The 144179-nt window shown below is 46.6% G+C and overlaps 3 protein-coding genes across 3 annotated transcripts; 1 reads left to right on the forward strand and 2 right to left on the reverse strand.

The window, feature by feature from the left end:
- The first annotated feature begins 14061 nt into the window (after positions 1-14061).
- LOC115122870 (isthmin-2-like) lies at positions 14062-43224 on the forward strand. The gene is made up of 5 exons (XM_065026201.1): positions 14062-14682; positions 20342-20581; positions 23046-23331; positions 35916-36125; positions 37092-43224. The coding sequence occupies exons 1-5, from the start codon at positions 14551-14553 to the stop codon at positions 37607-37609; spliced, it is 1386 nt and encodes a 461-aa protein (XP_064882273.1). The 5' UTR covers positions 14062-14550; the 3' UTR covers positions 37610-43224.
- A 5377-nt stretch (positions 43225-48601) lies between these two features.
- On the reverse strand, positions 48602-97648 carry LOC115122692 (serine palmitoyltransferase 2-like). The gene is made up of 12 exons (XM_065026102.1): positions 97407-97648; positions 88552-88746; positions 86424-86578; positions 85303-85451; positions 82062-82186; positions 70922-71015; positions 70223-70383; positions 69256-70101; positions 59535-59661; positions 53932-54067; positions 53538-53667; positions 48602-52006 (listed from the first exon to the last, which is right to left on the reverse strand). Exons 1-12 carry the CDS (start codon positions 97563-97565, stop codon positions 51854-51856), a joined length of 2430 nt encoding a protein of 809 aa, XP_064882174.1. The 5' UTR covers positions 97566-97648; the 3' UTR covers positions 48602-51853.
- Positions 97649-119100: 21452 nt separating this feature from the next.
- Positions 119101-143517, reverse strand: snw1 (SNW domain containing 1). Its single transcript, XM_029651930.2, has 13 exons — positions 143411-143517; positions 142791-142944; positions 142181-142342; positions 141569-141771; positions 140213-140317; positions 139683-139752; positions 126867-126932; positions 126621-126737; positions 126269-126413; positions 124632-124734; positions 124055-124172; positions 122560-122723; positions 119101-120034 (listed from the first exon to the last, which is right to left on the reverse strand). The coding sequence occupies exons 1-13, from the start codon at positions 143422-143424 to the stop codon at positions 119842-119844; spliced, it is 1614 nt and encodes a 537-aa protein (XP_029507790.1). The 5' UTR covers positions 143425-143517; the 3' UTR covers positions 119101-119841.
- Between the last annotated feature and the right edge of the window lie 662 nt (positions 143518-144179).

Below are 144179 nucleotides of genomic sequence, written 5' to 3' on the forward strand. Positions count from 1 at the left end.
CTCATTCCCCACCAGCAGGTAAACTCCCTCTGTAGTCTGGTCTCCTTCACCACCAGCAGTAACCATACATGGTCTGCTAGGTGGTTGCTACTTAAAGTCCCCAGGACATTCACAGTATTAGGCAAGACTGCCTTCTCTTCTTGTGCACCAGACACATGGAAAAATCTACAATCCATGCTTCATCTAGATATGTTAGTACTACTGAATTTATTTTTTGAAATTATGGAAGACTGTTAAAGTGGAGTGTAAATGCTTTTTTTAGTCTGGATCATGTTGTATAGTATTGCTGTATGTTTTAATGATGTAATGTATTGATTGTTGCTGTCTTCTTGACCAGGTCTCCCTTGAGAAAGAGACTCTGGGTCTCAATGGGTTTTTCCTGGTTAAATAAAGGTTAACTAAAAATAAATCAAATTATGCTTCCATTGTTTAAACCAAGTGTGAAATGTCTTCTCTGTTCAGCTTCGATGTTACTGCACTGCATCTTAGTGTTAGAGGTGTCACTACAGACCCTGGTTCGATCCCGGGGGGGCAAGTCCCATAGGGCGGCTCACAATTGGCACAGCGTCGCCCGGGTTAGGGGAGGGTTTGGCCGGGGTAGGCCATTATTGTAAAATAAGAATTTGTTCATAACTGACTTGCCTAGTTAAATAATGGTTAAAAAATGTTCAGAAACAATGTATTCCTTGTTTGAATTGGGTCAAACATGCAAGTGCACAGATGTGTATAGCTTTCTTCATTTTAATATGTATTTAGTCAACATTTCAGTCAACTAAAAGCTTTATCATGGGTCTACAATAACAAATGAATAGGCCTAATCATGTTTATAATATGTATATAACACAATAACAGGTCTGAGAGATGGAAGTGATAGATGCGATCATGCTGGAGTTTTGAGTCTCTTGTAGCCTGAGTTGCAAGGAGCTTTTTTAAAAGCTTTGTTCCAACTTCCAACTTAAACGAGACAAGAGAGTATGACTCGTGAATATACTGGATGCCATATAGCCTAGGCCTAACTGATGTGCCACATATACGGTAGTAGAGGGTTGAATTATAATGTCCCATGTCTCTGAACTTCTAATCGAGTTACATCTCCATATCCTCTCATCCACAGTTAGGCCTATGTGTGTGTGTGTGTGTGTGTGTCTTCTCTTTGCCTATAGATTGAGTTGAGATCTCGTCTGCTCCAATGAAGAGGCAGGAAATTCCTTCTCTGGCTCAAAATAGGATCATTGTTATGCCAGTCAGGCGTAGAATGGTAGAGCAAACTAAACCCTCTCTTCACTGCCTAAAAAACCCTATCTATCCCTCTCGATTGGAGAGCAGAGTGGGCATTCCTCAGAAATGCAATTATACTCCTTATATCCAGTGGCTTATGGGTAATTCAAGGGTAATTGTGGGAATCAATGGATATCAAGTGAGTTCAGAATAGCAATTCACCGTAGAGGAGGAGGAAGCAGCGACACAGACCAACATCGTAAATCAATGAACGATTTTGCTGTTTGTGATTCTTCAAGGGAATAAAGTGCATCAGATAAAATCTGTCATTGTTCCAGAAGAAAGGATATCTGCTTCAAAATCAAACCTGTAGCCTACCTACGTCATGTCCTACTGGACATGTAAATACAACTGTAATCCCTGCTGAGGATAACATCTATTTTAATTTAGTTAATAGATCTGTCAGCAGACAGAACAGCCAGTCCAGGTGAAATAGGAGTACAGTGTTTTCAGATCAGTATGAATAAAGGACAGGAGAGGAGGACGCCTCTCTAGACTATTGAGATGCGGCCTGCGGCTCAGAGATGTATTGATGTATGTCCAACAGAGGACGCCTCTCTAGACTATTGAGATGCGGCCTGCGGCTCAGAGATGTATTGATGTATGTCCAACAGAGGACGCCTCTCTAGACTATTGAGATGCGGCCTGCGGCTCAGAGATGTATTGATGTATGTCCAACAGAGGACGCCTCTCTAGACTATTGAGATGCGGCCTGCGGCTCAGAGATGTATTGATGTATGTCCAACAGAGGACGCCTCTCTAGACTATTGAGATGCGGCCTGCGGCTCAGAGATGTATTGATGTATGTCCAACAGAGGACGCCTCTCTAGACTATTGAGATGCAAGTATGTCCAACAGCAGGGGGCAGTCTCTGTTCCGTTTGGAAATTCCTTCCTTCCGAATGTCAAGCTGAGGGCCTTTGCACTGCCTCACTTCCACAGGCTAGGTTAGTGCAGTGATTCTCAACTAGGGGTACTAGTACCTAGGACAGGGGTGGGTAGACCTTTTGGCTCAAAAGGCACATTGAGTTTTTGAAACCAATTGAAGGGCCACATACTATATGCGTGACAAAACATGTGAAGCCTTTATTCATTTTCACATTGACACGCAACTACTTGTGTACTGTAGGTGTACATATGAACAGAACAATTCTACCCTTGTACCATCTCTTCCCTTGTTTTTTGTGGACAGATTATTTTTAATATCATTTATAACATCAGACACAGTCAAAAACACACACAGATCCTGCATCTCTACCCTTGTAAAGTTCAATCAAACTTAGTCAAAATATGCAAACTTCCAAATATATACACTACCGTTCAAAAGTTTGGGGTCACTTAGAAATGTCCTTGTTTTTTAAAGAAAAGCACATTTTCTGTCCATTCAAATAACATCTAATCGATCAGAAATACAGTGTAGACATTGTTAATGTTGTAAATGACTATTGTAGCTGGAAACGGCTGATTTGTTTAATGGAATATCTACATACACGTATAGAGGCCCATTATCAGCAACCATCACTCCTGTGTTCCAATGGCACGTTATATTAGCTAATCCAAGTTTATAATTTAAAAGGCTAATTGATCATTAGAAAACCCTTTTGCAACTATGTTAGCACAGCTGAAAACTGTCGTTCTGATTAAAGAAGCATTAACACTGGCCTTTTTTAGACTAGTTGAGTATCTGGAGCATCAACATTTGTGGGTTCGATTACAGGCTCAAAATAGCCAGAAACAAATAACTTTCTTCTGAAACTGTAACGATCGTGTCCTCCTCGTATGAGCAATAGGAAGGATCAGACCAAAACGCAGCGTGGTAAGTGTCCATGTTAATTTTAATAAATAAACTGAACACTGCAATAACCAAAAAACAACAAAGAGAGAGAGTGAACGAAACAAAACAGTTCTGTAAGGTGAAGACACACAAAACAGAAAACAACTACCCACAAACACAGGTGGGAACAGGCTGCCGAAGTATGGTTCTCAATCAGAGACAATGATAGACAGCTGCCTCTGATTGGGAACCATACCAGGCCAAACACAGAAATACAAAACATAGAACAAAAACATAGAATGCCCACCCCAACTCACGCCCTGACCAAACCAAAAATAGAGACATGAAAAAGGAACTAAGGTCAGGACGTGACAGAAACTCGTCAATCTATTCCTGTTCTGAGAAATTAAGGTTATTCCATGTGAGAAATTGCCAAGAAACTGAAGATCTCATACAACGCTGTATATTACTCCCTTCACAGAACAGCGCAAACTGGATCTAACCAGAATTGAAAGAGGAATGGGAGGCCCTGGTGCACATCTGAGCAAGAAGACAAGTACATTAGAGTGTCTAGTTTGAGAAACAGACGCCACACAAGTCCTCAACTGGCAGCTTCATTAAATAGTACCCGCAAAACACCAGTCTCGACGTCAGCAGTGAAGAGGCGACTTCGGGATGCTGGCCTTCTTAACTTCTCCTTCAAAGCACTGTCACATTGGATGTTGATGAGCTCCAATTGTGTCTGGTGGTGCTTTTTCACTGTCGAAAGACAGAGGGCCATGATACAAGCTCCAGCTCAGTCTCAATCTGGTGAAGTCTGAGAAGTGGCGGGAAAACTCTGAATGCAGGTCGATCAAACTGTTTGTCTCAGTGCGGCACTGCGATTTGGGCGCGTTCAGTGTGGCGAGTGTCGGAAAATGAGCGAGAGACTGGCTGCTCATTTGTAAGTTTGGCCTTGAATGCTTTCACGTTGGAATACAGTTCAATGCACAAAAACATCATTTCCCTGCAGTTTCACATTCAGACGCCCCAGTATGTCCACACCGGAAGCAAAGTCGCCCAGCAATTGTGAGTCTTTCAATTCGGAGAAGTCATCAGCTTTACCAACCGTATCAGGGAACATAACTATCTTCCCTCTCAGTTCCCACACAGGACGAAACACTTTCCCCAGGCTTAGCCGTTCACATTTGAATGGTTCAACAAGTCCTGGTGTTCTGCCTCTGTGTCATTGAGCAGCTGAATGAACTGACGATGGATAAGTCTCCTTGCCTGTATAAAGTTGAACTGACGATGGATAAGCCTGTATGAAGTTGAACTGACGATGGATAAGCCTCCTTGTCTGTATAAAGTTGAACTGACGATGGATAAGCCTCCTTGCCTGTATAAAGTTGAACTGATGATGGATAAGTCTCCTTGCCTGTATAAAGTTGAACTGATGATGGATAAGCCTCCTTGTCTGTATAAAGTTGAACTGATGATGGATAAGCCTCCTTGCCTGTATAAAGTTGAACTGATGATGGATAAGCCTCCTTGCTGTATAAAGTTGAACTGACGATGGATAAGCCTCCTTGCCGTATAAAGTTGAACTGATGATGGATAAGCCTCCTTGCCTGTATAAAGTTGAACTGACGATGGATAAGCCTCCTTGCCTGTATAAAGTTGAACTGACGATGGATAAGCCTCCTTGCCGTATAAAGTTGAACTGATGATGGATAAGCCTCCTTGCCTGTATAAATTTGAACTGATGATGGATAAGCCTCCTTGCCTGTATAAAGTTGAACTGATGATGGATAAGCCTCCTTGCCTGTATAAAGTTGAACTGACGATGGATAAGCCTCCTTGCCTGTATAAAGTTGAACTGATGATGGATAAGCCTCCTTGCCTGTATAAAGTTGAACTGACGATGGATAAGCCTCCTTGTCTGTATAAAGTTGAACTGATGATGGATAAGCCTCCTTGCTGTATAAAGTTGAACTGATGATGGATAAGCCTCCTTGCCTGTATAAAGTTGAACTGATGATGGATAAGCCTCCTTGTCTGTATAAAGTTGAACTGATGATGGATAAGCCTCCTTGCTGTATAAAGTTGAACTGACGATGGATAAGCCTCCTTGCCGTATAAAGTTGAACTGATGATGGATAAGCCTCCTTGCCTGTATAAAGTTGAACTGATGATGGATAAGCCTCCTTGCCTGTATAAAGTTGAACTGACGATGGATAAGCCTCCTTGCCGTATAAAGTTGAACTGATGATGGATAAGCCTCCTTGCCTGTATAAAGTTGAACTGATGATGGATAAGCCTCCTTGCCTGTATAAAGTTGAACTGACGATGGATAAGCCTCCTTGCCTGTATAAAGTTGAACTGATGATGGATAAGCCTCCTTGCCTGTATAAAGTTGAACTGACTATGGATAAGCCTCCTTGCCGTATAAAGTTGACAAGTTTTACAACCACTTTGACAACATTTTCCAGCTTTTCCAGACTTGTACACAGGGCTTCCTGATGTGAAGAAATATTAAAGCCTCCGAGTTAGGGCTTTCTTCTTCTACTTTGTCTTGTATTCTTTTTAGTAGGCCAATGTTTTTACCGATTAGATTTGGTGATCCATCTGTTTGTCAGTTTGCGCCAAGGTAGATTCATTTTTACCCCAAGCAGGCAGACACCCTGTCATATAAATCAGAGGCCCTGGTTGTTTCCATCATTGATTCCATCGCAAGAAGTTCCTCTGTTATTTCAAAGTTCTCATTTTTTCCACTTACAAATAAGTTGAGCGGTGTCTCTGATGCCAGTTATTCTCATCCAGTGCTATAGAAAAACAGATCAAAGACATCTGCTTTTTTTCTTCAACTCTGAGATTAGCTAGTGATAGCTTGACCTATCACTGACCTATCACTTCCACGCGCCTGGTGATGGTTCTGCGTGATGAGCAAATGTTCTACAATTGTAGTTTTTTGAACTCTTAGGACAAAATATACCAGCAGTCTCCACCAAACACTCTTTCACAAACTCCCCTTCAGTAGACGGCTTGCTATGCTTTGTGATTTGATGTGCCACAGCCGTAGCTTGACTTAGTTACAGAGTCTGGAGTAGAACACTGTCTAATAAACATATTTTGTTGGGCTTTTAAGTTTGTGGCAAGTCGTAACTCAAATGCAATAATATTTAATACACAAATGTCTTGCGGGCCGGATTGAAGTGCCCGGCGGGCCGTTCTTTGCCCCCCTCCCCCCCTTGAGTTCTAAGGGACACTTTGGAAGCTTCATGAGAACATAGGCTTATAGGTAAACTGTACATTAGGGGGTACTAGAGGTGAGAACATAGGCTTATAGGTAAACTGTACATTAGGGGGTACTAGAGGTGAGAACATAGGCTTACTGGTAAACTGTTAGGGGGTACTAGAGGTGAGAACATAGGCTTATAGGTAAACTGTTAGGGGGTACTAGAGGTGAGAACATAGGCTTATAGGTAAACTGTACATTAGGGGGTACTAGATGTGATAACATAGGCTTATAGGTAAAATGTACATTAGGGGGTACTAGAGGTGAGAACATAGGCTTATAGGTAAACTGTACATTAGGAGGTACTAGAGGTGAGAACATAGGCTTATAGGTAAACTGTACATTAGGGGGTACTAGAGGTGAGAACATAGGCTTATAGGTAAACTGTACATTAGGGGGTATTTCAGGTGAGAACATAGGCCTACTGGTAAACTGTACATTAGGGGGTACTTCAGGTGAGAACATAGGCTTATAGGTAAACTGTACATTAGGGGGTATTTCAGGTGAGAACATAGGCTTATAGGTAAACTGTACATTAGGGGGTACTAGAGGTGAGAACATAGGCTTATAGGTAAACTGTACATTAGGGGGTACTAGAGGTGAGAACATAGGCTTATAGGTCAACTGTACATTAGGGGGTACTTCAGGTGAGAACATAGGCTTATAGGTAAACTGTACATTAGGGGGTACTTCAGGTGAGAACATAGGCTTATAGGTAAACTGTACATTAGGAGGTACTAGAGGTGAGAACATAGGCTTACTGGTAAACTGTACATTAGGGGGTACTTCAGGTGAGAACATAGGCTTATAGGTAAACTGTACATTAGGGGGTACTTCAGGTGAGAACATAGGCATATAGGTCAACTGTACATTAGGGGGTACTTCAGGTGAGAACATAGGCTTATAGGTAAACTGTACATTAGGGGGTACTTCAGGTGAGAACATAGGCTTATAGGTAAACTGTACATTAGGGGGTACTAGAGGTGAGAACATAGGCTTACTGGTAAACTGTACATTAGGGGGTACTTCAGGTGAGAACATAGGCTTATAGGTAAACTGTACATTAGGAGGTACTAGAGGTGAGAACATAGGCTTATAGGTAAACTGTACATTAGGAGGTACTAGAGGTGAGAACATAGGCTTACTGGTAAACTGTACATTAGGGGGTACTTCAGGTGAGAACATAGGCTTATAGGTAAACTGTACATTAGGGGGTATTTCAGGTGAGAACATAGGCTTATAGGTAAACTGTACATTAGGGGGTACTAGAGGTGAGAACATAGGCTTATAGGTAAACTGTACATTAGGAGGTACTAGAGGTGAGAACATAGGCTTACTGGTAAACTGTACATTAGGGGGTACTTCAGGTGAGAACATAGGCTTATAGGTAAACTGTACATTAGGGGGTACTTCAGGTGAGAACATAGGCTTATAGGTAAACTGTACATTAGGGGGTACTTCAGGGGGACTCCGGACAGAGCAACATGTACTTGGTGATACAGTAACCAAAGCTAGGGAATAAAATGCAATTGCTCTTAAAGATCTAAGGTCAGTTTTATAATCACACAACTTCAAGCAATGAGTAACCTCATCCTCAGGCTTGATTGAGAGAGAACTGTCTGGTAGATGAGATTAACCAATGAGTTATAACCATTTATCAATGTGTTAGAAAGCCTTTATGACCTCCCATAAAGGGGACATTTATGTCAAATGTAGCAAATTAGAGACAGCAGATTTCACCTTTCTGAGAAACGTTTTGTGAAACATCAATGTTTGCCCATATGGGCTACTGGGTAGATAAAATTACATCCAAAAGGACATCACCTTCAACTACTACATCTCATCCTCCTCTATGACAACTTCATACCTGTACATACTGTTCACAATAACTTCAGTAGTACTCTGCTTTCGTTATTTACAGAGGAAAAAAGGACTGGTTCTGATCCTTGGCTCAGGGTAAGGCTGTAAGCGCCAGAGGCTAGGAGGCTGTTTGATGTTTTTATTATTATGGCTGGCTCACTGACGTCCCAGTAGCATCACTAGGCTAGCTTCTCTGCTTCAGGCAAGGCTGGGACTGAGACTCATGTTGAAGGGTATTCTGTTGTCTTGTCTTGTGAGTTACATTATCCTGCCAACAGACAGAGAGAGAGGGGGGGTGGATAGGCAGGGGAGAGAGAAGGAGAGAGAATGATGAGGAAGAGCGAGACAGAGAGACACGGACAGAGAGAGAGACAGAGATAGACACACAGAGAAAGAAAGACAGAGACAGACTGACAGAGAGACTAAAACTAAGTCTCCCCCTGGAAAACAGCAGTTAACAGTCTGAATCCTGTGAAGAATTTGTTTTTCTTTTTTGGGGTGGAGGAGGGACTATATTTCAGTCCCGTATTGGGATCACAGTAGCTAAAATAATGTTTTGGAATCACTCCATTGTAGTGAGTTAAACTATATAGGTATCATTTGATTACCACAACAAGCTACACAACTGATGTAGAATTTACACAATTAAGACAAAAGTGCATGTCAAATGAACCTGTGTCACAAAATAAAACGGTAATGGATGTAAACACAATAAAAGTTCCTGTCTTCTTCCTGTCCATCTGTTAACCTGTGTGTGACACTATGTTTGTTTGTTAATTGCATGTAAATCACGGGGACCACCTCAGAGGCACACAGATGTTTACAGGTCTCCTGGGGTTACGGATCACTCTGAAACCAGGCCTTCTGAGTCACAGATGTTTACAGGTCTCCTGGGGTTACGGATCACTCTGAAACAAGGCCTTCTGAGTCACAGATGTTTACAGGTCTCCTGGGGTTACGGATCACTCTGAAACCAGGCCTTCTGAGTCACAGATGTTTACAGGTCTCCTGGGGTTACGGATCACTCTGAAACAAGGCCTTCTGAGTCACAGATGTTTACAGGTCTCCTGGGGTTACGGATCACTCTGAAACAAGGCCTTCTGAGTCACAGATGTTTACAGGTCTCCTGGGGTTACGGATCACTCTGAAACAAGGCCTTCTGAGTCAGATGTTTACAGGTCTCCTGGGGTTACGGATCACTCTGAAACGAGGCCTTCTGAGTCACAGATGTTTACAGGTCTCCTGGGGTTACGGATCACTCTGAAACGAGGCCTTCTGAGTCACAGATGTTTACAGGTCTCCTGGGGTTACGGATCACTCTGAAACGAGGCCTTCTGAGTCACAGATGTTTACAGGTCTCCTGGGGTTACGGATCACTCTGAAACCAGGCCTTCTGAGTCACAGATGTTTACAGGTCTCCTGGGGTTACGGATCACTCTGAAACCAGGCCTTCTGAGTCACAGATGTTTACAGGTCTCCTGGGGTTACGGATCACTCTGAAACCAGGCCTTCTGAGTCACAGATGTTTACAGGTCTCCTGGGGTTACGGATCACTCTGAAACCAGGACTTCTGAGTCACAGATGTTTACAGGTCTCCTGGGGTTACGGATCACTCTGAAACAAGGCCTTCTGAGTCACAGATGTTTACAGGTCTCCTGGGGTTACGGATCACTCTGAAACAAGGCCTTCTGAGTCAGATGTTTACAGGTCTCCTGGGGTTACGGATCACTCTGAAACGAGGCCTTCTGAGTCACAGATGTTTACAGGTCTCCTGGGGTTACGGATCACTCTGAAACGAGGCCTTCTGAGTCACAGATGTTTACAGGTCTCCTGGGGTTACGGATCACTCTGAAACGAGGCCTTCTGAGTCACAGATGTTTACAGGTCTCCTGGGGTTACGGATCACTCTGAAACCAGGCCTTCTGAGTCACAGATGTTTACAGGTCTCCTGGGGTTACGGATCACTCTGAAACCAGGCCTTCTGAGTCACAGATGTTTACAGGTCTCCTGGGGTTACGGATCACTCTGAAACAAGGCCTTCTGAGTCAGATGTTTACAGGTCTCCTGGGGTTACGGATCACTCTGAAACGAGGCCTTCTGAGTCACAGATGTTTACAGGTCTCCTGGGGTTACGGATCACTCTGAAACAAGGCCTTCTGAGTCAGATGTTTACAGGTCTCCTGGGGTTACGGATCACTCTGAAACCAGGCCTTCTGAGTCACAGATGTTTACAGGTCTCCTGGGGTTACGGATCACTCTGAAACCAGGCCTTCTGAGTCACAGATGTTTACAGGTCTCCTGGGGTTACGGATCACTCTGAAACCAGGCCTTCTGAGTCACAGATGTTTACAGGTCTCCTGGGGTTACGGATCACTCTGAAACAAGGCCTTCTGAGTCACAGATGTTTACAGGTCTCCTGGGGTTACGGATCACTCTGAAACAAGGCCTTCTGAGTCACAGATGTTTACAGGTCTCCTGGGGTTACGGATCACTCTGAAACAAGGCCTTCTGAGTCAGATGTTTACAGGTCTCCTGGGGTTACGGATCACTCTGAAACGAGGCCTTCTGAGTCACAGATGTTTACAGGTCTCCTGGGGTTACGGATCACTCTGAAACGAGGCCTTCTGAGTCACAGATGTTTACAGGTCTCCTGGGGTTACGGATCACTCTGAAACGAGGCCTTCTGAGTCACAGATGTTTACAGGTCTCCTGGGGTTACGGATCACTCTGAAACCAGGCCTTCTGAGTCACAGATGTTTACAGGTCTCCTGGGGTTACGGATCACTCTGAAACCAGGCCTTCTGAGTCACAGATGTTTACAGGTCTCCTGGGGTTACGGATCACTCTGAAACAAGGCCTTCTGAGTCAGATGTTTACAGGTCTCCTGGGGTTACGGATCACTCTGAAACGAGGCCTTCTGAGTCACAGATGTTTACAGGTCTCCTGGGGTTACGGATCACTCTGAAACAAGGCCTTCTGAGTCAGATGTTTACAGGTCTCCTGGGGTTACGGATCACTCTGAAACCAGGCCTTCTGAGTCACAGATGTTTACAGGTCTCCTGGGGTTACGGATCACTCTGAAACCAGGCCTTCTGAGTCACAGATGTTTACAGGTCTCCTGGGGTTACGGATCACTCTGAAACGAGGCCTTCTGAGTCACAGATGTTTACAGGTCTCCTGGGGTTACGGATCACTCTGAAACTAGGCCTTCTGAGTCACAGATGTTTACAGGTCTCCTGGGGTTACGGATCACTCTGAAACCAGGCCTTCTGAGTCACCGTCTCTTGTGTCATATTCAAGATAATCTATGAGATTCTAATGGCATCAATGTGATTCATTGATCTTGTGCGTGTATGCATGCCTCTGTGCATGTCTGTGTGTGGCCGGTGTATCGCTCTCATATATGGACCACAGTGTGGGTTGGGGACTCTGTGGGCGATATAGCAATATCTGGATTGTAGTGGTGGAGGGCTATGAGAGTGTGTGTACGTGTTTGTGTGCGTGCCTGCATACGTGCGCATGTTTGTGTGTGTGTGCTTCCATGCATGTGCGTATTTGTATGTGTGTGTGTGTGTGTGTGTGTGTGTGTGTGTGTGTGTGTGTGTGTGTGTGTGTGTGTGTGTGTGTCCATACCACAGTGCTGTTTGCTGGTCCTGGTCCACTGTGGTGCACTACATCCTGAGGAAGTCTCCTGTTCCTGTCAGCTGAGCAAACTGGACTGTAACCACCTAGAGCTGTCCGTGGGCCGGGATGTGGGCCGGGCCGTGGGCTATGAATAAGGCATAGTGTAGCGTACCACTCAGAGCCCCCTCAGACAGTCTTAGGTTGTGACTAAAACCTGGGCTCTGGGTAAAAGTACTGCCTTTCATATGGAAACACTCTCAAAAGTCATCCTCTGAAATACACTGAATGGACAAAACATTATGAACACCTGCTCTTTCCATGACTTAGACTGACCAGGTGAATCCAGGTGAAAGCTATGATCCCTTCTTGATGTCACTTGTTAAATCGACTTCAAATCAGTGTAGATGAAGGGGAGGAGAAGGATAAAGAAGGATTTTTAAGCCTTGAGTCAATTTGGGGCGGCAGGAGGCCTAGTGGTTAGAGCGTAGGGCCAGTAACCGAAAGGTTTCAAGATCAAATCCCAGAGCTGACAAGGTAAAGATCTGTTGTTCTGCCCCTGAACAGGCAGTTAACCCACTGTTCCTAGGTCGTCATTGTAATTAAGAATGTGTTCTTAACTGACTTGCCTAGTTAAAGGTTCAATAAAACAAGCAAATAAATGAAGACATGGATTGTGTAATTGTGCCGTTCAGAGGGTGAACGGACAAGACAAAATACTTAAGTGCCTTTGAACGGGGTATGGTAGTAGGTGCCAGGCGCATCGGTTTGAGTGTGTCAAGAACTGCAACACTGTTGGGTTTTTCACACTCAACAGTTTCCCATGTGTATCAAGATTTGTCTACCATCCAAAAGACATCCAACTGTGTGTGTGTGTGGGTGTGTAACTCAATACTAGGAAGGGTTTCTTAATGTTTGGTATACTCAGTGTATATTCAAATAGCAAACATGTATTTAAAAAAATAGGCCTTTGTGTGGAGTACACTATAGCCTACCCTACACTGTCATGAAGTTTGCATTCACACACCATCTCTTTACATGGTGTAAAAGTAGGCATCAGCTGTTCTGTCAGCACCTTGACACATCTCTTACTGACATGAGACACCTTTCAGGCTAATGTGTTGGCTGGCATCTCTTATTGACATGAGGCACATTTCAGGCTAATGTGTTGGCTGGCATCTCTTATTGACATGAGACACCTTTCAGGCTAATGTGTTGGCTGGCATCTCTTATTGACATGAGGCAGCTTTCAGGCTTAATGTGTTGGCTGGCATCTCTTATTGACATGAGGCACCTTTCAGGCTAATGTGTTGGCTGGCATCTCTTATTGACATGAGACACCTTTCAGGCTAATGTGTTGGCTGGCATCTCTTATTGACATGAGGCAGCTTTCAGGCTAATGTGTTGGCTGGTATCTCTTATTGACATGAGGTAGCTTTCAGGATAATGTGTTGGCTGGCATCTCTTATTGACATGAGGTAGCTTTCAGGATAATGTGTTGGCTGGCATCTCTTATTGACATGAGGTAGCTTTCAGGATAATGTGTTAGCTGGCATCTCTTACTGACATGAGGCACCTTTCAGGCTAATGTGTTGGCTGGTATCTCTTATTGACATAAGGCACCTTTCAGGATAATGTGTTGGCTGGTATCTCTTATTGACATGAGGTAGCTTTCAGGATAATGTGTTGGCTGGCATCTCTTATTGACATGAGGTAGCTTTCAGGATAATGTGTTGGCTGGCATCTCTTACTGACATGAGGCACCTTTCAGGATAATGTGTTGGCTGGCATCTCTTATTGACATGAGGTAGCTTTCAGGATAATGTGTTGGCTGGCATCTCTTATTGACATGAGGTAGTTTTCAGGATAATGTGTTGGCTGGCTTTTTATCCATGTAATAGTCTACCAGTCTCCTCTCCCTTTATGTCCATGCCAATTACCAGTCATTTCTGTGTGGAGATCACAACTTCTCTAAAATGGCTCTTCAATCCCCTCCATTTGGAAAAGTGGATCCCTGAAAGAGACACCCCCATTGATTCGTGAGCATTACTTTTCTACCAAACAACAGTGTAGAAGCTGTGAACATATGAATTCAGAGAGTGGTAACAGGTTTCCTTCTGGATCAGAGCTGCAGCATACTCATTCCGGGACAACACGTGGCTAAGGGACCTTCATTGGACAATGGATCCGAGATCAAACGCATACAGGCTATGCTCAACTCCAGATGTGATTGTATTAGTAGAAAACATCCACCAACCATAGCGAAATGTAGCCAACTCTTTTAACCTAGTTCAATAAACCGTTCACCGGTGCGGACAGAGAGAGTGCGTGGTCTGCACCTGGCACTCAAAGCATCCTTGGCACTATAGTCCAAGTTGGTCTGGTTTTAACGCGAAGATTGAAGAGCGCACATTGACCTAGACGCGCAATACAGGGAGGCAGACAGCGAAAGGAGAAATCAGTTGCGTCCTAGTGCGGCAGCGGGATATGGATTTTTCCACCGGACATTAGAGCGCATCTTTATCAAGAAGACTACTCTGAAGCTATTGGTTGAATGCGTGACTTTCTTCTGGCTGGTTCAATTACGTGACTTGCTCGGGAACGAATCACGGAAAAGAACAACCGCCGATGATGAGATCAACTTTTTATTTTATCACGCAAAATAAATAACTGTAGTGAAAGAATACGTGTGATAGATTGAGTACCGCAAATACTGCCACCTGGTCTTAGTTGTCACTTCAATGGAGAAAATGTTTCTAGTCGGAGGGAGATGTCCAACGATAATTATCATCGTTTTAGTACTTTTCGTTGTGTTGGTGATGAGCTTTCCCAACAAACACCACCACAAACGCCACAACGGTGTGTTTTTGTTGGTAAGCAACTTTTTTCTTAATTATTTTCTTCTAGATTTTAGGTAAATAATACGTTCCAAATGTCACAGGATTTGGATACGAATTGAGCTGATGTAAATTATCCTCTATGAAATGAATTACATATTTTACGCTATAGCCTAATATAATAGCTTATTTGTGGTCAGTTATCTCTTCAAATTGAAATGAACTTACATTTATCCACAGAGAGGATCTGTTCTCGTGCCAGCGAAACTTACTGTAGTGTATGACATATTCTGAATTGTAATTCACTTCAGTTACAAAAGTTAACCTTCTAACAAACCAAATCAAAGAATCACAGACGGACAATGTTGTGCCTAACATTATGCTACACTGAAATCTCTAGGGCCTTGGGGTAAAGGGTTGTTCGCCGTTTCTCCATGTATAGTAAGATATCTAGGCATCGAGAGAAGGTCGTTCTGAGTTGCACGGAGCAGCGTAGTATTACACAGACAGCCTCCTCGTCTACAGCAGCTATAACATATGGGCTTTCTGAATTCCATTTGAAGCACATATCTATCTGTAAGAGTAACTCATGTGGGTGTTTGTGCGGCTCATGGACATATATGGGTGTGTGTGTGTGTGTGTGTGTGTGTGTGTGTGTGTGTGTGTGGGGCCTTGAAGGTCACCATGAACAGAATCAGATGTAAGAATGGAGGAAAGGTTTAAACAGACAGATTCCAGAGCTCTATGAAATCGTTCCTCTGTACATTCTCTCCCCTGGGTCTCCTTCAATGGATGCCCTATTTATGTCCTGATGCCCATAGTCTATAACTGATTGATGATGTATGTCAGTTGGATGTCAAACAAAAGAAAAACAGAGAGGGAGAGTGAGAGACAGAGAGGGAGACAGAGAGACAGAGAGGGAGAGTGAGAGACAGAGAGGGAGAGTGAGAGACAGAGAGGGAGAGTGAGAGACAGAGAGGGAGAGAGGGAGAGTGAGAGACAGAGAGGGAGAGAGGGAGACAGAGAGGGAGAGAGTTAGAGAGAGCGACAGAGAGGGAGAGTTAGAGAGAGGGAGAGTGTGAGAGGGAGAGAGAGTGAGACAGAGACGGAGAGTGAGAGAGTTAGAGAGAAAGCGAAATAGAGAAAGAGGGGACAGAAAGAGAGAGATAGCATGTTGTGATTCTGGTGGTGGTAATGAGTGTGCGTTTTGGGCACCAGTGACCCTACCTGGTAGATGCCAGTTTAACCAGGTAGAGGAGGGGCTGGTTTGAACAATAGAGGAGCAAGAGGCACAATAGCAAGGGCTTACATAACCCTAACCCAAACTTTACCCTCAGCAGGGTTAAAGGAACCCTCAGCAGATCTCTCTCACACTGGAATAAGGTCAGAGGTCAGGCTGGTTGATTGTTTACTTTGGCCATCTGTGTTATTGGTTTTCCCCGTATCATGGGGGGGCTGAGGAGGGGTGTAGAATGTGGTGTGTGCATGGCCTGGTTCACAAATATTGAAACCTGTTCACTCTACCTATCTGTTTCTTCTCCCTCCCTCTCCTTGCCTCCTCACTCTTTCAAGGCTTGCGATCAAAGGACCCCATAGTTTATTGTTATTCTGTAATGGTTTGGAAAGGGCCAAGTGTAGAGGCCTTTGATATCTGTGGACACATAAATCAGGCCTGCCTGCCTGTCACACCACTCGCCTGCCTGCCCTCTCTGCCCTTCCCTCTGCCCTGTCCTGCCCTCTCTGCCCTGCCCTGCCTGTGTTCCTCTCCTCTTACGCACGTTGGATGTGACAGAGCTTGCAAACCATTACAGACTACAAAGGGAAGCACATCCTAGAGCTGCCCAGTGACACAAGCCTACCAGACGAGCTAAACTACTTCTATACTCGCATCGAGGCAAATAACACGGAAACATGCATGAGATCACCAGCTGTTCCGGAAGACGGTGTGATCACGCTCTCCGCAGCCGATGTGAGTAAGACCTTTAAACAGGTCAACATTGACAAGGCCGCAGGGCCAGACGGATTACCAGGACGTGTACTGTGAGCATGCGCTGACCAACTGGCAAGTGTCTTCACTGACATTTTCAACCTCTCCTTGTCTGAGTCTGTAATACCAACATGTTTCAAGCAGACCACCATAGTCCCTGTGCCCAAGTACACTAAGTTAACCTGCCTAAATGACTACCGACCCGTAGCACTCACGTCTGTAGCTATGAAGTGCTTTGAAAGGCTGATCATGGCTCATATCGACACCATTATCCCAGAAACCCTAGACCCACCTAAATTTGCACACTGCCTTAACAGATTCACAGATGATGCAATCTCTATTGCACTCCACACTGGCCTTTCCCACCTGGACAAAAGGAACATGTATGTGAGAATGCTATTCACTGAGCAACTACAGCTCAGCGTTCAACAGCATAGTTCCCTCAAAGCTCATCACTAAGCTAAGGACCCTGGGACTAAACACCTCCCTGCAACTGGATCCTGAACTCCCTATAGGCAGTCTCGCTATTGTCGGTGATCACTGTTGTATCATCGGCAATCTTAATGATGGTGTTGGAGTCGTGCCTGGCCATGCAGTCATGAGTGAACAGGGAGTACAGGAGGGGACTGAGCCACCCCCAGGTGGTAAGGGTAGGTAACAACACATCCACCACGCTGATCCTCAACACTGGGGCCCCTCAGGGGTGCGTGCTCAGTCCCCTCCTGTACTCCCTGTGGTAGGCCTGATCACCGACAATGACGAGACAGCCTATAGGGAGGAGGTCAGAGACCTGGCAATGTGGTGCCAGGACAACAAGATCTCCCTCAACGTGATCAAGACAAAGGAGATGATTGTGGACTACAGGAAAAGGAGGACTGAGCACGCCCCAATTCTCATTGACGGGGCTGTAGTGGAGCTGGTTGAGAGCTTCAAGTTTCTTGGTGTCCACATCACCAACAAACTAGCATGGTCCAAGCACACCAAGACAGTCGTGAAGAGGGCACGACAAAACCTATTCCCCGTCAGGAGACTGAAAATATTTGGCATGGGTCCTCAGATCCTCAAAAGGTTATACAGCTGCACAATCGAAAACATGACTGCCTGGTTGCATCACTGCCTGGTATGGCAACTGCTCGGCCTCCGACTGCAAGGCACTACAGAGGGTAATGCGTACAGCCCAGTACATCACTGGGGCCAAGCTTCCTGCCATCCAGGACCTCAATACCAGGCGGTGTCAGAGGAAGGCCCTAAAAATTGTCTGTAGACTGTTCTCTCTGTTACCGCAGGGTAAGCGGAACAGGGGCGCCAAGTCTAGGTCCAAGAGGGTTCTGAACAGCTTCTACCCCCAAGCCATAAGACTCCTGAACATCTAATTAAATGGTCACCCAGGCTATTTGCATTGCCCCTCCCCCACACACCCTCTTTTATTATATACGTTATTATCTATGTATAGTCACTTGTGTAGTGATTAAGAACAGCCCTTGGCCGTGGTATATTGGCCATATACCACACCTCCACCGGCCTTATTGCTTAAATATAGAACACCAGATCCAATTAAATCAAAATACAGAACACCAGGTCCAATTAAATCAAATTGTAGATCACCAGGTCCAATTAAATCAAATTGTAGATCACCAGGTCCAATTAAATCAAAATACAGATCACCAGGTCCAATTAAATCAAAATACAGAACACCAGGTCCAATTAAATCAAAATACAGAACACCAGGTCCAATTAAATCAAAATGATAGATCACCAGGTCCAATTAAATCAAAATGATAGATCACCAGGTCCAATTAAATCAAAATGATAGATCACCAGATCCAATTAAATCAAAATGATAGATCACCAGGTCCAATTAAATCAAAATGATAGATCACCAGATCCAATTAAATCAAAATGATAGATCACCAGATCCAATTAAATCAAAATGATAGATCACCAGGTCCAATTAAATCAAAATGATAGATCACCAGGTCCAATTAAATCAAAATGATAGATCACCAGATCCAATTAAATCAAAATGATAGATCACCAGATCCAATTAAATCAAAATGATAGATCACCAGGTCCAATTAAATCAAAATGATAGATCACCAGGTCCAATTAAATCAAAATGATAGATCACCAGGTCCAATTAAATCAAAATGATAGATCACCAGGTCCAATTAAATCAAAATGATAGATCACCAGGTCCAATTAAATCAAAATGATAGATCACCAGGTCCAATTAAATCAAAATGATAGATCACCAGATCCAATTAAATCAAAATGATAGATCACCAGATCCAATTAAATCAAAATGATAGATCACCAGATCCAATTAAATTAAAATGATAGATCACCAGATCCAATTAAATCAAAATGATAGATCACCAGATCCAATCAAAACACAGAACAAAGAAGGAAGACAAGTCCTAATGTGTTTGGAAGCGTGTAATGACCATCCCCTAATTCTCAGAGGGACCTGACAAGACCCAGAGGAAGTCTTCAGGATCCTCCTCTCATCAGTAAAGAGTCAATCATGTTTGACAGGGGTTACCTCTAAATGGATCAGATCTGACCGACCAACAGGCTGACTTTTTTATGGGAGAATTGCAGCCACTGAAAAAGTACAGTCTGTTCTCGGGCCCATAACCAACTGTTTTGTCACCACTCCAGATTTTGGTTTAAACTGCACTACATTTCACTGCTTCAGTGACTGAAGTCCTGTCAGATGTTTGGGCTATTTATTACCACTGTAGATACTGGCTGTATTAAAAGTGTTGAGTAATAGAAGACCCTTACCTGACCTTACCTGACCTTAGATACATTTTTACTGGCAACTTGATCTAAAGGATGGTTGACATTTACATTTGAGTCATTTAGCAGACGCTCTTATTCAGAGCGACTGACAATCTAGTGCATTCATCTTAAGATAGTTGAGATAACCACATACAGTATCACAGTCATAGTGAGTACATTTTTCCGCAATAAAGTAGCTATCAGCAATGTCAGAGCTAGACGATGTTCACTTTGTCACAGACAGGCAGACAGAGGGAGGAGAAGAGGGAGAGACAGAGGGAGGAGGACCTTAGGGAGACCTATGGCTTCTGTCTGTTGAGTGTAGCTGCACATTCTTTACATTTGAGTTATTAGCAGACATTCTCATCCAGAGTGAGTTCCTGTAGCAATTAGGATCAAGTGCCTTTCACAAGGCTTGGGGATTTGACCCAGCGACCTTTCGGTTACTGGCCCAACGCTCTTAACCGCTAGGCTACCTGCTGCCCTAGGGCATGGCAGGACACGGCAGATTGAAACACAGGGCCAGCCTGCCCACCATCCCAGGGGTCCCACGACTTCGAAGTGCTCTCATTAAAACTAGAGAATCTGGCACAGGCTCCTCTTTGTCAAAGGCCTGGATGCTAGGGCTCTGGCTGCTGTGGGAAATAAATGAGAAGCAGACGGATGGACAGGGTTTGGCTGGTTGGTCTGCTGGTTTGTTGCCCCAATGGTTTCTAGGAGCTCTGTCACTAAGTCATAGCATGGTGCAAATGTTTTTCCTGGGCAAATAGCTAAAGCAAGTAACCTTTGTATCTTAAACTAGCCAGTAATCAGTGTATTGTTTATGATTAATGTCATCAAGGTCTTCAGAGCGGTCCAGTCCACTGTGTTTCATCATGATGATTAATTGAGGTGTCCTATCTTTTTCCTCGGGCTCGTGCTCAGCCGCCCATCAGTGGGGTCCATCATGGACCGGAGGCCCTGGAGCAGCAGAACCAGGTCCAGAGCCTCCTCCCCCCTGTCACTGAGCACCGCCACAAGAGGAGGTGGTTCCACTCCCAGCACCGCTCCGTAGGGGTTCTGCCCCAGCCTGAGCCTGAGGAGATCAAGCCCTTCGTTCTGGACCTGAAGAACTTCCCTGAGCTGGCCAACGCAGACATCAGCTCGCAGAACCCCAACATCCAGGTGTGGTGACGAATATTGATAGTATTTTTATAATGGTGTTCTAGCCCCTCGAGCGATTTACATTTGTACGGGGGAAGCTCGCCTACTATAAATAATACATAATATATGACATTTAGCAGACACTTTTATCCAAAGGGACTTACAGTCCTGCATCATACATTTTACATATGGTTGGTCCTGGGAATCAAACCCAGAATCCTGGTGTTGGAAGTGCTAGAGGTGTCATTACAGACACCCTGGTTCGAATCCAGGCTGTATCACAACCGGCTGTGATTGGGAATTCCATAGGGCGGCACACAATTGGCTCAGTGTCGTCCGGGTTTGGCCGGTGTAGGCCGTCATTGTAAACAAGAATTTGTTCTTAACTGACTTGCCTAGTTACATTTTTAAAAAGGTTAAAAATATATATATATATATGCTCTACCAACAATGCATTGCACCCTGGTAAAGCAGGGAAGAGCAGTGATTATAGAGATCCTTTATCTTGATTCCATTCTGTGGTGAGGAGGTTCTACTTGGCATGAATGCCAAGTTCAGCAGAACAAGACGGTAACTATTTTCACATTGAATAAATAGTTCCAATCCTCACCTTCACTTCTTCCATTTCCTGTGATTCCTCTAGCGATTAGCCTCAATGTCTTCAGCATGTCCTTTCCTGTGATTCCTCCAGCGATTAGCCTCAATGTCTTCAGCATGTCCTTTCCTGTGATTCCTCCAGCGATTAGCATCAATGTCTTCAGCATGTCCTTTCCTGTGATTCCTCCAGCGATTAGCCTCAATGTCTTCAGCATGTCCTTTCCTGTGATTCCTCCAGCGATTAGCCTCAATGTCTTCAGCATGTCCTTTCCTGTGATTCCTCTAGCGATTAGCCTCAATGTCTTCAGCATGTCCTTTCCTGTGATTCCTCCAGCGATTAGCATCAATGTCTTCAGCATGTCCTTTCCTGTGATTCCTCCAGCGATTAGCCTCAATGTCTTCAGCATGTCATTTCCTGTGATTCCTCTAGCGATTAGCCTCAATGTCTTCAGCATGTCCTTTCCTGTGATTCCTCCAGCGATTAGCCTCAATGTCTTCAGCATGTCCTTTCCTGTGATTCCTCTAGTGATTAGCCTCAATGTCTTCAGCATGTCCTTTCCTGTGATTCCTCCAGCGATTAGCATCAATGTCTTCAGCATGTCCTTTCCTGTGATTCCTCCAGCGATTAGCCTCAATGTCTTCAGCATGTCATTTCCTGTGATTCCTCTAGCGATTAGCCTCAATGTCTTCAGCATGTCCTTTCCTGTGATTCCTCCAGCGATTAGCCTCAATGTCTTCAGCATGTCCTTTCCTGTGATTCCTCTAGCGATTAGCCTCAATGTCTTCAGCATGTCCTTTCCTGTGATTCCTCCAGCGATTAGCCTCAATGTCTTCAGCATGTCCTTTCCTGTGATTCCTCCAGCGATTAGCCTCAATGTCTTCAGCATGTCATTTCCTGTGATTCCTCCAGCGATTAGCATCAATGTCTTCAGCATGTCCTTTCCTGTGATTCCTCCAGCGATTAGCCTCAATGTCTTCAGCATGTCCTTTCCTGTGATTCCTCCAGCGATTAGCCTCAATGTCTTCAGCATGTCCTTTCGTTGAACTCATCTCAATCCCACAGTGGTTAGTTCCATCTACTGGTCGACTCAGGGCAGTTCAGGATGTGGTTAGCTGGAGCTGGATGTAATGACCCCGTGCAGGCTCTACCCTCTTATGGTCTCTCCGTGTTGCCTGGTGCTGACAACTACTATGGGAGTGAGCTAACGTACAGGTTGAGTCATACAGTAGTGGTCTACCAGTGTAATGAGATGTAGTGGGATCTTCTGACTGAGTGCTCACGGATCATCTCATGTCTGACTGGTTACGCATGGGATCTTCTGACTGACTGCTCACGGATCATCTCATATCTGACTGGTTATGCGTGGGATCTTCTGACTGACTGCTCACGGATCATCTCATGTCTGACTGGTTACGCATGGGATCTTCTGACTGACTGCTCACGGATCATCTCATGTCTGACTGGTTATGCGTGGGATCTTCTGACTGACTGCTCACGGATCATCTCATGTCTGACTGGTTATGCGTGGGATCTTCTGACTGACTGCTCACGGATCATCTCATGTCTGACTGGTTAAGTCAGAGCTAGAAATTAGGCATGTAAATCCCTTGATACTTCTGAAAGGTATGTTTTATGTGTCGTCAGTCAATTTGGTAAACATCTCTTGCTTACATTGTGGCTTTCCAGTAACATTTAGATGTTAAGTTTTGTGTGCATCCTCATATTAAAAGTATGTATTTTTGTGAAGTAAGTGTTCAACATTTTAGTTTTGGCAGACTTTTTGACCATATAAGGACTAGTTGTAGCTATCTTAGCATGTCCACAGAATCAATATCATGCTTCCACAATGGTTCTCTAAATGATTCGCTCTGCTTTCCTCCCTCCCAGGTGACCATTGAGGTGGTGGACGACCCTAACATGGACTTAGAGATGGATCTGATAAAGGACTGGATCCCCTCGTCCTCTGTAGGCTGGCTGGGGGGTAAGAAGCTGTTCTGGCCTCTGTTCTGGGGATACACAGACGCTGACTCCAGCGAGGATGGGACGGGCCGCTCAGTGCCGGAGGAGACTGGAGAGGAAGTCGAGGAAGATTACCTGTTGGAGTATGGTAGCGAAAAGCCCCTCCCTAGCGGTCGCTGGAACGAGGGTTGGGACGCCACACAGAGCTACTATGGTGAGGCTTTCTTTTGTTCGCTAAGTAGCACAGTGTCTGTATAGCAGGACAAAGTCGTTAAAGAAAATGGAAAAAAACAGTGATCTCTGATCCACTTTTGCATGCCTCAGAGTAGTGGATCGTTTTAAAATGGCCTACAAAAGTTGAGAATGTTATTGTTTTGAAATAGTGAGAAACAAACAATCACAGGATTAAGAAAAATGTCAATAAGTGATTCGTAGAGAGAGAGAGAGAGAGAAGGGGCTGAGGACTGCGGCAGGGCTGTACTGACCGAGGACTGCGGCAGGGCTGTACTGACCGAGGACTGTGGCAGGGCTGTACTGACCGAGGACTGCGGCAGGGCTGTACTGACCGAGGACTGCGGCAGGGCTGTACTGACCGAGGACTGCGGCAGGGCTGTACTGACTGAGGACTATGGCAGGGTGGCAGGGCTGTAATGACTGAGGACTGTGGCAGGGCTGTACCGACTGAGGACTGTGGCAGGGCTGTACCGACTGAGGACTGTGGCAGGGCTGTACCGACTGAGGACTGTGGCAGGGCTGTACTGACTGAGGACTGCGGCAGGGTGGCAGGACTGTACTGACTGAGGACTGTGGCAGGGCTGTACTGACTGAGGACCTCGGCAGGGCGGCAGGGCTGTACTGACTGAGGACTGTGGCAGGGCTGTACTGTACTGACTGAGGACTGCGGCAGAGCTGTACTGACTGAGGACTGCGGCAGGGCTGTACTGACTGAGGACTGCGGCAGGGCTGTACTGACTGAGGACTGCGGCAGGGCTGTACTGACTGAGGACTGCGGCAGGGCTGTACTGACTGAGGACTGTGGCAGGGCTGTACTGACTGAGGACTGTGGCAGGGCTGTACTGACTGAGGACTGTGGCAGGGCTGTACTGACTGAGGACTGTGGCAGGGCTGTACTGACTGGGGACTGCGGCAGGGTGGCAGGGCTGTACTGACTGAGGACTGCGGCAGGGCTGTACTGACTGAGGACTGCGGCAGGGTGGCAGGGCTGTACTGACTGAGGACTGTGGCAGGGCTGTACTGACCTAGGACTGCGGCAGGGTGGCAGGGCTGTACTGACTGAGGACTGTGGCAGGGCTGTACTGACTGAGGACTGCGGCAGGGTGGCAGGGCTGTACTGACTGAGGACTGTGGCAGGGTGGCAGGGCTGTACTGACTGAGGACTGTGGCAGGGCTGGACTGACTGGGGACTGCGGCAGGGTTGCAGGGCTGTACTGACTGAGGACTGTGGCAGGGTGGCAGGGCTGTAATGACTGAGGACTGTGGCAGGGCTGTACCGACTGAGGACTGTGGCAGGGCTGTACCGACTGAGGACTGTGGCAGGGCTGTACTGACTGAGGACTATGGCAGGGTGGCAGGGCTGTAATGACTGAGGACTGTGGCAGGGCTGTACCGACTGAGGACTGTGGCAGGGCTGTACCGACTGAGGACTGTGGCAGGGCTGTACTGACTGCGGCAGGGCTGTACTGACTGAGGACTGCGGCAGGGTGGCAGGACTGTACTGACTGAGGACTGTGGCAGGGCTGTACTGACTGAGGACCTCGGCAGGGCGGCAGGGCTGTACTGACTGAGGACTGTGGCAGGGCTGTACTGTACTGACTGAGGACTGCGGCAGAGCTGTACTGACTGAGGACTGCGGCAGAGCTGTACTGACTGAGGACTGCGGCAGGGCTGTACTGACTGAGGACTGCGGCAGGGCTGTACTGACTGAGGACTGCGGCAGGGCTGTACTGACTGAGGACTGCGGCAGGGCTGTACTGACTGAGGACTGTGGCAGGGCTGTACTGACTGAGGACTGTGGCAGGGCTGTACTGACTGAGGACTGTGGCAGGGCTGTACTGACTGAGGACTGTGGCAGGGCTGTACTGACTGAGGACTGTGGCAGGGCTGTACTGACTGGGGACTGCGGCAGGGTGGCAGGGCTGTACTGACTGAGGACTGCGGCAGGGCTGTACTGACTGAGGACTGCGGCAGGGTGGCAGGGCTGTACTGACTGAGGACTGTGGCAGGGCTGTACTGACCTAGGACTGCGGCAGGGTGGCAGGGCTGTACTGACTGAGGACTGTGGCAGGGCTGTACTGACTGAGGACTGCGGCAGGGTGGCAGGGCTGTACTGACTGAGGACTGTGGCAGGGTGGCAGGGCTGTACTGACTGAGGACTGTGGCAGGGCTGGACTGACTGGGGACTGCGGCAGGGTTGCAGGGCTGTACTGACTGAGGACTGTGGAAGGGTGGCAGGGCTGTACTGACTGAGGACTGTGGCAGGGTGGCAGGGCTGTACTGACTGAGGACTGTGGCAGGGCTGTACTGACTGGGGACTGCGGCAAGGTGGCAGGGCTGTACTGACTGAGAACTGTGGCAGGGCTGTACTGACTGAGGACTGCGGCAGGGTGGCAGGGCTGTACTGACTGAGGACTGCGGCAGGGTGGCAGGGCTGTACTGACCGAGGACTGCGGCAGGGCTGTACTGACCGAGGACTGCGGCAGGGCTGTACTGACCGAGGACTGCGGCAGGGCTGTACTGACCGAGGACTGCGGCAGGGCTGTACTGACCGAGGACTGCGGCAGGGCTGTACTGACCGAGGACTGCGGCAGGGCTGTACTGACCGAGGACTGCGGCAGGGCTGTACTGACCGAGGACTGCGGCAGGGCTGTACTGACCGAGGACTGCGGCAGGGCTGTACTGACCGAGGACTGCGGCAGGGCTGTACTGACCGAGGACTGCGGCAGGGCTGTACTGACCGAGGACTGCGGCAGGGCTGTACTGACCGAGGACTGCGGCAGGGCTGTACTGACCGAGGACTGCGGCAGGGCTGTACTGACCGAGGACTGCGGCAGGGCTGTACTGACCGAGGACTATGGCAGGGTGGCAGGGCTGTACCGACTGAGGACTGTGGCAGGGCTGTACTGACTGAGGACTGCGGCAGGGCGGCAGGGCTGTACTGACTGAGGACTGCGGCAGGGCTGTACTGTACTGACTGAGGACTGTGGCAGGGCTGTACTGTACTGAGGACTGTGGCAGGGCTGTACTGACTGAGGACTGTGGCAGGGCTGTACTGACTGAGGACTGTGGCAGGGCTGTACTGACTGAGGACTGTGGCAGGGCTGTACTGACTGGGGACTGCGGCAGGGTGGCAGGGCTGTACTGACTGAGGACTGTGGCAGGGCTGTACTGACTGAGGACTGTGGCAGGGTGGCAGGGCTGTACTGACTGAGGACTGTGGCAGGGCTGTACTGACTGAGGACTGTGGCAGGGCTGTACTGACTGCGGCAGGGCTGTACTGACTGGGGACTGCGGCAGGGTGGCAGGGCTGTACTGACTGAGGACTGCGGCAGGGTGGCAGGGCTGTACTGACTGAGGACTGTGGCAGGGCAGTACTGACTGGGGACTGCGGCAGGGTGGCAGGGCTGTACTGACTGAGGACTATGGCAGGGCTGTACTGACTGGGGACTGTGGCAGGGTGGCAGGGCTGTACTGACTGAGGACTGCGGCAGGGCTGTACTGACTGAGGACTATGGCAGGGTGGCAGGGCTGTACCGACTGAGGACTGTGGCAGGGCTGTACTGACTGAGGACTGCGGCAGGGCGGCAGGGCTGTACTGACTGAGGACTGCGGCAGGGCTGTACTGTACTGACTGAGGACTGTGGCAGGGCTGTACTGTACTGAGGACTGTGGCAGGGCTGTACTGACTGAGGACTGTGGCAGGGCTGTACTGACTGAGGACTGTGGCAGGGTGGCAGGGCTGTACTGACTGAGGACTGTGGCAGGGCTGTACTGACTGAGGACTGTGGCAGGGCTGTACTGACTGCGGCAGGGCTGTACTGACTGGGGACTGCGGCAGGGCTGTACTGACTGAGGACTGTGGCAGGGTGGCAGGGCTGTACTGACTGAGGACTGTGGCAGGGCTGTACTGACTGAGGACTGTGGCAGGGCTGTACTGACTGCGGCAGGGCTGTACTGACTGGGGACTGCGGCAGGGTGGCAGGGCTGTACTGACTGAGGACTGTGGCAGGGTGGCAGGGCTGTACTGACTGAGGACTGTGGCAGGGCTGTACTGACTGAGGACTGTGGCAGGGCTGTACTGACTGCGGCAGGGCTGTACTGACTGGGGACTGCGGCAGGGTGGCAGGGCTGTACTGACTGAGGACTGCGGCAGGGTGGCAGGGCTGTACTGACTGAGGACTGTGGCAGGGCAGTACTGACTGGGGACTGCGGCAGGGTGGCAGGGCTGTACTGACTGAGGACTATGGCAGGGCTGTACTGACTGGGGACTGTGGCAGGGTGGCAGGGCTGTACTGACTGAGGACTGCGGCAGGGCTGTACTGACTGAGGACTGCGGCAGGGCGGCAGAGCTGTACTGACTGAGGACTGTGGCAGGGCTGTACTGTACTGACTGAGGACTGTGGCAGGGCTGTACTGTACTGACTGAGGACTGTGGCAGGGCTGTACTGACTGAGGACTGTGGCAGGGCTGTACTGACTGAGGACTGTGGCAGGGCTGTACTGACTGAGGACTGTGGCAGGGCTGTACTGACTGGGGACTGCGGCAGGGTGGCAGGGCTGTACTGACTGAGGACTGTGGCAGGGCTGTACTGACTGAGGACTGTGGCAGGGTGGCAGGGCTGTACTGACTGAGGACTGTGGCAGGGCTGTACTGACTGAGGACTGTGGCAGGGCTGTACTGACTGCGGCAGGGCTGTACTGACTGGGGACTGCGGCAGGGTGGCAGGGCTGTACTGACTGAGGACTGCGGCAGGGTGGCAGGGCTGTACTGACTGAGGACTGCGGCAGGGTGGCAGGGCTGTACTGACTGAGGACTGCGGCAGGGTGGCAGGGCTGTACTGACCGAGGACTGCGGCAGGGCTGTACTGACCGAGGACTGCGGCAGGGCTGTACTGACCGAGGACTGCGGCAGGGCTGTACTGACCGAGGACTGCGGCAGGGCTGTACTGACCGAGGACTGCGGCAGGGCTGTACTGACCGAGGACTGCGGCAGGGCTGTACTGACCGAGGACTGCGGCAGGGCTGTACTGACTGAGGACTATGGCAGGGTGGCAGGGCTGTACCGACTGAGGACTGTGGCAGGGCTGTACTGACTGAGGACTGCGGCAGGGCGGCAGGGCTGTACTGACTGAGGACTGCGGCAGGGCTGTACTGTACTGACTGAGGACTGTGGCAGGGCTGTACTGTACTGAGGACTGTGGCAGGGCTGTACTGACTGAGGACTGTGGCAGGGCTGTACTGACTGAGGACTGTGGCAGGGCTGTACTGACTGAGGACTGTGGCAGGGCTGTACTGACTGGGGACTGCGGCAGGGTGGCAGGGCTGTACTGACTGAGGACTGTGGCAGGGCTGTACTGACTGAGGACTGTGGCAGGGTGGCAGGGCTGTACTGACTGAGGACTGTGGCAGGGCTGTACTGACTGAGGACTGTGGCAGGGCTGTACTGACTGAGGACTGCGGCAGGGCTGTACTGACTGAGGACTGCGGCAGGGTGGCAGGGCTGGGTGGCAGGGCTGTACTGACTGAGGACTGTGGCAGGGTGGCAGGGCTGTACTGACTGAGGACTGTGGCAGGGCAGTACTGACTGGGGACTGCGGCAGGGTGGCAGGGCTGTACTGACTGAGGACTGTGGCAGGGCTGTACTGACTGGGGACTGTGGCAGGGCTGGCAGGGCTGTAGGGTGGCAGGGCTGACTGAGGACTGTGGCAGGGCTGTACTGACTGGGGACTGCGGCAGGGTGGCAGGGCTGTACTGACTGAGGACTGTGGCAGGGCTGTACTGACTGGGGACTGACAGGGTGGCAGGGCTGTACTGACTGAGGACTGCGGCAGGGCTGTACTGACTGAGGACTGCGGCAGGGCGGCAGGGCTGTACTGACTGAGGACTGTGGCAGGGCTGTACTGTACTGACTGAGGACTGTGGCAGGGCTGTACTGTACTGACTGAGGACTGTGGCAGGGCTGTACTGACTGAGGACTGTGGCAGGGCTGTACTGACTGAGGACTGTGGCAGGGCTGTACTGACTGGGGACTGCGGCAGGGTGGCAGGGCTGTACTGACTGAGGACTGTGGCAGGGCTGTACTGACTGAGGACTGTGGCAGGGTGGCAGGGCTGTACTGACTGAGGACTGTGGCAGGGCTGTACTGACTGAGGACTGTGGCAGGGCTGTACTGACTGCGGCAGGGCTGTACTGACTGGGGACTGCGGCAGGGTGGCAGGGCTGTACTGACTGAGGACTGCGGCAGGGTGGCAGGGCTGTACTGACTGAGGACTGCGGCAGGGCTGTACTGACTGAGGACTGCGGCAGGGTGGCAGGGCTGTACTGACTGAGGACTGTGGCAGGGTGGCAGGGCTGTACTGACTGAGGACTATGGCAGGGCTGTACTGACTGGGGACTGTGGCAGGGTGGCAGGGCTGTACTGACTGAGGACTGTGGCAGGGTGGCAGGGCTGTACTGACTGAGGACTGTGGCAGGGCTGTACTGACTGGGGACTGCGGCAGGGTGGCAGGGCTGTACTGACTGAGGACTATGGCAGGGCTGTACTGACTGGGGACTGTGGCAGGGTGGCAGGGCTGTACTGACTGTGGCAGGGCTGTACTGACTGAGGACTGTGGCAGGGTGGCAGGGCTGTACTGACTGAGGACTGTGGCAGGGCTGTACTGACTGGGGACTGCGGCAGGGTGGCAGGGCTGTACTGACTGAGGACTGTGGCAGGGCTGTACTGACTGAGGACTGCGGCAGGGCTGTACTGACTGAGGACTGTGGCAGGGCTGTACTGACTGAGGACTGTGGCAGGGCTGTACTGACTGAGGACTGTGGCAGGGTGGCAGGGCTGTACTGACTGAGGACTGTGGCAGGGTGGCAGGGCTGTACTGACTGAGGACTGTGGCAGGGTGGCAGGGCTGTACTGACTGAGGACTGTGGCAGGGTGGCAGGGCTGTACTGACTGAGGACTGCGGCAGGGCTGTACTGACTGGGGACTGTGGCAGGGTGGCAGGGCTGTACTGACTGTGGCAGGGCTCTACTGACTGAGGACTGTGGCAGGGTGGCAGGGCTGTACTGACTGAGGACTGTGGCAGGGCTGTACTGACTGAGGACTGCGGCAGGGCTGTACTGACTGAGGACTGTGGCAGGGTGGCAGGGCTGTACTGACTGAGGACTGTGGCAGGGCTGTACTGACTGAGGACTGTGGCAGGGCTGTGGAGGACTGTGGCAGGGCTGTACTGACTGAGGACTGTGGCAGGGCTGTACTGACTGGGGACTGCGGCAGGGTGGCAGGGCTGTACTGACTGAGGACTGTGGCAGGGCTGTACTGACTGGGACTGTGGCAGGGCTGTACTGACTGGCAGGGCTGTACTGACTGTGGCAGGGCTGTACTGACTGAGGACTGTGGCAGGGCTGTACTGACTGAGGACTGTGGCAGGGCTGTACTGACTGAGGACTGTGGCAGGGTGGCAGGGCTGTACTGACTGAGGACTGCGGCAGGGCTGTACTGACTGAGGACTGTGGCAGGGTGGCAGGGCTGTACTGACTGAGGACTGTGGCAGGGCTGTACTGACTGGGGACTGCGGCAGGGTGGCAGGGCTGTACTGACTGAGGACTATGGCAGGGCTGTACTGACTGGGGACTGTGGCAGGGCTGTAGGGCTGTACTGAGGACTGTGGCAGGGCTCTACTGACTGAGGACTGTGGCAGGGTGTGTACTGACTGAGGACTGTGGCAGGGCTGTACTGACTGGGGACTGCGGCAGGGTGGCAGGGCTGTACTGACTGAGGACTGTGGCAGGGCTGTACTGACTGAGGACTGCGGCAGGGTGGCAGGGCTGTACTGACTGAGGACTGTGGCAGGGTGGCAGGGCTGTACTGACTGAGGACTGTGGCAGGGCTGTACTGACTGAGGACTGTGGCAGGGCTGTACTGACTGAGGACTGTGGCAGGGCTGTACTGACTGAGGACTGTGGCAGGGCTGTACTGACTGGGGACTGCGGCAGGGTGGCAGGGCTGTACTGACTGAGGACTGTGGCAGGGTGGCAGGGCTGTACTGACTGAGGACTGTGGCAGGGCTGTACTGACTGAGGACTGTGGCAGGGCTGTACTGACTGGCAGGGCTGTACTGACTGGGGACTGCGGCAGGGTGGCAGGGCTGTACTGACTGAGGACTGCGGCAGGGTGGCAGGGCTGTACTGACTGAGGACTGCGGCAGGGTGGCAGGGCTGTACTGACTGAGGACTGTGGCAGGGCTGTACTGACTGAGGACTGCGGCAGGGTGGCAGGGCTGTACTGACTGAGGACTGTGGCAGGGCTGTACTGACTGGGGACTGCGGCAGGGTGGCAGGGCTGTACTGACTGAGGACTGGCAGGGTGGCAGGGCTGTACTGACTGAGGACTGTGGCAGGGCTGTACTGACTGGGGACTGCGGCAGGGTGGCAGGGCTGTACTGACTGAGGACTGTGGCAGGGCTGTACTGACTGAGGACTGCGGCAGGGTGGCAGGGCTGTACTGACTGAGGACTGTGGCAGGGTGGCAGGGTTGTACTGACTGAGGACTGTGGCAGGGCTGTACTGACTGAGGACTGTGGCAGGGTGGCAGGGCTGTACTGACTGAGGACTGTGGCAGGGCTGTACTGACTGGGGACTGCGGCAAGGTGGCAGGGCTGTACTGACTGAGGACTGTGGCAGGGCTGTACTGACTGAGGACTGCGGCAGGGTGGCAGGGCTGTACTGACTGAGGACTGCGGCAGGGCTGTACTGACTGAGGACTGCGACAGGGCTGTACTGACTGAGGACTGTGGCAGGGCTGTACTGACTGAGGACTGCGGCAGGGCTGTACTGACTGAGGACTGTGGCAGGGTGGCAGGGCTGTACTGACTGAGGACTGTGGCAGGGCTGTACTGACTGGGGACTGCGGCAGGGTGGCAGGGCTGTACTGACTGAGGACTATGGCAGGGCTGTACTGACTGGGGACTGTGGCAGGGTGGCAGGGCTGTACTGACTGTGGCAGGGCTGTACTGACTGAGGACTGTGGCAGGGCTGTACTGACTGAGGACTGTGGCAGGGCTGTACTGACTGGGGACTGCGGCAGGGTGGCAGGGCTGTACTGACTGAGGACTGTGGCAGGGCTGTACTGACTGAGGACTGTGGCAGGGCTGTACTGACTGAGGACTGTGGCAGGGTGGCAGGGCTGTACTGACTGAGGACGGTGGCAGGGCTGTACTGACTGGGGACTGCGGCAGGGTGGCAGGGCTGTACTGACTGAGGACTGTGGCAGGGCTGTACTGACTGAGGACTGCGGCAGGGTGGCAGGGCTGTACTGACTGAGGACTGTGGCAGGGTGGCAGGGCTGTACTGACTGAGGACTGTGGCAGGGCTGTACTGACTGAGGACTGCGGCAGGGCTGTACTGACTGAGGACTGCGGCAGGGCTGTACTGACTGAGGACTGCGGCAGGGCTGTACTGACTGAGGACTGCGGCAGGGCTGTACTGACTGAGGACTGCGGCAGGGCTGTACTGACTGAGGACTGCGGCAGGGCTGTACTGACTGAGGACTGCGGCAGGGCTGTACTGACTGAGCGAGCGAGAGAGCTATGCACTCGACCGTCAGGCCATTGTGGAGCTCCAGCCTTTGAAGTGGACACTGGGTCCCAACTTGCAGCTCGCTGTGGAGGCCTGCTCTCTTTTGAAGATGGGCCTGATGCGCTCGCTAATGGCAGCATGAGCCTGTTCCCCGGATGGACAAAACAGCCCACTGCTTGTGTATAATTAGAGGGCAGATTGGGAACAGGGGATGACAGGGGCCATTCGGCTGGGTCTTTCATCCCCCCTCCGCGCCCCCCAGACCCTGACTCGGCCCTCTGCCCTGGGCCCTAGGCGGCAAGGCCTTTTGAGCCTGTTCAAGAATTCGGGGGCTTTCGGGACGTGGATAACATTTACGCCTCTATTGTTTTTTGTTTCTCTTAGTTCTCAGTCAGTTTTCTCCCTGTGCATGATGGGAAAAGAGCATAGTGCCTTCTGGCTGCACAGGCAGGCAGCTTTATTCATCCCTGTAGACCACAGCAGAGCCAGACAGCTCTATTCATCCCTGTAGACCACAGCAGAGCCAGGCAGCTCTATTCATCCCTGTAGACCACAGCAGAGCCAGGCAGCTCTATTCATCCCTGTAGACCACAGCAGAGCCAGGCAGCTCTATTCATCCCTGTAGACCACAGCAGAGCCAGGCAGCTCTATTCATCCCTGTAGACCACAGCAGAGCCAGGCAGCTCTATTCATCCCTGTAGACCACAGCAGAGCCAGGCAGCTCTATTCATCCCTGTAGACCACAGCAGAGCCAGGCAGCTCTATTCATCCCTGTAGACCACAGCAGAGCCAGGCAGCTCTATTCATCCCTGGACCACAGCAGAGCCAGGCAGCTCTATTCATCCCTGTAGACCACAGCAGAGCCAGGCAGCTCTATTCATCCCTGTAGACCACAGCAGAGCCAGGCAGCTCTATTCATCCCTGTAGACCACAGCAGAGCCAGGCAGCTTTACTCATCCCTGTAGACAACTGTGAGCATGTAGCTGTGTGCAGACAGTATGTACACATTCATCAACATTGAACGTCTCTAAATGAGGTGCATGTGATCTAGGAACAGGGCAACAATGTTTATGAAGTGATCCGATCTGAAGGTTTTTAGTGAACATAAAGTATGTCAGTCAGACTAGCGTAACGTTGGGGCTTCCCTTCTGTAATTTAAATGTTGCTGAGAAGAGTCTATTCCTGTGTTCTGACCGTATGGTGAGCTGGCTGTGCCACAAAGGACACAGCTGCGCCTCCGCCAAAGCTGCAATTTCTGCACCCACCTCATCTCGTCGGTAATCGAGGGCGGACATGTTCAGTATCATTAAACACCAGACTCAAACTTTTTCAGAAGGCAGATAGGCTGAAGGTTAGACCAGAGGAGAAAGGTTAGACCAGAGGAGAAAGGTTAGACCAGAGGAGAAAGGTTAGACCAGAGGAGAAAGGTTAGACCAGAGGAGAAAGGTTAGACCAGAGGAGCATTCAACTGTACATAGAAAAGCCTCGTTATGGATTTGGATTTTTCTGTCATGGAAACAATTATAAAATAGAATTTCCTGTATATTCACTTTACACTTTTAGTAATGTGGATGTTAAGGGATTAGATGGAGTTTGAAGAGGTTATTTACTTATCCTTGTAATGTCTACAGTCTAGCTTCTGGCTCTTACGTCAGTGCAGTAAATGCATCTAAACCAAATCTAGCTTTGTTTCTCAGCAGCACTGTTTACTACAGTGGTGGAAAAAGTACCCAATTGTCATATTTGAGTAAAAGTAAAGATACCTTAACAGAAAATGACCCAGCCACCCAGTAAAATACTACTTAAAAGTCTAAAAGTATTTGATTTTAAATATACTTAAGTATCAAAAGTAAAAGTATAAAACATTTAAAACTCCTTATATTAGTCAAACTAGACGGCACAATTTTCTTGTTTTTTTACATTTACGGATAGCCAGGGGCACACTTACATAATTCACAAATGAAGTATTTGTGTTTAGTGAGTCCTCCAGACCAGAGGCAGAAGGGATGAGCATGGATGTTCTCTGTTTAGTGAGTCCTCCAGACCAGAGGCAGAAGGGATGAGCAGGGATGTTCTCTGTTTAGTGAGTCCTCCAGACCAGAGGCAGAAGGGATGAGCATGGATGTTCTCTGTTTAGTGAGTCCTCCAGACCAGAGGCAGAAGGGATGAGCATGGATGTTCTCTGTTTAGTGAGTCCTCCAGACCAGAGGCAGAAGGGATGAGCAGGGATGTTCTCTGTTTAGTGAGTCCTCCAGACCAGAGGCAGAAGGGATGAGCAGGGATGTTCTCTGTTTAGTGAGTCCTCCAGACCAGAGGAAGAAGGGATGAGCATGGATGTTCTCTGTTTAGTGAGTCCTCCAGACCAGAGGCAGAAGGGATGAGCATGGATGTTCTCTGTTTAGTGAGTCCTCCAGACCAGAGGCAGAAGGGATGAGCAGGGATGTTCTCTGTTTAGTGAGTCCTCCAGACCAGAGGCAGAAGGGATGAGCAGGGATGTCCTCTTGATAAGTCTGTGAATTTGACCATTTTCCTGTCCTGCTAAGTATTCATAATGTAACGAGAACTTGTGGCTGTCAGGGAAAATGTATGGAGTAAAAAGTACATTATTTTCTTTCAGAATGTAGTGTAAAAGTACAAGTAATCAAAAATATAAATAGTAAAGTACAGATTCCCCCAAAAAACAACATAAGTAGTACTACTAAGGAACCCTTTCAAGTTGTTTTCCTTTTCCTTGATAACTTGTTAAGCACAGGTGGTGAACCAGCCAAATGCTTCTAATTGGAGTTCTACACAGTTAGGAGGTAGCCTAGTTAGGAAATCCCACAGCTGGATGAGAAATTCATCTCTTACTGATTAGAGAGTAATCATGTGATGGGGGAGAAGTGTGTGTGTGTTACCTCCATAAAATGTAAAACAGCTTAAATAGGAGAAACATTATACATCTAAATGCATTATCATTTAATATCATGAGTTTTGTTTTGTCCCCCCACAGAGAAGGAGGAGACGGAGGAGTGGAGTGCCTGGTCTCCGTGCTCTGTCACCTGTGGTCATGGAGAGAGGAAAAGGATACGGTCCTGTGGTTACTCCTGCACCCTGACAGAGGCCTCCAAATGTGACATGGAGCCTTGTCCAGACGATGTCAACACTGTGGCTAAAGCTTTCCCCTTCGAGATGGAGAATGGCACTGAACCTTTTGGCACAGGTACGTTGAATACACTTTATCGATTTACACCTGGGAAAAAAATATATATAACAGAACAGAGCAGGGCAGAACAGAGCAGGGCAGAACAGAGCAGGGCAGAACAGAGCAGGACAGAGCAGGGCAGAACAGAGCAGGACAGAGCAGGACAGAACAGAACAGGACAGAGCAGGGCAGAACAGAACAGAACAGGGCAGAACAGAGCAGGGCAGAACAGGACAGAACAGAGCAGGGCAGTACAGAACAGAGCAGAACAGAACAGAACAGAACAGAGCAGGACAGAACAGAACAGAACAGGACAGAGCAGAGCAGGGCAGGGCAGGGCAGAACAGAACAGAGCAGAACAGAACAGAGCAGGACAGAACAGAGCAGGACAGAACAGAGCAGGACAGAACAGAGCAGGACAGAGCAGGACAGAACAGGACAGAGCAGGACAGAACAGAGCAGGACAGAGCAGGGCAGAACAGAGCAGGACAGAACAGAGCAGGGCAGAACAGAGCAGGACAGAGCAGAGCAGGACAGAACAGAACAGGACAGAGCAGGGCAGAACAGAACAGGACAGAGCAGGGCAGAACAGAGCAGAACAGGACAGAACAGAGCAGGACAGAACAGAGCAGGGCAGAGCAGAACAGGACAGAGCAGAACAGGACAGAGCAGAACAGGACAGAGCAGAACAGGACAGAGCAGAACAGGACAGAGCAGAACAGGACAGAGCAGAGCAGAAGAACAGGACAGAGCAGAGCAGGGCAGAGCAGAACCGAGCAGGGCAGGGCAGAACAGAGCAGGACAGGACAGGACAGAACAGAGCAGGGCAGGGCAGAACAGAGCAGGACAGGACAGAACAGAGCAGGACAGAACAGAGCAGGACAGAACAGAGCAGGACAGAACAGAGCAGGACAGAACAGAGCAGAAATAACTATGTAGTTAGATGGTAATTGACACAATGGCCTCCCTCTGCTCTCCCTTTAGACGTGGACACCTGTGAGAAGTGGCTGAACTGTAAGAGCAACTTCCTCCAGAGATACCTCAACCAGGTCCTGTCAGAACTACCCAGCTGCCCCTGCACTTACCCCTCGGCCACCGCCGACACCGTGGTCAGCATCTTCGACAAGGGACACGACCGGACGTTCCGTTGGCGCGACGCCAGCGGCCCTAAAGAACGCCTGGACATCTACAAACCCTCGGCGAGGACTTGCATCCGCTCGGCCCTTTCCGGCGACGTCGCCACGCTCGCCGCCCAGCACTGTTGCTATGACAACCGCGACCATCTGATCACGCGGGGGAAGGGTGCGGGAACGCCCAACCTGATCAGCACAGAGTTCTCACCGGAGCTCCACTTCAAGGTGGACGTGCTGCCCTGGATCCTGTGTAAAGGGGACTGGAGCCACTTCCACGCGCTGCGACCGCCCAACAACGGCCTGGTCTGCCCGGAGAACCCCCACCAGGACGTGTTCATGAACGAGCTGGAGGAGGCCCGGGAGTACTGAGAACGCGAGCAGTTGCCAAAACTACATTACCCAGAATGTGCCAGAACAGTGGGGTTCAATCCTAACTTGAGAAAAGAAAGCAGGGATGTGTTGCATTGCATTAAAGTCAATAGGAAGTTTGGGGATTGTGAAGTTGAAGGTACAAGTTAATCTCAAGTTAGGAGTTGGCACATTAAACATCATGCGACCAGGCCCAACAGAAAATAATTGAACTTAATTGAACTGAACAAAAAAAAAGAGATGCAGTCCTGCCGATGTGTTTCGCATCCAGTAAGATTCCCAGCTCTCTCGATGTCTGTCCATACTCCTGTGTGCATGTAAGCATGACGTTGTCATCTAGCCTGTTGGTGTTGTAGGAGCTCTGTCTGTGTGACTGACCATCAGTGTTGGGGGTAACGCGTTACAAAAGTAACATGTTATATAATCAGATTACGTTTATCAATAATGGAGTAAAGTAACGCGGTACTTTTTCAAATTGGGTAATACATTACAAGACCAAAAGTATGTGGACACCTGCTCATCGAACATCTCACTTCAAAATCATGGCCAATAATATGGAATTGGTCCCCCCTTTGCTGCTATAACAGCCTCTACTCTTCTGGGAAGTCTTTCCACTAGATGTTGGAACATTGCTGCGTGGACTTGCTTCCATTCAGTCACAAGAGCGTTAGTGAGGTCGGAAGCTGATGTTGGGCGATTTGGCCTGGCTCGCAGTTGGTGTTCCAATTCATCCCAAAGGTGTTCAATGGGGTTGACGTCAGGGCTCTGTGCAGGCCAGTCAAGTTCTTCCAAACCGATCTCAACAAACTATTTCTGTATGAACCTCATTTTGTGCATGGGGGCATTGTCATGCTGAAACGGGAAAGGGCCTTCCCCAGAATTGGGCCTTAGACAGAATCGTCTAGAATGTCATTGTATGCTGTAGCGTTAAGATTTCAAATCAAATCAAATGTATTTATAAAGCCCTTCTTACATCAGCTGATAAACCCCAAACAGCAAGCAATGCAGGTGTAGAAGCATGGTGGCTAGGAAAAATTCCCTAGAAAGGCCAGAACCTAGGAAGAAACCTAGAGACGAACCAGGCTATGAGGGGTGGCCAGTCCTCTTCTGGCTGTGCCGGGTGGAGATTGTAACAGAACATGGCCAAGATGTTCAAAAGTTCATAGATGACCAGCAGGGTCAAATAATAATAATCACAGTGGTTGTCAAGGGTGCAACAGGTCAGCACCTCAGGAATAAATGTCAGTTGGCTTTTCATAGCCGATCATTCAGAGTATCTCTACCACTCCTGCTGTCTCTAGAGAGTTGAAAACAGCAGGTCTGGGACAGGTGGCACGTCCGGTGAACAGGTCAAGGTTCCATAGCCACAGGCAGAACAGTTGAATCTGGAGCAGCAGCACGGCCAGGTGGACTGGGGACAGCAAGGAGTCATCAGGCCAGGTAGTCCTGAGGCATGGTTCTAGGGCTCAGGTCCTCTGAGAAAGAAAGAATTAGAGAGAGCATACTTAAATTCACACAGGACACCGAATAAGACAGGAGAAATACTCCAGATGTAACAGACTGACCCTAGCCCCCCGACACATAACTCCTGCAGCATAAATACTGGAGGCTGAGACAGGAGGGGTCAGGAGACACTGTGGCCCCATCCGAGGACACCCCCGGACAGGGCCAAACAGGAAGGATATAACCCCACCCACTTTGCCAAAGCACATCCACCACACCACTAGAGGGATATCTTCAACCACCAACTTACCATCCTGAGACAAGGCCGAGTATAGCCTACAAAGATCTCCGCCACGGCACAACCCAAGGGGGAGGGGGGTGGGCGCCAACCTTGGACAGGAACATCACATCAGTGACTCAACCCACTCAAGTGACGCACCCCTCCTAGGGACGGCATGGAAGAGCACCAGTAAGCCCTGTAATGGGGTTAGAGGCAGAGAATCTCAGTGGAGAGAGGGGAACCGGCCAGGCAGAGACAGCAAGGGCGTTTCGTTGCTCCAGTGCCTTTCCGTTCACCTTCACACTCCTGGGCCAGACTACACTCAATAATAGGACCTACTGAAGAGATGAGTCTTCAATAAAGACTTAAAGGTTGAGACTGAGTCTGCGTCTCTCACATGGGTAGGCAGACCATTCCATAAAAATGGAGCTCTATAGGAGAAAGCCCTGCCTCCAGCTGTTTGCTTAGAAATTCTAGGGACAATTAGGAGGCCTGCGTCTTGTGATCATAGCGTACGTATGTACGGCAGGACCAAATCAGAAAGATAGGTAGGAGCCCATGTAATGCTTTGTAGGTTAGCAGTTAAACCTTGAAATCAGCGCTTGCCTTGACAGGAAGCCAGTGTAGGGAGGCTAGCACTGGAGTAATATGATCAAATTGTTTGGTTCTAGTCAGGATTCTAGCAGCCGTGTTTAGCACTAACAGAAGTTTATTTAGTGCTTTATCCGGGTAGCCGGAAAGTAGAGCATTGCAGTAGTCTAATCTAGAATGCACCAATTTGTAAGTTGCTCTGGATAAGAGCGTCTGCTAAATGACTTAAATGTAAATGTAAATGTAGAAGTGACAAAATTATACATTTTTCTGCATCATTGTTGGACAGAAAGTTTCTGATTTTTGCAATGTTACGTAGATGGAAAAAAGCTGTCCTTGAAATGGTCTTGATATGTTCATCAAAAGAGAGATCAGGGTCCAGAGTAACGCCTATTTCCCTTCACTGGAACTAAGGGGCCTAGCCTGAACCATGAAAAACAGCCACAGACCATTATTCCTCCTTCACCAAACTTTACAGTCGGCACTATACATTGGGGCAGTCTGTCAGACTGCCAGATGGTGAACCGTGATTCAATACTCCAGAGAACGTGTTTCCAATGCTCCAGAGTTCAATGGCAGCGAGCTTTACACCCCTCCAACCCACGCTTGGCCTTGTGCATTGTGATTTTAGGCTTGTGTGCGTGCGGCTGCTCGGCCATGGAAACCCATTTCATTTGCTCCTAGACGTTTCCACTTCACAATAACAGCACTTACAGTTGACCGGGGCAGCTCTAGCAGGACATGGGGGCAGCTCTAGCAGGACATGGGGGCAGCTCTAGCAGGGAAGAAATTTGATGAACTGACTTGTTGGAAAGGTGGCATCCTTTGATGGTCCCACGTTGAAAGTCACTGAGCTCTTCAGTAACGCCATTCTACTGCCAATGTTTGTCTATGGAGATTTTAGACACCTGTCAGTAAGTGCTGCAATAGCCAAATCCATTCATTTGAAGGGGTGTCCACATACTTCTGTAACTATAGTGTATTATTACATTTACTTTGTCAAACATGCGTTACTTTCAGAATCACATCTCTACCGGCCACGTGTTTCCATGATCTGATCTCGAGTCGTTTCCTCGTTTAGTTGTCGAGCAGCGGAGAAGCCTGTTTTGTCAAAATGTCATGACAGCTGCTGTCCATAGAAACGCCCTTAGAGGGCTGTTTTCCCGTCTACTGGCAGGTGTGTCCTCTATACATCATTATGGGTCCGCCTACTTGCGCTCTATAACCATAACTGGCGGCTCGAGAGAAAGATGTTCAATGAAATGATAGAGAAGTTTGTAGAGACATTTGGCTGACAGTCTACATGGCTAATTAAGTAGCCCATATGATAGCACTGCACCTTTAGACTAGCTTTAGACTAAAGCAGCTCCAACCTGAGTTAGTAAGTAGCTTATCTTTGGTAGCGTGAGCAGCTCGCCTTTCTCCCTCCGAAAGATTTTTTAAATGAAGTAATATTGAAACGAACGTGTTACTTTTGTTAAAAATGTAACTAGTAATAAAACCTTTTCGAGTAACAAATCCCAACACTGCTGAACAGAGCAACATAACTATGGTTAACATACTTCCTTATATGATTTTGCTATGTGAGATGTTTGATACTGTGGTAAGTCTTATTTTGAAGAGGGGAATGGTGAGACGGAACATGTCTGGGCCAATTGAAAAGTCTTAACGATGCTGCTAAGAGAATATACTTCAGATGTGATAGGGACTGGAGAGGAATCTACATATGGTTGCACTAACGTGCATGAATTTCAGCGATTCTTCTTTCAAATATATATTTATGGCTGAGAGAATTGGGTCTAAAGATCTTGACAAACAAGAACAACAACCTCCAGCAATTCATGGTAATTCATGATAACATGCTAAACAGATGTTCTTCCAAGGTGGCGTGATCTGGTCTGGACTGAATTTATGATCCACAGTCTCAACAATGACAGCTTGATAACCTTCAATCATGGATGTTTCTAGTTTTCTCAGGGGAACTCAAGTTGTTCGAGAATATAGTCCATTTTGACATGTACCTCAACAGTGGAGAAGTATCGGGACCCAGTGGTTCAGAATGCTCATTCACATACATGGTACATGTTAGGGAAATGGAAACTGCAGAGGAAAATGGATAGTGGATAAAAACACTTAAAATTACGAAATGATCCTTTTTGTGCGTTATTTGGCATGTAGTCTTTAATGTAGTCTTTCAATGAATGTAATTACATTTAAATAGCTTTTTGCGTTGCTGTGTTGTATTGGCAAAGGCTTCATTATAGAGGGAACACCTATAGTCTTAATGTTTACGCTCCAAACCTTTATCGGGAAATCTAGTTTTGGAATGACATGTACGAAGACCTTTTATTTAATGTATAAAAAACACAAACGATGGTGTGTAAGCATATATACCCATGTTTATATATTATAATTGTGAAGGGATGACTTGGCAGAAATGCTGCATTATTCATTTGTATCATGTGAGTTTCTGTTTAAAAGCATGTTCGATCTTTTGTGATTTCCTAAACTAGTGTTACTACCGCATTGTACAGTATTTATTGTCCGTTTTTTTAAAGTCTGCTCCAACTTTGACTCTTCTAAAACCCACATGGGGCACTATTACGGACTAAGGTTGCAAAAAAAATCGTACAACTTTCCCAGGTTTCTCTGAAATGCTGACAATTTCTGGAATCAGAAATGCTGCGAGAGGAATCATCCAACCGGGATTTCTGTAGAAAAAAAAAGACGTTGGTTAAGTTTCAGGAATGTTGCAACTCTACTACGGACAGACACTGGCGCCACGGTGACGTCGCATGACAGGACCACTCCCAACAGTGACTATATCAAGTGTCTGTATATACTTTGATATTTTTATTGTATTTCAGTGAAACTGTGTCGTGACAAATACAACGATGAATATAAAGACATTTTCTGGCTCGTTTGAAAGGGTCCTTATGTAACGGATGTGAAACGGCTAGCTAGTTAGCGGTGTTGCGCGCTAAATAGCGTTTCAATCGGTGACATACTTGCTCTGAGACCTTGAAGTAGTGGTTCCCCTTGCTCTGCAAGGGCTTTTGTGGAGCGATGGGTAACAATGCTTCGTGGGTGACTGTTGTTGTGTGCAGAGGGTCCCTGGTTTGCGCCCGGGTATGGGCGAGGGGACGGTCTAAAGCAGGGGTCCCCAAACTTTTTCCTGTGAGGGCCACACAACTTTTCCCTTCTCTGATGGGGGGCCGGTGTCAGTTTGTAACAGAAAAAGTGTGACGATCGTAGGGGAGCTTAAAAAATGTATTGTTTTCCAGAAAGCCACACATAACCAAATAACCCTTTCCAGGTTCTTTACAGAAAAAAAGTCAGGAAACAAATAATAACACTATTAATGAAATAAATAATAACTAAATAACCCTCTCTGAGTTCTTCACAGAAAAAACAGGAAATAAATAATAACTAAATAACTCTCTCTGGGTTCTTCATAGAAAAAAAAGCCATGGAACATTAACTTTCTGTCGTGCCATGCACAATCTTAACAGATAAAAGTTCAGCTCAGTTGTCAGAGCAGAATCTCTCTGACACATATGAGCAGTCTCTTAAAGTTCTTGTGTTCCTTCCTTATAATCCTTTTGTAGGTTCCAGTAGGCTTGTAGACACCGCTGTTTGCAGCTCTCTCTCATCAACTTCCCTGTGAAAACCACAAAAGAAGCAGGTTGAGAAACTGAACTAAGTGATACAGCACCTACACAGCACAATACATTTCACTACCAGTATGGTTGTAAAGATGGATTTTATCCCAGTAGATTTTATTATGATTATATTTGTTTATGCTCAGAATGATTCATTCAAGTCAGAAAAGTGAGCTTACCTATGTATGTTCATCAGTGTGAACTGTGGGCCTGCATCTGGCTGGTGAGAAGTTGAATATCAGGTTCCATTCTAGTTACAGCCAGTCTCAAGCACTGATGCAAATGTTCATCTGTCAATCTTGATCTCATCGGGGTTTTCAGCAGTTTCATGCGAGAAAAGGTTTTCTCGCAGATATACGTGCTGCCAAAAACTGTGGACATTTTCATTGCGTGTTTTTTTATGTTTGGATATGTGTCGTTTGGGAGGGCGGCATAGAAGTCAATGAGACTGTTGGGCTTGAATGCGTCTTTCAGAACATCACAGTTCTGTAACTCAGCCAACTCAAACTGATATGAAGGCTGGGAATAAAAATGAGCAGTTGCGCTGTGTCTTGCACGTCCGTGCTCTCATCCAGTGCTAATGAAAAAAAGTCAAATTCTTTCGTCTTCTGCTGCAGCTGGGCATATACATTACTCCCGATTTCTTCAACGCGTCTGGTGATTGTACTCGCCGACAGACTTACGGCATTAAATGCATCTTTCTTCTCGGGACACACCTCCTCCGCGACAGCATCCATACATTTCTTAACAAACTCTCCGTCAGTGAAAGGCTTACCGCTTCTTGCTATCAGTTTAGCAACCCGAAAGCTGGCCCGAACGGATGCCTGGTTCAGCTGAGCTTGGCGTACAAATGTATTCTGCTGAGATAGTAGTCCACTTTTTAGCTTTGAGAGTTTGTCTGCTCGTATTTGGCCTTGCAAGCTATCGTACTTGTCTTTGTGACGGGATTCATAGTGTCGGCGAAGATTGTATTCTTTGAATACCGCCACCGTCTCTTGACAGATGAGACAAACAGCCTTTTCTTTGCATTGAACAAAAAAAAAAAGTTTGTCCACTGCAGGTTAAACACCCTGCATTCTGAATCAATTTTTCTCTTACCTAACCTTTTCGCCATTATTCCGTTCTCTCTTTGACAGGGCCGGGCCTAGGATTTTTTTTCTGGAGGCCAAATAGGAAAAAAAATCGATAGCGTCTCTGGTATTGTTCAGAGGGCCGGGCCAAATGTGCTGACGAGCCGTATCCGGCCCGCGGGCCGTAGTTTGGTGACCACTTATACTGTTACACTTATTCAGTCCAGTTTACACACATTGATGTCAAATCAACAGAACAGAATACAGCGGGTGTAAAGGTACTGTGACATTCTGACTTGTAGCTCTTCTTGAAAGTTCAGAACAAAATGTAAAAGTAGCAAAATGATTAATGCCCAATGTTCTGTTTCTCTGTGTGGCTGACTTCCCTCAACTCCCACTAGGCCTCTACTAATGCCCAATGTTCTGTTTCTCTGTGTGTCTGACTTCCCTCAACTCCCACTAGGCCTCTATTAATGCCCAATGTTCTGTTTCTCTGTGTGGCTGACTTCCCTCAACTCCCACTAGGCCTCTATTAATGCCCAATGTTCTGTTTCTCTGTGTGGCTGACTTCCCTCAACTCCCACTAGGCCTCTATTAATGCCCAATGTTCTGTTTCTCTGTGTGGCTGACTTCCCTCAACTCCCACTAGGCCTCTATTAATGCCCAATGTTCTGTTTCTCTGTGTGGCTGACTTCCTCAACTCCCACTAGGCCTCTATTAATGCCCAATGTTCTGTTTCTCTGTGTGGCTGACTTCCCTCAACTCCCACTAGGCCTCTATTAATGCCCAATGTTCTGTTTCTCTGTGTGGCTGACTTCCCTCAACTCCCACTAGGCCTCTATTAATGCCCAATGTTCTGTTTCTCTGTGTGGCTGACTTCCCTCAACTCCCACTAGGCCTCTATTAATGCCCAATGTTCTGTTTCTCTGTGTGGCTGACTTCCCTCAACTCCCACTAGGCCTCTATTAATGCCCAATGTTCTGTTTCTCTGTGTGGCTGACTTCCCTCAACTCCCACTAGGCCTCTACTCATCCACTACATTACAAAAACACATTAGCGAACTTTGACAGGCCTGCGTTTTTACTCAGAGTAGCATCATTACCAAATGTAATGTTTTCACAAGAGCCTGATCAGTGAAGGGCGCCCTCAGTATCTCTCTCAGGGTTCCAGCTAGACAGCCAAGGAGAGAAGCAGACTTTGTTTTTCCATTTGATGTACCTTAACCAGGACCATCCAGGCCCGCTGACTGATCTTACAAAGCTGAACCCATAGAGATTGAATGATCCCCAGCCTTAGCACATGTAGAGCTGCAATCTGCTTTCAATTGGAGACAAAACAGACAAACTTCCTCCATATTAGAACCGGCAGAATGTTTTTATGACGTGTTTATTACCCAGAGCTCCTCTATCTCCAGTGTTGGATACAAACAAAGGGATTGGATCAAAGAGGAACTGGTCTGTCGGTGTTGATTTTGTTAGGAAGAGGGGAGGATTGGAAAATGATGGAGTAGAACATTGAGATGAGATCTACACTGGAGACAAGGTTTCTTTGAAAATAAAAGTTCATTCTGGGACACATTAGAAGCTTCAGATGTGTATTAGTCAAGCTTATGAACTTCATTGACCAGTTCAATTTGACAGTGTGTTTCTCAAGTATAGAACCACTGATGTGTGTCCCTCAAAAGGTAGTCGTAATTTGTGACGTCATCACTATGTGGATTAATAGGAATCAGGATTTAACTTTCCACCCTGATTCAATCACACATGGATATGTCTAATTTTACTATAATTTTACTCGTGTGTTCAAACTGCTTACATTATTAGATTATCTTAAACACCATGGATCAACAGGATTCGGATGTTGACTCCATTTTCTTCATCAACGGTGTTCTACAGATGACATCAATTTGTTTTTACAGTTCAACACAGATTTGGAGAACCCGGCAGAACTAACACTTCTTAGACCGATACATTCTTACTATAGAATCACAGGGACTCAGCTCTCTGTCTTAATTAAGGGCATTATCAACTGGCAGGGATGCACACGGTGAACCTATAACCATGATAGGGTTGTGGAAGCAAGATGCTACAGGTTGGGAAGGAAACATCACATCTCCATTGATTCACAGACAGCATCAAGGCCATCAATCTGTTTTCAGGGTTGTTCTACTGCATAATCATGTCTGTCCATATACCCTCACAGGCAGTGGTGTAAAGTACTTAAGCAAAAATACTTTAAAGTACTATTTAGTAGTATCTGTACTTTATCATTTATATTTTTAACTGTTTATGACCTGTACTTCACTACATTCCTAAAGGAAATAATGTACTTTTTAGATAGAAACTGTCTCTGAGCCTGTCGGTATCAGACCTCATGCTCCGATACCATCTGCCCGATGGTTAAGGTAGAGAACAGCTCGTGGCCAGGGTGTATGGGGTCCTTGATGATACTGCGTGCCTTCCTAAGGCACCGTTTCCAGTGATGTCCTGGATTTGGGGGGGGGGGCACGGTACCAGTGATGTCCTGGATGGGGTGGTGCAGCGGTAGTATTTGGAGAGGACCAGAGGTGGCATGCCGAGTAGAGATGCTGTTGTACCCTCTCGACAAGACGTGATGATGTTGTCGGTGCAGAACTAGGGTCAGAACTTAACTTGTGACGCTCTATTGATGTGGATCGGGGCACGTCTCCCCCTGCTTTCTTCGTTTGACATTGAGGGAGAGGTTGTTGTCATGACACCACTATGACAGTTCACTTACCTTCTCCCTATAGGCTGACTCATCATTGTTGGTTATCAGGCCTACAACCGTGGTGTCGTCACCAACCCTGTATTAAAGAGTCCATGTTGTTGTTGCCAATCCTCACAGCCTGTGGTCTGCCCTTCAGGAAGTCCAGGATCCCGTTACAGAGGGTGGTATCCAGACCCAGGGCTCTGAGCTTGGTGACGAGCTTGGAGGGAACAATAGTGTTGAATGCTGAACTGTAGTCAATGAACAGCAATCTCAAATAGGTGTTCCTCTTGTCCAGATGTGTTACGACCGTGTGATGGAAATGGCATCTTCCATGGTTCTGTTGGAGCGGTAGGCTAATTGGATTGGGTCTGAGAAGATAGCGGAGAATACGCCTGCAAGCTGGTCAGCACACACTCTGGGTGCCAGCGGCTTTGTGAGTATTCACTCTGAGCATTTTCCTCACATAAGCCTCGGATAGCGAAAGCACCTAGACGTCAAGAGCAGCGGGAGTCTTCCTGAATGGCTCAGTATTGTCTGCCTCGAAGCGAGCACAGAATGTGTTAAGTTTGGCTGGGAGGAAGGCTTCAGTGGGCACCACACAGCTGCATTTGTATTTTTTGGGTGTGATAGTCTGTAGTCCTTGCCACATGCGATGCATGTCTGAGCTGTCGAACAAGATAAAAACTAGATGAAAAGAGCCACCTACATTTCCCCACACGACAGCTTCTTGCATTGTTGCCATTCAGACTCGTAATAAAAGCTTGGCTTCTGGCCCCATCGAAGCAGGCGCATCTACAGTGAGTTGTACAGTTCTAAATTGACTACAAATGAGTTGTGTGTGGAATGCATCTAGACAGATCGTGACCACATTTGTTCTCAGAATAATAGGTAAATATCCACAGATGTTAAGACAGAACAGAGGGGGGGGGTGTATTTAAAAAATTAACAGCTCAAGGAAAGAACATAAAAGTGACTGGAGACATTTTTGGGACGGACTAACAATGTTAAATAGGATATGTTGAGTCATACAGGTAGGTGTTTTTTTTCCAATGAGAGATGCCTATATTTGCTTAACTCAACAATGAGAAGGATAGAACAAATCATTTGTTCTATCATTTTCATTAGACATACAGATGTTGGTGTTAGTCATAGTGATAGATACATTTCTCTATAGGTTAGTGTGTGTAACAAATAAAACGGAATAAATCAAGAGATGTCTTCTTTAAGATACAAACAGGTTGTAAGTCATTTAATGGTATTCATTCTGTAAAGACTTTCCGATAGATGACATTACACATCGTGCGTATGTATATAGACCTTTGCCAAAAGACAAAGCTAACCTAGAGCTTGATACAAACAAAGACAGATTTAATCTCAGCACCGTTTCCAACAGCACGGTTTAACACACACCATTGCTTCAAAAACCTCAAATGGTTTATCTTTCAACCCTGACTATCTCCAAACATTGAACTTGGCAAGGTAAAAGCCTACTGATAACATACAGGATTTATACAGCCGCGTACATAGTAGGTCAGTTCACAAATCTCTCCCATTGCTGGTTAAACAATGTCATTTTACATCAAAGAACTTTTTAATCTTTTCATTTTAAAAACACATTTACTTTAAAAAAAATGGGCCAGTGATTAATGACATATGAAGCTAAATGTTATTTGCTTTGTAGAAATGTAAAAAGCCTTCCTGAGATCATGTTGCTGGATATCAGCAATCACATCCTGTCTCAATAGAGATGGGAACAGGATACGGAGCAGGCATCCCAAATTGTGCCCCATTGCCTATATAGTGCACTACTTTTGACTAAGGCTGTGGTTAAAAGTAGTACACTATAGGAAAAAGGGTCCCGAATGGCACTAAGAGAGACTAACTACATGGACTCACCCAGCTTGAACTAAATACAATGCAGAATCAACAAGGTTTCAGTTTTACTGTTAAACAAGTTCTAGACACTTTAAAATGTCAAGAGATAGTTTAAAAGGAGCTTGTAGTGGTGGAATGATCACAGTGCTAGCCTCAGTTCTGTTCGATACATTTCTACACTCACACACCTCAACTACAAACCGGATATTTGACTTACCACAATATTACACTTGAAATGACCCATAGGTTGTCCCATTGAAAATCAAATATATAATTTACACAAAATAAAATAACAAATATACAAGCCAGCCAAAACAAAACCAGCTAATTCTGGAATGTCATATCAGATAAGAAGAATCACTGTGAGACAGTCGGCGGTAAAGACGCTTCCTTCAAACCAAGCAGTCGTTAGCCAGCCGTAAAGCCCGCCGTTAGCCAGCCGTAAAGCCCGCCGTTAGCCAGCCGTAAAGCCCGTCGTTAGCCAGCCGTTAGCCAGCCGTAAAGCCCGTCGTTAGCCAGCCGTAAAGCCCGTCGTTAGCCTGTCGTTAGCCAGCCGTAAAGCCCGCCGTTAGCCAGCCGTAAAGCCCGCCGTTAGCCAGCCGTAAAGCCCGCCGTTAGCCAGCCGTAAAGCCCGCCGTTAGCCTGTCGTTAGCCAGCCGTAAAGCCCGCCGTTAGCCAGCCGTAAAGCCCGCCGTTAGCCAGCCGTAAAGCCCGCCGTTAGCCAGCCGTAAAGCCCGTCATTTCAGTGAGGCTACATCATCTTTGCATTTCCAATGCCCATCAGTAGTACTAGCACTGAAGACATGTCAGAGATATTATATTAGAAACATCTTCCCCAAAACAAGGCAGAATGAAATACTATAGGGAATTTGCAATAAATAGAAAAACGTCATGTATTAAACCTATTTTGTGCATTATAATGCAATATACATAGCTCATAAGGCAGTATAATGCAATATACATAGCTCATAAGGCATTATGGATGCACTTATAATACCTTATAAAGAGGGTATCCATAGGAAGGGGTTTCCAAATAAGGACATATCTGTACATCAGAGAAGCACGGTTAGGATGCAGCATGGTCATACGTACAGATAGACAGTGTGGTTACATTACACCCAGCGTGTCATTGTTCAGGAAGAAGACATCAGCGCTGGGTTGTTTAATAATAGAATAAGCACTTAGGTTCAGATATACAGTTAGATATTCACATGACATGTGTCTTCAGTAACGGGCAGTTTCCCGCACACAGATGAAGGCAAGAATCTCCATTGAAATATATGCATTTTCTATTCCAGGAAGCCGATCCTAAGAAACACACAACACGACCTGGCTCTTATTTATCCTATAGCAGTATTAGAGAATCTTCATTCATGGATACGTTAAAGAGACTCTGTTCAAAATGTTTAAGACATATGAGTTCAAGTTATTCCAGCACAGGTGTAAAGAACACTAAATGTTAAAAGGCTGAAAAATATGATAGAAAATAAAACATTCACAACATGGTCGGCTCTTCAAAGGGACCCCCCCCCCCTACTATTCTAAATATTTCAACGGATCTTTTTGGAACAAAGTCGTGTTCATTAGGCACAAAATGGAACAAAACTAACTGAAACTGGGAGGGACTACCAGGGCTTGTCCAATAAGAAATGCTTGTTTTGGCAGAGACGTGCCCTAATGAACATGAGCCAGGTGTGATACGTAGATTACAGAGAGAGCTAGGACTACTCATGGAAAGCAGCTCTGTGATTGGTGACTAGCTACGATGTTAAGTCAAAGAAGATGTTCACATGTTAATTTACAGTATAAACAGTAGATAATGTACAATACATATATGTGGTTAGAGAAAGGACCCAATGACAATATTCAAGTATAAAACACTGATTAGAGTGGAAAGGTTTAAGTTAAATAAAATGTAAAAAATAAAAGGTTGACACTTGATGTACCCCATGTGATATGAAGGCCTATATTTAGTGCCCTACTAACGTAAGGAATGATATATATTATTTATTAACTTTGTCTGTTATATAACTCCTGCCAGTAACCAACCATTGGTGTAACCAAACAAGTGGTACTGTATATTTTAATATTAAAACCCATCTTAAAAGCTGAAAATACATTTAAGAAACGCAGCAGGAAGCCTATTGGTTTAAAGTGTTGGGTCTGTAAGCTAAAAGGTAGCTGGTTCGAATCCCTGAGCCGAATCAGTGAAAAAGCTGTCAATGTGCCGTTGAGCAAGGTGCTCCAGTAAGTGGCTCTGGATAAGAGTCTTCTAAATTACTACAATGTCAATGTAATCTTGTTATTATTGCATTGGAAGACCCCATAATGCACAAAGACATATTTAAGACTCAACATTAAGGTACAAACTCAAAAAAATGAAGTCACAATAAGTTAAGATGCATTAAGAAAACCCTCTGGGCACATGGTGACTGTTCAGACCTGGTGAAGTTTCACTTAGGTACAGATCTAGGATCAGCTTTCCATCCCCCAATCCTAACATTAACTATTAGTGGGGAAAAATTCTAAACTGACAAAAGATCAGCATCTAGAGGCAACTTGACCCTACACCAGTGTAGGCAATTTCAGTTAGTTACATGACAGAAGGCTTGACGTGGCTGGGCTCCTGGAGCAGACTCTCCTCAGAGGACCATGAACCCAGGGAGGAGGGGAGATGAGGACGTCTCTGGTGTCTAGAATACTTCAGCTGTAATATATCTCCTACCTCACTGATGGCCTCCAACGCCTGGGGAAGACAGGAGAGAAGATTAAACAACAAATGGAGAAATGAGAAGCTACTCAACATCAACAACAGTATGAGAGAGAGAGAGAGAGCTGGATGGATTCCATTTGGTCTCAGAAGCAGAATCCTCTACTGTGGAGAAATGAGAAGCTATACAACATCAAGATCAACAGCAGAATGTTGAGCATAAGAAGCAGGAGTATTTCCTGCTGACCCAGGAGATTGAGATGGGGGGGGTGGGGGTTTCTTACAGCATTGTGAGGGTTGCTGAACCCTGAAATTCACCTGATGAAACTGTTAGTGAAGATAAATGCGTAAGGGTGAACAAAGAATACACAACTAGAGCTAAAACTACACCACATACCTCAGGAGACGTTATCGGCCCTGCAATACCATCGGTCCGCAACCCCCTTGGAAACAATCTATCTTTCTCCACTTTCTTTGTTTCATACCTTCTCTGAACTTTGTAAAGAGAGGAAAAAAGTGTCTTCATACATTTCAACAAGTGAAGCGGACTATTAAAAACAGTGTTGACCCACTCATCAAAAAGATGGACTGTCCTTGGTCAGACAACACTCCTTAAATAAAAGTGTCTGAGCTCGCTGATCCACCATAGTAATGGCCTGTGCTGTCATCCTTCCAGGTCTCCCACCCACACCTGGGTTCAAACAATAGGTGTTCTCCCAAAACATGTTGTAGACGTGATTGAGCCTGCCTGGGTGTACCAGACGGGTGGGGTTGCTAATTATGGGACGATTGTTGGTTCCATTGCGCCAGGCAAACTCTATTGAGCCCAGTTTAAGTATTTGAAAGGAAAATATTTTCTGAACCCTCTCACCCTCTCTAATAAAGCACATATTGAAATGCCTTTCCGGTCTTCCACACCAGCAGCACATCAGCCATGAAAGTCAGAAGCCAGGCTTGACTGACTCAACACTGGGGAAGTGGCAGTCAGTCCCACTGCTTTGAAGAGATGTGGAGGGATTCTTTCAGCTATTAAAAGGGATGACGCTGTCTTCACCATACAATCTAACCACTGATATACAACGTATAGACAACATTCCCATCAATTGAACTGGACCCAATTCTAGGACCACAGAGACTTGAGGTGCATCTCAATACTCAAATGCAGTTTCTTCTCCTTCCATCCCATACTAACATCTCAGAGAGTTGAATAGAATATAACTAGTGATGAACACAAACCCTATTGAGTGAGAGAGACAAAATATCCTATTGAGTGAGAGAGACAAAATATCCTATTGAGAGAGAGAGAGACAAAATATCCTATTGAGTGAGAGAGACAAAATATCCTATTGAGTGAGAGAGAGACAAAATATCCTATTGAGTGAGAGAGAGACAAAATATCCTATTGAGTGAGAGAGACAAAATATCCTATTGAGTGAGAGAGACAAAATATCCTATTGAGTGAGAGAGACAAAATATCCCATTGAGTGAGAGAGACAAAATATCCTATTGAGTATGGGGGGGTGGGGGGGGGAGTCCTTTGACTCTAGTCCATGATTGGTTGTCTCACCGTGTCCAAAATATCTCTGGTGTGGGCAGCAGACACACAGAACCTGGCCCTGGACTCTATGATGGGCGTGGCCGGAAAGCCAACCACCACCGTCCCAATGTTCCTCTTCAACATCTCCCTACCGAACGCCCTGAGAGAAAACCAATCACAGAGCGGGGTTAGAGAACATGTGACCAATGTGTGAACAATCTGCTTATTCTGTGACTGACTGAGGAATGCCATGTTGATCGTGTCAGAGGAAAGTGAACAGAAACAATCTGATCACCGTGGTTATTTAGTCTAAAACTGTGTGAGTTGACCAAGATGTTACGCGACGGACTGATAAAACCTAGTCTGTCTTGGTGTTTTGTTTGTGTTCTGGTAAACATCTCTAACTAGCCATTACCAGACCTACCCGATCTTGGCGGGCATGTAGAGCATCATGGGTACAACAGGAGAGTCATCGTTGCCATAGATGATGAAGCCCATCTCTCTGAGTTTCCTCCTGAAATACGTAGTGTTCTCTGACAGCTGCCTCAGACGAACCACACCTGGAAACAAAATGAAAGCATTCCCTATTTAATCCATTAACCTGTAAACCCATTAGTAAAAACCTGTTAAACCATTAGTGATTACAACCATTAACCAGTAAAACAATTAAACAGGTAAACCACACCCTTTAAAGGACTATTGGTCACGCCCTCTATTCCAGACCCTCCCTTGTCACCTGATGGGTTTTAGTTTATTACTACTCCATTGTCAATCCCATGAGGAGCTGGCAAGAGAGCAGAACCAGGCTGGCACGCGGGCGACCTCTCTTAGGCCTTAGAGCCTAGTACCTGCCTGTTCACTAGGCCTGGGTAATGGGTGACTTCAGCTGCCATTTCATTTAGAGAGCAGAACCAGGCTGGCACGCGGGCGACCTCTCTTAGGCCTTAGAGCCTAGTACCTGCCTGTTCACTAGGCCTGGGTAATGGGTGACTTCAGCTGCCATTTCATTTAGAGAGCAGAACCAGGCTGGCACGCGGGCGACCTCTCTTAGGCCTTAGAGCCTAGTACCTGCCTGTTCACTAGGCCTGGGTAATGGGTGACTTCAGCTGCCATTTCATTTAGAGAGCAGAACCAGGCTGGCACGCGGGCGACCTCTCTTAGGCCTTAGAGCCTAGTACCTGCCTGTTCACTAGGCCTGGGTAATGGGTGACTTCAGCTGCCATTTCATTTAGAGAGCAGAACCAGGCTGGCACGCGGGCGACCTCTCTTAGGCCTTAGAGCCTAGTACCTGCCTGTTCACTAGGCCTGGGTAATGGGTGACTTCAGCTGCCATTTCATTTAGAGACAGAAACATACAGCTTCAAAAGGAACAACAATTCACACAGACGTATTTTATTCTTGATCCCAGGAATTCACAACCATTCTGCGAGAACTGAAGAGTGATATACACTGAAAAAAAGAGGGGGGTTTTCTCAGGAGGGATTGTTTTCCACTTGTTTCACATTCCTTTTAAATTGATGTCCTGACTGTTCCCCGTCCCATCCAGAGATTAAATATGTAATACTGTTCCCATCCAGAGATTAAATATGTAATACTGTTCCCCTTCCCATCCAGAGATTAAATATGTAATACTGTTCCCCTTCCCATCCAGAGATTAAATATGTAATACTGTTCCCCTTCCCATCCAGAGATTAAATATGTAATACTGTTCCCCGTCCCATCCAGAGATTAAATATGTAACTGTTCCCCGTCCCATCCAGAGATCAAATATGTAATACTGTTCCCCTTCCCATCCAGAGATTAAATATGTAATACTGTTCCCCGTCCCATCCAGAGATTAAATATGTAACTGTTCCCGTCCCATCCAGAGATTAAATATGTAATACTGTTCCCCGTCCCACCCAGAGATTAAATGTGTAACTGTTCCCCGTCCCATCCAGAGATTAAATATGTAATAAACTGTTCCCCTTCCCATCCAGAGATTAAATATGTAATAAACTGTTCCCCGTCCCATCCAGAGATTAAATATGTAATACTGTTCCCCGTCCCATCCAGAGATTAAATGTGTAACTGTTCCCCTTCCCATCCAGAGATTAAATATGTAATACTGTTCCACGTCCCATCCAGAGATTAAATATGTAATACTGTTCCCCGTCCCATCCAGAGATTAAATATGTATTTTAGTTTTCTTTCCTATGCAGACAATTGACTACAAACCAGAGAAAGTCATTCTGGTTGTGTAATGAGAGTATGATGGGTAACCTTGGCTGAGATGTGAAACCCAGTCACTCAACACTATGACCAAAACATTCAGCCTCACCACCTCGCCTAGCGGCCTAGCCTCACCACCTCGCCTAGCGACCTAGCCTCACCACCTCGCCTAGCGACCTAGCCTCACCACCTCGCCTAGCGACCTAGCCTCACCACCTCGCCTAGCGACCTAGCCTCACCACCTCGCCTAGCGACCTAGCCTCACCACCTCGCCTAGCGACCTAGCCTCACCACCTCGCCTAGCGACCTAGCCTCACCACCTCGCCTAGCGACCTAGCCTCACCACCTCGCCTAGCGACCTAGCCTCACCACCTCGCCTAGCGGCCTAGCCTCACCACCTCGCCTAGCGACCTAGCCTCACCACCTCGCCTAGCGACCTTGCCTCACTACCTCTCCTAGCCATGGCAGTAACTTCAAAGGCTAGAATTTCCAACACATATGAGGCTTTGAACAATAAAACTCCCAACATTTCTCTTTCTTGAGAAAACTATCAAGTGATTAGGTCAAGACTGTGAGATCAGCCATATCCATGTCTTTGTGTCTGTCAGAGACTGGTCTGGACCATTGAGATAGTGGTGCAGAGACATCAGTTCTGTACTTTGTCCCAATCCACTGGAACAGGATCAGATATGTTTTCATCCTCCAGTGGTTACTGTTAAGGTTGACTATAGGGTAATCTGATCCGAGATCTGTGTTTTTTTGCAACTATCTAGGTAGGAACAGGAGGAACCTCCCTGTCAGAATAACATAATCCTGGAGTGACCCGGACCCTCGCTGGGTTTAGGCTGTGTGTGTGTGTGTGAGCATAGTGAACTCCTGAGAGAACTCTAATCCACAGTGGCACGTCGCTTTGTACACAGATGGAAGCCACACACACACACACCTGAAAGCCATGAAGCCATGTGGGGAAAGTCCATACTACCAGTTCACTCAGAGCCCTGAGGGAAGCAGAGGACTGACTGGAGGTTTTAACCCAGCCTGGTGTTAACGAGAGGGGGATAGATACACTCTGGATGGGCTGAGCTGGTTCCTGATGTTTGCTGTACAGTGTGTGTAGGAGTGACCGTCAACTCCACTGCACCTGATGACAGCACTCAGGTTGAAGATATGAGATTGTGTTCTACAGATGGACCAGACAGGAGACCCAACTTTCACTAGTTTTTAAGTACAGTTCAATCAGAGGACTCAACAGCTATGGAATTTTATATTCGTATTAAGTTTTAGTTTGGAAGAATCCACACACAGCTAATTGTATTTTAAGTGCATATTTTTTTTATCAATGTAAACTGTGTTTTTCCTTCATTGATTCTTGCTCACAGAAAAACTGAATTTAGTCAGAAGTCAGTAATGCTTTCCAGGTCTGTACTGCCACCTTGTGGTTACTGGTGGTAATGACACTGTGCTGTACCAGGCACGGCCTAACGCAAGTGAAAACCTTGTGTATAGCCATCATCATCAACCCTTTGGAGCAAATTCAACTCCTGATGATTAAGTATTGATGATGGAATCAGGTTTTACAGGGTCAGTGCCAATACCGTAGTTAATGTTCAGCAGTAGTTGAGGTAGATACAATGCATTCGGAAAGTATTCAGACCCCTTGACTTATTCCACATTTTGTTATGTTACAGCTAATCTACACACAATACCCCATAATGACAAAGCAAAAGCAGACGGACATTTTTGCTAATTTATTATAAATAAAAAAAATGTAAATATCACATTTACATTAGTATTCAGACTATTTACTCAGTACTTTGTTGAAGCACCTTTGGCAGCGATTACAGCCTCGAGTCTTCTGGGGCACACCTGTATTTGGGGAGTTTCTCCTATTATTCTCTGAAGATCCTCTCAAGCTCTGTCAGGTTGGTTGGGGAGCGTCGCTGCACAGCTATTTTCAGGTCTCTCCAGAGTTCTTCGATCGGGTTCAAATCTGGACTCTGGCTGGGCCACTCAAGGATATTCAGATACTTGTCCCGAAGCCACTCCTGCATTGCCTTGCTGTGCGCTTAGGGTTGTTGTCCTGTTGGAAGGTGAACCTTTGCCCCAGTCTGAGGTCCTGAGCACTGAAGCAGGTTTTCATCAAGGATCTCTGCACTTTTCTCTGTTCATCTTTCCCTCGATCCTGACTAGTCTCCCAGTCCCTGCCACTGAAAAATATCTCCACAGCATGATGCTGCCAACATCATGCTTCACCGTAGGGATGTTGCCAGGTTTCCTCCAGACGTGACGCTTGGCATTCAGGCCAAAGATTTCAATCTTGGTTTCATCAGACCAGAGAATCTTGTTTCTCTTGGTCTGAGAGTCTTTATGTCACAATTGGCAAACTCCAAGTGGGCTGTCATGTGCCTTTTAGTGAGGAGTGGCTTCCCTCTGGCCATTCAACCATAAAGGCCTGATTGTTGCAGTGCTGCAGAGATGGTTGTCCTTCTGGAAGGTTCTCTCATCTCCACAGAGGAACTCTAGAGCTTTGTTAGAGTGACCACTGGGTTCTTGGTCACCTCCCGGACCAAGGCCCTTCTCCCCTGATTGCTCAGTTTGGCCGGGCGGCCAGCTCTAGGAAGAGTCTTGGTGGTTACACACTTCTTCCATTTAAGAATGGAGGCCACTGTTCTTGGGGACCTTCAATGCTGCAGAAATGTTTTGGTACCCTTCCCCAGAACTATGCCTCAACACAATCATGGCTTGGTTTTTACTCTGACATGCGCTGTCAACTGTGGGACCTTATATAGACAGGTGTGTGCGCCTTTTCAAATCATGGCCAATCAATTGAATTTACCACAGGTTGACTCCAATCAAGTTGTATAAACGTCTCAAGGATGATCAATGGAAACAGGATTCACCTGAGCTCAATTAAGTCTCGTAGCAAAGGGTCTGAATACTTGTTTAAATAAGGTGTTTCTGTTGATTTTTAATAAACTGTTTTCGCTTTGTCATTTCGGGGGATTGTGTGTTGATTGATGAGGATAAAAAAAAAAAACATTTTAGAATAAGGCTGGAATGTAACAAAATGAGGAGAAAGTCAAGGGGTCTGAATACTTTCTGAATGCACTGCATGTGCAGTATACTGAACCAATATATAATGCAACAATTTAAAATATTTTGCTGAATTAGAGATCATTTAAGGAAATCAGTGAATTGAAATACATTAATTTGGCCCTAATCTATGGATTTCACATGACTGGGCAGGGGGGCACAGCCACGGGTGAGCCTGGGAGGACTTAGACCCACCCACTGTGGAGCCAGGCCCAGCCAATCAGAATGAGTTTTTCCCCACAAAACAGGTTTTATTTTAGACAGAAATACTCCTCAACACCCCTCCCTGACGATCCCTCAGGTGAAGAAGCCGGATGTTGAGGTCCTGGGCTGGCGTGATTACACGTGGTCTGTGGCTGTGAGGTCGGTTGTACGTACTGACAAATTCTCAGAAAATGAAGTTGGAGGAGGCTTATGGTGGAGTAATGGACATTAAATGATCTGGAAAATGCTCTGGTGGACATTCCTGCAGTCAGCATGCCAGTTGCAAACTCCCTCAAAACCGGAGACATCTGTGACATTGTGTTTTGTGACAAAACAGCACATTTTAGAGTGGCCTTTTATTGTCCCCCAGCACAAGGTGCACCTGTGTAATGATCGTGCTGTTTAAATCAGCTTCTTGATATGTGTTAATGATTGCAGGATTTGGGATAATAACTAGTTCTATTTCAGCTACACAGTGTGTTTCCTCCCAGCTGAGGGAGGCTGGCTGTGTAAACTCACCCAGAGTGGTACCGTCCTCCCCCATGATAATCTTCATAGACGTGATGATCTGTTGGGACACAGGAGGGGACATGGAGGTGGCGTAGATAGCACTGTGGGAGTGGGACCGCAGGTAGTCGATCAACTCCTACGGGGGAAGAGAAGAGACCATTGTCATTCTAACGCAGACCGTATGGGATCTATTCAGAAATGAAACATGCTCCAACTGAGCCATGGAAATCTGGTTTCACTAAGTACTGTGGGAAATGTCTCGTATCATTGGGCAATGATGAAACCGGGTTGTCCTGTTGATGACCAAACCGCCACACCGAAACTTTTTCAGTAAACTGTATCAGTAACCATCCCTGAAAACAAAAGGCTTCGACTCGTAATATACATGTCATGACTCATGCCAGTGACGATTATGTGTGTTTGAACACCCGGGGCAGTTTCAGTGTTAGAAGGGAGGGACCCCTCCCTTCCCCTCTGTTGGAACTGAATGTTTCAGTGTTAGAAGGGAGGGACCCCTCCCTCCCCCTCTGTTGGAACTGAATGTTTTAGTGTTTCCAGCACTGATGGCTGCTTCAGAGGTCTTGGCACCCCTGTTGGAAGAATGTTTCCTAATCGGATCTTTTGGCGGGACCCCTCCTCCCCTAGTATTCATTCACTTATCGGAATGGGAACACAAGGAAAAAGCTGGAACTCAGTTTCAGTGTTGGAGACAGGAGGACCCCTCCTTCCTCCTCTGTTGGAACTGAATGTTTCAGTCTTAAGTGAGGGACCCCTCCCTGTCAACATCTGTTGGAACTGAATGTTTCAGTGTTAGAAAGGAGGACCCCCCTCCACCACGAGGTCCTCCCTCCTCCTCTTGGGCCTGAATGTTTCAGTGTTAGAAGGAGGGACCCCCCTCCCCTCTGTTGGAACTGAATGTTCAGGGCTATCCCCCTCTGTTGGAACTCAGTGTTAGAAGGAGGGACCCCTCCTCCTCTGTTGGAACTGAATGTTTCAGTGTTAGGAAGGAGGGACCCCTCACCACTCTGTTGGAACTGAATGACATGTTGCACAGGGACACACTGCAAATATTCTGTGGAAACTGTTGTGTCTGTAAATGACGGCCGTTAAGACGTGAACATCTCCCTGTGTGTTGTGTCTGGTAGGACGTGAACCCCTCCCTCCCCTCTGTTGTGTCTGGTAAATGACTGAATGTTTCAGTGTTGTCTGGGAGGGCCCCTCGTGAACATCTCCCTCCGAAAGGTTTCGTTTCTCCTGTGTGTTGGTGACGGCCGTAACGCACGATGAACATCTCCCTCTGTTGTGAATGTTGTGTTGGAAGGGAGGGACCCCTCCCTCCCCCTGTGTTGTGTCTGGAACTGAATGTTTCCCTGTGTGTAGAAGGTCTGGGACCCCTCCCATCCCCTCTGTTGGAACTGAATGTTTCAGTGTTAGAAGGGACGGACCCTCCCTGTGTGTTGTGTTGGTAAATGAGGGCCGTATGACGTTTCCCTGTGTGTTGTCTGGTAAATGAGGGACCCCTCCATCTCCCCTGTGTTGTCTCTGAAATGTTTCAGCCGTTGCTAAGACGTGAACCCCTCCTCCCCTCTGTCTGGAACTGAATGTTCTCCCTGTGTGTTGTCTGGTAAATGACGGCCCCTTCATCTCCCTGTGTGTTGTGTCTGGTAACGGCCGTTCTAAGACGTACACAAGACGTGAACCCCCCTCTCCCTGTGTGTTGTCTGGTAAATGGGCCGTACTAAGACGGAACATCTCCTGTGTGTTGTCTGGTAAATGACGGCCGTCTGACGTGAACATCTCCCTGTGTTGTGTCTGGTAAATGAGGGCCGTACTAAGACGTGAACATCTCCCTGTGTGTCTGTCTGGAACGGCCGTACTGAATGTGAACATCTCCTGTGTGTTGTGTCTGGTAACGGAGGGACGTGAACATCTCCCCTGTGTTGTTGGAACTGAATGTTTTCCCTGTGTTTGTCTGGTAACGGCTGCTTCAAGGTCGTGAACATCTCCCTGTGTGTGTGTCTGGTAACGGCCGAGCATTTCTCCTACGTGAACATCTCCCTGTGTGCGTGTCTGCTAAATGACGGCCATACTTCCTACTAACATCTCCCTGTGTTGTCTGGTAAATGACAAGGAAAGACGTGAACATCTCCCTGTGTGTTGTCTGGTAAATGACGGCCGTTAAGACGTGAACATCTCCCTGTGTTGTATCTGGTAAATGAGGGCCGTACTAAGACGTGAACATCTCCCTGTGTGTTGTGTCTGGTGACGGCCGTACTAAGACGTGAACATCTCCCTGTGTGTTGTGTCTGGTAACACCGTAAAAGACGTGAACATCTCCCTGTGTGTTGTGTCTGGTAACGGCCGTCCAAGACGTGAACATCTCCCTGTGTGTTGTGTCTGGTAACGGCCACCACTAAGACGTGAACATCTCCCTGTGTGTTGTGTCTGGTAACGGCCGTACTAAGACGTGAACATCTCCTGTGTGTTGTGTCTGGTAAATGAGGGCCGTACTAAGACGTGAACATCTCCCTGTGTGCTTGTGTCTGGTAAATGACAGGCCGACTAAGACGTGAACATCTCCTGTGTGTTGTCTGAAATGAGGGCCGTAGGGAGACGTGAACATCTCCTGTGTGTTGTCTGCAAATGAGGGCCGTCTAAGACGTGAACATCTCCTGTGTGTGTCTGGTAAATGACGGCCGTACTAAGACGTGAACATCTCCCTGTGTGTTGTGTCTGGTAACGGCCGTTCTAAGACGACTCAAGACGTGAACATCTCCCTGTGTGTTGTCTGGTAAATGAGGGCCGTACTAAGACGTGAACATCTCCCTGTGTGTTGTCTGGTAAATGAGGGCCGTACTAAGACGTGAACATCTCCCTGTGTGTGTCTGGTAAATGAGGGCCGTACTAAGACGTGAACATCTCCCTGTGTGTTGTGTCTGGTAACGGCCGTACTAAGACGTGAACATCTCCCTGTGTGTTGTGTCTGGTAACGACGACGTGAACATCTCCCTGTGTGTTGTCTGGTAAATGGCCGTACTAAGACGTGAACATCTCCCTGTGTGTTGTGTCTGGTGAACGGCCGTAAAGACGTGAACATCTCCCTGTGTGTGTGTCTGGTGAGGGCCGTACTAAGACGTGAACATCTCCCTGTGTGTTGTGTCTGGTAAATGAGCCGTACTAAGACGTGAACATCTCCCTGTGTGTTGTGTCTGGTAACGGCCGTACTCGTCATCTCCTGTGTGTGTGTCTGTCTGGTAAAGACGTGAACATCTCCCTGTGTGTTGTGTCTGGTAACGGCCGTACTAAGACGTGAACATCTCCCTGTGTGTTGTGTCTGGTAAATGAGGGCCGTACTAAGACGTGAACATCTCCCTGTGTGTTGTCTGGTAAATGACGGCCGTACTAAGACGTGAACATCTCCCTGTGTGTTGTCTGGTAAATGAGGGCCGTACTAAGACGTGAACATCTCCCTGTGTGTTGTGTCTGGTAACGGCCGCATGACGTGAACATCTCCTGTGTGTTGTGTCTGGTAACGGCCGTACTAAGACGTGAACATCTCCCTGTGTGTTGTGTCTGGTAAATGAGGGCCGTACTAAGACGTGAACATCTCCCTGTGTGTTGTCTGGTAAATGACGGCCGTACTAAGACGTGAACATCTCCTGTGTGTTGTCTGGTAAATGAGGGCCGTACTAAGACGTGAACATCTCCCTGTGTGTTGTCTGGTAAATGACGGCCGTACTAAGACGTGAACATCTCCCTGTGTGTTGTGTCTGGTAAATGACGGCCGTACTAAGACGTGAACATCTCCCTGTGTGTTGTCTGGTAAATGAGGGCCGTACTAAGACGTGAACATCTCCCTGTGTGTTGTCTGGTAAATGATGGCCGTACTAAGACGTGAACATCTCCCTGTGTGTTGTGTCTGGTAAATGAGGGAACCTCCCTGTGTGTTGTCTGGTAAATGAGGGCCGTACTAAGACGTGAACATCTCCCTGTGTGTTGTCTGGTAAATGACGGCCGTACTAAGACGTGAACATCTCCCTGTGTTGTGTCTGGTAAATGAGGGCCGTACTAAGACGTGAACATCTCCCTGTGTGTTGTGTCTGGTGACGGCCGTACTAAGACGTGAACATCTCCCTGTGTGTTGTGTCTGGTAACGGCCGTACTAAGACGTGAACATCTCCCTGTGTGTTGTGTCTGGTAACGGCCGTACTAAGACGTGAACATCTCCCTGTGTGTTGTGTCTGGTAACGGCCGTACTAAGACGTGAACATCTCCCTGTGTGTTGTGTCTGGTAAATGAGGGCCGTACTAAGACGTGAACATCTCCCTGTGTGTTGTCTGGTAAATGACGGCCGTACTAAGACGTGAACATCTCCCTGTGTGTTGTCTGGTAAATGAGGGCCGTACTAAGACGTGAACATCTCCCTGTGTGTTGTGTCTGGTAAATGATGGCCGTACTAAGACGTGAACATCTCCCTGTGTGTTGTGTCTGGTAAATGACGGCCGTACTAAGACGTGAACATCTCCCTGTGTGTTGTCTGGTAAATGACGGCCGTACTAAGACGTGAACATCTCCCTGTGTGTTGTCTGGTAAATGACGGCCGTACTAAGACGTGAACATCTCCTGTGTGTTGTCTGGTAAATGACGGCCGTACTAAGACGTGAACATCTCCCTGTGTGTTGTGTCTGGTAAATGAGGGCCGTACTAAGACGTGAACATCTCCCTGTGTGTTGTCTGGTAAATGACGGCCGTACTAAGACGTGAACATCTCCCTGTGTGTTGTCTGGTAAATGAGGGCCGTACTAAGACGTGAACATCTCCCTGTGTGTTGTCTGGTAAATGATGGCCGTACTTTTAAGACGTGAACATCTCCCTGTGTGTTGTGTCTGGTAAATGACGGCCGTACTAAGACGTGAACATCTCCCTGTGTGTTGTCTGGTAAATGACGGCCGTACTAAGACGTGAACATCTCCCTGTGTGTTGTCTGGTAAATGACGGCCGTACTAAGACGTGAACATCTCCCTGTGTGTTGTCTGTCTGACGGCCGTACTAAGACGTGAACATCTCCCTGTGTGTTGTGTCTGGTAACGGCCGTACTAAGACGTGAACATCTCCTGTGTGTTGTGTCTGGTAAATGGGGCCGTACTAAGACGTGAACATCTCCCTGTGTGTTGTGTCTGGTAAATGACGGCCGTACTAAGACGTGAACATCTCCCTGTGTGTTGTGTCTGGTAAATGACGGCCGTATAAGACGTGAACATCTCCCTGTGTGTTGTCTGGTAAATGACGGCCGTACTAAGACGTGAACATCTCCCTGTGTGTTGTGTCTGGACGGCCGAATGAACATCTCCCTGTGGTTGTCTGGTAAATGACGGCCGCACTAAGACGTGAACATCTCCTGTGTGTTGTGTCTGGTAAACATCTCCCTGTGTGTTGTCTGGTAAATGAGGGTACTAAGACGTGAACATCTCCCTGTGTGTTGTGTCTGGTAAATGACGGCCGTACTAAGACGTGAACATCTCCTGTGTGTTGTGTCTGGTAAATGACGGCCGTACTAAGACGTGAACATCTCCCTGTGTGTTGTCTGGTAAATGACGGCCGTACTAAGACGTGAACATCTCCCTGTGTGTTGTGTCTGGTAAATGATGGCCGTACTAAGACGTGAACATCTCCCTGTGTGTTGTGTCTGGTAAATGACGGCCTCCCTGTGTTAAGACGTGAACATCTCCCTGTGTGTTGTCTGGTAAATGACGGCCGTACTAAGACGTGAACATCTCCCTGTGTGTTGTGTCTGGTAAATGACCGTACTAAGACGTGAACATCTCCTGTGTGTTGTGTCTGGTAAATGACGGCCGTACTAAGACGTGAACATCTCCCTGTGTGTTGTGTCTGGTAAATGACGGCCGTACTAAGACGTGAACATCTCCCTGTGTGTTGTCTGGTAAATGACGGCCGTACTAAGACGTGAACATCTCCCTGTGTGTTGTGTCTGGTAAACTGACGTGCCGTACTATCTCCCTGTGTGTTGTGTCTGGTAAATGACGACGACGTGAACATCTCCCTGTGTGTTGTGTCTGGTAAATGACGGCCGTACTAAGACGTGAACATCTCCCTGTGTGTTGTCTGGTAAATGACGGCCGTACTAAGACGTGAACATCTCCCTGTGTGTTGTGTCTGGTAAATGACGGCCGACGCGGAACATCTCCCTGTGTGTTGTGTCTGGTAAATGGCCGTACTAAGACGTGAACATCTCCTGTGTGTTGTGTCTGGTAACGGCCGTACTAAGACGTGAACATCTCCCTGTGTGTTGTGTCTGGTAACGGCCGTACTAAGACGTGAACATCTCCCTGTGTGTTGTGTCTGGTAAATGACGGCCGTATTAAGACGTGAACATCTCCTGTGTGTTGTCTGGTAAATGACGGCCGTGTGTGTTGTTGTCTGGTAAATGACGGCCGTACTAAGACGTGAACATCTCCCTGTGTGTTGTGTCTGGTAAATGACGGCCGTACTAAGACGTGAACATCTCCCTGTGTGTTGTGTCTGGTAAATGACGGCCGTGACTAAGACGTGAACATCTCCTGTGTGTTGTGTCTGGTAAATGGCCGTACTAAGACGTGAACATCTCCCTGTGTGTTGTCTGGTAAATGACGGCCGTACTAAGACGTGAACATCTCCCTGTGTGTTGTGTCTGGTAACGAGCCGTACTAAGACGTGAACATCTCCCTGTGTGTTGTGTCTGGTAACGGCCGTACTAAGACGTGAACATCTCCCTGTGTGTTGTCTGGTAAATGACGGCCGTACTAAGACGTGAACATCTCCCTGTGTGTTGTCTGGTAAATGACGGCCGTACTAAGACGTGAACATCTCCCTGTGTGTTGTCTGGTAAATGACGGCCGTACTAAGACGTGAACATCTCCCTGTGTGTTGTGTCTGGTAAATGACGGCCGTACTAAGACGTGAACATCTCCTGTGTGTTGTGTCTGGTAAATGACGGCCGTACTAAGACGTGAACATCTCCCTGTGTGTTGTGTCTGGTAAATGATGGCCGTACTAAGACGTGAACATCTCCCTGTGTGTTGTGTCTGACGGCCGTACTAAAGACGTGAACATCTCCCTGTGTGTTGTGTCTGGTAAATGACGGCCGTACTAAGACGTGAACATCTCCCTGTGTGTTGTGTCTGGTAACGGCCGTACTAAGACGTGAACATCTCCCTGTGTGTTGTGTCTGGTAAATGACGGCCGTAAGACGTGAACATCTCCCTGTGTGTTGTCTGGTAAATGACGGCCGTACTAAGACGTGAACATCTCCCTGTGTGTTGTGTCTGGTAACGGCCGTACTAAGACGGAACATCTCCCTGTGTGTTGTGTCTGGTAAATGACCGTATTAAGACGTGAACATCTCCCTGTGTGTTGTGTCTGGTAAATGACGGCCGTACTAAGACGTGAACATCTCCCTGTGTGTTGTGTCTGGTAAATGACGGCCGTGACGTGAACATCTCCCTGTGTGTGTCTGGTAAATGACGGCCGTACTAAGACGTGAACATCTCCCTGTGTGTTGTGTCTGGTAAATGACGGCCGTACTAAGACGTGAACATCTCCCTGTGTGTTGTGTCTGGTAAATGACGGCCGTACTAAGACGTGAACATCTCCCTGTGTGTTGTCTGGTAAATGACGGCCGTACTAAGACGTGAACATCTCCCTGTGTGTTGTGTCTGGTAACGGCCGTACTAAGACGTGAACATCTCCCTGTGTGTTGTGTCTGTAACGGCCGTACTGACGTGAACATCTCCCTGTGTGTTGTGTCTGGTAAATGAGGGCCGTACTAAGACGTGAACATCTCCCTGTGTGTTGTCTGGTAAATGACGGCCGTACTAAGACGTGAACATCTCCCTGTGTGTTGTCTGGTAAATGACGGCCGTACTAAGACGTGAACATCTCCCTGTGTGTTGTGTCTGGTAAATGATGGCCGTACTAAGACGTGAACATCTCCCTGTGTGTTGTCTGGTAAATGACGGCCGTACTAAGACGTGAACATCTCCCTGTGTGTTGTCTGGTAAATGTCTGGTAACATCTCCCTGATGGTGTCCGTACTAAGACGTGAACATCTCCCTGTGTGTTGTCTGGTAAATGACGGCCGTACTAAGACGTGAACATCTCCCTGTGTGTTGTCTGGTAAATGACGGCCGTACTAAGACGTGAACATCTCCCTGTGTGTTGTGTCTGGTAACGGCCGTACTAAGACGTGAACATCTCCCTGTGTGTTGTGTCTGGTAACGGCCGTACGAACATCTCCCTGTGTGTTGTGTCTGGTAACGGCCGTGACGTGAACATCTCCCTGTGTGTTGTGTCTGGTAACGGCCGTACTAAGACGTGAACATCTCCCTGTGTGTTGTGTCTGGTAACGGCCGTACTAAGACGTGAACATCTCCCTGTGTGTTGTCTGGTAAATGACGGCCGTACTAAGACGTGAACATCTCCCTGTGTGTTGTGTCTGGTAAATGACGGCCGTACTAAGACGTGAACATCTCCCTGTGTGTTGTGTCTGGTAAATGACGGCCGTATTAAGACGTGAACATCTCCCCTGTGTGTTGTGTCTGGTAAATGACGGCCGTACTAAGACGTGAACATCTCCCTGTGTGTTGTCTGGTAAATGACGGCCGTGACGTGAACATCTCCCTGGTGTTGTGTCTGGTAAATGACGGCCGTACTAAGACGTGAACATCTCCCTGTGTGTTGTCTGGTAAAGACGGCATCTCCCTGTGTGTTGTCTGGTAACGGCCGTACTAAGACGTGAACATCTCCCTGTGTGTTGTCTGGTAACGGCCGTACTAAGACGTGAACATCTCCCTGTGTGTTGTGTCTGGTAACGGCCGTACTAAGACGTGAACATCTCCCTGTGTGTTGTCTGGTAAATGGCCGCAAAGACGTGAACATCTCCCTGTGTGTTGTCTGGTAACGGGCCGTACTAAGACGTGAACATCTCCCTGTGTGTTGTCTGGTAAGACGTGAAGACGTGAACATCTCCCTGTGTGTTGTCTGTCCTAAAACAACGTAAACAGTGTGTGTTTCTTTTGATCTTCATCTCCTGTGTGTTGAGTCTGGTAACGGCCGTCTAAGACGTAACATCTCCCTGTGTGTTGTGTCTGGTAAATGACGTAAAGACGTGAACATCTCCTGTGTGTTGTGTCTGGTAAATGACGGCCGTTTTAAGACGTGAACATCTCCCTGTGTGTTGTGTCTGGTAAATGACTACAAGGTGGTGTGTTGTCAAATGACGGCCGTTAAGACGTGAACATCTCCCTGTGTGTTGTCTGGTAAATCAGGGACAAGACGTGAACATCTCCCCTGGTAAGATCCGTACTAAGACAGAACATCTCCCTGTTGTTGTCTGGTAACGGCCGTACTAAGTGAACATCTCCCTCAACCTAAAACAACGTGAAGTGTATGTTTCTTTTTGATCCCACTTGCTGTGAGAAGTCAGTGACTGTGTGTTTCTCTAGATCACTCAGGGGGGTCAGACTTTTTAACTTTGGTGAACTGATCAGGGACAGGCGCTTCACCAAGATCCATACTGAACAGAACGGATTGGTTGACCTTTACACTAAGTACATGACAAAGAACTGAAGGCTGCGGGGATGCCCACTTCTCTGTACGACTAGGCCGTGCCGAGTCTGCGGGGAGCCTTTCTGTACGACTAGGCCGTGCCGAGGCTGCGGGAGACTTTCTGTACGACTAGGCCGTGCCGAGTCTGCAGGGAGACTTTCTGTACGACTAGGCCGTGCCGAGTCTGCAGGGAGACTTTCTGTACGACTAGGCCGCGCCGAGTCTGCAGGGAGCCTTTCTGTACGACTAGGCCGCGCCGAGTCTGCAGGGAGCCTTTCTGTACGACTAGGCCGCGCCGAGTCTGCAGGGAGCCTTTCTGTACGACTAGGCCGCGCCGAGTCTGCAGGGAGCCTTTCTGTACGACTAGGCCGCGCCGAGTCTGCAGGGAGCCTTTCTGTACGACTAGGCCGCGCCGAGTCTGCAGGGAGCCTTTCTGTACGACTAGGCCGTGCCGAGTCTGCAGGGAGCCTTTCTGTACGACTAGGCCGTGCCGAGGCTGCGGGGAGCCTTTCTGTACGACTAGGCCGTGCCGAGGCTGCGGGGAGCCTTTCTGTACGACTAGGCCGTGCCGAGTCTGCAGGGAGCCTTTCTGTACGACTAGGCCGTGCCGAGTCTGCGGGAGCCTTTCTGTACGACTAGGCCGTGCCGAGTCTGCTGGGAGCCTTTCTGTACGACTAGGCCGTGCCGAGTCTGCAGGGAGCCTTTCTGTACGACTAGGCCGTGCCGAGGCTGCGGGGAGCCTTTCTGTACGACTAGGCCGTGCCGAGTCTGCAGGGAGCCTTTCTGTACGACTAGGCCGTGCCGAGTCTGCAGGGAGCCTTTCTGTACGACTAGGCCGTGCCGAGTCTGCAGGGAGCCTTTCTGTACGACTAGGCCGTGCCGAGTCTGCAGGGAGCCTTTCTGTACGACTAGGCCGTGCCTGCAGGGAGCCTTTCTGTACGACTAGGCCGTGCCGAGTCTGCAGGGAGCCTTTCTAAAATGTATTGTGAGCGTCTGATTCAGCTGGGGTTATTTCCATTATTTATTGGAATTCATTAATGAACGTTTAATAAGAAAACTAAATAAATAATTAAATTAATAAGAAAAATAAATGCAGATGATAGCTGTAAATGTGATATCATACGATACCACTTAAAAAAGGTACCGTACCTGTATATTCCTTCGACCAGTATGAGGATCTTCTTCCAGGGCCTGCGTGTTCTGGGCTGGCCGTGGACGATGGCGTCTGTCAATAGCTTCTCTAGACTCACCATATCTACAGACACACACAGAGCATAGAAAAGGGTCTGAATAATGCAGCCTAAGTACCTGAATGTTTAGACATTGCATCCCAAAGCAAGACAACAACAAGATGGCTGGCTAACACCGAGTGGCAGCGAGTCTTCGAGTGAAGAAATGTGTTTATCCATCACATCTCCCCCGTCTTGTCTAAAATAGAATGCCAGAAGGAGCAATGAGAGAAAACCAAACAAACACTGGCAGGAAATATCCAGATTTGCATTACTACCTGACACCTAACTACAGAGTCTAACTGGATCGGGATGAACAGTAGATGGTGTAGAGGAGGCCGGGGATGGACGGTGGCATGGCTTACATGTGCTCAGACTCTAATATAAGATAAACAAACAGCTAGACAGCTTCTAATGAGAGACAGTTGGTCTTTAGTGTTGTGTTGATTGCACGGAGCAGGTTACATCCCATTGTGATCTGGAAGTTTACTGTAGACAGCTGGCTGAGGTAATAGATAGATGGTGATCAAACAGGGTCGTCTTGGACAACACTAAATGACTCACTGTTGTGCTTGAAGACTCTGATGATGGATCCAGACAGCCGAGCGCCCAGCACCAGAGAGGCATGGTTTAACTCATCACTCAGGATCAAACAGCCCTGGAATTACAATTAAATAATAGCATTTATTTACATCGCAATACAAAAACACTAACACACTAAAGTGGTATACAGGACAGTCTCCCTGAAGGGGGGGGTCACAGGCGCAGTCTCACAGTCAATGACACCACAGCCATTGTATAGTTACCACAAGACAAGTTACACAATTCCATCATCTAGTGATTTAACAGAATGAGTGCATTACGCAATGATGTCATTTCCAAGAAGAGGCGAGGAGGAGGAAGTCTGTCAGGATCATGTGAATGGTCCTTCGCCTCTCCTCCACAGGAAGTGTCTTGACTACTTTCACGAGGACGACCACGCGCCTGCCAGTCAGAGACTTCTACTTTACTTTTTGTCAAAACAAAACTTAGAGGAGGAGAAGTAAAGGATTATATGAGTCAGAGAGAGATGGGGGTGGAGAGAGAGAGGGGCAGAGAGAGAGATGGGTGTGGGCAGAGAGAGAGGCAGAGAGAGGGGGGAGAGAGGGGCAGAGAGAGAGGCAGAGAGAGAGAGAGGGGGGGGTGGAGAGAGAGGGGCAGAGAGATGGGGGCGGAGAGAGAGAGGCAGAGAGATGGGGGGCGGAGAGAGAGAGGCAGAGAGAGAGATGGGGGTGGAGAGAGAGAGGGGAGAGAGAGAGAGAGAGAGGGGGAGAGGGGGGTGGGCAGAGAGAGAGGCAGAGAGATGGGGGGTGGAGAGAGAGGCAGAGAGAGAGATGGGGGTGGGCAGAGAGAGGGCAGAGAGATGGGGGTGGAGAGAGAGAGGCAGAGAGATGGGGGTGGGCAGAGAGAGGCAGAGAGAGAGATGGGGGTGGGCAGCAGAGAGAGAGGCAGAGAGATGGGGGTGGAGAGAGAGAGGCAGAGAGAGAGAGAGAGGGGCGGGCAGAGAGAGAGATGGGGGCGGAGAGAGAGAGAGGGGCAGAGAGAGAGGGGCAGAGAGAGAGGGGCAGAGAGAGAGGGGCAGAGAGATGGGGTGGAGAGAGAGGGGCAGAGAGATGGGGCAGAGAGATGGGGTGGAGAGATGGGGTGGAGAGATGGGGTGGAGAGAGGGGCGGAGAGATGGGGTGGAGAGAGAGAGAGAGGCAGAGAGATGGGGTGGAGAGAGAGAGAGATGGGGTGGAGAGAGAGAGAGAGAGATGGGGTGGAGAGAGAGGGGCAGAGAGAGAGGGGCGGAGAGATGGGGTGGAGAGAGAGAGAGAGAGAGGGGTGGAGAGAGAGAGAGAGGGGGGGCAGAGAGATGGGGTGAGAGAGGGGCAGAGAGAGAGGGGCAGAGAGAGGGGGGAGAGGGGAGAGGGGGTGGAGAGAGAGGGGCAGAGAGATGGGGGAGGAGAGAGAGGAGGGGCGGAGAGAGAGGGGCAGAGAGATGGGTGGAGAGAGAGAGAGGCAGAGAGAGAGGGGCAGAGAGAGAGAGGGCAGAGAGAGAGGGGCAGAGAGAGAGGGGCAGAGAGAGGGGGCAGAGAGAGAGGGGCAGAGAGAGAGGGGCAGAGAGAGAGGGGCAGAGAGAGAGGGGAGAGAGGGGGCAGAGAGAGAGGGGCAGAGAGAGGGGAGAGAGAGAGGCGGAGAGAGATGGGCGAGAGAGAGGGAGAGAGGGGGAGAGAGAGGGGGCAGAGAGAGGGGCAGAGAGAGAGAGGGGCAGAGAGAGAGGGCAGAGAGAGAGGGGCAGAGAGAGAGAGAGAGAGAGAGAGAGGGCAGAGAGAGAGGGGATGGGGTGGAGAGAGAGAGGAGAGATGGGGTGCAGAGAGAGAGGGGCAGAGAGAGGGGGGCAGAGAGAGAGAGGCAGAGAGAGAGAGAGGGCAGAGAGAGAGGGGCAGAGAGAGAGGGGCAGAGAGATGGGGGGCAGAGAGAGAGAGGGGGCAGAGAGAGAGGGGCAGAGAGAGAGGGGTGGAGAGAGAGAGAGGGGCAGAGAGAGAGAGGAGAGGGGCAGAGAGAGAGGGGCAGAGAGAGAGAGGGCAGAGAGAGGGGGGAGAGAGGGCAGAGAGATGGGGTGGAGAGAGAGAGAGAGGGGCAGAGAGAGAGGGGCAGAGAGAGAGAGGAGGCAGAGAGAGAGAGAGGGGGCAGAGAGAGAGGGAGAGAGAGAGGGGCAGAGAGAGGGCAGAGAGAGAGGGGCAGAGAGAGAGAGGGCAGAGAGAGAGGGGCAGAGAGAGGGGGCAGAGAGAGAGAGAGGGCAGAGAGAGAGAGGGGCAGAGAGAGAGAGGGCAGAGAGAGAGAGGGGGCAGAGAGAGAGGGGCAGAGAGAGAGAGGGGCAGAGAGAGAGGGGCAGAGAGATGGGCAGAGAGAGAGGGGCAGAGAGAGAGGGGCAGAGAGATGGGGGCGGAGAGAGAGAGAGAGGGGCAGAGAGAGGGGGCAGAGAGAGAGAGAGGGGGCAGAGAGATGGGGCGAGAGAGATGGAGGGGCAGAGAGATGGGGGGTGGAGAGAGAGGGGCAGAGAGAGAGGGGCAGAGAGATGAGAGAGAGAGAGAGGCAGAGAGATGGGGTGGAGAGAGAGAGAGAGAGAGAGAGCAGAGAGATGGGGTGGAGAGAGAGAGAGAGAGAGAGGGGGCAGAGAGATGGGGTGGAGAGAGGGAGAGAGAGATGGGGGCGGAGGGAGGCAGAGAGATGGGGGTGGAGAGAGGCAGAGAGAGAGAGAGAGAGGGGCAGAGAGATGGGGTGGAGAGAGAGAGAGAGAGAGAGAGGGCAGAGAGAGAGGGGGCAGAGAGAGGGGGCAGAGAGAGAGGGGCAGAGAGAGAGAGAGAGAGAGAGAGAGAGGGGCGGAGGGGGGCGGAGAGAGAGGGGCAGAGAGAGAGAGAGAGGGGCAGAGAGAGAGAGAGAGGGAGAGAGAGGGCAGAGAGATGGGGTGGAGAGAGAGAGAGAGAGAGAGGGCAGAGAGATGGGGTGGAGAGAGAGAGAGAGAGAGGGGCAGAGAGGAGGGCAGAGAGATGGGGTGGAGAGAGAGAGGCAGAGAGAGAGGGGCAGAGAGATGGGGTGGAGAGAGAGAGAGGAGAGAGAGAGAGAGAGGGAGAGAGAGGGGCAGAGAGAGGGGGCAGAGAGATGGGGAGGAGAGAGAGGGGGCAGAGAGAGAGGGGCAGAGAGATGGAGGCGGAGAGAGGGAGAGAGAGGAGAGATGGGGTGGAGAGAGAGAGAGAGAGGGGCAGGAGATGGGGGGAGAGAGAGGGGGCGGGCAGAGAGAGGGGGGGTGGAGAGCGGAGAGAGAGGGGGTGGAGAGAGAGGGCGGAGAGAGGGGCAGAGAGAGAGGGGCAGAGAGAGGGGCGGAGAGAGAGGGGCGGAGAGATGGGGCGGAGAGAGAGGGGCGGAGAGAGGGGGAGAGAGGGGGCGGAGAGATGGGGGCGGAGAGAGGGGGATGGGGGCGGAGAGAGGGGGCGGAGAGAGGGGGCGGAGAGAGGGGGATGGGGGCGGAGAGATGGGGGGAGAGATGGGGGCGGAGAGATGGGGAGAGGGGAGAGATGGGGGCGGAGAGAGATGGGGGCAGAGATGGGGGCGGAGAGAGGGGGCAGAGAGAGAGAGAGGGGCAGAAGAGAGAGGGGGCAGAAAGAGAGAGGGGCAGAAAGAGAGAGGGGCAGAAAGAGAGAGGGGCAGAAAGAGAGAGGGGCAGAAAGAGAGAGGGGCAGAAAGAGAGAGGGGCAGAAAGAGAGAGGGGCAGAAAGAGAGAGGGGCAGAAAGAGAGAGGGTCAGAGAGAGAGAGGGGTCGGAGAGAGAGGGGTGGAGAGAGAGAGGGGTCGGAGAGAGAGAGGGGGGTGTGAGAGAGAGAGGGGGTCGGAGAGAGAGAGAGGGTCGGAGAGAGAGAGAGGGGCGGAGAGAGAGAGGGGTCGGAGAGAGAGAGAGGGGTCGGAGAGAGAGAGAGGGGCCGGAGAGAGAGAGAGGGGTCGGAGAGAGAGAGAGGGGTCGGAGAGAGAGGGGGTCGGAGAGAGAGAGGGGTCGGAGAGAGAGAGAGGGGTCGGAGAGAGAGAGAGGGGTCGGAGAGAGAGAGAGGGGTCGGAGAGAGAGAGAGGGGTCGGAGAGAGAGAGGGGGTCGGAGAGAGAGAGGGGCGGAGAGAGAGAGGGGTCGGAGAGGGGTGGGCAGAGAGAGAGAGGGGCAGAGAGATGGGGTGGCCAGAGAGAGAGGGGGCAGAGAGATGGGGTGGCCAGAGAGAGGGGGCAGAGAGAGAGAGGGGCAGAGAGAGAGAGAGGGGCAGAGAGAGAGAGAGGGGCAGAGAGAGAGAGAGGGGCAGAAAGACAGAGCTTCCTATCCTAATAACTCAAGGCCTTTCAGGCATCATGATGATTCACGACCCGTTTCTCAATGTTTTGAAAACACACTGAGGAAACTAGAGGGTTTTGGAACGGCGTGAAACCCCATGTGGGGGACTTTGAGCAGTTCTGGACTGATTCTGAATGACATGTTCGTGTCGAAAGCGCTCTGTGAACGCTGTAGTGTCCCTTGCCTTATAATGTCAAAAAGCCCCGGCTGTCTGCTCTCCGTTTCCAAGTGTCAGGTTTCAGACCCTACATTTGCATAAGAAGTGACGTGTCACATTTTCTGGCCTATCCAGACAAAGAATCGATTATCTCTTCCTCTGAGCGAGTGAGCTGAGCTTGGGAGAAGGAAAATGAAGTGACAGTCAAACGAATCCAGCCATTGTGGTCTCATCTCGGTGTGATATGCTCAGCCGGATTTACCTCTTAACTAAATCATTTCGTAGAATTGAAACAAGACCACTTTGTCTGGGTCAGAGAGAGACAAAAATCACTTAGTGCTTAAAGCTGAAGTTGTAACGCAGACTCTTCTTGGAGTCTGCAAACATTGCATGGACCCACTCCAAGTCACATACCGCCCAAACAGATCCACAGATGAGACAATCTATTTTGCACTCCACACTGCCCTTTCCCACCTGGACAAAAGGAACACCTAAGTGAGAATGCTGTTCATTGACTACAGCTCAGCGTTCAACACCATAGAGCCCTCGAAGCTCATCACTAAGCTAAGGACCCTGGGACTAAACACTTCCTTCTGCAACTGGATTCCAGACTTCCTGACCGGCTGCGGTACCTCAACACGGGGCCCCTTAGTGGTGCGTGCTCAGTTCCCTCCTGTACTCCCTGTTCACCCACGGCAGATTCAGCATGGGTCCTCAGATCCTCACAAAGTTCTACAGCTGTACCACTGAGAGCGTCTTGACCGGCTGCATCACTGGCTAGTATGGCAACTGCCTGTCCTCCAATCACAAGCCACTACAGAGGATAGTGCATAGTACAGGTTGACACAGGAGTTAAAATCCATTCCTGTCCAGTCTTTCCTGATAACCAGTCTTTTCCTGAGTCTTTCCTGAACACAACAGGTCTATAACCCCAGAACATTCCTGTCCAGTCTTTCCTGATCACACAACAGGTCTATAACCCCAGAACATTCCTGTCCAGTCTTTCCTGATCACACAACAGGTCTATAACCCCAGAACATTCCTGTCCAGTCTTTCCTGATCACACAACAGGTCTATAACCCCAGAACATTCCTGTCCAGTCTTTCCTGATCACACAACAGGTCTATAACCCCAGAACATTCCTGTCCCTTTCCTGATCACACAACAGGTCTATAACCCCAGAACATTCCTGTCCTTCCATAAAAATAATCACTACATTGCTTTTTTGCACGCATAAATATGTAGAGCATTGTGTTTGATTAGGAAGTATTGAAAATAATTTCAGAAATGCAAAATGCGACAGTGATATGTGGTCGTCTGACCTAGATCTTAGTTAAATGCACTGACTGTAGGCCTACGTCTCTGTGGATAAGAGCGTATTCTAAATTACTTAAATGTAGATTGGTTAAGACTGAAAGATGAGGACAGACACCCCCAACAGGACTGTCTGCTCAGCACTGCAGAAATCTGTAGCCAACAGCAGAGCACACATTAACAGATCATAGAACCTGAGTGGCAGGACTGCATTATTTCCCTCCTCACCTCAGACAGCAGGGCTTTAGTTAAATAAACAAACTACTGGGCCTGATGGTAAAGTTGTTAGGAGCAGAACAGCGATGCTGTTTCAGGCTGCTTGTCCCTCTCTCTGGTTGGCAGCCTATTTGATTAAACCACAGCCTTTTTAACAAGCCGTGTTCTGGTTCCTTCCCTGTTACAGACGACTCCATCAAATGTAGATAAAACGTCGCTCATTCTTGGGCTCTAATGTTAATGATGGGTCCTTGGCTACAACGTTTCAACTCCTCTACTGAAGGCTTCCTCATTTAGCCTACTGATGCAGGTTGGTATCTGAGGTAGCCAACTGGAGAGAGGCGCGAGAGTGAGCTGATGGAAGGGGTCAGGAATCCCGTGGGACCCCCTGTACATACTTCCTGTAAAACAGCCATGTTATATTATATACTCCCTGTAAAACAGCCATGTTATATTATTTACTTCCTGTAAAACAGCCATGTTATATTATTTACTCCCTGTAAAAACAGCCATGTTATATTATATACTCCCTGTAAAAGAGCCATGTAGCTAGCATACGTTCACCGGCTACCGTAGCACTGTAGTAACTATCACACTCAACTGAACGACTTGATTAGTGTAGTGTTAGCTAGCTACATAGCTAGCTACATAGTTATATAAGATAATTGTGTAGCTTAGAGTGTTCTCTTCGTAAAGATAATTGAGTAGCTTAGTGTGGAGCTTAGCATTATCGTATTTCACCCCTCCTATCTGCCTAGCAGCTAGCCAGCTAGCATACTTCACACTACCGTAGCACTGTAGTAACTATCACACTCAACCGAACGACTTGATTAGTGTAGTATTAGATAGCTACATAGTTGTCTTTGCTGTCTTCGTATCCAAGATAATTGTGTAGTTTAGAGTGTGTAGTCTTAGAGTGATTATCTTAATTCACCGAGGTTAGCTAGCCAGCTATTTTGTCGTCCTTAACGTAGGAGACACTCCTAGCTAGCCAATAGCCAGCCAACGTCTACTGAATAGAACTTTCGCATTCCGGTCGCATTCCGCGTCGCTCCACAGGTAGTATCACTTTTTCATTTCATTTCATTACAGTCCCAACGGTGTGATTTGTTTGATCGTAGCTAGCTACATAGCTAGCTACATAGCCGTCTTTGTTTCAAAGATAATTGTGTAGTCTAGAGCGATTTTCTAGGTTAGCTAGCCAGCTATTGTCGTTCTCCTAACGCAACGTAACGTAACCAACACTGCTAGCTAGCCAGCTAGCTCCCGAAAAGCAGCATTGTAGAAACTTCACACTCAACGGTACGACTTGATTAGGGTAGTGTCAACAACGCAGCTAGCCTACCCCAGCAGTACTCTATCATTTTAATCATTTTAGTCAATTAGATTCTTGCTACGTAAGCTTAACTTTCTGAACATTCGAGACGTGTAGTCCACTTGTCATTCCAATCTCCTCTGCATTAGCGTAGCCTCTTCTCTAGCCTGTCAACTATGTGTCTGTCTATCCCTGTTCTCTCCTCTCTGCACAGACCATACAAACGCTCCACACCGCATGGCCGCAGCCACCCTAATCTGGTGGTCCCAGCGCGCACGACCCACGTGGAGTTCCAGGTCTCCGGTAGCCTCTGGAACTGCCGATCTGCGGCCAACAAGGCAGAGTTCATCTCAGCCTATGCCTCCCTCCAGTCCCTCGACTTCTTGGCTCTGACGGAAACATGGATCACCACAGACAACACCGCTACTCCTACTGCTCTCTCTTCGTCCGCCCACGTGCTCTCGCACACCCTGAGAGCTTCTGGTCAGCGGGGTGGTGGCACCGGGATCCTCATCTCTCCCAAGTGGTCATTCTCTCTTTCTCCCCTTACCCATCTGTCTATCGCCTCCTTTGAATTCCATGCTGTCACAGTTACCAGCCCTTTCGAGCTTAACATCCTTATCATTTATCGCCCTCCAGGTTCCCTCGGAGAGTTCATCAATGAGCTTGATGCCTTGATAAGCTCCTTTCCTGAGGACGGCTCACCTCTCACAGTTCTGGGCGACTTTAACCTCCCCACGTCTACCTTTGACTCATTCCTCTCTGCCTCCTTCTTTCCACTCCTCTCCTCTTTGACCTCACCCTCTCACCTTCCCCCTACTCACAAGGCAGGCAATACGCTCGACCTCATCTTTACTAGATGCTGTTCCTCCACTAACCTCATTGCAACTCCCCTCCAAGTCTCCGACCACTACCTTGTATCCTTTTCCCTCTCGCTCTCATCCAACACTTCCCACACTGCCCCTACTCGGATGGTATCGCGCCGTCCCAACCTTCGCTCTCTCTCCCCCCGCTACTCTCTCCTCTTCCATCCTATCATCTCTTCCCTCTGCTCAAACCTTCTCCAACCTATCTCCTGATTCTGCCTCCTCAACCCTCCTCTCCTCCCTTTCTGCATCCTTTGACTCTCTATGTCCCCTATCCTCCAGGCCGGCTCGGTCCTCCCCTCCCGCTCCGTGGCTCGACGACTCATTGCGAGCTCACAGAACAGGGCTCCGGGCAGCCGAGCGGAAATGGAGGAAAACTCGCCTCCCTGCGGACCTGGCATCCTTTCACTCCCTCCTCTCTACATTTTCCTCCTCTGTCTCTGCTGCTAAAGCCACTTTCTACCACTCTAAATTCCAAGCATCTGCCTCTAACCCTAGGAAGCTCTTTGCCACCTTCTCCTCCCTCTTGAATCCTCCTCCCCCTCCCCCTCCTCCCTCTCTGCAGATGACTTCGTCAACCATTTTGAAAAAGAAGGTCGACGACATCCGATCCTCGTTTGCTAAGTCAAACGACACCGCTGGTTCTGCTCACACTGCCCTACCCTGTGCTCTGACCTCTTTCTCCCCTCTCTCTCCAGATGACATCTTGCGTCTTGTGACGGCCGGCCGCCCAACAACCTGCCCGCTTGACCCTATCCCCTCCTCTCTTCTCCAGACCATCTCCGGTGACCTTCTCCCTTACCTCACCTCGCTCATCAACTCATCCCTGACCGCTGGCTACGTCCCTCCCGTCTTCAAGAGAGCGAGAGTTGCACCCCTTCTGAAAAAACCTACACTCGATCCCTCCGATGTCAACAACTACAGACCAGTATCCCTTCTTTCTTTTCTCTCCAAAACTCTTGAACGTGCCGTCCTTGGCCAGCTCTCCCGCTATCTCTCTCAGAATGACCTTCTTGATCCAAATCAGTCAGGTTTCAAGACTAGTCATTCAACTGAGACTGCTCTTCTCTGTATCACGGAGGCGCTCCGCACTGCTAAAGCTAACTCTCTCTCCTCTGCTCTCATCCTTCTAGACCTATCGGCTGCCTTCGATACTGTGAACCATCAGATCCTCCTCTCCACCCTCTCCGAGTTGGGCATCTCCGGCGCGGCCCACGCTTGATTGCGTCCTACCTGACAGGTCGCTCCTACCAGGTGGCGTGGCGAGAATCCGTCTCCTCACCACGTGCTCTCACCACTGGTGTCCCCCAGGGCTCTGTTCTAGGCCCTTTCCTATTCTCGCTATACACCAAGTCACTTGGCTCTGTCATAACCTCACATGGTCTCTCCTATCATTGCTATGCAGACGACACACAATTAATCTTCTCCTTTCCCCCTTCTGACGACCAGGTGGCGAATCGCATCTCTGCATGTCTGGCAGACATATCAGTGTAGATGACGGATCATCACCTCAAGCTGAACCTCGGCAAGACAGAGCTGCTCTTCCTCCCGGGGAAGGACTGCCCGTTCCATGATCTCGCCATCACGGTTGACAACTCCATTGTGTCCTCGTCCCAGAGCGCTAAGAACCTTGGCGTGATCCTGGACAACACCCTGTCGTTCTCAAATAACATCAAGGCGGTGGCCCGTTCCTGTAGGTTCATGCTCTACAACATCCGCAGAGTACGACCCTGCCTCACACAGGAAGCGGCGCAGGTCCTAATCCAGGCACTTGTCATCTCCCGTCTGGATTACTGCAACTCGCTGTTGGCTGGGCTCCCTGCCTGTGCCATTAAACCCCTACAACTCATCCAGAACGCCGCAGCCCGTCTGGTGTTCAACCTTCCCAAGTTCTCTCACGTCACCCCGCTCCTCCGCTCTCTCCACTGGCTTCCAGTTGAAGCTCGCATCCGCTACAAGACCATGGTGCCTGCCTACGGAGCTGTGAGGGGAACGGCACCTCAGTACCTCCAGGCTCTGATCAGGCCCTACACCCAAACAAGGGCACTGCGTTCATCCACCTCTGGCCTGCTCGCCTCCCTACCACTGAGGAAGTACAGTTCCCGCTCAGCCCAGTCAAAACTGTTCGCTGCTCTGGCCCCCCAATGGTGGAACAAACTCCCTCACGACGCCAGGACAGCGGAGTCAATCACCACCTTCCGGAGACACCTGAAACCCCACCTCTTTAAGGAATACCTAGGATAGGATAAAGTAATCCTTCTCCCCCCCTTAAAAGACCTAGATGCACTATTGTAAAGTGGCTGTTCCACTGGATGTCATAAGGTGAAAGCACCAATTTGTAAGTCGCTCTGGATAAGAGCGTCTGCTAAATGACTTAAATGTAAATGTAAATATTATATACTCCCTGTAAAACAGCCATGTTATATTATATACTCCCTGTAAAAACAGCCATGTTATATTATATACTCCCTGTAAAACAGCCATGTTATATTATTTACTCCCTGTAAAACAGCCATGTTATATTATATACTCCCTGTAAAAACAGCCATGTTATATTATATACTCCCTGTAAAACAGCCATGTTATATTATTTACTCCCTGTAAAACAGCCATGTTATATTATATACTCCCTGTATATAGCCATGTTATATTATATACTCCCTGTAAAACAGCCATGTTATATTATATACTCCCTGTAAAACAGCCATGTTATATTATATACTCCCTGTAAAACAGCCATGTTATATTATATACTCCCTGTATACAGCCATGTTATATGAACTTAATATTTGTATTCGTTATTTACTGTGTATTTATTGCTTGTGTCACTATTTCTCTGTTTTAATGCATCTTTAAATATACATTGTTAGATAAGGACGCGTAAGTAACCATTTACCTGTTGTTTACGAAGCACGTGAGAAATAAATATATATTTTTATCCCTACCTTTCCAGCCAGAGCCGGAATGTTCATGGAGTTGGTAGCGAAGCCCATCCCAAAGGCCATAGATGACTCCACCCCCAGGAACCTAGCAACCAGCTGTTCCAACTCCTCATGGATGTCCAGGTTACCTGGACACAGCAGGAACAGAAAGATGGAAACAAAAGGGATGTCTTACTTCAACAAGTGTGCATGTCAACATAAAGTGTGCATGACATCAATACAGATGTACTAAATCTCACTGGGATCCAGCTGACATCAATACAGATGTACTAAATCTCACTGGGATCCAGCTGACATCAATACAGATGTACTAAAACTCACTGGGATCCAGCTGACATCAATACAGATGTACTAAAACTCACTGGGATCCAGCTGACATCAATACAGATGTACTAAAACTCACTGGGATCCAGCTGACATCAATACAGATGTACTAAATCTCACTGGGATCCAGCTGACATCAATACAGATGTACTAAATCTCACTGGGATCCAGCTGACATCAATACAGATGTATTAAAACTCACTGGGATCCAGCTGACATCAATACAGATGTACTAAATCTCACTGGGATCCAGCTGACATCAATACAGATGTACTAAAACTCACTGGGATCCAGCTGACATCAATACAGATGTACTAAAACTCACTGGGATCCAGCTGACATCAATACAGATGTACTAAAACTCACTGGGATCCAGCTGACATCAATACAGATGTACTAAATCTCACTGGGATCCAGCTGACATCAATACAGATGTACTAAAACTCACTGGGATCCAGCTGACATCAATACAGATGTATTAAAACTCACTGGGATCCAGCTGACATCAATACAGATGTATTAAAACTCACTGGGATCCAGCTGACATCAATACAGATGTATTAAAACTCACTGGGATCCAGCTGACATCAATACAGATGTACTAAATCTCACTGGGATCCAGCTGACATCAATACAGATGTACTAAAACTCACTGGGATCCAGCTGACATCAATACAGATGTATTAAAACTCACTGGGATCCAGCTGACATCAATACAGATGTACTAAAACTCACTGGGATCCAGCTTACATCAATACAGATGTACTAAAACTCACTGGGATCCAGCTGACATCCAGCTGACATCAATACAGATGTATTAAAACTCACTGGGATCCAGCTGACATCAATACAGATGTACTAAATCTCACTGGGATCCAGCTGACATCAATACAGATGCTATTAAAACTCACTGGGATCCAGCTGACATCAATACAGATGTACTAAAACTCACTGGGATCCAGCTGACATCAATACAGATGTATTAAAACTCACTGGGATCCAGCTGACATCAATACAGATGTATTAAAACTCACTGGGATCCAGCTGACATCAATACAGATGTACTAAAACTCACTAGGATCCAGCTGACATCAATACAGATGTATTAAAACTCACTGGGATCCAGCTGACATCAATACAGATGTACTAAAACTCACTGGGATCCAGCTGACATCAATACAGATGTACTAAAACTCACTAGGATCCAGCTGACATCAATACAGATGTACTAAAACTCACTAGGATCCAGCTGACATCAATACAGATGTACTAAAACTCACTGGGATCCAGCTGACATCAATACAGATGTACTAAAACTCACTGGGATCCAGCTGACATCAATACAGATGTATTAAAACTCACTGGGATCCAGCTGACATCAATACAGATGTATTAAAACTCACTGGGATCCAGCTGACATCAATACAGATGTATTAAAACTCACTGGGATCCAGCTGACATCAATACAGATGTACTAAATCTCACTGGGATCCAGCTGACATCAATACAGATGTACTAAAACTCACTGGGATCCAGCTGACATCAATACAGATGTATTAAAACTCACTGGGATCCAGCTGACATCAATACAGATGTACTAAAACTCACTGGGATCCAGCTTACATCAATACAGATGTACTAAAACTCACTGGGATCCAGCTGACATCAATACAGATGTATTAAAACTCACTGGGATCCAGCTGACATCAATACAGATGTATTAAAACTCACTGGGATCCAGCTGACATCAATACAGATGTACTAAATCTCACTGGGATCCAGCTGACATCAATACAGATGTATTAAAACTCACTGGGATCCAGCTGACATCAATACAGATGTACTAAAACTCACTGGGATCCAGCTGACATCAATACAGATGTATTAAAACTCACTGGGATCCAGCTGACATCAATACAGATGTATTAAAACTCACTGGGATCCAGCTGACATCAATACAGATGTACTAAAACTCACTAGGATCCAGCTGACATCAATACAGATGTATTAAAACTCACTGGGATCCAGCTGACATCAATACAGATGTACTAAAACTCACTGGGATCCAGCTGACATCAATACAGATGTACTAAAACTCACTAGGATCCAGCTGACATCAATACAGATGTACTAAAACTCACTAGGATCCAGCTGACATCAATACAGATGTACTAAATCTCACTAGGATCCAGCTGACATCAATACAGATGTACTAAAACTCACTAGGATCCAGCTGACATCAATACAGATGTACTAAAACTCACTGGGATCCAGCTGACATCAATACAGATGTACTAAAACTCACTAGGATCCAGCTGACATCAATACAGATGTACTAAAACTCACTGGGATCCAGCTCAGTTACAGTGATGCTCTAAAATCAACATCACAATCCATTTTTAACTCAATACAACAACACAAAGATGCACTACCTCAGAACAACAGCTTCCTGCACATAAAGGCCTGACATAAACGACGCATGGAGGACGACTTGACTAGAATGTTAATGTCCAACATGTCGTTCTACTCTGTGCTCTGTCATTGTGGGGTACATGACAACAGAGGACTTTTGATTCCTTGTTTCCTTTAAAAATGGCAAAACTACTGAAGTAGACGGCACAACCAAGCCCAACAACAGAATGAGTGGGCCAGTTTGTCCCCAGAAGGTTGTCTGCAGCGGATATTTTACCAACGTTGTGTATCAGCGCTTCCTTTTAAATAACATTAGCCATTTAGAAGATAAGTCGCATGGATAAACGTAACAGTCACGCGTGCATACATTTTAGGAACTGGTGGTACCGGGAATCGAACCCACTATCCTGGCGTTGTAAGCAACATGCTCTACCTGCGGTCCACAGAGTGGTTTAAAAACAAAACGTCCCTCGCCCCCAACAAGAAGGTGATTATATCCATGTCTTACCCATCTCATAGCGGGTGCTACCCACTCCAACGCCATAGTGGTGGGTGGACTCTGTGGCAGCGTCGGCACACCTCCCAGTGTTCTCAGCAAAGCCCAGGTAGTTATATGAACCCATGTTGATCACGTCTTTCACCAGCTTGCCTGTGTGTCTGGGTAGAAAGACAACTCTGACGAGACAGAACTACTGTTGTGTTGGAGGAGGTCTGATCTTACCTTGTCCTGTATTTAAAAACATTCTGATAACGCTAAACACACCAAACCAAGGCTTCTGTTTTTTGGGGGGTTTTATACTGTACTTGTGAGTTTTGACAAGCAGCAAGAGTAGCTATCGTGTTGACAATAACAGCAGGTTTTGTTTTTAACTTGTTCTTGACAGGTTCCCTAACACTTGCATGCAGTTGTGACAACAGCATATCATGCCTAGCAGAGTGAATGAGGTTAACCATTACCACACAACGACACGTGACAGATATTGTCTGTTGGTTTCTACACATCACGTTTGTCCCCAGATAGTAGGGCAATGACCTTTAGGTGATAGAGGGGGCATGAAAGACATTTGGGACGGCAGCGTAGCCTAGTGGTTAGAGCGTTGGACTAGAAACCGAAAGGTTGCAAGTTCGAATCCCCGAGCTGACAAGGTACAAATCTGTCATTCTGCCAATGAACAATGCATTTAACCCACTGTTCCTAGGCCATCATTGAAAATAAGAGTTTGTTCTTAACTGACTTGCCTAGTTAAATAAAAATAAAACATGGCTAGTTCTCACACAGACCCATCTACTCCCTGTAAAAGCCATGGCTAGTTCTCACACAGACCCATCTACTCCCTGTAAAAGCCATGGCTAGTTCTCACACAGACCCATCTACTCCCTGTAAAAGCCATGGCTAGTTCTCACACAGACCCATCTACTCCCTGTAAAAGCCATGGCTAGTTCTCACACAGACCCATCTACTCCCTGTAAAAGCCATGGCTAGTTCTCACACAGACCCATCTACTCCCTGTAAAAGCCATGGCTAGTTCTCACACAGACCCATCTACTCCCTGTAAAAGCCAGGTCCAGAGTGTACAGTAGCAAATACAAACTCTAACAGAGTTATTATGGTTGGGATGGGCCACTCACTGAAAGGTCCAGTTGTAGTCTTTGGAGGCCCTCTCCAACAGGTCCATCTTGGCTCCTGGAACACTGCAGATCGGCCTGTTCCAGTTGTCACGGATACGCATGTATAGATTCCGGGTGTAGAAGTTCTCAAAGTCCTGGTACAGTGGAACAAAGTCCTAGAAAACACAGAATCAATAACACGGTCTGAATTTATGCAAACACACAAGCTTTCAAAGAAATCGTTTGACCTAACTGTTCAAAAGCATTTGGTGTGCACTAGCTGTTGCCAGAAAGAGTGTGTTTATAGACAAAGCACATTTCTCACAGGAATAGGTGCGTCTCTTTTACAGCTTCAGGACAAGTGGTTTGGCATAGTGGTTGCACTGAGCATTGCGGTTTACAGAAAACAGGTTTTGAAAACGCTAAAGCTGTAGTGGAATGTGAATGGAGAAATCACTTTCACACCTTCCCTGTATTGTTCAGGCATATTCACACCCTATTCACACAGCACCAGAGGAAATATTAGCACTGTAACAGCCTACATCACAAAACCGTTTTAGAGAGGGGTTTTAGGGGGGTGTTTTAAAGTGACGTTTTAAAGCAGAAGCAATTTGGTTTTTTTTACGTTTTTTTTTTTTTTTTAAATATTTGTGTTTATACCTTTATTTAACCAGGCAAGTCAGTTAAGAACACATTCTTATTTTCAATGACGGCCTAGGAACCGTGGGTTAACTGCCTGTTCAGGGGCAGAACGACAGATTTGTACCTTGTCAGCTCGGGGGTTTGAACTTGCAATCTTCCGGTTACTAGTCCAACGCTCTAACCACTAGGCCACCCTGCCGCCCCGATGAATGAATGGCAATGAAGGAAGGTAGACAGAAGTTGCCCCTAACCAGTAACCACTGACACAGGGTCAGCTATTTCTCCAAACCCTTAACTTATTGGTGACAGAGGGCAGTATTTTCACGTCTGGATGAAATGCCCAAAATTCAACTGCCTGCTACTCATCCCCAGAAGATAAGATATGCATATTATTAGTAGATTTGGATAGAAAACACTCTGCATTTTCTAAAACGGTTTGAATCATGTCTGAGTATAACAGAACTTATTTAGCAGGCAAACAATTCAGATTTCATTTTTTTTGTTGAGGTCACTCTCTTTTCAATGGGTTTTCAATGAGAATTCAGATTTCTAATGGACCTTCTTGCAGTTCCTATGGCTTCCAATGGATGTAAACAGTCTTTAGAAATTGGTTGAGGTTATTCCTTTGTGTAATGAAGAGGTACGGCCATCTTGAACGAGGGTCACTTGAAGTGTACTTTTAGATAGAGGCGTGTGACCAGAAAGCTACCTACAGTTTGTTTTCCTCCTGTATTGAACACAGATCATCCAGTCTTCAATTGTATTGATTATTTACGTTAAAAAATACCCTAAAGTTGTATTACAAAAGTAGTTTGAAATGTTTTGGCAAAGTTTACAGGTAACTTTTGAGATATTTTGTTGTCACGTTGAGCAAGTTGGAACCAGTGTTTTTCTGGATCAAATGCGCCAAATAAATGGACATTTTGGATATATATCAGCGGAATTATTCGAACAAAAGGACCAATTGTGATGTTTATGGGACATATTGGAGTGCCAACAAAAGAAGCTTGTCAAAGGTAAGGCATGAATTATATTGTTATTTCTGCGTTTTGTGTCGTGCCTGCAGGGTTGAAATATGCTGTCTCTCTTTGTTTAAGAAGGTGCTATCCTCAGATAATAGCATTGTTTACTTTCGCCAAAAAGCCTTTTTAAAATTCACAACAAGTGTAGCTTTAATTTGCTATCTTGCATGTGTGATTTAATGAAAGTTAGATTTTTATAGTAATTTATTTGAATTTGGCACTCTGCATTTCCCCTGGCTTTTGGCCAGGTGTGACGCTAGCGTCCCACATATCCCAGAGAGGTTAATGGTTAAAAAAAAGAATTCAGGGGCGGGGTAATCCGATTCAGGGGCGGGGTAATCCGATTCAGGGGCGGGGTAATCCGATTCAGGGGCGGGGTAATCCGATTCTAGATCTGTCAGCGAGAACAAACACCCATCCAAGACAGGAGCTAAACAGAAAAAAAGTGAATAGCCTCCAAGGAAAAAGTAATCTGCATCTCTTACCTTCTGCTCTTCCCTTTCTCTGGCTACATGGCACTTCTCCATGCCCCAGTGCCGGAGGAAGTCCCGCAGGTACCCGAAGATGGTGAGGATCCCATAGCCCATGTATGTGAGAACCGCCACAAGCAGAGGAGTCTCCTCAAACTGCTCCACAAACGCTTTGTTGTACAGGCTGGCGTTACGAACAACATGGTTGTTCTGGAGAAGAAGAAAATACAGACAAACAGAAGATGGTTGTGTTGCTGACTGGAAGGGAGTTGGTGTCCATCTTTTACATGCAATTTTGGTCATGCAAAAGAGGGAGCATTGGAAACACGCATTTATTGGGTCTGTTCTAATGTTAGACTTTTCTGCAGACATCACAGGTTAATGGTGGTTGAACCATTGCAGTCTGTCCCATGGGACACACCCAAGCTGAGAAAATATCAACAAAATGGCATTTGAGTGAATAAAATGGGCCATTGATCACAGAAGTGTGAAACTAATCTCCATATAACACGGATACAGAAGTGTGAAACGAATCTACATAGCACAAATACAGAAGTGTGAAACGAATCTACATAGCACAAATACAGAAGTGTGAAACGAATCTACATAGCACAAATACAGAAGTGTGAAACGAATCTACATAGCACAAATACAGAAGTGTGAAACGAATCTACATAGCACAAATACAGAAGTGTGAAACGAATCTACATAGCACAAATACAGAAGTGTGAAACGAATCTACATAGCACAAATACAGAAGTGTGAAACGAATCTACATAGCACAAATACAGAAGTGTGAAACGAATCTACATAGCACAAATACAGAAGTGTGAAACGAATCTACATAGCACAAATACAGAAGTGTGAAACAATCTACATAGCACAAATACAGAAGTGTGAAACGAATCTACATAGCACAAATACAGAAGTGTGAAACGAATCTACATAGCACAAATACAGAAGTGTGAAACGAATCTACATAGCACAAATACAGAAGTGTGAAACGAATCTACATAGCACAAATACAGAAGTGTGAAACTAATCTACATAGCACAAATACAGAAGTGTGAAACCCAGCATACTGTATCTCTCTGACTCTCCTTACAAGGTCATGATTTACTTTTAGTCAGGCCTAATCTGTTTGCTCTATAGAAACATGCAGAATATTTGAGAGTCGAAAGTTTACATACACCTTCGCCAAATATAATTAAACTCAATTTAATCCAGGTAAAAATTCAGTTAGGTCAGTTAGGATCACCAATTTAAGAATGTGTAATGTCAGAATAATAGTAGAGCGTGTGATTTATTAGTATTTGGTCGCATTGCCTTTAAATTGTTGTACTTGGGTCAAACATTTCAGGTTACCTTCCACAAGCTTCCCAAAATAAGTTGGGTGAATTTTGGCCCATTCCTTCTGACAGAGCTGGTGTAACTGAGTCAGGTTTGTAGGCCTCCTTGCTCACACACGCTTATTCATTTCTGCTCACACATGTTCTATAGGATGGAGTTAAGGGTGTTGTGATGGCCACTCCAAAACCTTGACTTTGTTGTTATTAAGCCATTTTGCCAAACATTGGGAAGTATGCTTGCGGTCATTGTATGCTTGCGGTCATCTTCCTGACTGATGTCTTGAAATGTTGCTTTAATATATATCCACAATTTTTCTTCCTCATGATGCCATCTATTTTGTGAAGTGCACCAGTCCCTCCTGCAGCAAAGCACCACCACAACATGATGCTGCCAACCCCGTGCTTCACGGTTGGGATGGTGTTCTTTGGCTTGCAAGCCTCCCCCTTTTCCCTTCAAATATAACGATGGTCAGTTTCCTCCAGCATCTTCACAAGGTCCTTTGCTGTTGTTCTGGGATTAATTTGCACTTTTCGCACCAAAGTACATTCATCTCTTGGAGACAGAAGGCGTCTCCTTGCTGAACGGTATGACAGCTGCATGGTCCCATGGTGTTTATACTTGCATACTATTGGTTGTACAGATGAACGTGGTACCTTCGGCGTTTGGAAATGGCTCCCAACGATGAACCAGACTTGTGGAGATCTACAATTCTTTTCTGAGGTCTTTGCTGATTAATTTAGATTTTCCCATGATGTCAAGCAAAGAGGTACTGAGTTTGAAGATAGGCCTTGAAATACATCCACAGGCACACCTCCAATTGACTCAAATGATGTCAATTAGCCTATCAAAAGCTTCTAAAGCCATGACATCATTTTCTTGAATTTTCCAAGCTGTTTAAAGGCACAGTCAACTTAGTGCATGTAAACTTCTGATCCACTGGAATTGTGATACAGTGAATTATAAGTGAAATAATCTGTCTGTAAACAATAGTTGGAAAAATTACTTGTGTCATGCACAAAGTAGATGTCCTAACCGACTTGCCAAAACAGTTTGTTAACAAGATATTTGTGGAGTGGTTGAAATACGAATTTTAAATGACTCTATCCTAAGTGTATGTAAACTTCCAACTTCAACTCTATGCATGCAGCTTAGATCCTTTGAATAAAGATGGTTTGTCAAAAACAGTGGGACAAAACAGACCCCTGAATACAGTGACAGTGTTTTTGATCCCTCCTGAAAAAACAGATCCCCTGGACCCTGGGCTCAGAGGGTTTTCATTGAGGCTGAACTGTGGCTTATTGTGTTGAAAACTAAACTCTCAAATCAAATGACCTAAAGTCAGTCAGCCTGGTCACCCATTAAACCCTGGCTGCTTAGCAACCACATGTGACCCAGTCATGCCTCTCTCTACCTTTATGGTGGGTGAGCGTGTGGACTACGTGCTCAATGCAGCTCAGAACTGATCAAACTGGTCCCAGAGTCATTCTCCCATAAGTGATGATGAAATAGCCCTCTAAACTACACCACTAACCCACATACAGGTCTGACAGCTAACAACTAGACCTTCAAGCGAACTGAAAACACAGAGAAATGTTTAAAGTCAAATATACCGTTCAGAGGGAGCAGTTACTGACCTAGGCCCTCCAGTCACTACCACAGACTACAAAAACCAGACAGATCATATCTGAACACATTTTATAGCTGTGCATTAGCAACCGCCCGAAGACCAACTGTCGTGTGAGGAACAGTAGTCTACAGTACAGGGATCTAATAGGGTGTTTCCTGTTCCATGTGTCTCTGTCACATGAGCTGGATAAAGAGGTCTATTAGAGGGCAATGCCAACAAAGTGAATGCCTAGGCTCTCCATTTTTGCCACTCCTAACCCTAATCTTTATTAAACTCTCCACGGTGATACAACACCAGGAGTATCAACCAAGGAGGATAAGGAAGGTACTGTTGTATTATCGGCATCACTAGCTCAACAAAGATCACGTTTGGGTTGAGAGCAACAAGGGGCCATCCGGTCAGCTACGTTGAATTCAAAATGCTCCAAATTCCAAAGCTTATGAAGGATGAATTCCTGTCCCCAAGACACTTGTTATTAAGATCAGACGGTAGTCTATAGGTCAAGTGTATAGAGAATATTACACCAGCAACAGTGTGTGAAAACCTTGTGAAGACTTACAGAAAACATTTGACCTCTGTCATTGCCAACAAAGGGTATATAACAAAGTATTGAGAAACTTTTGTTATTGACCAAATACTTATTTTCCACCATAATTTGCAAATAAATTCATTTGAAAAATCCTACAATGTGATTTTCTGGATTTTTTTCCTCATTTTGTCTGTCATAGTTAAAGTGTACCTATGATGAAAATTACAGGCCTCATCTTTAAGTGGGAGAACTTGCACAATTGGTGGCTGACTAAATACTTTTTTGCCCCACTGTATGTTATTACCATGTTGTTTGGTTTCTATACAACCCTTTCATATCTACATTGCACGAGGGGTATAGGAAAAAAGGTTCAATTTAGAATTCCGCAGTAGCTTCTTGTGTCCAACCACCCCAAGCTCCCAACATATCAAAGCCTAGCTGTCAGTGTCCCTTTTCCTCATCCTCTCTCCTTCTGTCCTCAGAGACATTCAACCCTCCCAAGGACCACTTCCTATAGCCAGCAGCCATTATCCCCAGGGGGAGGCTTGTGTTGGGTCATGTGTGTGTTGCCTGGGAGACAAAGTACTCCTCTGCAGTTGTGTTGCACAACCAACTGCCCAGCCTCCCCGTTCTGACATGTACTCTGCATGGTAGTGTCAGCAGAACTTCTACAACACGCAAACTACAAGTTCACGTGTTTAAATGTTTAGTCTTTTAGGTTATGGTGTTGGACCCCAGTAAGACTATCTGTCATCATTGGCTTTGGCTAATTGGGGGATCCTAAAATCTAATCGTCATGTTATGCAAACTGGAAACCACATATTCTGAGACCGCATGTATTGTGGCTGAGGATTTTAAAAAAGAAAATTTGAGAAAAAGGCTGCCGAAGTTCTCACACAGACTGTAGTACTCGCACTGCTAAAATACTCGACCACTGCTACTCCAACTTCCGGGATGCTTACAAGCCCCCCCCCCTTTCGGCAAATGTGACCACGACTTAATTTTGCTCCTCCCTTCCTATAGGCAGAAACTCAAACAGGAAGTACCCGTGCTAAGGACTGTTCAACACTGGTCTGACCAATCGGAATCCACGCTTCAATATTGTTTTGATCACCCGGACTGGGAAATGATCCGGTCGCTTCAGCAAATAACATCGACGTATATACTGATACTGTGAGACTGAGTTTATCAGGAAGTGTATAGGAGATGTTGTACCCACTGTGACTATTAAAACCTGCCCTAACCAGAAACCGTGGATAGATGGCAGCATTTGTGCAAAACTGAAAGCACGAACCACCGCATTTAACCATGGCAAGGTGACTGGGAATATGGCCGAATACAAACAGTGTAGTTATTCCCTCCGTAAGGCAATCAAACAGGCAAAAGGTCAGTACAGAGACAAAGAGGAGTCGCAATTCAACGGCTCAGACACAAGACGTATGTTCCACCTTCACTCCTCTGATCCTCAACACGGTGGTTCCACAAAGGCTTGATCACCAACAATGACAAGACAGCCTACAGCAAGGAGGTGAGGGATCTGGGAGTGTGGTGCCAGGAAAATAACCTCTCACTCAATGTCAACAAAACAAAGGAGATGATCGTGGACTTCAGGAAACAGCAGAGGGAGCACCCCCTATCCACATCGACAGGACCGCAGTGGAGAAGGTGGAAATCTTCAAGTTCCTTGGCGTACACATCACTGACAAACTGAAATGGTCCACCCACACAGACAGTGTGGTGAAGAAGAAGCAACAAGCTCAAATCTCAGGAGGCTGAAGAAAATGTGGCTTGTCACCTAAGACCCTCAAACTCTTACAGATGCACAATTGAGAGCATCCTGTCGGGCTGTATCACCGCCTGGTATGGCAACTGCACCACCCGAAACCGCAGGGCTCTCCAGAGGGTGGTGTGGTCTGCCCAACACATCACCGGGGAAAACTACCTGCCCTCCAGGACACTAACAGCACCCGATGTCACAGGAAGGCCAAAAAGATCATCAAGGACAACAACCACCCGAGCCACTGCCTGTTCACCCCGCTATCATCCAGAAGGCGAGGTTAGTACAGGTGCATCAAAGCAGGGACCGAGAGACTGAAAAACAGCTTCTATCTCAAGGCCATCAGACTGTTAAATAGCCATCACTAGCACATTAGAGGCTGCTGCCTAGAAACATATACTTGGAATCACTGGCCACTTTAATAATGTTCACATATCTTACATTAGTCATCTCATATGTATATACTGTATTCTATTCTACTGAATCTCAGTCTATACCGTTCTGACATTACTCATCTCATATGTATATACTGTATTCTATTCTACTGAATCTCAGTCTAGGCTATATCTCATATGTATATACTGTACTATTCTACTGAATCTTAGGCTCTCATATGTATATACTGTATTCTATTCTACTGAATCTTAGGCTATACCGTTCTGACATTACTCATCTCATATGTATATACTGTATTCTATTCTACTGAATCTTAGGCTATACCGTTCTGACATTACTCATCTCATATGTATATACTGTATTCTATTCTACTGAATCTCAGTCTATACCGTTCTGACATTACTCATCTCATATGTACATATACTGTATATACTATTCTATTCTACTGAATCTCAGTCTATACCGTTCTGACATTACTCATCTCATATGTATATACTGTATTCTATTCTACTGAATCTCAGTCTATACCGTTCTGACATTACTCATCTCATATGTATATACTGTATTCTATTCTACTGAATCTCAGTCTATACCGTTCTGACATTACTCATCTCATATGTATATACTGTATTCTATTCTACTGAATCTCAGTCTATACCGTTCTGACATTACTCATCTCATATGTTTATATATTCATCATTCCTTTACTTAGATTTGTGTGTATTGAGTATATGTGCAGTTGTTAAGATATTATTTATTAGAAATGACTGCACTGTATATACTGTATTCTATTCTACTGAATCTCAGCTAGAAACTCACAAGCATTTTCTACTAAACCCCGCAATAACATCTGCTAAACTCAGTCTATACCGTTCTGACATTACAATAAAATGTTATTTGATCATTTAAAACCCGGATAGGAGTTTGGAGTTTATAAGAGTGACTTTATGTCGTAAATGATTCCTTTAAAAGTGTGTTTTGGGAAAACAATGGTGAAAATGAGTCTAGCATGTGGCTGATTGTTAATTAGTTAGTAAACTAAATAACCTACACAGTGAAAGCATAGCAGCCTATGATTACGCTGTCTAACACCCATAGCCTATTCTTCAGTCTAATCCAGGGGTCCAGGATGACTACAGGACAGAAATAACACATTTCACAGAATGGTGCAAAGAAAACAGACTCATTCTTAATGTAAAAAAAAACAAGGAAATGACAAAATCTTCTAGAACCATCTCAGAAGATGACACTACTGAATCTCAGTCTATACAATCCATCTCAGACTGTATTCAGAACCAGTCTATAGAAGATGACATTCTACTGAATCTCAGGCCATTACTCATCTCATATGTATATACAGACTCAGAACCATAGAAGATGACACTACTGAATCTCAGTCTATACCGTTCCAATCTCATCACAGACTCAGAACCAAGTTGTTAGAAGATGACACCGGGAAACACAAGCATTTCCAAACCCGCACAGACTAAACAGAACCAATAAAAGATTTGATCATTTAAAACCCGGATAGGAGTTTGGAGTTTATAAGAGTGACTTTATCCACAGACTCAGAACGTTTTGGGAAAACAATGGTGAAAATGACACTGATTGTTAATTAGTTAGTAAACTAAAAATAACCTACACAGTGAAAGCAGACCAGAACCAACACCCATAGAAGATGACACCAGGATGACCAATCCATTTCACAGACTCAGAACCAAATAAAAAACAAGAAGATGACACCACCGGGCCAATCCACACAGACTCAGAACCATAGAAGATGACACCGGGCCAATCCACACAGACTCAGAACCAATAGAAGATGACACCGGGCCAATCCACACAGACTCAGAACCAATAGAAGATGACACCGGGCCAATCCACACAGACTCAGAACCAATAGAAGATGACACCGGGCCAATCCACACAGACTCAGAACCAATAGAAGATGACACCGGGCCAATCCACACAGACTCAGAACCAATAGAAGATGACACCGGGCCAATCCACACAGACTCAGAACCAATAGAAGATGACACCGGGCCAATCCACACAGACTCAGAACCAATAGAAGATGACACCGGGCCAACCACACAGACTCAGAACCAATAGAAGATGACACCGGGCCAATCCACACAGACTCAGAACCAATAGAAGATGACACCGGGCCAATCCACACAGACTCAGAACCAATAGAAGATGACACCGGGCCAATCCACACAGACTCAGAACCAATAGAAGATGACACCGGGCCAATCCACACAGACTCAGAACCAATAGAAGATGACACCGGGCCAATCCACACAGACTCAGAACCAATAGAATCAATGGGGCAATACAAATACCTTGGAACTATAAAATCGACTCAAAACTCTCTCGGATTGCAAACACACAACAGGCATACAAAAAGAGACAACGACTGTATTTCATGAGGAGATCAAATAAATCCCCGGTCAATAAAATAATATCAGCCATATTCTAAACATACATTGTTCCGTGTTCTCACTGTCTTGTTTCCAAGCCTGGTACAATCAGCTATCCATCTAAAACAAAAACTACACAAAATAGTAACGCTTTCAAGCAAAATCAGTGGAGTTAAACTCAAGAACATAGAAGCGCTGTTCTTGGAGTTGTGAGGGCAGGAGCGAGACCGACCTGACACACCCACTCAACCAGGAGTACCTGCTACCATCACCCCGCCGAAACAGAGTCCATCTTTACAGAACCACCCGAGCCCAGAAATCATTCAACCCCACCAGTATATGTCAATTGAATAAATAACAGATCCCTCCCCCATACGACCTGTGAACTGTAACCACATGTGTTGCCGATGTAGTTGTTTGTAACTTATATATATATATAATTGATGTAGCTATGTGGTGATGCTTTGCTGTGTTGAGATGCAAGACACATTTTCACAAAACGGACACGATAAATAATGATTATAATAATTCAGTCAACACATTCTGAGGCTTAATCACTTCGTCACAAAGCATCCACCCTATCAAACTTGTTACAATGACTAAACTTCAATACTACTTTAAAAAAGCGACAGATCAACATAGTTGGAATAAGTCGCTACATTTTATTGGGCTGTGTTTATTCAATCTATATTGTTGGCGGATATCCTAATCGTCATTCCCTCTTCTCATCGAGCGGTAGTAGCAGTAGTGTTGACGGGTGGGCCTCACCTCACTCGGGCGCCGATTCTTCTGTTGCGGTTGTTGGAACAAGCAATGATTCTTCACGAAACCGTTCCTTCTCGATGATGTCTTACCGTTGGATGTCTGGTGGAAAACATCTCCATTTGTCAGTTTATTCGCCGAGCTCTTGGTCATACTTGGTGGCATTTATTCGCCTGAATATCCAGGTTTGTATAGTTACGTGCCCTGGACCTCTCTTCTCTCTGTGTCTGGAGAAACTGCAAATACCCAATATGAGATTACCGGAAATACACGCCCCTGTTAACTTTCAGCGACCAATGAGGAGTTTATGACGTCATGTAAAACTGAATAAATACGGGATTAGCCATGTAAATTACCATCGAAAGAGCCTGTAGTAACCTTTTGCATGGGTTTACGATTTTTTTCACTTCCAGTGAAGTATCACCTCACTTGTGAGTAAAGGACTTTGGTCATGTGCCATGGCCTACAGGAAAACAATCTAAGGAGACGATTTTCCTTACACCCACCCACTGAGCCAGATGTCCCTGAATAGGATGTTTGTGAAAATAGTATTTTTGGGAAACTGAATACAATGACATCATCTTCAGCGTTCATGACTAACGCCACCTGTTTAATGTTTACAGTTAATCGATTTTACAATGTTTCCTCGCCCACTCAGTCTACAAGATACCTAGTCTAAACCAATTACTTGTATCCCAAATAGCACCCCATCCCCTATGTAGGGCACTACTTTTGACCAGGACCCATAGGGCTCTGATGAAAAGTAGGTCACTATATAGGGACTAGGGTGCCATTTGGGACGTAAGGTCAATTGCACATGACACCTTTTTTTGATGAGTTACCCGAGTCATAGCCTACTGTTGAACACAAACATAGCAAAATACTGCCACACAGTAAAATACTGCCACACAGCAAATACTGCCACACAGTAAAATACTGCCACACAGCAACATACTGCCACACAGCAAAATACTGCCACACAGCAACATACTGCCACACAGCAAAATACTGCCACACAGCAACATACTGCCACACAGCAAAATACTGCCACACAGCAACATACTGCCACACAGCAAAATACTGCCACACAGCAACATACTGCCACACAGCAAAATACTGCCACACAGCAACATACTGCAACACAGCAACATACTGCCACACAGCAACATACTGCCACACAGCAAAATACTGCCACACAGCAACATACTGCCACACAGCAACATACTGCCACACAGCAAAATACTGCCACACAGCAAAATACTGCCACATAGCAAAATACTGCCACATAGCAAAATACTGCCGCAATGACTGGCCCGGGGCCTGAAACAGTAACCTGATCCTTATCTGCTCCTCTTTCAGTGGGCCATTCTTCACCTATACAATATCCCGCTCGGTAAAGCTTTAAAACCTTTTTAAACAGCTATAATTTGTTGTTTAAAAGTGTGTGATAGTCATTCATAAACACTTCATAATATAGGTAACCTTAATAATAAACGGTAACCTTATCGCATAATGCTATTTCATTTATCTACCAGCCATTTCCTCTTGTACCTCCCAGTACAAGAAGTGGAAGATAACGAACGTAGTAGTCATAGCCTGTGCTTTGGTTGCCAGCTGAAACATTCCTGGAGTAGAAGGAAATAACACTCCTGAGCCTGTGCTTTGGTTGCCAGCTGAAACATTCCTGGAGTAGAAGGAAATAACACTCCTGATCCTGTGCTTTGGTTGGCAGCTGAAACATTCCTGGAGTAGAAGGAAATAACACTCCTGAGCCTGTGCTTTGGTTGGCAGCTGAAACATTCCTGGAGTAGAAGGAAATAACACTCCTGATCCTGTGCTTTGGTTGCCAGCTGAAACATTCCTGAAGTAGAAGGAAATAACCCTCCTGATCCTGTGCTTTGGTTGCCAGCTGAAACATTCCTGGAGTAGAAGGAAATAACACTCCTGATCCTGTGCTTTGGTCCGTGTGCAATAGTCCGTGTTACACTGAGGTCAAGTGAGCGTTGCATGCTCAAGGCGCTGCATGGTCAATCTGACATCTGCATTGGCCGTGCAGCGTTTATGGTGATATGGCCACCAGAGCTGTTGTCAGCGGCGTCATACTTGAGTAAAAATAAAGATACCTTAATAGAAAATGGACAGTTTTCCTGTCCTGCTAACAATTCAAAATGTAACAAGTACTTTTGGGTGTCTGGGAAAATGTATAGAATTAAAAGTCCATTATTTTCTTTAGGAATGTAAGTGAAGTAAAACAAATATATAAATAGTAAAGTAAAGTACAGATACCCCCAAAAAACTACTTAAGTAGTACTTTAAAGTATTTTATTTACTGTGAGTACGATACACCACTGGCTGTTGTGAAGGAAGTTGTCAAGAAAGTGAGTTTGTGTGTATACAGGACCTCCCGCCCTTACCTACCGGTCAACCAATCAAGTCAATGCGGAGGTATACGGAGCCATCTACATTGTTACAACATTTGAGAGGTGCACGGGGGAATCCTTACAGAGGTCAATCTGGCCTCTGCTAGCCTCCCGAGGTTTCGCAATTGCGTCACACCATCCATATAGGGCCTCCGATCGACCACATTTTCGTCTCAAGCCTAATTCGTCTCAAGCCTTCCAGGTCATGTTAACGTATCTCTCCCTGTTTGGTCAACATGTTCGTGCACACTACACATGTACACACACGCGCATTTACCGACACACACACCACTGTTAATACCCAAAATACACTACAACCACTCCAAACAGTAGACAGCATGCTCCAACAGCCTTTAGATATACACTGAGTGTACAAAACATGAAAAACACCTTCCTAATATTGAGTTGCACCCCCCAACCCCCGTTTTCTTCAAAATAGTAAGAACACCATATGAACATCCCTGCGTCCCACAGTTACATCAAGTTTATAATTGTGTCTTTTTTTATTAACACATCCCACCTCTTCAGAGGACAAATATATATTTTTGATTTTAAACAGCTTTTCTGCTACATATACATACATTTTACATACATGGTACTTTTATATAAAGCAGTCACATAATAATACTTTACCAAACATAAACTCTTTAAACCCACCCCTCAGCCACTCTCAGCCCATCCCACCTATCACCATTGACCTCAGCTCTTTAAACCCACCCCTCAGCCACTCTCAGCCCATCCCACCTATCACCATAGACCTCAGCTCTTTAAACCCACCCCTCAGCCACTCTCAGCCCATCCCACCTATCACCATAGACCAACCCTCAGCCCATCCCACCTATCAAAATAGACCTCAGCTCTTTAAACCCACCCCTCAGCCACTCTCAGCCCATCCCACCTATCACCATAGACCTCAGCTCTTTAAACCCACCCCTCAGCCACTCTCAGCCCATCCCACCTCTCACCATAGACCTCAGCTCTTTAAACCCACCCCTCAGCCACTCTCAGCCCATCCCACCTATCACCATAGACCTCAGCTCTTTACCCCTCAGCCACTCTCAGCCCACCCCCATAGACCAGCCACTCTCAGCCCATCCCACCTATCACCATAGACCAACCCTCACCCACTAGCCCATCCCACCTCTCACCATAGACCTCAGCTTTTAAACCCACCCTCAGCCACTCTCAGCCCATCCCACCTATCACCATAGACCAGCTCTTTAAACCCACCCCTCAGCCACCCAGCTCCCACCTCACCATAGACCAACCTCACCCACTCCAGCCCATCCCACCTCTCACCATAGACCTCAGCTCTTTAAACCCACCCCTCAGCCACTCTCAGCCCATCCCACCTATCACCATAGACCTCAGCTCTTTAAACCCACCCCTCAGCCACTCTCAGCCCATCCCACCTATCACCATAGACCAACCCTCACCCACTCTCAGCCCATCCCACCTCTCACCATAGACCTCAGCTCTTTAAACCCACCCCTCAGCCACTCTCAGCCCATCCCACCTATCACCATAGACCAACCCTCACCCACTCTCAGCCCATCCCACCTCTCACCATAGACCTCAGCTCTTTAAACCCACCCCTCAGCCACTCTCAGCCCATCCCACCTATCACCATAGACCACCCCTCAACCTCTCAGCCCACCTCACCTAACACCATAGACCACCCTCGTTTGCTTTCCATGTGCCATATATTTTTCAATTGCACTGTGATGTTTTACATACATTTTTTAAACCTTTCTAATTGTATAGTATCCACAGATTGTAAGCTAAAGATGAACATCTTTCCTACGAGTATTATTATATTATTTATTGACTGACTATGGCTTTCCAAATCACCCAACACTGCTATTTGTAACGTTAATTTACGTGCATGTTGTGATTTTTTAACCATTCCTGAACCTGTGACCAGAAACAAGCTACATGGGGGAAATACCAGAATAAATTATCTATTGATTCTGTATCTTCGCAGCAAAATCTACAGAGCTGAGATTATTATGCCCCATATATACAGTGGGGCAAAAAAGTATTTAGTCAGCCACCAATTGTGCAAGTTCTCCCACTTAAAAAGATGAGAGAGGCCTGTAATTTTCATCATAGGCACACATCCACTATGACAGACAAAATTAGGAAAAAAATCCAGAAAATCACATTGTAGGATTTTTTATGAATTTATTTGCAAATTATGGTGGAAAATAAGTGTTTGGTCACCTACAAACAAGCAAGAGTTCTGGCTCTCACAGACCTGTAACTTCTTCTTTAAGAGGCTCCTCTGTCCTCCACTCGTTACCTGTATTAATGGCACCTGTTTGAATTTATCAGTATAAAAGACACAGAACCCCTATTTTTCAGGGGATGCTGCAGCACCTCCCACTAGTGCACTAGGCCTTTACCAGTCCTATTTTAGCGGGCCCACATAGCCATCTGTACAGTGGGCAAAACAACTTTTCAGCACCACCGCCTACCCAACCCTCAAACTACTTCCCGCAGCTATGCTGTCTCCTGCCCTTCATCTACATTGATTGAAGCGGATTTCACAGGTGACATCAATAAGGGATCAGAACTTTCACCTGGTCAGTCTATGTCAATGGAAAGAGAAAGTGTTCTTAATGTTTTGTACACTCAGTGTAGAGCGACATGCGTCTTCACCCTGCAGTATTATTAAACGTTATAAACACACACTTGCTTTCTTGGCACAGGATACTCTCTCAAGTGGACTATGAGGTTAGCCAGAGGCTAAATAGAACACAACACTAACCTGTGGGGGGCAATAGAACTAGTAACTGGGTTTGGAGAATATCAATTCATACGGGTCTGATTGATCAGGGTTGTGTATAGGTGTTTCACTACTCCTCTCACCCTCCTAGATGGCGCTGTGGGACCATAGAAACAGCGGAGAAGATCATATCGCCAAATATTAAGCTCTTTGGTTCAATACCGCTGTTGGTTATACAGTATACCTCAATGTACAACAGCAATGTTCTGACCTAACTCAATGTGAACTCTGAGATCAAGACATTAATATCCTGACAACATCAAACCAATTGATTCTCTGTCCAATCGATTTTCAACGGGAGACTTGTATGCTTCTGTACCCTATTCAAGGTTATATACCTTCACTGTGTTACAATGAATTATGTCCACTAGCTCTGCCAACGTGCATAGAGGTTGTTAAGACGAATAATAGGCGTCTCAAAATGGTACTACTATTGACCAGAGCCCTATGAGCTGGCTCTGTATAAAGAAGGAGTGTACTATAAAGGGAATAGGGTGCCATTTTGGGCAACAGCCTTAGATCTTTTCTTAATAGCAGATATGAGACTGTAAAGCTTTAATAGGATCTAGGACAGGGTTAAGTGGGAGAAGGGATCTCTCTGGACAGATTATTTATTGGAAGAAAAAATGACATATGAAATCACAACACATATCGTTCAATGACTTGTTACTTTTTTCCCACAGAGGTGATCAGATGTACTGCAGACACAGCCAAAACAACCAATACTGTAACAGCATAGATTGATTTAGCCTGTGGTAAAACCCTTTCATGTATCTGTTATCTCTATCCAATTGAATAAAGAGATACATAGATACAGGTAGCCAATGTCGTTGTTGCAGACGAGCCACTTAGGTAAGAACACCTTCCTAATATTGAGTTGTACCGACACCCCTTATTGAGTTGTACCGACACCCCTTATTGAGTTGTACCGACACCCCTTATTGAGTTGTACCGACACCCCTTATTGAGTTGTACCGACACCCCTTATTGAGTTGTACCGACACCCCTTATTGAGTTGTACCGACACCCCTTATTGAGTTGTACCGTCACCCCTTATTGAGTTGTACCGACACCCTTATTGAGTTGTACCGACACCCCTTATTGAGTTGTACCGACACCCCTTATTGAGTTGTACCGACACCCCTTATTGAGTTGTACCGACACCCCTTATTGAGTTGTACCGACACCCCTTATTGAGTTGTACCGACACCCCTTATTGAGTTGTACCGACACCCCTTATTGAGTTGTACCGACACCCCTTATTGAGTTGTACCGACACCCCTTATTGAGTTGTACCGACACCCCTTATTGAGTTGTACCGACACCCTTATTGAGTTGTACCGACACCCCTTATTGAGTTGTACCGACACCCCTTATTGAGTTGTACCGACACCCCTTATTGAGTTGTACCGACACCCCTTATTGAGTTGTACCGACACCCCTTATTGAGTTGTACCGACACCCCTTATTGAGTTGCACAGGGATGCTGGCCCATGTTGACTCCAATAGTTTCCACGGACGTGTCAAGTTGGCTGGATGTCCTTTGGGTGGAGGACCATTCTTGATACACATGGGACACTTTTGAGCCTGAAATACCCAGTAGCGTTAAAGTTCTTGACACAAACCGGCGCACCTGGCACCTACTACCATACCCTGTTCTAAGGCACTTAAATATCTTGCCGATTCACCCTCTGAATGGCACATACAGAACCCATGTCTCAACTGTCTCAAGGCTTAAAAAGTCTTCTTTAACCTGACTCCTCCCCTTCATCTTTAACCTGTCTCCTCCCCTTCATCTTTAACCTGTCTCCTCCCCTTCTTCTTTAACCTGACTCCTCCCCTTCTTCTTTAACCTGACTCCTCCCCTTCATCTTTAACCTGTCTCCTCCCCTTCCTCTTTAACCTGACTCCTCCCCTTCCTCTTTAACCTGTCTCCTCCCCTTCCTCTTTAACCTGACTCCTCCCCTTCCTCTTTAACCTGACTCCTCCCCTTCATCTTTAACCTGTCTCCTCCCCTCCTTCTTTAACATGTCTCCCCTCCTTCATCTTTAACCTGACTCCTCCCCTTCATCTTTAACCTGTCTCCTCCCCTTCTTCTTTAACCTGACTCCTCCCCTTCATTTTTAACCTGACTCCTCCCCTTCATCTTTAACCTGACTCCTCCCCTTCATCTTTAACCTGACTCCTCCCCTTCATCTTTAACATGTCTCCTCCCCTTCCTCTTTAACCTGACTCCTCCCCTTCATCTTTAACCTGACTCCTCCCCTTCATCTTTAACATGTCTCCTCCCCTTCCTCTTTAACATGTCTCCTCCCCTTCCTCTTTAACCTGTCTCCTCCCCTTCATCTTTAACCTGACTCCTCCCCTTCATCTTTAACATGTCTCCTCCCCTCCTTCTTTAACCTGCCTCCTCCACTTCATCTACACTGATTGAAGTGGATTTAACAAGTGAGATCAATAAGGGATCATAACTTTCACCTGAATTCACCTGGTCAGTCTGAATTCAGAGCACATGTTCTTAATGTTTTGTACACTCAGTGTACATCACAATCATTTCCTGCAAAGTTAAATCCCTGCAAACCAATCTCCACAATATGACATGGACAGATGTGTCTGTAATCGTGAAAATGCATCAACTCATATTAAATACCCATATAGGAACAACAACTGAATTATTGTGTGTCTCCTCTGACAGGTAAACACATCCTTGGAAATGTATTGAATGGTGTTGCCTGTGAGGTACATTCAATTGATGGGTCCCCTTTCCTCCCCTTCTCCAGATGATGTATTCACATCCTGTGTAGTTGTTTCACTACTGTAGATGTGATCTGATGAAATCATCCTGGGGTATCAATCTCTCCCTATACACCCCAGACAGCCTGTTAGGAAACAGTGTTTTTAAACAACACACACACACACAGTGGTGGAAACAGTTTTTTTAAACAACAACACACACACACACACACACACACTGGTGGAAACAGTGTTTTTAAACAACACACACACACACACACACACACACACACTGGTGGAAACAGTGTTTTTAAACAACACACACACACACACACACACACACACACACACACAGTGGTGGAAACAGTGTTTTTAAACAACACACACACACACACACACACTGGTGGAAACAGTGTTTTTAAACAACACACACACACACACACACACACACACACAGTGGTGGAAACAGTGTTTTTAAACAACACACACACACACAGTGGTGGAAACAGTGTTTTTAAACAACACACACACACACAGTGGTGGAAACAGTGTTTTTAAACAACACACACACACACACACAGTGGTGGAAACAGTGTTTTTAAACAACACACACACACACAGTGGTGGAAACAGTGTTTTTAAACAACACACACACACAGTGGTGGAAACAGTGTTTTTAAACAACACACACACACACAGTGGTGGAAACAGTGTCTTTAAACAACACACACACACAGTGGTGGAAACAGTGTTTTTAAACAACACACACACACAGTGGTGGAAACAGTGTTTTTAAACAACACACACACACACAGTGGTGGAAACAGTGTTTTAAACAACACACACACACACAGTGGTGGAAACAGTGTTTTTAAACAACACACACACAGTGGTGGAAACAGTGTTTTTAAACAACACACACACACACAGTGGTGGAAACAGTGCCCAATTGTCATAGTTGAGTAAAAGTACAGATACCTTAATAGAAAATGACTCAAGTTAAAGTGAAAGTCACCCAGTAAAATACTAGTTGAGTAAAAGTCTGAAAGTACTTGGTTTTAAATATAGTTAAGTATCAAAAGTAAATGGAATTGCTAAAAATATACTTCACTATCAAAAGTAAAAGTATAAATCATTTCAAATTCCTTATTTGAAGCAAAGCAGATGGCACCATTTTCTTGTTTTTAAAATGTGCCGACAGTCAGGGGAGCACTCCGACCCAAAGACATTATTCACAAAATATGTATTTGTGTTAAGTCCGCCAGACCAGAGGTAGTAGGGATGTATTTGTGTTAAGTCCGCCCGACCAGAGGCAGTAGGGATGTATTTGTGTTAAGTCCGCCAGACCAGAGGTAGTAGGGATGTATTTGTGTTAAGTCCGCCAGACCAGAGGCAGTAGGGATGTATTTGTGTTAAGTCCGCCAGACCAGAGGCAGTAGGGATGTATTTGTGTTAAGTCCGCCAGACCAGAGGTAGTAGGGATGTATTTGTGTTAAGTCCGCCCGACCAGAGGCAGTAGGGATGTATTTGTGTTAAGTCCGCCAGACCAGAGGTAGTAGGGATGTATTTGTGTTAAGTCCGCCAGACCAGAGGCAGTAGGGATGTATTTGTGTTAAGTCCGCCAGACCAGAGGCAGTAGGGATGTATTTGTGTTAAGTCCGCCAGACCAGAGGTAGTAGGGATGTATTTGTGTTAAGTCCGCCAGACCAGAGGCAGTAGGGATGTATTTGTGTTAAGTCCGCCAGACCAGAGGCAGTATGGATGATCACGTGTTCTTTTGATAAGTGCGTGAACTTCACCATGTTCCTGTCCTGCTAAGCATTTCAAATGTAATGAGTACTTTGGGTTGTCAGGGAAAATGTATGGAGTAAAAAGTATAATATTTTCTTTCCGAATGTAGTGAAGTAAAAGTTATCAAAAATATAAATAGTAAAGTACAGATACCCCCAAAAACTACATAAGTAGTACTTGAAAGTATTTTTACTTACAGTTGAAGTGGGAAGTTTACATACAGGTTGGAATCATTAAAACTAGTTTTTCAACCACTCCACAAATTTCTTGTTAACAAACTATAGTTTTGGAAAGTCGGTTAGGACATCTACTTTGTGCATGACACAAGTCATTTTTCCAACAATTGTTTACAGACATATTATTTCACTTATAACTCACTGTATCACAATTCCAGTGGGTCAGAAGTTTACACACACTAAGTTGACTGTGCCTTTAAACAGCTTGGAAAACTCCAGAAAATGATGTCATGGCTTTAGAAGCTTCTGATAGATATAAAAGTATCTACATCCACAGTAAAACAAGTCTTATATCGACATAACGTGAAAGGCCGCTCACCAAGGAAGAAGTCACTGCTCCAAAACCGCCATAAAAAAGCCAGACTACGGTTTGCAACTGCACATGGGGACAAAGATAATACTTTTTGGAGAAATGTCCTCTGGTCTGATTAAACAAAAACAGAACTGTTTGGCCATAATGACCATCTTTATGTTTGGAGGAAAAAGGGGGAGGCTAGCAAGCCGAAGAACACCATCCCAACCATGAAGCACGGGGGTGGCAGCATCATGTTGTGGGGATGCTTTGCTGCAGGAGGGACTGGTGCACTTCATGAAAGACATGGCATCACGAGGCAAGAAAATGATGTGGATATATTGAAGCAACATCTCAAGACATCAGTCAGGAAGTTAAAGCTTGGTCACAAATGGGTCTTCCAAATGGACAATGACCCAAACCTACTTCCAAAGCTGTGGCAAAATGGTTTAAGGACAACAAAGTCAAGGTATTAGAGTGGCCATCACAAAGCCCTGACCTCCATCCTATAGAACATTTGTGGGCAGTACTGAAAAAGTGTGTGCGAGCAAGGAGGCCTACAAACCTGACTCAGTTACAGCAGCTCTGTCAGGAGGAATGGGCCAAAATGCAGCCAACTTATTGTGGGAAGCTTGTGGAAGGCTACCAGAAACATATTTCCCAAGTTAAACAATTTAAAGGCAACGCTACCAAATACTAATTGAGAGTATGTAAACTTCTGACCCACTGGGAATGTAATGAAAGAATTAAAAGCTGAAATAAATAATTCTCTCTACTATTATTCTGACATTTCACATTCTTAAAATAAAGTGGTGATTCTAACTGACCCAAGACAAGGAATTTTTACCTGGATTAAATGTCAGGAATTGTGAAAAAATACAGTTTAAATATATTCGGCTAAGGTGTATGTAAACTTCCGACTTCAACTGTAAGTACTTTACACTACTGCTAATAAGTCCCAGACTTTGTGTGTTATCCTCCATGATTTATCTATGGAAATAAGTCCCAGACTGTATTGTGTGTTATCCTCCATGATTTATCTATGGAAATAAGTCCCAGACTGTATTGTGTGTTATCCTCCATGATTTATCTATGGAAATAAGTCCCAGACTGTATTGTGTGTTATCCTCCATGATTTAGCTATGGAAATAAGTCCCAGACTGTATTGTGTGTTATCCTCCATGATTTGACAATGGAAATAAGTCCCAGACTGTATTGTGTGTTATCCTCCATGATTTAACAATGGAAATAAGTCCCAGACTGTATTGTGTGTTACCCTCCATGATTTATCTATGGAAATAAGTCTGACTGTATTGTGTGTTATCCTCCATGATTTATCTATGGAAATAAGTCCCAGACTGTATTGTGTGTTACCCTCCATGATTTAACAATGGAAATAAGTCCCAGACTGTATTGTGTGTTACCCTCCATGATTTAACAATGGAAATAAGTCCCAGACTGTATTGTGTGTTACCCTCCATGATTTAACAATGGAAATAAGTCCCAGACTGTATTGTGTGTTATCCTCCATGATTTAACAATGGAAATAAGTCCCAGACTGTATTGTGTGTTATCCCTCCATGATTTAACAATAGAAATAAGTCCCAGACTGTATTGTGTGTTACCCTCCATGATTTAACAATGGAAATAAGTCCCAGACTGTATTGTGTGTTACCCTCCATGATTTAACAATGGAAATAAGTCCCAGACTGTATTGTGTGTTATCCTCCATGATTTAACAATGGAAATAAGTCCCAGACTTGTGTGTTATTGATTTAACAATGTGTTATCCTCCATGATTTAACAATGGAAATAAGTCCCAGACTGTATTGTGTGTTACCCTCCATGATTTATCTATGGAAATAAGTCCCAGACTGTATTGTGTGTTATCCTCAATGATTTAACAATGGAAATAAGTCCCAGACTGTATTGTGTGTTATCCTCCATGATTTAACAATGGAAATAAGTCCCAGACTGTATTGTGTGTTACCCTCCATGATTTAACAATGGAAATAAGTCCCAGACTGTATTGTGTGTTATCCTCAATGATTTAACAATGGAAATAAGTCCCAGACTGTATTGTGTGTTATCCTCAATGATTTAACAATGGAAATAAGTCCCAGACTGTATTGTGTGTTATCCTCCGTGATTTTATTCATGTGCATGTGTGGCTTTTTCAAGTTTTATGTGTGCTTGTTTTTTTGTTGTTGAAATGGTCGAATTAATAAACTAAACATTTGCCATACTACAGACGAAGCCATGTCCTTAACAAAATGATGAACTGAGATCTATAATGCAGTCTGATTAGTAAAAAATGACTAGGTTCACCATTTATTTATAATCCTAAACAGGGGCGCAAATTTGATTTTTAGAAGTGTGTGGGGGGGGCATAACTTCTATTTTATTTGATCCAGTCGGATCAAACACTCCAAACAGCCTACCCGACCCGCTCAGAGGCGTCCGCATGGTCCTAAAGCACACCGTTGCCTCATTTTGTATCACATTCCAATGATAAAACTGTGAGGGGGGGGGGACAAAAATGCTATTTCATGTCCCCCGTCCCCTGATCCCAAGTAACACCAATCACCCTGATGGCCAAGGTGGCTCCCAATAATGAGATCGATGCATAATATCTCAACGTTATAGTTTTAGAAGGTTGAGATAAAAAAGAATCCAGAGAAATCTCAGATCTTGGACAGAAGCGACCTATTATTTAGCTCTAGCACAATATGACATCACAATATGTGCGTGGTAAATGGTATAACGAAGACAGGACACTGACGAGTCATAACCTATTATGATTGACCTCTCTGTGTGAACGTGTGTGTGTGTGAGAGAAAGTGAAAGAAAACAGAGGGAGGGAAAGCAAAAGGGAGAAAGAGCAGCGAGTGGAACATGGAAGAAATGATCAACCTTAGACATCACCACCAGAACAGCAACAACCACAGGAAACTACTATGAGCCATTTGGCCCCACAGTAAGACACTTGGTCTTTTATTAAATTAAGACTTTGTCCCAGTTGTCACTCAATCACACATCACAACACATTCCAGAGCTGTCAGTGTGCTAAACATTGAATTCCAGGAAGCCATGCCTCTCTCAGCAACTATGTGTGTGTGTGTGTGTGTGTGTGTGTGACTGCTAGGCGGGGGCCGGTCTCTGATTGAATAATCCAGGAAGCCATGCCTCTCTCAGCAACTATGTGTGTTTGTGGGAAGGGGAGCCGCGGCTGTGTGTGCCTGTGTGTGACTGCTTTGGGAACCATACTTGGCAAGGGGGCCACGGTCTCTTCAGACTGACACAACCATTAGAGAGTTTTTGCATAATGATTAGGCTTTTCCTCAGTGGAAAAACCTGTCTAAACCTTCTCCAAGCCTCTGCTACACACCCACTGACGGACTGCTCAGTCATCCAATGAATATTCTCACGAGCCATAGACAAATCTCAAGCTATATGAATGTGGGTCTGGAATGACTACCAAATGAGTGTCAAGCCAAGACCCCCAGACTCCACCAGTCTGTTGTGATGAGGAAACGATGCAAGACAGGTAACATGGAATAGTGAATGGGTGAGGAATATTAGATTGGCATGATGGGGAGAATCTCAATTGCATGTTCCTCGTGTCCTCTCTCCTTGCCTCCTTCTCAAACCCCATTGGAGAAGGTCAGAGGGGCCGGAATCTCTGGCTTTCTCATACACTGGGGTTTGAGAAGGAGGCAAGGAGAGAAAACAACGAGGAACATGCAATTGAGATTCTCACAGAGTATTTTGAACAGATGCCTAAATTAGGCTGCGTCACTCATATCAGAATCAAAATACTCAGACTGACTCATAAGAGTAGGCAGTTCTATAAAAAGAAAGAGTGACTCAGCATGACCTTATAAGTTCAGCACAACCTTATAAGCAGTGGAACAACAAGCCATCAGTCTGCTGGGATCTTTGTCCAGAACTTTCAACAGGTAAAAAAGGGGCACAGAGCACACCCATTCATCACTGAGACTCATTGCTTTGTCTTTCCTGACAGGGAAGGAAAATATCACAAAAACACATAGATAATAACAAATAACTAGAAAAACGCCCCATGAATTGAAAAGTGTGAAAGATAGATTTTCTGTACAACACAATATTGTTTCTGTCTGGGGGTTGTTCCATTTTGTAACGGAGATAAACACCTATCAATCGTGTTCCGTCTGCACGCTGAAGATTCCATTATGGAAGGACACAATAGTGTTTAGCTGTTTGTGTTCAAAGCCACACAAAAGCTGGCCAAAGAACCAATTTCCTTTTCTTAAGAAACTCATTCATCTTCCACTGTTCCACATTCACAGCCAGAACAACAGACTAGTGAAGAGCCATTATCAAGCTGTCCGAGAAAATTAAATACACCTCACGGTCTCAACAATAGTGGTCAAAGCTCAACAGAGAACTGAAAGAATATGTTGAGGATGGCTGTGGTAGGGTTCTGCTTCTAAAAGCTCAACAGAGAACTGAAAGAATATGTTGAGGATGGCTGTGGTAGGGTTATGCTTCTAAAAGCTCAACAGAGAACTGAAAGAATATGTTGAGGATGGCTGTGGTAGGGTTCTGCTTCTAAAAGCTCAACAGAGAAATGAAAGAATATGTTGAGTATGGCTGTGGTAGGGTTCTGCTTCTAAAAGCTCAACAGAGAACTGAAAGAATATGTTGAGGATGGCTGTGGTAGGGTTCTGCTTCTAAAAGCTCAACAGAGAACTGAAAGAATATGTTGAGGATGGCTGTGTTAGGGTTATGCTTCTAAAAGCTCAACAGAGAAATGAAAGAATATGTTGAGGATGGCTGTGGTAGGGTTCTGCTTCTAAAAGCTCAACAGAGAACTGAAAGAATATGTTGAGGATGGCTGTGGTAGGGTTCTGCTTCTAAAAGCTCAATTGAATTTGCAGACTACAGCATCATACAGAATGGGGTGCTCCGGAAGTTAAAAAACATGTGTTTACTTAGGGCCAGGAGTCTTTCCCTACCGTATGGCCTGACCAAAATAAAAATACAACTCTGGGTCCTCGCCCCGAAAGTCAGGTACTTGGTCAGTAAAGCTCTCGGTTCTATCAGTTCAAACAACAAAAACCTCCAAAGAGACCATACCAGCAATATTAGACACTACACACTACAGACTGCAGACTACATACCACACACTACAGACTACACACTATAGACCGCATATACTACACACTGCAGACTACACACTACAGACTACACACCACACACTACAGACTACACACTATAGACCGCACATACTACACACTGCAAACTACACACTGCAGACTACACACTGCAGACTACACACTACAGACTACACACTGCAGACTACACACTGCAGACTACACACTACAGACTGCAGACTACATACCACACACTACAGACTACACACTATAGACCGCACATACTACACACTGCAGACTACACACTACAGACTACACACTACACACTATAGACCGCACATACTACACACTGCAGACTACACACTGCAGACCACACTCTGCAGACTACACACTGAAGAGTACACACACTGCACAGTACATACTACACACTAGACTACATTCTACAGATTACAAACTACAGACTACACACTACAGACTATACACTGCAGACCACGCTCTGCAGACTACAGAGTGTACACTACAAAGAGTACACACACTGCACACTACACTACATGCTACAGATTACACACTACACCCTAGACACTACAGATTACACACTAGACAGTACAGACTACAGACTAGACAATACACACTACAGATTACACACTACAGATTACACACTACAGATTACACACTACACACTATTTACTAAACACTACACACTACAGATTACACACTACATACTATACTACAGATTACACCCTAGACACTACAGATTACACACTAGACAGTACAGACTACAGACTAGACAATACACACTACAGATTACACACTCAACACTACAGATTACACACTAGACACTACACACTACAGATTACACACTAGACACTACAGACTACACACTACAGATTACACACTCGACACTACAGACTACACACTAGACACTACAGATTACACACTAGACACTACACACTACAGATTACACACTACACACTACAGACTACACACTAGACACTACAGATTACACACTACATACTACAGATTACACACTAGACACTACAGATTACACACTAGACACTACACACTACAGATTACACACTACAGACTAGATACTACACACTACATACTAGACACTACAGATAACACACTACATACTACACACTACACAATAGACACTACAGATAACACACTACAGACTAGACACTACAGACTACAGATTACACACTACAGAGTAGACTACAGACTACAGAGACAACACTCTGAATGACTAAAAGATGCAGTCTTGCATCAGACCAGTAACAACAGATATTGATTCTCTCACGTCACTGCTCGTCTGACACCATTACAGCGAGTCTCCACCGCGGTCTGAAAAGCATCTCCTGCAGAGATGCTATTGGATTACAATCACCGGCTTCACTCCTCTCCACACGATTAAGGTCAATGCAAAATAAAACAGCATTTTCCTATGGAGCGAGTCAAGCTTTATTGTTCTCCAGTGCCCGAGGGGCTGTGTGGACAAGCTAACACGCACACACGCACGCACGCACACACACACACACACACACACACACACACACACACACACACACACACAGTTTGCTTGCAAGGCTTCATGGGTTTGACAGGGAGTGTGTGTGTGTGTGTGTGTATGTGCTTCCCATTTAGCCTGACCTCTCACTGTGGGAGGGAAATTAATTCTGATGGCAACATAACAGCTGTGACTAGAGATAGGCGGTGAAGCCTTGAAGAGGCACAGTGTGGAGTGGAGTGTGAAAACTGTCTATCAGAGAATCGGCATGGGGCCCATAATAAAGTGACTCCAGAAAAGAATAGTCTACCACTGAGGCAAGGCCAGTATACCTGGCATCCTGTCACTATTACCTCTATCAGGTGTTTCTCTCTGTCGGAGCAGGAGCTCTAGGGGCCAGATTGAAGTGTTTGTTTCTCTCTCTGTCGGAGTAGGAACTCTAGGGGCCAGATTGAAGTGTTTGTTTCTCTGTCGGAGTAGGAGCTCTAGGGGCCAGATTGAAGTGTTTGTTTCTCTGTCGGAGTAGGAGCTCTAGGGCCAGATTGAAGTGTTTGTTTCTCTGTCGGAGTAGGAGCTCCAGGGGCCAGATTGAAGTGTTTGTTTCTCTGTCGGAGTAGGAGCTCCAGGGGCCAGATTGAAGTGTTTGTTTCTCTGTCGGAGCAGGAGCTCTAAGGGCCAGATTGAAGTGTTTGTTTCTCGCTCTGTCGGAGTAGGAACTCCAGGGGCCCGGTTGAAGTGTTTGTTTCTCGCTCTGTCGGAGTAGGAGCTCCAGGGGCCCGGTTGAAGTGTTTGTTTCTCTCTCTGTCGGAGTAGGAGCTCCAGGGGCCCGGTTGAAGTGTTTGTTTCTCTCTCTGTCGGAGTAGGAGCTCCAGGGGCCAGATTGAAGTGTTTGTTTCTCTGTCGGAGTAGGAGCTCCAGGGGCCAGATTGAAGTGTTTGTTTCTCTGTCGGAGTAGGAGCTCCAGGGGCCAGATTGAAGTGTTTGTTTCTCTGTCGGAGCAGGAGCTCTAAGGGCCAGATTGAAGTGTTTGTTTCTCTCTCTGTCGGAGTAGGAGCTCTAGGGGCCAGATTGAAGTGTTTGTTTCTCTCTCTGTCGGAGTAGGAGCTCCAGGGGCCCGATTGAAGTGTTTGTTTCTCTGTCGGAGCAGGAGCTCTAAGGGCCAGATTGAAGTGTTTGTTTCTCGCTCTGTCGGAGTAGGAGCTCCAGGGGCCCGATTGAAGTGTTTCTCTCTCTGTCGGAGTAGGAGCTCTAGGGGCCAGATTGAAGTGTTTGTTTCTCGCTCTGTCGGAGTAGGAGCTCCAGGGGCCCGATTGAAGTGTTTGTTTCTCTGTCGGAGCAGGAGCTCTAAGGGCCAGATTGAAGTGTTTGTTTCTCGCTCTGTTGGAGTAGGAGCTCCAGGGGCCAGATTGAAGTGTTTGTTTCTCGCTCTGTCGGAGTAGGAGCTCCAGGGGCCAGATTGAAGTGTTTGTTTCTCGCTCTGTCGGAGTAGGAGCTCCAGGGGCCAGATTGAAGTGTTTGTTTCTCGCTCTGTCGGAGTAGGAGCTCCAGGGCCCGATTGAAGTGTTTGTTTCTCGCTCTGCCGGAGTAGGAGCTCCAGGGGCCAGATTGAAGTGTTTGTTTCTCTGTCGGAGCAGGAGCTCTAAGGGCCAGATTGAAGTGTTTGTTTCTCTGTCGGAGCAGGAGCTCTAAGGGCCAGATTGAAGTGTTTGTTTCTCTGTCGGAGCAGGAGCTCTAAGGGCCAGATTGAAGTGTTTGTTTCTCTGTCGGAGCAGGAGCTCTAAGGGCCAGATTGAAGTGTTTGTTTCTCTGTCGGAGCAGGAGCTCTAAGGGCCAGATTGAAGTGTTTGTTTCTCTGTCGGAGCAGGAGCTCTAAGGGCCAGATTGAAATGTTTGTTTCTCTGTCGGAGCAGGAGCTCTAGGGGCCAGATTGAAGTGTTTGTTTCTCTCTCTGTCGGAGCAGGAAATCGAGGGGCCGGATTGAAGTGTTTGTTTCTCTGTCGGAGTAGGAACTCTAGGGGCCCGATTTAAGTGTTTGTTTCTCTCTCTGTCGGAGTAGGAACTCTAGGGGCAAGTGATGGTAGTTGAACTATGTGTGTTTTGTTCCTAAGAGATTGACATTGCAGGTAGAAAACAAAAAGTGAAGCCTACCAAGGTTATGAGAAAGACATGGTGCAAAACCTTGAGGTACATGGACCTACAAACAACAACTGTCTTGGGGTACATGGCCCTACAAATAACAACTGTCTTGAGGTACATGGCCCTACAAACAACAACTGTCTTGAGGTACATGGCCCTACAAACAACAACTGTCTTGAGGTACATGGCCCTACAAATAACAACTGTCTTGAGGTATATGGCCCTACAAATAACAACTGTCTTGAGGTACATGGCCCTACAAATAACAACTGTCTTGAGGTACATGGCCCTACAAATAACAACTGTCTTGAGGTACATGGCCCTACAAACAACAACTGTCTTGAGGTACATGGCCCTACAAATAACAACTGTCTTGAGGTACATGGCCCTACAAAAAACAACTGTTATAACAACAATTTCAGTAGCACGTCTTAGAGTGATGGACTGTGCCATTCCCACGGCCTCCACAACGGATCCATCCACTCAGACAGGAGCCAATCAGACAGGTGTATTCTACACCTGCTACTGCTCAACTAAAGAAATCTCGGTCGACCAACAGCCTATCGACCAAACAATCAACTAATTAGGGTCAGCCCTAAACTATTTTGAATCATCACATACACTGCTGCTGGTGTATTATTTGAACTGAAGCCTAGTCACTTTACCCCTACCTATATGTACATACAGTGGCTTGCAAAAGTATTCACCCCCTTAATAAAATAGGAAAAATGCTGCCTTACAACCTGGATTTAAAATGTGTTTGTTGGGTATTGTTTCATTTGATTTACACAACATGTCTACCACTTTGACGATGCAAAACATTTTGTATAGCTAGCTATTCACACCCCAAAGTCAATAATGTGTAGAGACACCTTTTGCCGCAATTGCAGCTGCAAGTCTCTTGGGGTATGTCTCTATAAACTTGGCACATCTAGCCACTGGGATTTTCGCCCATTCTTCCAGGCAAAACTGCTCCAGCTCCTTCAAGTTGGATGGGTTCTGCTGGGGCACAGTAATCTTTAAATCATACTACATATTCTCAATTGGATTGAGGTCTGGGATTTGACTAGGCCATTTAAATGTTTCCCCTTAAACCACTTGAGTGTTGCTTTAGCAGTATGCTTAGGGTCATTGTTCTGCGGAATGGTGAACCTCCGTCCCACTCTCAAATCTCTGGAAGACTGAAACAGGTTTCCCTCAAGAATTTCCCTGTATTTAGCGCCATCCATCATTCCTTCAATTCTGACAGGTTTCCCAGTCCCTGCCGATGAAAAACATTCCCACAGCATGATGCTGCCACCACCATGCTTCACTGTGGGGATGTTGTTCTCGGGGTGATGTGAGGTGTTGGGTTTGCACCAGATATAGCATTTCCCTTGATGGCCAAAAAGCTCAGTTTTACTCTCATCTGACCAGAGTACCTTCCACATGCCTTTTGGTGAACACTGGACACTCTTCTGTAATTCCCAGCTCTGTGTAGTGTACGACTAAAGTGGTTCTATGGATAGATACTCCAATCTCCGCTGTGGAGCTTTGCAGCTCCTTCAGGGTTATCTTTGGTCTCTTTGTTGCCTCTGATTAATATCCTCCTTGCATGAGTTTTGGTGGGCAGCCCTCTCTTGGCAGGTTTGTTGTGGTCCCATGTTCTTTCCATTGTTTTATAAAGGATTTAATGGTGCTCCATGGGATGTTCAAAGCTTCTGATATTTTTTTAGAACCAAACCCTGACACAGTTGAAGTTGGAAGTTTATGTAAACTTAGATTGGAGTCATTAAAACTAGTTTTTCAACCATCACAAATTTCTTGTTAACAAGCTATAGTTTTGGCAATTCGGTTAGGACATCTACTTTGTGCGTTGACACAAGTAATTTTTCCAATAATTCTTTACAGACAGGTTATTTCACTTATAACTCACTGTATTTCAATTCCAGTGGGTCAGAAGTTTACATACACTAAATTGACTGTGCCTCTAAACAGCTTGGGAAATACCAGAAAATTATGACATGGCTTTAGAAGCTTCTGATAGGCTGATTGACATAATTTGAGTCAATTGGAGGTCTATTCAGTGCCTCTTTGCTTGACATCATGGGAAAATCAAAAGAAACCAAGACCTAAGAAAAAAAATTGTAGCCCTCCACAAGTCTGGTTCATTCCAAACTGAAAAAGTGTGTGCGAGCAAGGAGGCCTACAAACCTGACTCAGATACAACAGCTCTGTCAGGAGGAATGGGCCAAAATTCACCCAACTTATTGTGGGAACCTTGTGGAAGGCTACCTGAAACATTTGACCAAAGTTAAACAATTTAAAAGCAATTTTACCAAATACTAATTGAGTGTATGTAAACTTCTGACCCACTGGGAATGTGAAAATAATGTGAATTAAAGCTGAAATAATTCTCTACTATTATTCTGACATTTCACATTCTTAAAACAAAAGTGGTGATCCTAACTGACCTAAGACAGGGAATTTTTTTCTACCTCCATTACCTCGTACCTCTGCACATTGACTCAGTACTGGTACCATGTGTATTAATTCATTGTGTTATTAAATCTTTAAATATTTTTCTCTACATTGTTGAGAAGGGTCTGAAAGTAAGCATTTCACTGTTAGTCTACACCTGTGGTTTTACAAAGCATGTGACAAATAAAATGGGATAGCACAGTAGAATCACACTGGTTTTATGTTTATTAGCACAAACCTAAAAAAAAAAAAAATACGAGACACGTTCAATCCACTAGTTGAAGTGTATTCAGTGTTAAGAGTAGGGTTACACTATCCCAGACGTAACAGAGTTTGTGTAATTATTATCAAGATACAATAGACTAGATCACTTAAGATCGGAATTCAAACTCAAATCACAGGAATGCTGCTAGATCAAAGATAATTTAACAAAACAAGTCATAATAACATTGCTTAATACAACTAGGGGGCTTTACTTTAAAAACATGTTTACAGGCGAGACTCTGTTCCATGTAAAGATTAAGGGATGGTGTAAAGAAAATAGAAAATAAAGGTCATCATCAACATAGATGTGAAGAACAATCCCTGCTAGTTCCTTGGGGTTTCAGCCAAACAACAGACAAGACAAACGGATGTCTGTACTGTCCCAGCCAAGGCCCTGACCCCCCCTCCCCTCCCAAAAACCCTGGGTCGTATTCAGTGGGCACAAAAGCAGAACACTGTGTCAAAGTTTAAAACAAAGGAAAATTAACTAAAACAACGCTAAAATGGCAACTCCTACTTTTCAAATGTTTTTGGGAGATTTTGTGCCAAATGAACGCTACCCCACTATCAGACTTGTCGTCTCAGGTGGAAACTTGTTTCAAAAACAGTCGCAGCCATTTTTGTGCCTACTGAACGCTACCCTCCCATCCCACCAGACTGGGTCTCTTGCTCCGTCCTCTCACTCCTTCCTGCGTTTCTTGTCGTGGTCGTAGTCCTTGGAGCCTCTACTGGTGGAGGGTCTCTTGGAGCCGCCGTGTTGCTTCGCCTCCTCTAAAAACTTGTCCAGACCGAACGGATCCTCCTCAAACTGGACAGGGCCGTCACGACGAGGACCGTGGTCCGTACCAGAGAACTCACGGTCCGGAACAAACCTGGAAGGGGAGGAATCAGTTGCATTAGTGCTGGGCAAAAAAATGTGCTCCCGTGGAGAAGGATTATAAGTTCTTTTAGTTCCCTACAACCCTGGGGTGTAGACGGGAGGGGACAGAGGTAAAGGAAGTTGAATCATTTGGAAATAGATAGTGTTCACTCAAAAACATTCCTCAAACATGGTTGGTTGTTGAATTGTGGTAAGTACAGAGGACAGACTTGGTATGACCCATATGAAGTGCAGTGCTGAGTAAATAAATGCATTAAACTATTCATCCTCTGAAGTGTTTTCCATTTAACTTTCAAAGGTCTAATGTCTCCATATTTCAAACATAATAAGGGCAGGTTGAATTTACCACTGATAGACTGTTCCATAGGGTTTATCAACCTATAGCTCGTATCACATTCCACCATCAGTCCCTGTTAAAGTGACCTGTTATCTGTAGCCCAGTAAAGAAACCAATCACATAAAGCAGCCAGTGAAACTAATGTAGACTGTCTGAGGAGACGCTGTGGACATCAGGGTAGGGATTCTGCAGATGAAGTACAGACATTCTGCTCTGGTATACAGACTTTACGGTCTACCTCTGGTAAGAACTGCACACTCCACTTAGGGAAAGATCACTATAGTACCTACAGACTGGAGCGTTCTGGCAGTGTGTTTATCTATCAGCAGTGGACTGTCTCTCCATACGTCTCTCCCAGAGAGGAAGCAGCACCTTCCCCGACACGTTTTGCTCTTCATTGTAACCAGAGGGCTGAGAGAAATACTATGCAGCTAGTCTCTCTCGGCTTGGAGTTGAGAAGAGACCGTCTCTCTCGGCTTGGAGTTGAGAAGAGACCGTCTCTCTCGGCTTGGAGTTGAGAAGAGACCGTCTCTCTCGGCTTGGAGTTGAGAAGAGACCGTCTCTCTCGGCTTGGAGTTGAGAAGAGACCGGCTCTCTCGGCTTGGAGTTGAGAAGAGACCGGCTCTCTCGGCTTGGAGTTGAGAAGAGACCGGCTCTCTCGGCTTGGAGTTGAGAAGAGACCGGCTCTCTCGGCTTGGAGTTGAGAAGAGACCGGCTCTCTCGGCTTGGAGTTGAGAAGAGACCGGCTCTCTCGGCTTGGAGTTGAGAAGAGACCGGCTCTCTCGGCTTGGAGTTGAGAAGAGACCGTCTCTCTCGGCTTGGAGTTGAGAAGAGACCGTCTCTCTCGGCTTGGAGTTGAGAAGAGACTGACTGCATCACTTATTTTAATAAGAAACAATGTGTTGGAAATTCCAAATGGTTTGCATTAGTCAACAGCGCTGACACACACACACCCCACCAGACATGCCACCACCAGTCCCCAGGTCCAGAACAAATTCAAGGAAACATAGTGTTACACAGAGGCATGAGTCCATCTTATGTAGCGCAAATGAACAGCAAACCTGGTTTCAAAAAAACAAATTAAGCAACACCCCACGGCACAATTCCTCTCCCCCATGTGACCTACTGGTTGTGCGTCTGTACTGACGCGTGACCTAGTGGTTGTGCGTCTGTACTGACGCGTGACCTACTGGTTGTGCGTCTGTACTGACGCGTGACCTACTGGTTGTGCGTCTGTACTGACGCGTGACCTACTGGTTGTGCGTCTGTACTGACGCGTGACCTACTTGTTGTGCGTCTGTACTGACGCGTGACCTACTGGTTGTGCGTCTGTACTGACGCGTGACCTACTGGTTGTGCGTTTGTACTGACGCGTGACCTACTGGTTGTGTGTCTGTACTGAAAGATGCACAAACACACTACATGTTCATGTTTTTAATTGTATGTAGTCTGTAATGTCTGTTAGGTTGTGGTGTTGGACTCCAGTAACACTAGCTGTCACCAATGGTGTCGGCTAATGTGGATCCTAATAAAACCTAAATGTTAAACTTATCGTTACCTCATCAATTCAGGTCATTTACTGCGATATGGATTTTTGTCCATATCGCCCAGCTAGATGCCCCAGTCATTTCAAGACATGTCCTTGTACATATGTGTGTGTATATATGGCGGCAGGGTAGCCTAGTGGTTAGAGGCAGGTAGCCTAGTGGTTAGAGGCAGGTAGCCTAGTGGTTAGAGGCAGGTAGCCTAGTGGTTAGAGGCAGGTAGCCTAGTGGTTAGAGGCAGGTAGCCTAGTGGTTAGAGGCAGGTAGCCTAGTGGTTAGAGGCAGGTAGCCTAGTGGTTAGAGGCAGGTAGCCTAGTGGTAGCCCTAGTGGTTAGAGGCAGGTAGCCTAGTGGTTAGAGGCAGGTAGCCTAGTGGTTAGAGGCAGGTAGCCTAGTGGTTAGAGCGTTGGACTAGTAACCGGAAGGCTGCAAGTTCAAACCCCCGAGCTGACATGGTACTAATCTGTGGTTCTACCCCTGAACAGGCAGTTAACCCACTGTTCCTAGGCCGTCATTATTGAAAATAAGAATGTCCTTAACTGACTTGCCTAGTTAAATAAAAAATAAAAATAAATATATCTAACAGTATATCATAAATCCAGAAGGGTAACATAACATAACAGATGGCCTTGCGTACTTGCTGCTCTGCATGAGTGTGTCCAGGTCGTCCCCATACATGTCCTTGTCAGAGCTCTTGGTGGGCCTGTAGATGTTCTGGGCCATATCGCTGCCTCTCCTGAACGGCTGGTCATACACGTTGTACATCTCATCCTCCCCACCTGCAAAACCACTGTCCATACCCTTGAGGGGGGGTCAAAAAAAAGCATGTAAGATTTTCTGTGCAAAATGTCCAAACTAAATTAGTTTGACCGGTTGTAAGGAAATAAAAACCAGTGAAAACAACCCAACTTGTTTATGATAAAATGTCAGTTCTGCTTGGATCCATATTTTAAGTGGTTTAAATACTAATAAAGATCAACTCTTACAGACGGTCCCTAACTGCACATTCACTTTTTCTCAAGAATGTTGAAAGTAAATCATATTTCTCCATCCTGTTCACCAGTCAAAATGTAGCCCACATTTGGTGTATCATTTTACTGCATGAAATGCTTAATTCAGCAGGAGTTGATGTTGAGGCTATGTGAGAGTTTACAGAGCTACAGTCAGTGTCCAGATTTCAGTTTGCCTTCAACCCATCTGAACAGTAGGCTACAGTTCTCTTGATGTGTCATAGGCCTGTTTGAAGTGCCCATCTGGTGACTGCCTCACAATCATCACACATAACCTAGCCATAACATAACATAGTTATAACATAGCCAGCACTGCCATCATCACACATAACCTAGCCATAACATAACATAGTTATAACATAGCCAGCACTGCCATCATCACACATAACCTAGCCATAACATAACATAGTTATAACATAGCCAGCACTGCCATCATCACACATAACCTAGCCATAACATAACATAGTTATAACATAGCCAGCACTGCCATCATCACACATAACCTAGCCATAACATAACATAGTTATAACATAGCCAGCACTGCCATCATCACACATAACCTAGCCATAACATAGTTATAACATAGCCAGCACTGCCATCATCACACATAACCTAGCCATAACATAACATAGTTATAACATAGCCAGCACTGCCATCATCCTGTTACCACATCACCTAATGTTTCAAACATTACTTTTCTGCACCTCTCTTCTCTTTATTTTCAACTCTCCATTTCACAGTTTCCTCTCATTGAATAAAACTCAAATATTGTTTTTTTCCCCCTGTGGTTCGACTAAAGCTTTTTCTGCCCGTTCCCAAAAGCATTTGTGCGTATTTGGCACAAGTCCCGTTAGGCCCTAAAGCCTAGGATTACACACTAACGCCAGACAGACTAAAATAATGAAAGAAAAATCTCAATGTAGCCTATAGATATAAATTGCACAAGAATTATACATGAATGAATTGGTTACGGTATTGTTTTGTCTTCATTCTACCTTCCTTCCTTCAGCCATACAATATTTCATGACCCTAACCCCACCCACCTGTGGATATAACCGTGGGGACGGCAGGTTATGGGTCAACCTGCGCATCACTAGTGTGTGTGCGCGCGCTCCATCTCACCTTGCTCTGGTTAAACAGTCTCTGGTCGTACTGAGCCTCGTTGGAGGCTCTAGGGTTGGGCTGGCCCAGAGCGATCAGCTCACTGACATCTCTGTCCTGGTCTCTCTGCAGCTTCGACCTGACGATGGAAACACACCAGACAGACAGTTGAGGAAGAAGGAGACATACAACAGGAGACATTCATTTAAAAGTACTACAATGGAAGGTAGCCTGCGAGCTAAAAACCTAGCGCACCCAACCTCTGTGTGGAATTAGTCTCTGCTCCAAACCAGACACACTATAACACCAGGGCACATTACGGTCCCATAACTTCATCATCCCCAATCTCTACAAATCTGCAGATAATCACGTCCAGCAGAAGCGACGGCAAGGTTAAGTAGTCGCTGTTGGTGTCCCCCCCCCCCGTTGTCTCCCTGCAGTCGTAGCAGACAGACAAGGGGTCAGGGCTGGGTGCTGCTGTGGTGAGCTGCATTCATTCAACGTTTCTTACACACCATGAATGATTCCGCTGTGTGTGTAGAGTCAGTGTGTCGGGTGTGTGTATGTATGTGTGTTGCGTTGTTAAAAATGATTGTACCTCTTATCAGGGGCAGCTCTAGAGATGTTCCTGTCGTGCTGCCTCTCTTTCCTCCTGTCATGACGGATCTCGTCACGCTCTCTGGCCTCACCGTCCTCTCCACCTGCCACAGGAGAGACGGAGGGAGGAGAGAGAAATACAGATGGAGAAGGAACAGGGGATGGAGAGAGGGAGAAGAAACAGGGAATGAGAGAGTGGGACAGTACAGGAAGAGAGAGGGAGAAGAAACAGGGAATGAGAGAGAGGGAGAAGAAACAGGGAATGAGAGAGTAGGACAGTGCAGGAGGAGAGAGGAAGAAGAAACAGGGAATGGGACAGTGCAGGAGGAGAGAGGGAGAAGAAACAGGGAATGGGACAGTGCAGGAGGAGAGAGGGAGAAGAAACAGGGAATGAGAGAGTGCAGGAGGAGAGAGTGAGAAGAAACAGGGAATGAGAGAGAGGGAGAAGAAACAGGGAATGAGAGAGTGGGACAGTGCAGGAGGAGAGAGTGAGAAGAAACAGGGAATGAGAGAGTGGGAGAAGAAACAGGGAATGAGAGAGTGGGACAGTGCAGGAGGAGAGAGGGAGAAGAAACAGGGAATGAGAGAGTGGGACAGTGCAGGAGGAGAGAAGGAGAAGAAACAGGGAATGAGAGAGTGGGACAGTGCAGGAGGAGAGAGGGAGAAGAAACAGGGAATGAGAGAGTGGGACAGTGCAGGAGGAGAGAGGGAGAAGAAACAGGGAATGAGAGAGTGGGACAGTGCAGAGGGAGAGAAGGAGAAGAAACAGGGAATGAGAGAGTGGGACAGTGCAGGAGGAGAGAAGGAGAAGAAACAGGGAATGAGAGAGTGGGACAGTGCAGGAGGAGAGAGGGAGAAGAAACAGGGAATGAGAGAGTGGGACAGTGCAGGAGGAGAGAGGGAGAAGAAACAGGGAATGAGAGAGTGGGACAGTGCAGGAGGAGAGAGGGAGAAGAAACAGGGAATGAGAGAGTGGGACAGTGCAGGAGGAGAGTGGGAGAAGAAACAGGGAATGAGAGAGTGGGAGAAGAAACAGGGAATGAGAGAGTGGGACAGTGCAGGAGGAGAGGGAGAAGAAACAGGGAATGAGAGAGTGGGACAGTGCAGGAGGAGAGAGGGAGAAGAAACAGGGAATGAGAGAGTGGGACAGTGCAGAGGGAGAGAAGGAGAAGAAACAGGGAATGAGAGAGTGGGACAGTGCAGGAGGAGAGAGGGAGAAGAAACAGGGAATGAGAGAGTGGGACAGTGCAGGAGGAGAGAGGGAGAAGAAACAGGGAATGAGAGAGTGGGACAGTGCAGAGGGAGAGAAGGAGAAGAAACAGGGAATGAGAGAGTGGGACAGTGCAGGAGGAGAGAGGGAGAAGAAACAGGGAATGAGAGAGTGGGACAGTGCAAGTGGAGAGAGGGAGCAAGGGGGTTACCAGGAGGCTCACTCATAAACGACAGCTGAGTCTAGTCCTCCCTCTGCATCACAGAGCTACTTGGTCAAGACTCAGAAAGTGTTTCTAAATGCTGATACTTTGCAACTCTTCACATTGGCAGTCCTTGTACAGGAAAACACAAAATCATAAACAGATGATCTGATCCTAGATCTGTGGTTAGGGTAGAATTAAAGCAAGAAGAGGGCGGTGAACTGACCTTTGTCCCCTCCGTGACCTTTGATCCCTGCCCTGCGGTCTCGGGCCATCTGAGCCAGCTCTCTGAGCTTCTCCTCCTTCTTCTCCTTCTCTTTCTGGGCCATCTTCTTCTCCACCTGGGCTCTCATCTCCACAGCCTCTCTGGCCTAAACACAACAACAAAGAGAGAACACAGAATAGGATTTTCATGGCGACAGAATCACTCGGAAATCCATATCACACAGAACTGTAGTTGGATTTGAAATGCACAAAAAGATAAGACCATTCACAACCAAACCATTATTTCAGAGAGGCTCTGAGAAGTTGCTACGGCACAGGACTAACACCAGGATCCAAACCCACAGACTGTTTACCTTTCTGTCAGCAATGTAGAGCGCCTCGGCCAGTTTGGCAAAGTTCTCGTTGATGTGAACGGTCTGCAGTCCTCTACCGTCCGCAGCCAGACGCTTGTCCAGTGGGATGGTGTAACCCTAGGGAGACCAATCACAGAACACAGGAGATGTGCTTCCAGTGTTATCGCTCTGGGCCCCAAACAAAGATACATGTCTCATGAATTCACCAGTGCCTCCAGAGGGAGGGAGCAGAGGTAGAGTCAGTACCTTTGCGTTCTTCCAGTTTGAAATACAGGGGGGAATCTTCCACTCCTGTTGCTCCTTGACAGTCATCTGAAAGGACAGAGAGAAAACACGTCATGTCTTTGTCCAACATTTACACAGCTAGAGGGAGAAGGTTCCAGATTTTTTATTTTATTTTACCTTTATTTAACCAGGCAAGTCAGTTAATTAAGAACAAATTCTTATTTTCAATGACAGCCTTGGAACAGTGGGTTAACTGCCTGTTCAGGGGCAGAACGACAGATTTGTACCTTGTCAGCTCGGGGGTTTAAACTTGCAACCTTCCGGTTACTAGTCAAACGCTCTAACCACTAGGCTAGCCTGCCGCCCCAGATGAACCCATTTATTTACACAGCTAGAGGGAGAAGGTTCCAGATGAACCCATTTATTTACACAGCTAGAGGGAGAAGGTTCCAGAGGAACCCATTTACACAGCTAGAGGGAGAAAGTCACAGTGATGTATTCAACTGACCCGATGCTTTTAAAACAGAATTAAAGTGCTCAAAACAGAACGGTACTAACTTTGCCTAAACCTTGAGATGCATGTATCTGTCTGAACCCCTATGGTCTGAACGAGGGAAAATATTTTCATTAATTTTTAAACAAACATTTCAACGGCCCCTTTTCTCTCTCATTCAACTTCTTTTTATTATCTTCATAAAATGACGTGAATTCACAATTCAGATATGGTCCATCGTACAACCGCTAGGCGGTACTCAGTTCAATGTACCGAAGTCATGGTTACCAACCAGCTAGACAGCACCCACCTTACCACTGTCCACCACCCACTCAGTAACGATGGTATTACTGCTGTCCACCACCCACTCAGTAACGATGGTATTACTACTGTCCACCACCCACTCAGTAACAATGGTATTAAAACTGTCCACCACCCACTCAGTAACGATGGTATTACTGCTGTCCACCACCCACTCAGTAACAATGGTATTAATGCTGTCCACCACCCACTCAGTAACGATGGTATTACTGCTGTCCACCACCCACTCAGTAACAATGGTATTAATGCTGTCCACCACCCACTCAGTAACGATGGTATTACTACTGTCCACCACCCACTCAGTAACAATGGTATTAATGCTGTCCACCACCCACTCAGTAACGATGGTATTAATGGTATTACTGCTGTCCACCACCCACTCAGTAACGATGGTATTAATGGTATTACTGCTGTCCACCACCCACTCAGTAACGATGGTATTACTACTGTCCACCACCCACTCAGTAACGATGGTATTACTACTGTCCACCACCCACTCAGTAACAATGGTATTAATGCTGTCCACCACCCACTCAGTAACGATGGTATTAATGGTATTACTGCTGTCCACCACCCACTCAGTAACGATGGTATTAATGCTGTCCACCACCCACTCAGTAACGATGGTATTACTGCTGTCCACCACCCACTCAGTAACGATGGTATTACTACTGTCCACCACCCACTCAGTAACGATGGTATTACTACTGTCCACCACCCACTCAGTAACGATGGTATTACTACTGTCCACCACCCACTCAGTAACGATGGTATTACTACTCTCCACCACCCACTCAGTAACGATGGTATTACTACTGTCCACCACCCACTCAGTAACGATGGTATTAATGCTGTCCACCACCCACTCAGTAACGATGGTATTAATGCTGTCCACCACCCACTCAGTAACGATGGTATTACTACTGTCCACCACCCACTCAGTAACGATGGTATTACTGCTGTCCACCACCCACTCAGTAACGATGGTATTAATGCTGTCCACCACCCACTCAGTAACGATGGTATTACTGCTGTCCACCACCCACTCAGTAACGATGGTATTAATGCTGTCCACCACCCACTCAGTAACGATGGTATTACTGCTGTCCACCACCCACTCAGTAACGATGGTATTACTGCTGTCCACCACCCACTCAGTAACGATGGTATTACTGCTGTCCACCACCCACTCAGTAACGATGGTATTACTGCTGTCCACCACCCACTCAGTAACGATGGTATTACTACTGTCCACCACCCACTCAGTAACGATGGTATTACTGCTGTCCACCACCCACTCAGTAACGATGGTATTACTGCTGTCCACCACCCACTCAGTAACGATGGTATTAATGGTATTAATGCTGTCCACCACCCACTCAGTAACGATGGTATTACTGCTGTCCACCACCCACTCAGTAACGATGGTATTAATGGTATTAATGCTGTCCACCACCCACTCAGTAACGATGGTATTACTGCTGTCCACCACCCACTCAGTAACGATGGTATTAATGGTATTAATGCTGTCCACCACCCACTCAGTAACGATGGTATTACTGCTGTCCACCACCCACTCAGTAACGATGGTATTAATGGTATTAATGCTGTTCACCACCCACTCAGTAACGATGGTATTACTGCTGTCCACCACCCACTCAGTAACGATGGTATTAATGCTGTTCACCACCCACTCAGTAACAATGGTATTAATGCTGTCCACCACCCATTCAGTAACGATGGTATTAATGCTGTTCACCACCCACTCAGTAACGATGGTATTAATGCTGTCCACCACCCATTCAGTAACGATGGTATTAATGCTGTCCACCACCCACTCAGTAACGATGGTATTAATGATGTCCACCACCCACTCAGTAACGATGGTATTAATGCTGTCTACCACCCACTCAGTAACGATGGTATTAATGCTGTCCACCACCCACTCAGTAACGATGGTATTAATGGTATTAATGCTGTCCACCACCCACTCAGTAACGATGGTATTAATGGTATTAATGCTGTCCACCACCCACTCAGTAACGATGGTATTACTGCTGTCCACCACCCACTCAGTAACGATGGTATTACTGCTGTCCACCACCCACTCAGTAACGATGGTATTACTGCTGTCCACCACCCACTCAGTAACGATGGTATTACTACTGTCCACCACCCACTCAGTAACGATGGTATTAATGCTGTCCACCACCCACTCAGTAACGATGGTATTAATGCTGTCCACCACCCACTCAGTAACGATGGTATTAATGCTGTCCACCACCCACTCAGTAACGATGGTATTACTACTGTCCACCACCCACTCAGTAACGATGGTATTACTGCTGTCCACCACCCACTCAGTAACGATGGTATTAATGCTGTCCACCACCCACTCAGTAACGATGGTATTACTGCTGTCCACCACCCACTCAGTAACGATGGTATTAATGCTGTCCACCACCCACTCAGTAACGATGGTATTAATGCTGTCCACCACCCACTCAGTAACGATGGTATTAATGGTATGTCCACCACCCACTCAGTGGTAACTGTCCACCACCCACTCAGTAACGATGGTATTACTGCTGTCCACCACCCACTCAGTAACGATGGTATTAATGGTATTAATGCTGTCCACCACCCACTCAGTAACGATGGTATCACTGCTGTCCACCACCCACTCAGTAACGATGGTATTAATGGTATTAATGGTATTACTGCTGTCCACCACCCACTCAGTAACGATGGTATTACTGCTGTCCACCACCCACTCAGTAACGATGGTATTAATGGTATTAATGGTATTAATGCTGTCCACCACCCACTCAGTAACGATGGTATTAATGGTATTACTGCTGTTCACCACCCACTCAGTAACGATGGTATTAATGCTGTTCACCACCCACTCAGTAACGATGGTATTACTGCTGTCCACCACCCACTCAGTAACGATGGTATTAATGCTGTTCACCACCCACTCAGTAACAATGCTATTAATGCTGTCCACCACCCATTCAGTAACGATGGTATTAATGCTGTCCACCACCCACTCAGTAACGATGGTATTAATGGTATTAATGCTGTCCACCACCCACTCAGTAACGATGGTATTAATGCTGTCCACCACCCACTCAGTAACGATGGTATTAATGGTATTAATGCTGTCCACCACCCACTCAGTAACGATGGTATTAATGGTATTAATGCTGTCCACCACCCACTCAGTAACAATGGTATTAATGGTATTAATGCTGTCCACCACCCACTCAGTAACGATGGTATTAATGGTATTAATGATGTCCACCACCCACTCAGTAACGATGGTATTAATGCTGTCTACCACCCACTCAGTAACGATGGTATTAATGGTATTAATGCTGTCCACCACCCACTCAGTAACGATGGTATTAATGGTATTAATGCTGTCCACCACCCACTCAGTAACAATGGTATTAATGCTGTCCACCACCCACTCAGTAACGATGGTATTAATGCTGTCCACCACCCACTCAGTAACGATGGTATTACTGCTGTCCACCACCCACTCAGTAACGATGGTATTACTGCTGTCCACCACCCACTCAGTAACGATGGTATTACTACTGTCCACCACCCACTCAGTAACGATGGTATTAATGCTGTCCACCACCCACTCAGTAACGATGGTATTAATGCTGTCCACCACCCACTCAGTAACGATGGTATAAATGGTATTAATGCTGTCCACCACCCACTCAGTAACGATGGTATTACTGCTGTCCACCACCCACTCAGTAACGATGGTATTAATGGTATTAATGCTGTCCACCACCCACTCAGTAACGATGGTATTACTGCTGTCCACCACCCACTCAGTAACGATGGTATTAATGGTATTAATGGTATTAATGCTGTCCACCACCCACTCAGTAACGATGGTATTACTGCTGTCCACCACCCACTCAGTAACGATGGTATTAATGGTATTAATGGTATTAATGCTGTCCACCACCCACTCAGTAACGATGGTATTAATGGTATTACTGCTGTTCACCACCCACTCAGTAACGATGGTATTAATGCTGTTCACCACCCACTCAGTAACGATGGTATTACTGCTGTCCACCACCCACTCAGTAACGATGGTATTAATGCTGTTCACCACCCACTCAGTAACAATGGTATTAATGCTGTCCACCACCCATTCAGTAACGATGGTATTAATGCTGTTCACCACCCACTCAGTAACGATGGTATTAATGCTGTCCACCACCCACTCAGTAACGATGGTATTAATGCTGTCCACCACCCATTCAGTAACGATGGTATTAATGGTATTAATGCTGTCCACCACCCACTCAGTAACGATGGTATTAATGGTATTACTGCTGTTCACCACCCACTCAGTAACGATGGTATTAATGCTGTTCACCACCCACTCAGTAACGATGGTATTACTGCTGTCCACCACCCACTCAGTAACGATGGTATTAATGCTGTTCACCACCCACTCAGTAACAATGGTATTAATGCTGTCCACCACCCATTCAGTAACGATGGTATTAATGCTGTTCACCACCCACTCAGTAACGATGGTATTAATGCTGTTCACCACCCACTCAGTAACGATGGTATTAATGCTGTCCACCACCCATTCAGTAACGATGGTATTAATGGTATTAATGCTGTCCACCACCCACTCAGTAACGATGGTATTAATGGTATTAATGATGTCCACCACCCACTCAGTAACGATGGTATTAATGCTGTCCACCACCCACTCAGTAACGATGGTATTAATGGTATTAATGCTGTCCACCACCCACTCAGTAACGATGGTATTAATGGTATTAATGCTGTCCACCACCCACTCAGTAACAATGGTATTACTGCTGTCCACCACCCACTCAGTAACGATGGTATTACTGCTGTCCACCACCCACTCAGTAACGATGGTATTACTGCTGTCCACCACCCACTCAGTAACAATGGTATTACTGCTGTCCACCACCCACTCAGTAACGATGGTATTACTGCTGTCCACCACCCACTCAGTAACGATGGTATTACTACTGTCCATCACCCACTCAGTAACAATGGTATTAATGCTGTCCACCACCCACTCAGTAACAATGGTATTACTGCTGTCCACCACCCACTCAGTAACGATGGTATTACTACTGTCCACCACCCACTCAGTAACAATGGTATTACTGCTGTCCACCACCCACTCAGTAACGATGGTATTACTGCTGTCCACCACCCACTCAGTAACGATGGTATTACTACTGTCCATCACCCACTCAGTAACGATGGTATTAATGCTGTCCACCACCCACTCAGTAACAATGGTATTAATGCTGTCCACCACCCACTCAGTAACAATGGTATTAATGCTGTCCACCACCCACTCAGTAACAATGGTATTAATGCTGTCCACCACCCACTCAGTAACAATGGTATTAATGCTGTCCACCACCCACTCAGTAACGATGGTATTAATGCTGTCCACCACCCACTCAGTAACGATGGTATTAATGCTGTCCACCACCCACTCAGTAACGATGGTATTAATGCTGTCCACCACCCACTCAGTAACGATGGTATTAATGGTATTAATGCTGTCCACCACCCACTCAGTAACGATGGTATTAATGGTATTAATGCTGTCCACCACCCACTCAGTAACGATGGTATTACTACTGTCCACCACCCACTCAGTAACGATGGTATTAATGCTGTCCACCACCCACTCAGTAACGATGGTATTAATGCTGTCCACCACCCACTCAGTAACGATGGTATAAATGGTATTAATGCTGTCCACCACCCACTCAGTAACGATGGTATTACTGCTGTCCACCACCCACTCAGTAACGATGGTATTAATGGTATTAATGCTGTCCACCACCCACTCAGTAACGATGGTATTACTGCTGTCCACCACCCACTCAGTAACGATGGTATTAATGGTATTAATGGTATTAATGCTGTCCACCACCCACTCAGTAACGATGGTATTACTGCTGTCCACCACCCACTCAGTAACGATGGTATTAATGGTATTAATGGTATTAATGCTGTCCACCACCCACTCAGTAACGATGGTATTAATGGTATTACTGCTGTTCACCACCCACTCAGTAACGATGGTATTAATGCTGTTCACCACCCACTCAGTAACGATGGTATTACTGCTGTCCACCACCCACTCAGTAACGATGGTATTAATGCTGTTCACCACCCACTCAGTAACAATGGTATTAATGCTGTCCACCACCCATTCAGTAACGATGGTATTAATGCTGTTCACCACCCACTCAGTAACGATGGTATTAATGCTGTCCACCACCCACTCAGTAACGATGGTATTAATGCTGTCCACCACCCATTCAGTAACGATGGTATTAATGGTATTAATGCTGTCCACCACCCACTCAGTAACGATGGTATTAATGGTATTACTGCTGTTCACCACCCACTCAGTAACGATGGTATTAATGCTGTTCACCACCCACTCAGTAACAATGGTATTAATGCTGTCCACCACCCACTCAGTAACGATGGTATTACTACTGTCCACCACCCACTCAGTAACGATGGTATTAATGCTGTCCACCACCCACTCAGTAACGATGGTATTAATGCTGTCCACCACCCACTCAGTAACGATGGTATAAATGGTATTAATGCTGTCCACCACCCACTCAGTAACGATGGTATTACTGCTGTCCACCACCCACTCAGTAACGATGGTATTAATGGTATTAATGCTGTCCACCACCCACTCAGTAACGATGGTATTACTGCTGTCCACCACCCACTCAGTAACGATGGTATTAATGGTATTAATGGTATTAATGCTGTCCACCACCCACTCAGTAACGATGGTATTACTGCTGTCCACCACCCACTCAGTAACGATGGTATTAATGGTATTAATGGTATTAATGCTGTCCACCACCCACTCAGTAACGATGGTATTAATGGTATTACTGCTGTTCACCACCCACTCAGTAACGATGGTATTAATGCTGTTCACCACCCACTCAGTAACGATGGTATTACTGCTGTCCACCACCCACTCAGTAACGATGGTATTAATGCTGTTCACCACCCACTCAGTAACAATGGTATTAATGCTGTCCACCACCCATTCAGTAACGATGGTATTAATGCTGTTCACCACCCACTCAGTAACGATGGTATTAATGCTGTCCACCACCCACTCAGTAACGATGGTATTAATGCTGTCCACCACCCATTCAGTAACGATGGTATTAATGGTATTAATGCTGTCCACCACCCACTCAGTAACGATGGTATTAATGGTATTACTGCTGTTCACCACCCACTCAGTAACGATGGTATTAATGCTGTTCACCACCCACTCAGTAACGATGGTATTACTGCTGTCCACCACCCACTCAGTAACGATGGTATTAATGCTGTTCACCACCCACTCAGTAACAATGGTATTAATGCTGTCCACCACCCATTCAGTAACGATGGTATTAATGCTGTTCACCACCCACTCAGTAACGATGGTATTAATGCTGTTCACCACCCACTCAGTAACGATGGTATTAATGCTGTCCACCACCCATTCAGTAACGATGGTATTAATGGTATTAATGCTGTCCACCACCCACTCAGTAACGATGGTATTAATGGTATTAATGATGTCCACCACCCACTCAGTAACGATGGTATTAATGCTGTCTACCACCCACTCAGTAACAATGGTATTACTGCTGTCCACCACCCACTCAGTAACGATGGTATTACTGCTGTCCACCACCCACTCAGTAACAATGGTATTACTGCTGTCCACCACCCACTCAGTAACGATGGTATTACTGCTGTCCACCACCCACTCAGTAACGATGGTATTACTACTGTCCATCACCCACTCAGTAACAATGGTATTAATGCTGTCCACCACCCACTCAGTAACAATGGTATTACTGCTGTCCACCACCCACTCAGTAACGATGGTATTACTACTGTCCACCACCCACTCAGTAACAATGGTATTACTGCTGTCCACCACCCACTCAGTAACGATGGTATTACTGCTGTCCACCACCCACTCAGTAACGATGGTATTGGTATTAATGCTGTCCATCACCCACTCAGTAACAATGGTATTAATGCTGTCCACCACCCACTCAGTAACAATGGTATTAATGCTGTCCACCACCCACTCAGTAACAATGGTATTAATGCTGTCCACCACCCACTCAGTAACAATGGTATTAATGCTGTCCACCACCCACTCAGTAACAATGGTATTAATGCTGTCCCCCACCCACTCAGTAACGATGGTATTACTGCTGTCCACCACCCACTCAGTAACAATGGTATTAATGCTGTCCACCACCCACTCAGTAACGATGGTATTAATGCTGTCCACCACCCACTCAGTAACGATGGTATTAATGCTGTCCACCACCCACTCAGTAACGATGGTATTAATGCTGTCCACCACCCACTCAGTAACGATGGTATTAATGGTATTAATGCTGTCCACCACCCACTCAGTAACGATGGTATTAATGGTATTAATGGTATTAATGGTATTAATGCTGTCCACCACCCACTCAGTAACGATGGTATTAATGCTGTCCACCACCCACTCAGTAACGATGGTATTAATGGTATTAATGGTATTAATGCTGTCCACCACCCACTCAGTAACGATGGTATTAATGCTCAGTAACGATGGTATTAATGCTGTTCACCACCCACTCAGTCCACCACCCACTCAGTAGTATGGTATTAATGCTGTTCACCACCCACTCAGTAACGATGGTATTAATGCTGTCCACCACCCACTCAGTAACGATGGTATTAATGCTGTCCACCACCCACTCAGTAACGATGGTATTAATGTATTAATGCTGTCCACCACCCACTCAGTAACGATGGTATTAATGGTATTACTGCTGTTCACCACCCACTCAGTAACTGTCCACCACCCACTCAGTAACAATGGTATTAATGCTGTCCACCACCCACTCAGTAATGGTATTACTGTCCACCACCCACTCAGTAACGATGGTATTAATGCTGTCCACCACCCACTCAGTAACGATGGTATTAATGCTGTCCACCACCCACTCAGTCATGGTATAAATGGTATTAATGCTGTCCACCACCCACTCAGTAAATGGTATTACTGCTGTCCACCACCCACTCAGTAACGATGGTATTAATGCTGTCCACCACCCACTCAGTAACGATGGTATTACTGCTGTCCACCACCCACTCAGTAACGATGGTATTAATGGTATTAATGGTATTAATGCTGTCCACCACCCACTCAGTAACGATGGTATTACTGCTGTCCACCACCCACTCAGTAACGATGGTATTAATGGTATTAATGGTATTAATGCTGTCCACCACCCACTCAGTAACGATGGTATTAATGGTATGGTACCACCCACTCAGTAACAATGCTGTTCACCACCCACTCAGTAACAGATGGTATTACTGCTGTCCACCACCCACTCAGTAACGATGGTATTAATGCTGTTCACCACCCACTCAGTAACAATGGTATTAATGCTGTCCACCACCCACTCAGTAAATGCGATGGTATGGTATTAATGCTGTCCACCACCCACTCAGTAACGATGGTATTAATGCTGTCCACCACCCATTCAGTAACGATGGTATTAATGGTATTAATGCTGTCCACCACCCACTCAGTAACGATGGTATTAATGGTATTACTGCTGTTCACCACCCACTCAGTAACGATGGTATTAATGCTGTTCACCACCCACCCATGGTATTACTGCTGTCCACCACCCACTCAGTAACAATGGTATTAATGCTGTTCACCACCCACTCAGTCAATGGTATTAACGTCCACCACCCATGGTATGGTATTAATGCTGTTCACCACCCACTCAGTAACGATGGTATTAATGCTGTTCACCACCCACTCAGTAACGATGGTATTAATGCTGTCCACCACCCATTCAGTAACGATGGTATTAATGGTATTAATGCTGTCCACCACCCACTCAGTAACGATGGTATTAATGGTATTAATGATGTCCACCACCCACTCAGTAACGATGGTATTAATGCTGTCCACCACCCACTCAGTAACGATGGTATTAATGGTATTAATGCTGTCCACCACCCACTCAGTAACGATGGTATTAATGGTATTAATGCTGTCCACCACCCACTCAGTAACAATGGTATTACTGCTGTCCACCACCCACTCAGTAATGGTATTACTGCTGTCCACCACCCACTCAGTAACGATGGTATTACTGCTGTCCACCACCCACTCAGTAACAATGGTATTACTGCTGTCCATCAGTAACGATGGTATTACTGCTGTCCACCACCCACTCAGTAACGATGGTATTACTACTGTCCATCACCCACTCAGTAACAATGGTATTAATGCTGTCCACCACCCACTCAGTAACAATGGTATTACTGCTGTCCACCACCCACTCAGTAACAATGGTATTAATGCTGTCCACCACCCACTCAGTAACGATGGTATTAATGCTGTCCACCACCCACTCAGTAACGATGGTATTAATGCTGTCCACCACCCACTCAGTAACGATGGTATTAATGCTGTCCACCACCCACTCAGTAACGATGGTATTAATGGTATTAATGCTGTCCACCACCCACTCAGTAACGATGGTATTAATGGTATTAATGCTGTCCACCACCCACTCAGTAACGATGGTATTAATGGTATTAATGCTGTCCACCACCCACTCAATCTGTTGTTAACGCCACGTATGTTGGTTGAGAGTTAGCGCTTTGTACTTGCAGAGCAGTCATGGTTTCTCAACATGGCATCTTGTGGTCTGGCTCTATGTATATCATCAGGGTATTGAAGCCTACATCCTCAACCACTGACAATGCCTGCATATCAACTGCAGTCATTTCTGTAATCAGTGCTGTGATTCTCACTCCGTCCCTCATCGCCCTGCTGCCAACAACGGGTTGGGTCTCACGCTGCCTCCCTTCCAGCACCTGTTCTGCCAACAACGGGTTGGGTCTCACGCTGCCTCCCTTCCAGCACCTGTTCTGCCAACAACGGGTTGGGTCTCACGCTGCCTCCCTTCCAGCACCTGTTCTGCCAACAACGGGTTGGGTCTCACGCTGCCTCCCTTCCAGCACCTGTTCTGCCAGCAACGGGTTGGGTCTCACTCTGCCTCCCTTCCAGCACCTGTTCTGCCAACAACGGGTTGGGTCTCACGCTGCCTCCCTTCCAGCACCTGTTCTGCCAACAACGGGTTGGGTCTCACGCTGCCTCCCTTCCAGCACCTGTTCTGCCAACAACGGGTTGGGTCTCACGCTGCCTCCCTTCCAGCACCTGTTCTGCCAGCAACGGGTTGGGTCTCACTCTGCCTTCCTTCCAGCACCTGTTCTGCCAGCAACGGGTTGGGTCTCACTCTGCCTTCCTTCCAGCACCTGTTCTGCCAGCGACGGGTTGGGTCTCACTCTGCCTTCCTTCCAGCACCTGTTCTGCCAGCAACGGGTTGGGTCTCACTCTGCCTTCCTTCCAGCACCTGTTCTGCCAGCAATGGGTTGGGTCTCACTCTGCCTTCCTTCCAGCACCTGTTCTGCCAGCAACGGGTTGGGTCTCACTCTGCCTTCCTTCCAGCACCTGTTCTGCCACTGTAGCTAAATTCCACTTGGCAAAGTTTGCATCTGATCACCTTAAAGTATTGCCATACAGGTCTTCGCTTCTTTGTCTCACCATCTGCCATTTCCACACCTGTTAACGACGATGACGTGTGGGGCGCTTTAGAGCCGTGGCAAATCATTTGAAAGATGCATATTGCCTACCTGTAGTATTTTTGTTACATTTAAAATGTTGTCCTGGTCATTATAAAGGCACCTGTTAGTGACAGTTTGGTGATAACTGCACTAGGATTTTAATCTAAATAAATAAAAAAAGGTTCAGTTAGGGATTATTTTCCCGAAACGCTAACGATTCCAAATTCGTTCAAACGTCACACCCCTTGTCTGAACCCCAACAGTACCTTTCTGCTGGGAGAGTGCATGACTGGTGCAGGAGGGGAGGGAGGACCACGAGGAATCTTCTTGTTGATCCTGAAACAATCAAACATGTCATTTTAGTTAACACAATAAGGGGGTGGGCATCTAGTCTGCATCCGTTTTGTTTAAGGATATGCATGACTCGAGTTACCCCAGCAAGATAATAATGAAAAGCATTTTTTTTTTTACCTTTATTTTACTAGGCAAGTCAGTTAAGAACAAATTCTTATTTTCAATGACGGCCTGGGAACAGTGGGATAAGTGCCTGTTCAGGGGCCGAACGACAGATTTGTACCTTGTCAGCTCGGAGGTTTGAACTTGCAACCTTCCGGTTACTAGTCCAACGCTCTAACCAATAGGCTACCCTGCCGCCCCTCCACTCTAACCACTAGGCTACCCTGCCGCCCCTCCACTCTAACCACTAGGCTACCCTGCCGCCCCGGGTAGCCCATCACATGTCAGTTAACGAGTTTAGCAAGCATTTAGTTAGTGACCATGATGTACATGTACTTACTTGAAGCGTGGGGGCTCCATGGGGTCCTTCTGCATCTCCACCATACGGATGACCCTCTGTTTGGCCCCGGAGTTGAAGGCCACACCCTGCTGGGAAGGAGTGTACCTGGTGGAATAACACACAAGGTATCAGCATCTACAGGCCCCTTTCAATAAACCACACAAACACTTTGAATAAATGATATGTTTCACGGGGACGGTCCTGTACACATGTAGGCCTAGGCTACATGTTGCATGGAAGTACGCAAATGTTCAGACCACAATGGTTTCTAAATTGCTTCTGAAAAATTTTGTATTATACTCTTCTGTAGGGCAGAAATACATACACATTTTAACAACATTGTATTATATACACTTAGTGGCCAGTTTATTAGGTACAGTTTTAGTGGCCAGTTTATTAGGTACAGTTTTAGTGGCCAGTTTATTAGGTACAGTTTTAGTGGCCACAGTTTATTACCCCCCCAATCACAAAAATGGTTAGCTCTACATCCATTATCTTAGATACGGCCCGGCATCCTGGGCTTTTCATTAACGACAGTGTGCAGGGTTTACAGAGAACAGTGCAAAAAAAATAAACATCCAGTCAGCAGCTTGTTAGCTTACCCGTGGCTCAAAAACAGCTTGTTGATGAGAGGTCGAAGGAGACTGGCCACAAACAGACAAACAACGGCGCAATACAACAGTAGAGCGCAGAACTGCATTTTGGAAAGCACAACTCATCGGTACTTGTAACAGATGGACTATTGCAGCAGACGCCCACACCGGGTTCCACTCCGGATCAGTTAAAAACAAGAAGAGGCTCCAGTGGGCACGTGATCACCAACACTGGACAACTGAGGAGTGGAAAAACATTGCCTGGTTCGACGAAGCCCGTTCCTGTTGCGTCATGCGGATGGCAGTCAGGATTTGAAATAAGCAGCACGAGTCCATGGCCCCATCCTGCTTGGTGTCAACGGTACATGCTGGTGTTTTATTTTATTTTAATTTGTATCTTTATTTAATTGGGCATGTCAGTTAAGAACAAATTCTTATTTTCAATGATGACCTAGGAACAGTGGGTTAACTGCCTTGTTCAGGGGCAGAACGGCAGATTTTTACCTTGTCAGCTCGGGAATTCGATCTTACAAGTCCAACGCTCTAACCACTAGGCTACCTGCCGCCCCATGGCGTGGCGGTGTAATGGCGTGGGGAATGTTTTCCTGGCACACGTTAGGTCCCTTGATCCCAATAGAGCAACGTTTGAACACCACTCCTTGTAGAATCCATTGCCTGGAGAATTCAGGTTGTTCTCGAGGCAATACTAGATGTGCATACCTAATAAAATGGTCACTAATAGTGCATCAGAGAACAACCATACCTGATGTACTGTGCAGGGGCCTGTTTGTCTGCTGCCCTCACAGGCATGGCTGCAGCGATCTTCTGTGAGACCTGCTTCATCAGAGCATCGCGGGTCTTCTCTGTCAGCTCTTTGACAGCCTCCTCGTCGGGCTTCTGCAGCTCAGGAGCATCATCGTTCAGCACTTCCTTAGGAAGCAGGTCTGTGTACTTACTGAAGATCACCTGCACAGGGAAAACAGAGGAGACAGCGGAACATACATGAACTGAACTCTACACTGGTTCTCTATGGGGGCATTTATTCAAATGGTGGCCCCTCGTTTTTTTATTTCACCTTTATTTACGCAGGTAGGTCAGTTGAAAACAAGTTGTCATTTACAACTGCGACCTGGTCAAGATAAACACATAGCAGCGTGACAAAAACAAACTAATTTTAACACATGATCTGGGCAAGACACAGGTTTATTTACTTGGTAACTATAGGACAACAACAATGGAGGCTCACAGCATAAATCCAAATTAAATGGACCTTACATTCTCAGATGAGTCTGCGACATAAAGTATTGTACGTCCAACTGCATTGTAAATCTAGCTAGACCAAGCAGACAAGCTGGATATTTAATAATATTCTTACCTTGTCCTTGCCCTGTCCCTGTCTGGCGATGGCATCGTATTTGATCTTGCCCTCAGCATCCACCTGAACTGCCAGGGCATTGGATGTCTTTTTCTTCCTGCCCATCTCCAGAGGGAACTGGGCCACGTGGATCTCAGGGAAGGCACCGCCATCTCCAAAGTCCTACAACACAAAACAAAGCAGAGTCAAACAAACAGAGACTAAGGGGAAGAGACTGTGTGGAGATATACCTCCATCTCCAAAGTCCTACAACACAAAACAAGGCAGAGAGACTGTGTGGAGATATACCTCCATCTCCAAAGTCCTACAACACAAAACAAGGCAGAGTCAAACAAACAGAGACTAAGGGGAAGAGACTGTGTGGAGATATACCTCCATCTCCAAAGTCCTACAATGCAGGGGAGCCAAACACAAACCGAGGAAGTCTCACATTAGCTCTTTTTTTCTGGACCGAGTACTATCTAACACAGCACCAACAATAGCAAACTCTTGTAAGGCTTTGACCGTCCCTTCCAATTTACATGGAGTCCCTTTTAAGACGACTCATAGCTAACACAGAATCGCAGCCTCATTGAATTCATTAAACTAGGTATGGCGTAAATATCAGTACCTCCAGAGAGCGTGGCACCCAGCTCTTCCTGTAGCCGTAGGGAGGGGGTTCTCTGCGGGAGGAGACCAGGGCAGTGGAGTGGGACCTCTGTGCCCGGGCTCTCTCCTCTGACTCCAACTGGTCCTGAGACAGCTGGGTCGGCGCAGGTAGAAAGCTGCAGGCAGACAAACAAAGTTGTCAATCTTCTTTCGCTATTAAATTGTATGTACGCAATTCAGGTATCTCGACTGTAAACAAGGCTAGCTAGTTATCTAACGTCCGCGTAGGATGCATGTACTAGTTTGAAAGTTGAGACACAACACATAGTTGCGTTCGCAACTAGTAACGCCAATGTACATTTTCTAATAAACCTGGCCCCGATAAACCAAATACCTAGCTAGCTAATCCCCAAGACAAGAAACCACTAGAGAGCAGTTAGCTAAAGTTAGCTTGCTAGCTAGCCAACTAGGCCAGGAGTTAGCCTAGCTAACTATATGCTAACGACCAAAACATCGACTTCATAAAAATAATATGGGGGTAAGACGTAAGTAACTTTACATAATGTCTTAACATGCCATTTCATTATTTAAATGTGTTGTACATTCAGTAAAATATAAATAAGGCCTTGCCACACGACTTACCTCGTAAGCGACATTTTTTTCTCTCCCCTTGCTCGCACAGACTGAAGTCATACGTAGGTAACGCCACAATGTTCAGGATCTCGCGATATTAGATTGCAGCTACATGTATAACTTCTTCTCTAGCATGTGAGGTGATCGGTCCAGAATCTTCCCGCATATTTCACTTTATTACGGTATATATAAAAATAAAAAAAATACATAGAAAAAAGAATGGCGAGTAAAAGACTATGCATTTTTTTTTTAACATTCTTACATGTTAGTCATTTAGCAGACCTACTTATCTAGAGTGACAAAAAGCCCATTTATGCTTGATCAGACCGTGTATTAGGGTTGTGAATCAATTGCGGATCCTCCGGAGTCTTGTGGTGGGTACTGCATCACGGTGCACTTCCCAAAGTTTGTAACCATCTGGAGGTCACCGTATAGCTCCGTATTGACCAACCACAATTAATTGACTGGTTGATTGTTTGGTCATTAAGCAGTTGGTCGACCTAGATTGTTTTAGTTGACTGGTTGATTGTTTGGTCATTAAGCAGTTGGTCGACCTAGATTGTTTTAGTTGACTGGTTGATTGTTTGGTCATTAAGCAGTTGGTCGACCTAGATTGTTTTAGTTGACTGGTTGATTGTTTGGTCATTAAGCAGTTGGTCAACCTAGATTGTTTCAGTTGACTGGTTGATTGTTTGGTCATTAAGCAGTTGGTCGACCTAGATTGTTTTAGTTGACTGGTTGATTGTTTGGTCATTAAGCAGTTGGTCGACCTAGATTG

The sequence above is a fragment of the Oncorhynchus nerka genome, linkage group LG13 (genome assembly GCF_034236695.1).
Source record: "Oncorhynchus nerka isolate Pitt River linkage group LG13, Oner_Uvic_2.0, whole genome shotgun sequence".
NCBI classification, from domain to species: Eukaryota; Metazoa; Chordata; class Actinopteri; order Salmoniformes; family Salmonidae; genus Oncorhynchus; species Oncorhynchus nerka.

Coding starts and splice junctions, on each gene's coding strand:
- snw1 (XM_029651930.2), bottom strand. Junction 141,772..142,180: donor AGGGACAGGGCAAGGACAAG/GTAAGAATATTA, acceptor TTCCCTGTGCAG/GTGATCTTCAGTAAGTACAC. Junction 126,738..126,866: donor CAAACTGGAAGAACGCAAAG/GTACTGACTCTA, acceptor TGGTCTCCCTAG/GGTTACACCATCCCACTGGA.
- LOC115122692 (XM_065026102.1), bottom strand. CDS start 97,565: ATGCCACCAAGTATGACCAAGAGCTCGGCGAATAAACTGACAAATGGA. Junction 71,016..82,061: donor TTCCGGCTCTGGCTGGAAAG/GTAGGGATAAAA, acceptor TTGTAATTCCAG/GGCTGTTTGATCCTGAGTGA. Junction 52,007..53,537: donor CCAGAGATATTTTGGACACG/GTGAGACAACCA, acceptor TGTCTTCCCCAG/GCGTTGGAGGCCATCAGTGA.
- LOC115122870 (XM_065026201.1), top strand. CDS start 14,551: ATGGAGAAAATGTTTCTAGTCGGAGGGAGATGTCCAACGATAATTATC. Junction 14,683..20,341: donor ACAACGGTGTGTTTTTGTTG/GTAAGCAACTTT, acceptor GCTCGTGCTCAG/CCGCCCATCAGTGGGGTCCA. Junction 23,332..35,915: donor CGCCACACAGAGCTACTATG/GTGAGGCTTTCT, acceptor GTCCCCCCACAG/AGAAGGAGGAGACGGAGGAG.